This window comes from Salminus brasiliensis, chromosome 19, assembly GCF_030463535.1.
Source record: "Salminus brasiliensis chromosome 19, fSalBra1.hap2, whole genome shotgun sequence".
Taxonomy (NCBI): Eukaryota; Metazoa; Chordata; class Actinopteri; order Characiformes; family Bryconidae; genus Salminus; species Salminus brasiliensis.
In genome coordinates, this window is record NC_132896.1 from 10516769 (window position 1) to 10660947 (window position 144179).

Sequence of the window (144179 nt, forward strand, 5' to 3'; positions counted from 1 at the left end):
AATTAATTACAGTAAACATCTTTCCAAATTATACTTCAATAATGTACCCCTCCTTGTCTGTATCAAATCCTTTAGTTGATGGATAACCAACCCTATTTCTGTCCACCTTTTCTTCATTTAGGTAGGTTCTCTTGCACATTTAGGTATGGGTATCTTAACAAATTGCAACAGACGCATGTGAATCATACATTAATCATTCAGTGCAAACAGAAGCATGTACAAACAACACACTCAAACACACAGCTGTATGTGTCCATTTCATCCGTAACAAAAAGCGAACAGCAAGATGGGGTCTTTGACATGGGCTTAGCCAGCACAAACACTGCTGTCAACAGTTGCACCATTTCTCCTCTTTCAGTCTTTACGTGTCTGTTTGAATAGCATTTTCTTTGTGCGCCAGTTAAGTCACAGTGCTCGTCTCCTCTTTGAAAAAAACAAACAAACAAAAAAATCCTTAACAATGGAACTTGAAAACAGCAAGCACAATCCTTTTGTACTCCTTTCGAAAATTGTGGTTGAGTACACCATAGATAACTGCATTCAGGCAGCTGTTAAAATAAGCCATAAAGTAGCTGGCTGTGAAGAGCCATTCAGGTATGGCCTGGCCCAGTCTAGGGTGGATGGCCACTGCCAGGCCGATAAAGTTCAGCGGTGCCCAGCACACGGCGAACAGCACAAACACCACGAACATTGTTAAAAAGTTGCGAAAGTCATGCGGCTTGATCTTGGGCCTGGTGTCTGGCTTGACCCGCTTGCGCACCTGGATAACAAGGATCCAAATACGCAGGTAGCAGTAGGTGACGATGCTGATGGGCAGGATGAAGTGCACCACCACTACCGTGATGGTATAAAGCGAGCTGACCGACTGGGCAAAGGTGCACGAGTAGACCCGCGGGTCATACTGCAGTGACTCCACGAACCAGTTGGGCACGATGGCCAGGATGGTCAGCGACCAGACCAGGACCACGTAGCACGCAGTGTTCTTGCTAGAGAAGAGCTTGTCGTACTTAAGGCTGTGGCAGATGTAACAGTAGCGGTTGATGGCAATGCCTGTGATGTTGAAAATAGAGCCGATGACGCTAAGCCCCATCAGGAAGCCGCTGATTTGGCAGTGGATGTTCCCTGCGATCCAGCCGTCGTGGAAGATAGCGCTCAAGACCAGCGGATAAGGGTAGATGGCCACTACTAGATCTGCTACAGCCAAACTCACCACAAAGGCATTTCCTAGAAAAGAAAGACAGTTGGAAAAAAAAGACAGGCTTTAATGTGTGAACGCTGAATGAATGCTTGCCTAAAACACAAAGCCCCAAACCACAATGACCTGTAAGTGGGAGAGGGAATCTCACATTTCACTTCGATTACAATTCAGAGGGGTGCGATGCGATGATTAAGCAATTATCAAGGATCTTGATGTATCTTCTTCTTTTTCCACTGTGTGTCTCTATTTGGTACATTTAAAATGAAGTATTTGTAATGATCCATAATGGATTTTTTTGCAGTATTTATTCTTAATAGAATAAACGGAAGTGATGTTGCAAGACAACTGGGTGGTTTTGTAGTGGGGCTGCAGTGGAAAAACGCAGAGCGTTTGGGCATAGTATTCCACAAGTAGAAATGAACCCAGTTCAACAGCATCAGCCATGTTGGAGTCTTTTCAGTAATTAAAACTAACTCTTTCTTAGTGATCTGCTGTTCCGCTGCTACAGTCTTAATCAGCTCAGCCATATCTCAGCCCAGCTCAGCACATGAGACTCTAGCTGTCAGTCATCAGCGATAAAATGTGCAGTTACGGTGCCATAAGATTCTGCTACCCATTTACTTCAGTGATTCCATGATCTTGGTTTTGGTCTTGTTGTAGAGTTCACTGTGTCGGGGATCACTGTGTCAGTAAAATATCTTCTAGACGGGATCCTGCTGTATCTCAGCTCTAAAGTGGACGACATAACATGAAAGGCCTTTTTCTCAACAACCTAATACAGATGCAAATCCTTGGTAATAAAATGTACAGTAGTTTTTAATTCGTTTTGCCCTTTCCCAGTTAGGTGGAAGCATTGACATTGCTAGCTCGATGGTCAACTGCTTCCAACCACAGGCCCATTAAGTAAGCAATGTCAAAGATTCCACCCATCTTGAAAGGGCAAAGCGTTCAAGCCCAGCCACAGTTCTCGCTCATCCACTGTGTGAACGCCACAGGCTGTTCAGGCACTGTACTTCCAGTTCCATCAACAATGTTGTATCAATTAATGTTCAGAAAATCAATTCATATTTAATATTTATTTCACAAACTGATTTTTTTCCTCCACTCCCCCCTTTTAAGCCTAAATTGTGAAAGGTTAAAAAAAACAACTTCTCCTAATTTTCAATGGAAGTCAGTGGGAAACTTCAAGTAATTTGGGGGCATTTCTATTGGTCAATTTATTAAGAGATTTTGAGTCAATTTAAAGATGCAGATGTAAGTCCTTTGTGTGGCAAATCATCAATCACTGTTTGTTCAGGAGAGCTGCAATAGATATGTCATCTCTGTGAGACCAAAATGATGCATCTTCAAAAGGAATTCAGGAGAACGAAAAATACTCTTAGCTTTTAACGTAAGTGAATGTAAAGAGGTTTTATTACAGGTCATTCTGAACAAAACGACTCACTGCACATCCTAACAGGCCGTTTCAGTACAGTTCACTGCAGTCTCCAGTGCAGGACCACAAAGCTGTGTGGAGAACCATCACAAACTACCATCCAACAAACAGAAGAGCTCACGATTTGACAGCTTATTCTTTTAAATAAATTATGGACTCTACACCAGTTTCATCCCCTGTCCTTCTACAATTACACTGAGCCTGTGTCCTGCGCTAACTCCCATTCTCATTATGTCTACACAGCCCATGACTCTCTCTTACATTAGTCATAGTTCTCCATTATTGTTTCTTTTAGCCATTATTCTACATTTGCTCTAATGTTTTGCTTTCTTTTATTTTGTGTGGCACTGTATCTGGTGTCAACCAGAAAAGGATGGGTTCTATTTCTGAGTTTTGGTTCCTCTCCTGATTTCTTCTAATTAATTAACGTTTTCCCGGAATGCCAGAAACAGAATTTCAACATGAAGAGGCTGTGTGTGAAACGAGGGATTTGGGGAGGTCGTAATAAATCAGATTGCCTGGAAAAGGATCAAGGGAGGTCTATGGCTGTTAATAGACTCTGCATTAATAGACTCTGAATGGGTTGTGTTCTGAAGTGGTTGGTGCTTTTAGGAAGCGGTTCAGGTATACGCTTTTCCACAGTGCTCATCACACACAGTGGAGGACCAGTCTGTATCCACCTGTTCAGCCAGAAGGGATTTGGCTGCCTCATGAGCAATTGACATGCATGTAAAATTGCTGGAGAATCACTTAAGCGAAGAGGTGGCGATCAGTATTGTGCATCTGCAGAGTCTCAATTTCAAAAATTAATAATTCTCGGCCGTTGCTGAGCCCACTCACGTAGATTAAATAAAATGTCAGCGTGGTAAAATAACTCTTCCAATTACAGCGTTTCTACAATTTCAAAGTGATTTTCTTCCCCCATCTCAGATTAGTATTTTCGTCCGCTGCCTGCTGAAAAACAAAGTGTTGCCGTGGCTCAGGTGCCCAACTGTGTGACCGGAGGCGATGCTTTGAATTTCCAGAATTATTGAGCACACATTTCACATCCAGCCATGCAGCAGCTAATCCTTCAGTATGAGCCCGCTGGACTGCTACGTGGACTACATTTCTAACATGATAGCCACAGCACTCCGAGGGGAATCTTAGCCCCTGCACACACACACACACACAAAAAAAAGATAATGGAAGACAATCTTACAGTGGTTGCTTTTGGTGTCTGTACAAAGTAAAGAAGACAACGGTTCCCATGAGAGACACTGAGATTGCAATGTGTTTGTCTACTCAATTAGCTAGTTCACTGAATGCTAGCTAGCTGCCATATATAATTGAATACCTTGACAAATACTCCTCACAAGGGAGCAGTAGTGAAGATTGCTATTGCTTTCTCACACAATTCCAGTCATTCTTTAGCTGAGCGTTTTTAAAATTAGCATCATTAATGACGTAGGTGACAGCAGAAGGGGAGCTTTAATGCTACTCGTCAATACCATGCAGGGTGGAAAAAAGCTGGCCGGAGGAGAGGGCGAAGGTGCTGTTGTTTTCAAAGGGAACACACGGAGAGTCATCTTAAGGAAAACCTGTGAGCCTTGGTGTACATTTTTCATAACATTAATGCATGGCCTGGGGTCAACGGAATAAGTAAATGTTCAGGAACGTGGCTGAAATGCTGTACAGTGGAGATAGTCCAGCTGAGAACGGACTTCACTAGCTCTGGTGTCAACGGGAAAGCACTGAATATGCAAGCCTGCACTTATCTTAGAGGAGCCAAGGATACAAATCTCTTTTGCAAGTGTTGTGAATTAGGCCTGGCGTACGCTCTGAGGGAACTAAACTTTTAGCACCATGAAGGCATGAAGTTCTGGTCTTACAACTGCATGGACCACTCCTAAGGACATAGCTCTGCAAGAGTATACACTTGTTTTTATACTGCATTAACTCGTGGTTTAGGACATGTACAATAACAGATGCATTCTGTTGTCTATGGTCATAAACATTCTGCCGCTCATGCTAAAGGTACAGTTGTATGCAAATGTTTGGGTACCTCTGGTAAGATTTCATATTTTGCTGATTTTTGAAGTGAAAAGCAAATCATGCGAATCAAAGCCATCTACATGAACCGAACCCAGGAAGTGATGTCACAAGATACTTGTGTTATAGGCGTTATAGGAGTTGTGCACGGGCAGGGGGGTCACCACCAACATCATGCCGCCCACATCACAAGTGTGTCTCTGTGAAGACCTGTCCAAGTTTCTGTGCTGTGACTTCTTCTGTTTGACGCTTTAGTTTAGCGGAGCTGTGTCCCAAACCACACACTGCTTCACTACACAGTGTTCCAAAACTAGTCACCTTTAGAATTGCACTTATTAGTGTAGCTGCCTCAGTAAAGTGTGTGAGTTGGCACATTAAATTTATTGTAAATTTAAACATATAATAAATTAATTAGCATGTGTACATTATCAAAAATGTGGTTTGATACTGATATCAAGATGATATGACTTAATAAGCCAGGTTTAAGGGTCCAGCAGTTAGAGTTTAAGAATTTCCTCTGCAGTTCACTTGCAGGATATTTAATCCTGCCTGTTTTTACAATGCTTCAACCCATAACCTGCTGGTTGTTTGCCCGCTATGACCGCGCTGAAGCATATTAGATCATGCTAGTCCAAACTAGTTATTGTGTGGATCACGCAGGACCCACAGACACACCAACCTTGTGCAGACCTCTACTTGCAGCTTTCTGTGATACGTTCGTCATACATCCTCACCTTTTTTCCCTTAGTTCTGGTTCGATTGCACGATCGCAATATGTCAGTATGAACGCAAAGCAAACCAGAACTAACATGTAGCAAAGTATCATTTTCTTGCCTGGTCTGGACCATGGGAACCGAACCACCAGTATAAACACACCCTAAGAAATAGCAGTTAAGGGGAGCTGTGGAGGTCCACATTTTTGCACATGCACATACTGTTATTTTTCATGTTTACAGTAATTAGAATATACAGCAGCTATGCATTAACATCTGTCAAGGATCAACAAAATCTCTCCCTTGGCCAGTGGTGCCCAAACTTTTGCATAAAAACGCTTTAATCCTTTAACCCTGACACAGAAGACCCAAGAGACGCCATATGCGTTAGTACAGTCAATGAAGGATGTAAAGTGAGGATAATTTTTATAGAGATTGGCCAGTCACATGACCCCTTACCGTTCTCACAGAAGGGCAAACTTATTGATAAGCTCATTTGTTTTACAATCAATTAAGTGGAAACTGATGAATGGGTTGAAGTCATCGTGCATTAAGCAGGTTTTCTCACTTTGGGGGAAAATCAGTGCTGACAATCAGGGTAAAGATCTCTTTTTTAATGCCAGCCAAAGTCTGTACTTGGCCATTTAGTCAGAACTGGAGACCATGGATACGTGTTAATGGTCTCTTACTCCTTGAAGTGTTCTTTTACCATTTATATTTTGGAACATATTGACAGCTTAGAACAATACCATTTGTCAATGTGTTTTGTGTGTCCTAATGTATCATAGCATCACTTCCTAACCACACAGGGCTTAACTACACCACATGACTGCATAAACAACTACTGATGCTGCACAGAGACAGCAGAGGGAAGGACCTCTCTGTAAAAAAAGTCGTGGACAGCACATGGACACGTGGACAGCTTATAGGTCAAGCCAGGTATAGGTCATGCAGTGCTTTTCCTCACATTGTTTTGTGACACTAGTCCAGGCTACTACCAACAGTTACGGACGTTGGGGTTAACGGTAGATGTGACACAGAGTTGCTTGACTGTACTGTGGTGTTTTTTTTAAACAGAAAAGGACACTTCCAACTTACAAATCAGATACAGTAACAGTACGTCATTACAGCACATTTTTGGCCTTCATCTAAATTCTACACTCTCAAAACTACACTGACGTCACAAATAGCGACAGTTTCCCAAACCCTAAAACGGAACCCTGTGGTTCTCAACACAACATGTGCTCAACGATTAGCAAATAAATCATGATGATTTCTGCATTAGGACTAATAACTGAACAATTAAGGGATTAATGCATTAAACTGGAACTGGTTTTAACAAGATCAGTACAAGTATTTTATGAGCAAATAATTACCTTTTAGTAATTGCTATCTCAGTCCGAAGACAATCAATCACTTTGTCTGAGCAGAACGATTACTGCACGCATCCACCATGACTTTCCGCTGTACATCCACACAGCTTTAAAGGTCAACTTGAATTAAAAAACGTAGGTGGGCCCTGGCATTGATTGTGGGACTGAACTTGAGAGCGCTGAAGAACAAACAGCGCAGACTGCACTAGCTTTAGTATGAGCTGGACTCCTGACAGCAGCAAGTCTGATCACTCAGTTTGGAAGTGTGTATCTCCTTAATATCAATCCTCAAAACAGTGTCTGATGATTTAGATCCCTGAAGTCGCTCTGAGGACTCTGAAACCAAAGAAACCAAAGAAACGTGTGTGGTAAAGTCCTTCTTTACAGAGTACAGAGTAGGACTGCACATTATATCGTTTCAGCACCATCATCCCAATGTGTGCATGTGCAACAGTCACATCGCAGGTCTTGGAATATCACATAATGCACATTTAAACCAGTTACAGCTCTTTTGCTGCTTGATGCAAAAATCACACTGTTCTTGTTTCCCATGACGTATCAACCAGAAGCAGATTATATCTGCCCAATATCATTCATTTTACTCCTTGGATCTTGGATACACAGAGTAAAGTTTTAATATTGTGACATGTTGGATCATTGATGTCTGGCAAAAAAAGTCCTGTATTTTCGAACATTGCAACAAATATAACAGAAAGAAAGAAAACTATAGCAATGGCATTTTTTCCCCTCAACATCTTTCAGTCCTAGTAAAGACTTTTTATTCCAAGTCATTTCAAAGCATTTCTGGATTTGAAGCCTTCTAATTTGGCACAGTGCCAATAAGCAAACTTTAAAGGCTTTGTTTAGGGTGATGGATTAAAAACGCTCTTAACAGAACATAAAATGATTCTTTTTTATAAGAAGCTTATGAAACTTATCATATGTAATAAAAACCCAAATAATATAAGGAGAGCCTTTCAACCACACAAGGAACTGTTTAAGCCATCAAAGAGGTCTTAGAGTGTTTCTGGTTAGATTCAGATATATAGCCATAACTAAACAAAAACATGGAAGCAGGTACTAAGAAGAGTTCTTTATAAGAAGGATTCTTTATAAGAAGAGTTCTTTATAAGAAGGGTTCTATATAAGAAGGGTTCTTTATAAGAAGGGTTCTATATAAGAAGGGTTCTTTATAAGAAGGGTTCTTTATAAGAAGGGTTCTATATAAGAAGGGTTCTTTATAAGAAGGGTTCTATATAAGAAGGGTTCTTTATAAGAAGGGTTCTATATAAGAAGGGTTCTATATAAGAAGGGTTCTATATAAGAAGGGTTCTTTATAAGAAGGGTTCTATATTAGAAGGGTTCTTTATAAGAAGGGTTCTATATAAGAAGGGTTCTATATAAGAAGGGTTCTTTATAAGAAGGGTTCTATATAAGAAGGGTTCTTTATAAGAAGGGTTCTATATAAGAAGGGTTCTATATTAGAAGGGTTCTTTATAAGAAGGGTTCTATATAAGAAGGGTTCTATATTAGAAGGGTTCTTTATAAGAAGAGTTCTTTATAAGAAGGGTTCTATATAAGAAGGGTTCTATATTAGAAGGGTTCTTTATAAGAAGAGTTCTTTATAAGAAGGGTTCTATATAAGAAGGGTTCTATATAAGAAGGGTTCTATATTAGAAGGGTTCTTTATAAGAAGGGTTCTATTTAAGAAGGGTTCTATATTAGAAGGGTTCTTTATAAGAAGAGTTCTTTATAAGAAGGGTTCTATATAAGAAGGGTTCTATATAAGAAGAGTTCTTTATAAGAAGGGTTCTATATAAGAATGGTTCTATATAAGAAGGGTTCTATATAAGAAGAGTTCTTTATAAGAAGGGTTCTTTATAAGAAGGGTTCTTTATAAGAAGGGTTCTATATAAGAATGGTTCTATATAGTACCAAACCGCTTATTTTGAAATCCTCATTTATTGTGCTATAAATAACTCTTAGCTCATGGTTATATGAAGCACCAATAAGAGTTTCACTATGGTTACCACACACAGAACCACCACTCTTCAGTACTACATAGAACCCTTTTTGCTAATAATGTATATGGAACCAATTAAAGAACATTTTTCTCCATTCATTAGAGAAGAACTCTTTAACCAGCCAAAAACTATTTAAGCATTTAAAGGGTCTTGAGCGGGTTCCTGGTTCTATACAGATTTGCTGCCTTGACTGAAGCACCTTTTTAAGTAAGTACTAGGAAGGGGCACCAAAGAAACATCATTTGTAACAACATTGGCAAAAAAACTTGGGTGCTACATCCCACAAAGAGGTCTTTAAAGATGGCTTAGATACTGTCTGTAGGAAACCTCTTGCTTGTGCTGCTATTAATAACCATTTGAACATGGTTCTATGCCGCACCAATAAGAGTTTGACTACTGTTGAGTCCATAGAACCATTTTTGCCTTGAATGTTTATAGAACCATTAAAGAGCCTTACAGAACATACATACACATCAGTTTCTCCATTTATTAAAGATGTAATGTAACTGTTTAACCAGGCAAAAACTATTTAAAAAGGGTTCTTGAGGAGTGGGGTGGGGGTTCCTGGTTCTACATAGATGTGCTGCCTTTACTGAAACCCTTCTTTTAAAGCATGTACTAAGAATTTAAATGATTATTTCAATGGAGCAACACACACGTTCTCTGGAGTTCTCTGCAGTTTCACCAGGCAAAGAACCAGTTAAACTCAGAAGGTTCTCTGTGTTGCCAGTCATACACACAGTGTAATCCGCCTCTACCAAAGACCCCCTGAAGAACCTTTTATTAAGGGTGTAAATATTGGTTTTATTAGTTAGCACAGATGGAGATCGTTCAGCTTACACTGAAGTGCTAGTAAGTGCTGTCTGGTGAAGGTACCTTTCAAAATATCAGCCACAACTGGACAGCACACAACGGCTGACCACCTCAAACCCAGATCTTTATGGGAAAGGTCGGACCACGTTGCTGCATTCACAGATACGCCCTACGAGGGGTCCAGAAGGCGACAGACAGCGAGAACACACTAAATGCCAGTGCACTACTCAGGATGAGTCCAGATGGACACACGAGTTGACCCCCAGCCAAACGAAGTTGATGTTGTTTACCTGCTTTCCTGAGTTTCCTGTTTCTGAACACGGACACGATGACCAACAGGTTGCCCAAGACGTCCACGACGATGGTGGTGATGAGCACGCTGGACAGCAGCGTGACCACCCAGGGAAAAGGCAGGCTCTGGCTGCGCCCGTCTCCAGCTGTAGCGTTCCTCAGAGCTCCGTCCGTCGCCTCCACCATGCTCACTGCGTCCTCCGCGCCATGGGACAGGGGGAAGTGGCACGGCCCCGCGTGCCACCGGCATGCAGTAAGGCGCGCGTGCATTTAGCGCAAGCGTGCAGCCTGTGAGCTCGAGCCTGCGGCGCCGCTCCGCTCTCATCAGAGTCGCCCCGTGACGCGCGCAGAGCGGCAGCGGCAGCAGCAGCAGCACCAGCACCGAGACGCTGCAGCCGCGCCGCGCGCCACATCTCCCGTTTACAGCAAGCGCTCGGACACGTCACGGGCGCTGCACGAGCGCGTTTACTGTGATTTTTGAAACAGCTCGCTGTGCACGCGCAGCGAGAAAGGAAGTTTGCATAAAATAATGTAAAAAAATATACTTTACAAAGCACGCACACACCTAAACCCCTTAAAGAAATAACCTAGAGCGCGCTCCAAAATCGTATAACGCTTGGTTGGATATGCCATTTGACTTTACCGTCTCGTGCGCGTGTCAGTTACTTCAGTAACTCTCTGTCTCGTGCACAAATGACCCTCCGTCCAGCCCCCCACTCATGAATCCATCATTTCACAGACCTACAGCTGTGCGGGTTTCACTGCTGCGCGCGCCTCGCTTGTTCATGCTGCCAAACCGATGGAGAGCGCGAGAGGAGGGGGGGGGGACTTCTTCACATCTTCACATCTGTTGCATCGTCTGTGAAGTCTATTTTTCCCGCCCTTATTCCACAGGCCCCGCCCCCCTCTGAAGGAGGATCGGCCAGCACTAACAGCCCCCCAACCTTACACTGGAGGGCAAGGTGTGAGGGACTGCTTGAGAGGACAAACTAACAGCCAATAGTAGCTCAGCATACCAGGAGGGCGTGGCTTTACCGGAAAGCAGGTAAATAACTGCTGCGTCTGTCCAGAGCCACATTAGAATTATGCTACACAGGTGGGAGAACTGGCACTAGCAGTGTTGGAAGACTTGCTCGAGGACTCTTATTGGTGTGCTTACCTGGCCAGGGAACTGAACCCCAGTCTGTCACAGGGAGAGAAATGTTGTTCCTCACTACACGACACCAACCACCATGTCCCACGTTCTCCTCTACTCTGCTCTCTCTCTCTCTGCACCTGAAGTGCCTCCTACTTTCTTAATGCATGTGCTGCAATCCCAGGTGTGGGAGAGAAAAGCCACCAAGCATCTGGAGGCAGTAAAAATGCCACACATCACGACACTTGAAGCTTCCGCAGTCTCTTCAGTACACTAAGACTGGACTTGGAGACACTTTTAGGGGGTAAATACTATGGCAAGCAGATTTCCCTCTTTTTTTTATTAAGAGAATGTATATTTATCGTCCCTTGCAATGGGCCAATATAATGGCATTTTTTACACTGACTTCCATTAAAAGTTAAGAAGTTAAGAACGGTAATATTCTGACAGACCATCTACCTAAAAGTTGTCATAACCACTCTTGGCATGGATGACACTAACGAGACGTCATGGCATTGACTGTATTAGGTGATGGAAGGTTCATAATAGAGGTGAGATGATCCACAGTGGTACATCAACTGCTCTGTAGCACTCACCGGATTTGCCACTCCCTCTGGCATCAATGGCCCATGGGGCACTACTGTTATGCTGTGCATTAAAGCTCTTGTTTCTGTAGCTTTTCAATAGATATTTAAAGCAAATACCCCTGCTGACAAATCTAGCTCAAGGCTTTTGATGGTAGCTAGTTTCAGATGGCCCAAACTGGTCTTTGATGGTTAAGGTGGTTGGACGTTGGTTAACCAGACAAAAACTTACCCAATGCTGGTAAGTTAACCACTGGTCATGCTGGATGACCAGTATGGTCATGCTGGTTATGCTTTAATAATTATGCTAAAATTGGAGCTACTTTACCAACTGTGTAATGCGCCACTTTGTAGTGCTGTCATTGGATCACAGTATGTGCAAATATACCCTACATTGTGCTCAGGTACAAATGGCTGCAGTTACTTACAGTGACTGCCTCGTGATGGAGCGACAGTGTGTGGAGATTTTTGTGTTTTAGTTTTTATAAAGTAAAGTAAGTCCTACTGTCTTCTGTATTGGTCTGTGCCAACCAATACAGTTCCTTTAAGAACATTGTCTTACTTAGATCCACCATACAGCCATACAAACACTCACATGCCTTTTAATGTGCTGGTTTCATTTCCAGTCTGAGGACCATATGATACCATTAAGAGACTAGAACATCTTCAAAGACCTAATCAAGGCTTCCTTCATCACACAAGGCATTTACAAAGCCTCTGGATTTATGATCTAACATGCATGTGCACTTGTCTTCCTGCAAGTCTACTTCATCCATCATGGCTTTTGTTGAGGCTCAACATGCAGTGCTTCCACTGGCCATGTTGTATTTCACTGTTTTGTTTGTAATGCTATACTGAATGACATTTGATCGCTAGTGATGCACATGGCTCCACGGATTAGTAAATTACACCAAATATTGTGTTTAATTAATCACAAAGCAATAATTTCCTCTCCCTCCTCATCTGGTGATGTATGTCTCCCATAATTATTAGAGTTTTGAAAACTGTGTGGTTATACACTGATGTACACAGTGGAATCTGTCAAGGGGTGAATTTATTAGGCAGTAAGTGAACAGTCAGTTCTTGAAGATGAAGTGTTAAAAGCAGAAATAATGAGCAAGCGTCAGAATCGGAGCCAAATTACGTTGGCTAGATGACGGGGTCAGAGCATCTCCAAAACATCAAGCAGGCCTTCTGGCCTTTTACTTGTATGCAGCAGTCAGTACCTACCAAAAGTGGTCCAAGAAAGGACGACCAGTAAACCAGCGACAGCGCCCTAAAGGTTCATTGATGTGATCCATGAATATCACAACTCACATCTTACAGGACGTAAAGGATCTGCTGCTAACATCTTGGTGCCAGATACCACAGGAGGTTTTGTGGAGTCCATGCCTCAAATGCTCAGATCTGTCATATGAAATAGTAAAAGAAGAAGAAGTGGTTATGAGCCTCTCTTCCATGTTCAGCACCACACTGTTGAGAATAGGACCTCAATGCCAGTCAGAACAAAAAGGGACCTCAGATCCCCTGTGTCTACAATTGTTTCAAAGAATGTTTTGTAGCCAATCGTTTAGAATGTCCATCATTTGTTTGCATGAAGCAGAGCAAATCTCAGCTCAATTTGTCGCTAAATCGTGGCTGCAAATGGCCGGTCACTTGTGGCTCTGTTACAGCATAGCTGCTTCTGGAACATGTTCAGTAATCTTTATCGATTATGTAACTCATGATGGTAGTAGATGAATGGATTGAGAAGTCTACAGAATCACTGTCTGACAATTTACAGATTTACATCCAATTTACATCCAATCTAAGAAGAAGAACCTCATCCTGCAGCAAGATGACACCCAAAACACACTTCCAACACAGCACTTCATTAAGGGGAATAAACTGGAAAAGTTGTAGACCTTTCAATTAATAAACCTTTGTCCACTGACTGAAGGGAGAACAACAACTAAGAGAAGCCTGGAAAAGGATCACATATGCCAAATGCCAAACCAATAATAGCATGGATGTGTATATATATATATATTATATTCATCTCACCATCTCTAATGCTAAATGTAACCCCGGGGGGTATAAAACCCACCAGCACTGATGGAGCGCCATCCAATACCTTTGGAATGAGCTGGAGTGATATTTGTGATCCAAAACTAATCATTCAGTATTACTACCTGACCTCTCTAATGCTCTTGTGGCTGAATGCAATTAAATTCTCACAGCAGTGTACTAAAAAAATAAAGCCTTGACAGAAGACTAGAGGTTGCTGCTGCAGAAAACAGGGGGAATGGTCTGTTAAATCAGAATTTCATAGATTTTTCTAAATCCATTTTATATGAGTAGGCAAACTGTCTGGCATTCATGTCATATTTTCACTGTTTGTTTGATTTTTGCATTTTGATGTTTGTTTGTTTGTCATGAATACTTTACCTTAGCCAGAATCATACCAAATCTAATATGTACAATCCTGAATTTTCATTAACTCCCCTCCAGATATTACCTTCAGAATGCCTTTAATTTTCCATCAGTAATTACACTCATTGTGAGCAAGCAAAGCGAGATGCTGAGAGTCTAAAGAATTATTACCTAATGATTAAAATGTATTCATTCCTGCCATTCAAAGGCTTGTGTTTGTGCAGGGTGGGTGAGTAATCTCCTTGGGCTTATTTTTAAAGGACCTACAATTCATCCTCTCATCTGTGCCCAGCGCTGGTCTGGTGGATTTAACACCGCGTAATAGGAGTTAATGAAAATCATCATCCTCAGGGCTGTTGCGAGTTCCCCCTGTCTTCACAGGCAAGCTTTGAAACATCCGTATTTTACATTCACATTCATCTGTGAATAAGCGCTGGCAGATAAAAAAGAAGCTGTTCCCTTTATTCCCTTGTTGTTTATGTGTCATCTTCTTTGTGCATTACAAGCCAGTACAAATGTGCTAAGCTGTGTACATGGGCCCATGCTGCACTCCATCTGCTGACCCTCTAACGGCTCAGGGTCACGTTAATGACCAGCCTCCCTTGTTTGCATAGCATGCAAATGAATGGCAAGCTGGGCAAATGGCTTGCCACTTGTGCTGGGGGTCCAGATGTGGGTGAACATCACTGCTATTTTCCATTCATGCTGAAACTGAGGATGGAGAGAGAGCGAGAGAAAGATGATGCGGGGGGGGAGGGGGGGGGGGTTATCAGTGATTTATATTGTACAGAAGCATCATGGACAGAACCTCCCTCAAAGACACGCTGGAGGTCTGCTTTGCCACAGCAGCCTGACTCCTAGGCCTTAAAGTGCTCAGTGACAGAGATTATTATAAATCGCTGAGTGACGGGTCAGGTGCCAGAGGACATGGTCTATATAGCCTTCCGCCTTTGTGGCGTTTACCATTAGTCATTTTAGAGATAAAGGAGGCTGATGGTGTCACTGGTTCTGTTACAAGTAGAGAACAAGCACAAGAGTCAATGCAGTGCCATGTTCTACATGGTCTAGAGCAGGAGTGGAGAACCGAGGGCTGGAGTCCACCACAGTTTGCTGATTTCCCTGCTCTAACATGGCTATTAAACCTGCCAATTAACTGGTGAGTTTGTTCAGGTGTGCTTGAGTATGCCTATCCCCTGCAGCCCATCCCCTGCAAACCTGTAAATGGTACAAATGCCAGCCAGTTTGGAAAAGCTTATTATTGATTACAGGTGGACCTAACAACATATTTAAATGTTCAGGAACAAGCACAACTTATCTATAATTTTGCCAGTTTTAAAATATATCCTAATAAATTCCATATAAAAAATGTATATATACATACAGCTCCAGAAAAAAATAAGACCACCCTACATTATCAGTTTTTCTGGTTTTACTATTTATAGGCAGTTGATATTTGATCTTTGAGAGCATTCAGAAATCAGTATGGTAAAATAACCTTGACTGCAATCACAGCTTTCATGTCTTGGCAGAATCTCCACTAGTCTTTCACATTATTTTTTTCCAGAGCTGTATATGAAATATTGCAAACATACCAGTACCTTTTGCAATAGACAAATAGACAGAACATGAGACAGGGTGCTTAGACGATAAGTACAAAGACAATAAATACAAATAAATACAAATACAAATATGTGCTTGAAGGCTGGGTCCTGACTAAGTTACTACACTAACAGTAAATGGAATAAATATGTAGAGAAGGGATGTGCTGTGCATGTAAATGAAGAGCAATACAGGGAGTTCAGGAGTGTATGCTGAGGTAGACCAGTCTGGCGTTGTAAACAGCATCTCATCCGTAAACAGAGTGTTCAGTGCAGGAATAAGTAGAAGCTAGCGGTCAGGTAGGGAGAACAGTACACAACATGTCCAGAGAGGTGCTCAAGTGCAAAGTGCATACAGTCCCTGAGCTGGTGGAGCTCGGAGTGGATATGGTGAAAGAACTGTATAGGAAGGAGCTAAAAAAACTTGTATAAAACTGACAAACCATTAATAAATTAATCATTTATAAATTAGCACAAAAGCTTCTCATGACCTTCGCTCTGGACCCTCTACATAGCACCCTTTACCGTCTGACCAACTCGCAAAACAGCCAGTGAGTGTCAGCGTTCGCAGTGAAGACTGGCTTTCCTTCCACTTTTCAGGCGTGTAAGTCGACATACTGACCAAGAGTTAAGACGTTTGATAGTGTCACAGAGAACTGGCCTCCTTACCTGATTAGCAGCGCTACAATGACTCAAGGTTTGACTGCCTGTCTGGCCCAATTATTAGGCTTTCCCACAACACTTTAAACTTTATTAATTACCAGAGGTCATTTAGAGGCATCATCTGTGCCTGGCCTCATACTGAGCATACTAAGGCCCTTACAATCATCTTAGAGGGCACCCCAGGTGGGAAAAAGCATCACATCACTGTGGGTCTTCTGGAAGTCCTAGATAAATCACTGGCTGTAAATGTGAGCGGTAGTGTAAGCAGGTTTCTGTCAGTATTCGTTAAACAGCAGTCCAGATAGCCCAGATAGCTGTATACTCTGAATATCTGGGAAACCTGGTAATATCACTGTGCTCCTCTCCATATATGAGAATGAATTTGTAATGAATTGAGCACTGGAAAAGCATTTTGCTGTGCTAAGCTGTGCTGAGCTCTACCTCCTGTAAGAAAGCTGAAAGTGATCATTGTTGTAATGATAGCGAGTAGTGTTAAATTCTATTTATTAAGCTTACTCTAATTAAATTAAAGGGGAAATTTAAATGACACTATTTTCCAGTATGTAGTGTTTAATTCTGTGTTTAACTGAACTCAGATGGTTTAACCCCATAGATTTTACACTTTTATGATCGAAGATCATCATCAAATGCAGCTCCAGCAGAACAGGAGTGTTTAGGGAATATTCTGCTGATGCTGCACTGTGACAAATGAAGGCTATAATTGATCATAGAATCAACGTTTTAATGGCTCGTAGCCAGAGTGAATAAATAGATACTCTTGTAGTAATGAACTCAGCCTTTATAATAATGAACTGTTTTGGTGTTTCAAGAAAACAAAAAATAAAGATGTAAGATTAAAATATTAAATTGACAGTGAAAAGCTCTCTTGTGCACCTGCCCCACCAAAACACAAGGGGGATATTGTTCCATAATGTCTAAATATTCATATTTATTTTGTTATTTATTGGTATATTCACGGATTTACATCAGTACAAAAGCAGCTTACCGCTGGCAGGTTAAAGGTTAAACACATGCATAGATCTTCACAGATAAACAAGAGTTTTTTCATTCATTTCATACACTATGCTAATATGTTCAGATACTTGACTAATGCCCTTGTGGCTGAATGCTTTCAAACGCAGAAGTGCTCCACAATTCCAGTGTAAAGCCTTAACAGAACACAGCAGAGATTGTTACTGCTGAACATGAACAATAATTTCTGGAGAAACTTTTGATGGGTTGGGGTCTAACTTCATCTTACACAGTATATCTAAGCACAAAGTTGAGCAAGGCCATGGGTGCTTAGGTCTAACGCCTCAGGTAGCAGCGGGAACCCTCAGGGTAAGCCTAAGAAGTGACTTTTTTAGTGTAAAAATGTTTAGTTTACTTTAACTAAACAGAGTCATGCTTGTATTTAGCCTATGCAAGATTACAGTACACTTACAGTAAGTACGCTTACAGTACACAGTCCTATTTTCAGTATTAACGTTTGCTTATAAACAAAAGGGTTAAAAAAACTAAAGACCTAAGGGCAGTGGTGACTCAGCGGTTAGAGCGTCTGGTTATCGATAACAGGGTTGTGGGTTCGATTCTCATGTGGGTCTTCTGGAAGTCCTCGATAGATTACTGGTTGTAAATGTGAGCGGTAGTGTAAGCAGGTTTCAGTCAGTATTTGTTAAACAGCAGCAGCTGCTGCATTTGTGGCTTGTGGAACTGAAGATAAGATAAGATAGTCCTTTATTAGTCCCGCAGTGGGGAAATTCATCCAGATTGTCCAGATAGCTGTATACTCTAAATATCTGGGAAACCTGGGTAACATCCCTGTGTACCTTTGTGTAAATATGAAAAAACTGCTGAGTCGTGAAGACAGACCTGAACTCTAGTCTCTCCCAAATGAAGCTGACTCAGGCCTCCCAGTGTTCCACTGTGCTGATTTATGCCCCTACCTTATTATGCTCAGCCATTATTGCAATACCTTTGATTCTCTGGCAGTGGAAAAGCGGATGCGCCTAATGAAAAATCTCGCTCACCTCTCCATCCCTGACACCGGAGATATCCGAGCATAGAATTCAGTAATGCTGCCAATCAGCCAGAGCCCGGCCGAATTTCAGAGACAGGCAGCTGAGCACGGTTGAATATAATGATGGTGTTACATGAGCTGTTGCACTCTCAGCTGGAGGTTTTACGATGCAATGAAATGACGGGGCCCTTAATGGAAATGTGTTCTAACGGAACGCTCAGTCATAACAGTTACACAGAGGTAAACATGTTTGCATACTGAATAAACACCACAGGAAACTGCACTGAAGATACAACGCCAGTCAGTGAAACATTAATTAACCACATATATTTATTTATATACTGTTATATACAGATTTTCAACAATAATGAAACCTGAAAGCAAATGATTCTGGATTCTCTCACAGAGGAACAGATTTAAAACATGGGATTAGTCCCACATTGAAATTTGAAAATACAAAAAAACAAAAACAGGATACATTCGGTCTTGAACTCACTGGACCACTGCATTCACTGTACATACAACAAGAGTTCGTGTGGCCGGACGTAATGACAGAGATGCGAGAAGCTGTGGAATCTGCGATCTCCAGAAATACTTCAAACAGCTGCCGTACACAAGACTACTACAGTTCATGTTGCTCCATACACTAAGCACTACCCACCACAATGACATAGCGATCGCTCTGTAGAAGAGAGGGAGCAGTACATGCGCTGATTTCAATGGCTCAGCCCTGAGCATGTACATGTGCGTGCGTGTATGTGTGGCTTCAATAGGAATTCCATACAGCCTCAACGCAAACTCTATAAGCCAGCATCTGAACTGTGGTGCAACTCCCTACTGATCATATTTCAAGTGTAAACAAGTCAGTAAGGATAAGACTAGTAACATGTAGCATGGGCAGGACTGGGCAACACTTTTTTTTTTTTTAAAGAATGTATGGAAACAACAAAAAAATAAAAAATAGAAAATAGATACACTGTCCATGATACATTTCCACATTTCCTCAATGCTTTCTTTAGTGTTCGGCTGACAAGAATGCATCATGTTTGTTAGCTTGTTTGTAGGGCAAGCCATTTTAGCCTAGTAATCGCTAAAATTCAAGATCTCAAAGCAGTTTTTCTAGTAGAAATTTAAATTGCAGTTATTAGCTATGATTTTTTTTACTAGTTATAATATTAGGCTCCACTGATATAAAGACATTCTAATTAGTCATACTGCCAGCACAACAGATTTTTAGAATAAACATATTTTGCCATTGATTTACATCTCATTCTCTCATTCTGTAATCTCAATCTCATTATATCTGTAATTACATTTGTACTGGTAGTATCTATCAGATATTATTGTAAATATCTATAATATTACAGATATTTACAATAATGATTTTACCAGAAAAATTGTAATTCCAAATATTTCCACTGTAATTCTGACTGGTACAAATTCTAGTTTTAGATATGAATAATATTAGTCTTCCTAGTCAAAACCCAAATAACTCATATTAGAGATTACTTGAATTAGTATTTACACTAGTCAGATATACAGTGGAGATATCTGGAATAACAATGTCTACTAGTAATAAAACAAATGAATAAATTACATTAAACTGATTGGGCTTTTTACTAATAAAATGTAAATTTGTAATTATTTACATTTCTTCCAAGAAAATGACATTATAGAGATTTGAGTCATTATCATATAGATGAATTACAGAGATTTCTAATAAAAAAACTAGTTACAGCTTGTGCATTACCGGTGGAAGTTAAAACAGCTTACATGCATTTGTTATGAGAAACTGTTACCATCAATATTTATCACTAATATCATCTAATTGAATTGGCTTTATCATCATCAAACTTTTCACACATTTACAACACTAGTGCATGAGTTCACATTCCAAAAATACTGTATCTATCTCATTACTATTCACAATGCACTGCTTTCATAATACTTTACATGCTTGTGAAAAATATATTTGTTTAACAAGACCTGTCACTGAAAGACTCACTATTTTGAATCTATTCCTGATATAGACTATATATTTCTACTATCAATACATGGAAGTAGCAAAGGACCAGCCTCAGCTTTAATCTAAATAAATTGCATCTACAGTGTTTCTATTCACCTCCCAATTTAGTAGTGGCCAGTTCCCAATAGAGTTGGTTTCTCCCCTTTCCACACAACTGTACTCTCACCATGCTGGATGAAAGCTAACACTCAGCTCCTCTGACATACATGAAGCTGAACACTGCTTCATTTCAATCGACGAGACAAACAGCATTTTCAAAGTGCTTCAACACGCTCGGAGGAGAACACGGAGTGCCTGCCCAAGCAAATAACTAAATAACTGCTCTTTCCCTTTACTGGGAGAATCCTATAAACATTATGGACGGCATATGGATCTGAACATAACTCCCAGTTGTTTGACTTTCATTGGGAAAAACAAGGATTCTTAACTCTGTAATTCTGACCATATCATTTGGTCTTGTCATCATGAAATGTTGAGGGTTTTGATACAACAGTGACAATGTCCTTTTTTTTTTTAAATTATGGTTTAAACACGCCCCTTTTTTATCTCTCTTGGCATCTATGCAACCATTCTTATCCGCTTGTTGCACATATGGCATTTTATGGCTAAATGGCTTCATTTAGCTCCCCACAGTGCTTCCAATTCGATATTTTAGAGTCGTGTAGCAACAGTCAGTCATTTTGGTGCTACGGCTTCAAAATCTGCACATAATATGGTACACCGCTCTGCTGCTTACCTGGGGAGCTAAGATAACACGCAGGAGTGGAACCTGCAGCTTAAAACCTGGACGATGTGACCTAGAACCACATTTCAGACCTCTTTAAAAAAAGTCATGCAACAAATACTACAGATCAGCACATGAAGAGGACTTTCAATGAGTGTGCGAGATGAAGATGCTACGGAGTGATGGGAACTGTGCAGCTGTTTTCAGGAGCCATCTCCTCAAACAGCAGGGCAGAAGAACATTATTTAACGGCCTTCTATGCCAGGGATGGTGGGTTGCGTTTGAGGAAAAAAAAAAAAAGGTAATACTGTTCAATGCAGGGAGCTTGAGTGCTTCAGTGACTCTGCCATAAAGATCCCTGAAATGCCCCACTCACATTCTTCTCATAGCCCCTTAAACTCAAAGGATCCGTCAGGGGGTCCAGGTTTTAATTCCTCACTTTTGTAACTACATACCTTAGATTTAAGCATCCTAGTAGTTACTGATTTATTCAAAGTAGTTACCGGCAAGGCTGCACATTGTTAACTGGGGCTTAGGGGTAATCTGTGGCATCACAATAATCACAGAGGAGAAGTGCTGAGAAGACCATTTAACACTGACATACACCAGAACAAAATGGCCTACACTAGTAACCACATTAACGGATGAGCTCTCTCCGCTAGCATTGCTTACGTGCACAAACAGGCTAAAACACAAGGCCTATTGTTGACCATCATTCACTGCTTTGATGACTAAAATGATGGATAATCAAAAAGGGCATAACTCCCTCAATTTAAGCATATATGTTTATATAAGTTCATCTCTGAATTATTCAATGTGACAAAGCCCCCTCTATTGGAAAGGGCTCTGAATTGCAGCCCCCAAAGCCCTCTGGGTGAATACAGCCATGGAGTAGCCTTAGGAGTAACAACTGAATAATAGTCCAGGAGTATTCAAACCTCTTCTTGAGTCTGTTGAGTACAGTTTCAACATTATGCTAAAACATGACCTCCTCGCAGCTGCCGTAGTCACTCTCCATCATGTCCGAGTCTGCACGGCTGCGGGGACGCCTGGACGGCGAAGTGTGGCGGGAGGAGCCACAGTCTGCGTACGAAGGCTGGGCCACACTCAGGCGCACGCTGAGTCGCTTATATCCCGCCGACACATTGTCCATACTGCGTGCGTGCTGGGTGGGGTAGTAGCTAATGGCAGTGTACTCATTAGGACACTGCGAGCTTGGCAGGGGCAGGCCATCCGGTCCCAGAAAGTCGTCTAGGTTCTGGTTGCTGTAGCAGGGGGGCAGTGGAGCACGCCGGTCACTGCGGTCCAGAGGGAACGGGAAGCCCCCGAATCTGGAGTTCCGCCGAGAGTCTGTGGACGACATTGTGGGGTAGGTGCTCTCTACGATATCGAACTGAGGGAACTCCTGGACAGTTGGGCGACCGAAATAGTCCGGATCAGCAGGGTACACTGCAAACAGAAAGGAGAGGATGTTGGGTGGATGTGCTTGTTTATAACAGTCTTTCAAATATTTGAGAAACTTTCTTCTGAAATCTTCTCTTCTTTCATTCGACACTGAAATCAAGCAATGTTTGATGTTCATGGTTTGGACAAGAATCATGATTTAACCCTTACCACAAATGTAGACAATCAGTCAAAACATTTGGTACATTGGTATCTGAAGTCTGCTTGTTTAGTTTTGCATAGGAGCTACAAGGGTAAGAAGTAGCTCCCAGCTAAGAAGTAATGGAAGCTTATAGTCAATGGTTTAGCATCATGCAAACTGCAGGCCTAAAGTCATGTTCATACATCTCAAATATGCGTAAAAAGAAAATGCATGAGCTTGATGCAAGAAATCTTTTTTCCATTCAAACATGATGTGAGCTGTGATCAGTTTTATCCCCCTTTTAGTTTATAATCTTTGTGGCTGAAGCCCTGCTCCACACTGTCTCCCACTGATGCATATGTACGTCAGAGAACTCTGCTGGACTCTTTTCACTGGACAACTGGATGGCATGAGCATGGGTTGGTGTCTGCTGTCTGTCAGCACATCTTTCTCATTGAGATCAATGGCAAGCAGTGCATTTATTATGCATACAAATACACCAGTGTGAAGGGAGCTTATGTCACAACATACTTGTCTTAAACAAGTGTAAAGAACCATTTATAGGTTTAAAGAAGAAGAAGGCTCTTCATGCTCTCATCCGTTTTGCAAAGATGCTTCTTTATGGAAGCAAAATTGGTTCTTCTCTGGCATCGCTCAAACAACCTCTTGTAGCTTACGTCTTCATTGCCGGACCACCTAGTGGGCCAGCCTAGAAGAAGCAATTTCGCTTACTGACTGGCTGAGTGAGTGAGCAATTTACTGACTGACTGGTGAACCTTGTTGAAGTGCATATGCGCGACTGCCTTCAAAAAAGACATTTTCTCGTCCTGACGATCTGAGGACAACATTTTGACACAAAGCTGACAAGTATCTGTGCTGCCGAGGGGAGATGTAATTTTAGGCAGGCTGAGGTTGGGTCTCCTTGCTTGAGGTATTATTGTAAAGGGAAGTGGTGCGAAGATTAATGTGTGTGTCCATAGCGATAGCATGTCAACTCAGTATCGCTACTGCGGCATTAGCAGTGCCCCAGCATCACTACTGTAGTGTTAGAGCCCCGGCTGCTGGCCTCACCCAACATTCCTACCACAGTGTTATCATCAGTACAGTGCTGCCCTTACCCAGAACCACTACCGTACGGTTAGCCTTGCTATGTTCATGAGGTCCTGGGTCCTTTACTTCTAAAAACTCGTAAATATAAGGCTCTGAGGGCAAGGCCTGAGTCACACCTTTACCAGGCCGAGTCACACTCAAACTCTCCATTGAGTTGAAATGCTGTTGACCATTCAGCAAAACTAGGCTTGTATGGTTGTTTTTTAGTTTTTTATAGGGTATCGATCCATTTTACTAAGGTCAGGGTAACTACTCTGGCAGAAGACATCACTACGAACTGAATGGATCACCAACATGTTTTTACTTTACCAAAAATAAAAAACATCCTTCAATGTTTTAGCTTTCATTCTTTAACATTTTTTCTTTCTTTCTTTTGTTGATTTTTTAACAGTGTGTCTGTGTTAGACACTACGTATGCAAGTCTATTTGAGGTAACTGATGTGAGTGGTTAGTTTAGATAATAACAATTAGCTTCCCTTATTGTATTGTAAGGTAAGTTTTGCCTAAAAAAATAAACTGATATTCATTTTAGCTTTAATTTCCATAATATTGTCTATAGAGGATAAAGTTTATTCATGTATTTGTATTATTTTTAATGTTCATACTGTTGCTCTGGTGCTGAAGACGTATGAACAGACCTTGAAGCTCTACCTTGTACACTCACTGGATCTGTTAGTGAGTCATTTTGATTGAAAAAAGACAGTTATGCTAGTTTTGGAAGGAGAAAGATTTTTTTTCCTGACCTTCTCAAGTTGCATGTCCTCCAACTTCTCCATCCTATATGTAAATGTAAATAAAGAAATAAATAAACAGGCTCATAGACTAACCTTCATAGCTCGGCTCCCAGTTGTGTTTCACAATGGAGTCGTTATCGGAGCTGGTGGAGGGGGGTGGGGGCAGGTTAGGGGCCACGCTGCACACCACGGGGCCCTGAGCCTTCTGAGGCCGTGAGCCAGCCTGAGTCAGCTCCCTTTGCTCGCGGGGCTTCAGGGAACGGAAAGGGCTGTGGTCCAGGTCTTTCCCTGAGCCGATCAGGGTGCTCATCTCCATGGGGGGTGTGTTCCCTCCATCACGCATCATGCTCTTGGTCAAGCCTGAGGGGAAATAGCCATTGGAGTCTTGCACGCAGCCCGGCTTGTGCTTCTTGTAGCTGATGTAGCGCTTTCGAACACACACGAAAATCGCAACCAGGAACACCAGAGCCATCACACCCGCACAAATCTCAGCAATCTCTACATATCCAATTCCTTTCGATAGCTGAGGTGATGGGTCGCAGTGTATGGAGCCCTCAAATATTTTACAGTCAAATCCGTTGGGACAGGGGTTCGGAGAACAGGCGTCAATCAGGGTCTGACATCTGTACATACACAAATAAAAGAAGAACAGAGAATGAGGTTCAAAGCTGTGTGTACGACGCAAAATTTCACACATCCTTGGTCAAAGTTTCTGGTACTGTGAATAGTTAAGCTGATGATGAACTGATCTCCAGCTGCACTGTATGATCCATTCTGCCACTAGGTATTGCAGCAGAGAAACAAATGCTTCATATTCAGCTACACACCCCTCCTCTCGCAGGCCCCTGACATAACCATCATCAACATCTGCAGGATAGACCTGAAAAACAGTGGTGCATGCAAGATGGCCCAAGAATCTCTCAGAAGCGCTAGGAGCCCTTTTACATGGAAGAATGGGTGAAATTCAAGTACTGAACATGCAGGACGCCCAGACTTTTGTAACTTTTATTATGTTGAAATATATTAAAGAAAAATGTCATCTATAACTTTCCTTTCGGAAATCAGGTCATCCTGTACTTGCCTAGTTATTAACTGTCACAGAAATTTTGATCTGGTGACAATTAATCTACAAATAGGCTTATTAAATGTGGAGTGTTCATTTATTTGTCAAAGTGTGACCAATCAAAAGCCTGCCAGCAGTGTTTTCATGTAGTGAGAAAAGTAATAAAGCAGGTGCACTTCCTTTCTGTAGCAGCTGCGTCTGCCACTGCGCATTCTAATTTTTCATCATCTTCAAAACAGCACGGTGTGACAGTTGGAGTTCTCTGAGGGATGATGTGCTTTACTTTATCTCTTTGGGAAATTGGAATTTGAAATTTTCCAAGTTTGAGCCAATTAGCCAATGAAAGAGGTCAGACGGGGCTAAATCATAAGCCACTATTCAATTACCTTAAAGTCACAGAACTAAATCAGACAAATTCTATTGCATGCACACACACAATTTACATGCACTGTGTGGATATTGCATTTATTACGGAAAAGAGGAGAAACACATGAAGGCATGGCACTAACTGTCATGCAAACAGCGCTGACTCCCCTGTGCCCTCGGCAAAAAGATGACAGAGATAAGGTGTGTGTGATCACACTGAGCCGTGCGACAGTATATGTTCTTACCTGCTTCCAGTAATTTGTTCAGGGCAGTGACACATGTAGCCTTGGAGCTTAGGCACGCACAGGCTGCCGGGGGCGCACGGCTGAGACGAGCAGGGGTTGTTGTCCAGCTCGCAGCGCGCGCCAAAGAAGCGCGGCGGGCAGCTGCACTGCAACTCTGGAGGGCAGAATTTCAGACAACATCATGTCCTAACTTCTGAAAGAGAAGCTGTCACCCTGGCGCTGGTGCACCCACAGAGATCCGAGCAGAGTTATTTGAATAGTTCAAAGACCAGAACCGAAATCACTGAGCCTGACATTCTCGCACATCTTTTGAAAAGGAAATACATTTGGGGTTATTATCTCCCCGGCTTCATTTCCATAATTGTGTTGCAGTGAATGGTGCTATTGCATACAAATATACATATAGAACTTTCAGCTTAAGGTCACAAATAGAAGAGAGATTTTAGAGGTGCAGAAATTGACTACACACAACATTAAGGCTAGTGGCTAATTTTGTTCACGCTAATGTTAAAGCGCACAAATTTGTCACTTACAGCCATGTGAACAAAAATCAGGATACCCAAGAAAAACCTTTTTACCATATTTGAACATGATCTTCATTTGAACAATATTCAGAGATGAAGGTAATATCAATAAACACATAAACTGAAGAAATGTCTTTTTTAAAAACATTTTTTTAATGTAACTAATAGAAGTTTTCTTGTGGGGAAAAGTACACCCCCACATTTATTACTACTTAAAATGTTAAAATTAGAATGAGGTGCAGCACATTAGCTGCAGGTGATTAAAAGAGGTTAGAGAGGTTTATAGGAGTCTGGAAAGGGATTTCAAAAGATCTCAGAACAATCCAAAATCAGACGTTCTACTGTTATTAATAATACATGTAAGGGTGTCCAAACTTCTCCCAAGAAAACTGCATTTCTAAAAAAGTATGATCAATCTCTCAATACTGTTCAAATGAAGATCAAATGCTCATGTGTTTAATATGAAAAAAAAGGTTTTCAAATGTGTCCTAATTTATAATTTTTTTTCTGGGCAGTGGCTTTGAAGATTACTACAGTTTTTCCCTCTAAAGCCCATTGAATTAGGTACAATGGCAAAACTAATTTTTTCTGACCATTATCCAAGCTTTGTTTATGCCCTAAAATTTGTAAAGCATGTTTGTGCTGTTCGGATTGGTTGTGCTGGACTGTGCCTCATTCAAACAGCAGTGTAGAAAGACACATACCTAAAAGGTGAATGGGGGGGCTAAACAGCTGTAAACTGAACAGGTGAATGCTATCTGTAAATGCACTGTTTTTAGTGACATCATTTATGCAATTATTTTAAAACAGGCTGTCTTCATTACCGGCCTGGAGAATAAATGAAATGGTTTTATCCTTTAGGCTAATGTTTACATATTCCAGCAATTTCCCATTTTTTCTATTTAAATATTTCTATTCTTAAAAAAATCCAAGAATGGGCTCTTTAATAGACCATACAATGTTTTTATTGGGATTTGCTTCAATCAAAACGAATCCTGGCAATAATATAATAATAATAATAATAATCATTTGGTAAATAAATACTTCAGGTCCTGGGCTAACTGTACCACAATTTAGCATACAAGGTCACATATATAAAGACGTATTCCTCATTCTGTTCCTAATTAGTACTTAGTATTAGTATATAATGCTATGACAATGCAAAATGCTAAAGAGGGTCAGGGTGGCACACATGCATTATCCCTATTTTAATGCTTTGACATTAATGAATTTAGTCTGATCCTCACCTCCGTTCAAGTTTTGTGCACATGTCCCTCCATTCTCACAAGGGTTGTCAGCACAGCCATCCACTCTGCAGCACTGGTACATGCCAAAGAGCTGGTTTCTCTGCGAGCCTGGGCTTGTGGTCCCCTCCTTTCTCCTCATTGACTGGCCGTTAAACTCCAGACTGTCCAGACAGCCTTTGAAACCTGGTGAGTGGGCCTCCGTGTTGGAGCTGGGGTTAGCAAGCAGCAGGGCCCCGCGGCTCTGAGACAGCCTGCAAGGCTCCGGCAAGATCACAGAGTTGGAATGGGTACCATCCACAGTGAGTCTGAGCACAGTTCTATTGACCTCCAGAGAGACATGGTGCCAGCGGCCATCAGCCACCGGGTTGTCCCTCACCTGCAGGCTTCCAGGGAGGACGTTTCCACAGCCATAACGGAAGATAATCTCCCGGTGAACCACCTGGAACCACAGAGCCACACAGGAACACATTTCACAGATTTTATAGAATTGTATATAACACAATTGTACAGGTTACAGTAGCATTTGAATATATGTATATATATATATATATATATATATATATATATATATTAACATTAAAATATTGAATGTGAATCGTATTACGAAGGTAGGCAAACCTAGCGTTAAGGATTTTGCCAACCTTAATCTAACATTAGGGGTTTCGCTACATCTTATTGATGTAGAGGTAGGGTGGTGATCATCCTGACTTAACATCCAAACACGTTTTGCATTTGGAGTAAAATAAACTACGTTTGACTTTTGTTTTGCTGAACTATTCACTTAATTAGGCCTACTTTGCTTTAGCTGCCGGCTAAATGTGAGAAAAGTGGTATACAAGAGCAGGGCTACTTAATTGCCCAGTTTTATAGTTCAAAATAAATGACTTAATATAAATGAAGTGCTTCTGCCTTAACTTTCTCGGTCCAATGTGGCTTTAGGGCTTGTGGTTTTCTGGTGGCTGTGAATTGACAGAAGGCACTATAGCACAAAGCAGTGTGTGTGTGTTTTTTTGTTTTTTTTTTGCACCGTGTGAAGAGCAGCATCTCACAGACTCCAGAAGTGCTTTGAGTGGGGAGCGGTTAGTTCGGAAAGACAGAGCTCGCAGGAGCTGGAGTGGAGGCAGCTCGCTTTCAAGCTCAATGGGGCTCTGGGATGCAAGGTCATGCTCAGATCAGGGGCACTGGCATGCGCACGGACATTTTTGCCTCCTCAGCGCAGCACCGATAAATAATGAAATCGCTTTGGCCTTTCATATTTTCTCCCCCATATTTTTTCATGTGTTTCCTTCCATGCATTAGCTCTTTCTGTCTTTCATTAAATATGCACAGTGTTGCGTATGCGGCTTAAATTTGCAAGCATCATGCTGATTTCCAAGAGCATATATTATTAACTGTGATCATCATCATCTTCGTGCCAGCCATTTAATTGCTGCAGCGGATTCTTTAGAGAGTTTCATGGTGTGTGAAGTGAGTGTAGCCTCTGATGTATCAGCGATCGGCCTATGGGCTTCGCTCATTTTCATTTGCCGGACTGGGGCCTGAGTGTGCTGCGCTGGCCTGAGTGTGCTGAGGGTGGTGATCCATGTGCTAATTGAAGAGCTGCTTTACCCTAAAGGCCCTGTGGCGAAGAGTTTGAGAGGGGGGACTTTTAAGCTTCTTGATGGCACTGCTGAGAGTGACAGGTAAGACGGCTGCTTTCTTTTGAGAGTCCACATCAAAAAACACAACCGCCGGACCTCAGAGTAATTGCACTAGGCTACGAATCAGCCCCGAGCCAAAGGTAACACATAACAAGTTGAGACAAAAAGGTGCAGCGAATCCAAATTCCCCTGAACGCTCTTAATTGTACAGCAGTTAAGCAAACTGAAGCTGCCTGTCATTTAAGAAAACATAACGTGATTCCATTTTACAGATGAGATCAAAGCAGCAAATTATCTCCCGTTCAAGCACAGGCAGCTTTCGGTCAAAAGGAAGTAAAATGTTCTTAATTTATGGCCCAGGGTAAAGAGGCTCACACTAGAACCAGATAGACCTGATTTTAAAGGGACAAATAAACACAATTATGCCAATCACTGCTTTTCCTATTCAGACTCTCTGAATCAATCTGTTCCACACTGTCTATCAGATCAGGAATCTTGTTCCGTTTAATAATGTTAGATTGAGGCTGTCAGTTTTCATAAATGTTACAGCAGCTTAACTGACAAGTCACCTTTCCTTCCCTGCGTCTTGTCAGAGGTAGTCTTGTTCAAATCGACCTAATTTCCATCTGAAAGGTAATTACTCAAGAGGCCTGAGTACAGAAACGAAGAATCAACCAGGGAACAGGTCATTCTGAATTACCAGCATTTTCCAAGAGATGCATGGCCTGCTCTCTCAACCTAGAATATTGATGAGGGTTGTAAAGCAGTAATAATTTGCCAAGGTGCACTAGAGCATCACCACACAAACTGTGTCATGTATCTTGTCAAAGTCTCCATGAAGGAAGCCTAAATGCCTGCGTGGGAGAATTTTTGGATGACCACGATTAATAATTATATCTGAAGCCTTTCCCTGAGAATTATGGAGACGAGCATCGCCCAGATTCAACACTCTGAAGCAAACCTGGGAAATACAGAGGCGGTACTTTTGATGTCTTAAGCCACTGTATAAGTGCGGGACCCGCTAGGAGAGGTCACATGACTTCTAAAGTGGAGGTTGAGGTTTGTATAAGTAGTACTCTGGATGTTCTAGATCTTTTCTGCCACAAAAGAGTTGTGGGAATTTTGCCTTGTGTGGCATCTTCTGGCGGACTTCCTACATGTAATTCAAGCTCTGAACGTTGTGGGGCCCACCAGATAAATCTGCTTAAGATAGAGCAAACATGCCCTCATTGCCCGTCTTTGAAAGTACGGAAGGAGAGCAAGACTTAGCTGGGGGTTCGTCATAACATAGATTTTGAGAAAACGGATCGATTTAGCGATATGCACAGGCTCAGGAGTCAAGTTATATAAAGTCAGTGCCAAAGCCACTGTGATCTGCATTTGAATGTTCTTTGCGATCCAAATGACCGCTGTACAGCCATTAAAATGTGCTTCTTCAACCTATATGTCCTCATTGTCTTAAAGTCTAATGCAAAAATAAGCCTCTTGCATTTAAATATTCTTACTTTTTTTTATTTTTAAGATGAAAATCTGCTCTCTGACTGGCCTCTGCTCTCTGACTGGCCTCTACGGCCTCAGTCTGTATCTAATCAATAAACTTGTGATTTGATAGTATATAGTTTCATATTAACAACAAGCAGAACAAACTCACCAGTTGCTTCCAAAATTAAAATGCAGAGTTGAATTTAAATGGTTGATCTATCATCTATCATGTAACAAATGAAATTATTTTGTCTTATTGTCTTATTCTGAGTCTCGTTCACTTCTAATCTTGGTCTTGACTACAACACTACAGAGTGGATTAGAAAATTCTAACTGTTATTCAGTTCACTCGTCTTGCCATTACTAATATTGACTTCTCCCAATCAGCCGTCAGATGCACAGGTAGATACATTCTTTTGTGGGCTGCTGATTGTAAGCTGTAATACCTGTAATATTCCCCAGTCAGAGGCGTTGACAGTCATCACTGTGCCTTCAGCCTGAGACGTCTTGATTCGCAGAGACAGAAGGAAGTTCTGTTTTTCCTCCTCCATCTGATAAAGGTACTTCAGATAACCATGCCCATCAAATCTCACAGCCGATTCTACAACACAGAGTGTAAATTGTAAGTGCAAAAAACTGATCAATGTTATGTTTTGATGGTACAGATGGCCTAAAACCAACCTTTAGCCATCATGTGGAGAGCATAGACTGAGAAGAACAAATAACATCTCACTACTACAGGAATGATTACTATGATCCATATCAGTGGTTCAAACCTGGTCCTAGGTTATTACTGTATGCATATTTTAGTGTTTAAACAAGGCCTGAAGGTGAGAGAAGTGGGCTTGGGACCAGAAGGTCACCAGTTTGATCCCCTGGACCGGCAGGAAGTAGGGTGGTGAGAGGAGTGAGGGAAGAGTGCTTTCTCCTCCATCAACATTTACAGCTGCCCTTCAGCAAGGCACCTCCCAATTGCTTCCCAGATGTGTGTTCTCACAGCCTGTGTTCTTACTGTGCACTCTTTTTTTGTAAGGAGCAAAAGGTGTCAAAAAAGTATTCACATCCATTTCTTAGGTAGAAGTGTAGATACTAGAGATTATAAAGACTTCTATAGAAGTTGAAGTATCAACTTAAGTAAAAGGGTAAAAGTACTGGTTTCAAAACTACTTAAAGTATAAAAGTAAAAGTAATGAAAGGAAAACAAATGGCATTGAAAATGAATGTATTTTACTAATATTAAATATATTAAAGGAGCATCTATGTGAACTACTGAGCATTAATGTGTTTCAGGGAGCAGAAAATATGATAAATATTTAGCTATAAGTATTGTAATGGTGGAAGAAGTCTTCAGAAGCATGGTATCCCTTTATGTTATACATTTATTGGAATGTAAATATGGGGCTTAGTTGGGACATTTCACTCGAGTTCTCTTGAGTCTCTGACCCGGACATCTTCATACTAGGCTACATACGTCTGCTATGTCCTTGCTGGAGTGTGACGTGATATGTGCAGGTGCAATGGATCGCTTACAAAGCAATAGGGTGTCAGAATGGTGTAGGTTAATACTTCTCATCCAACCACAATCACATTCACACTTTCTGGATGGCGCGAACAAGGCTATTTTTAAAATGTGAAAGAAAAGTAAAAATGTAAGGAGTAGAAGTAAAAATAATTGTGGCTGAAAAATAATTACTCCAGTAAAGTACAGATAACCAAAATTTCTACTTAAGTAAGGTAATGAAGTATTTGTACTTCAATACTTGACACCACCACCACTGGTAAGTGCAACAGATATATACTTCACTTAAAATACACACACTTTTAAACTCTAGAGAAAGGCCTAGGTGGGTCTGGGAAAAGTGCAGGGCAAGTGTACATCAGGACCTGGATTGAAAATTGTGATCTGGTGATGGACTACCTTGCCTCATCACAGCAATCATCTTTACCATCTATTCTAACACTTAGATCTTCTCTGACCCAATAATTATTTCTGTTTCCTGATACCAGAACAGAGTCAAAACAGAGATGAGACCTCTGCTAATCCTCCTCGGAATGTGGCCAGTGTTTGAGAGGCAGGCGCCTACCATTACAGGAGCAGACACTCTCCCAGCTGTGGCGGGGTGTGATGAAGCTGGCTCGTGCCGTGCTGTAGTGGCTCACTCTCTCCCCGCTCATCAGCACGGAGCTCCTGCAGCTTCGCTCGGGGCAGCTGGCCCCTGCACAGACGTCCTGCTTTACCCTCAGCATGCGAAGTTCAAGAACGTTCTCCACTTCAGTCAGCGCTTTAGCCAGTCTCTGAGCCCCCACGGGCCGGACCGAGCCGTCCTGAGCCCGCCGAACCAGCAGCACCTCCAGGTTTTCAGAATCAGGCTCCTGCTGCAGGCTGGCGATGTGCAGCTCCTGCCTGGGGATGAAGCAGAGCACTAGGTTTTTTTTAACATTACAACTTTACAACTATGTTATAATCCACACTTTCTTTTATTCAAATATTTATCAACAATATTTTTTCTGATCACTCTGCTCTACCTGGGGATGTTGAGCTCAGTGCCCAGGGTGCGCTGAAGGCTCTTCCAGTGGTCAGCTACAAACTCCTCGGCAGACAGTCTACCCAACTGTATGGTGAAGCCCTGGTCCAGGGCCTGCTGGGAGGCGGCCCACACGTGCACCCACACCCAGGCCCACACACTGAACTTTCCGTCAGACACGGTCACATTGAGAGAGTAGAGGCCAGCTTGCAGCGCCTGCTCGGCCACGATCTTCCCGTCTACAGAGTCCACGGAGAAGAGCCCTCCATGCGAGGATTCCAGCTTGTAGGACAGGATGTCCTGAGGATCCTGGTCAGAGGCATGGAGCTTGCCAATAACCCGCCTGCTCAAAGTTTCTTCAGTGATGGTTATGAAGATTTCCAGGGGGGCCACAGTGGGAGGATACTTGCTCTCCTCTGTGACATTGATTTTGACCACACATATGGAGGAGAGTGGGGGGTGGCCGCTATCAGTGACCTGTTGAGGCAATATTTGTTTTATTAATGGTAAGACCTTTATTGCCTGTTTAACAATGCATCAGGACCAATTAAACACTGGCTTTGTGAGATACTTTGAGGAATGTGTGTACCTGACATTTCCATTTCCATTTAAGCATTTCACATCTTCTATGTTCAAAGTAATAGTTTGGCAGGTTTTTTTATTTTATTTTTGCTATGGCTCTTGGAGGCTAATGCTGTGAGCACATAATGAAAGTCTATGCCCACCAGTTAGTACTGTGTTGACTGCAGGTTTTAAGCATTATACTTGTAACGTTTTAGGGCTTAATATTCACTTTAAATTGTGAAAAAAAACAAAACAAACAAAAAAAAAAAAATATACATATATATATATATTGAAAAAATAAACAAACACAAAAAGATATTCTACACTTGGATGAGGACGATGACATAGCAGGAATTAAAGTTGTGTTTGACTTTCTGTCCTCTCAAAACCGTTTGCTGAGGTGGCGTTCACAGGGGTTCCATGGATAAGTGGGACAGTGACTTCAGTCCTCATTAAATGGGTCACTGCCCGCTCCACCCAGCGTCCCAGAAAAAGTAGGGTATGTACAGCTGACAGTGGGCTCTACCAAGGGCTAATAGAGGTTCAAAAATGTCTCTGTTGCATTTACTTTAAAAGAAAGGTCCTTTAAGCCAAAGAACATTTTTCTTTGCAAAAGTGGTGTGTAAGGAACCTTTTAAAGTTATCACACTTCAATTCTTCACTTTCATACCTACAATCCTGACACAATTAGTATGTATAAACTATTACCTGAATTTTGAGCACATGCTGAAGCTTTCCTCTCTTCCCCAGAGGTGAGGACAGAGACAGAAGTCCCCCCTGGTCCACGTGAAAGTGTCTGCCTTCATTTCCTGACACAATGTGGTAAAAAAAAGGAGGGCCGTTCTGAGGCGTGTCCCTGTCACTGACCAACAGCTGCAGAATGGAACTGCCCACAGCCTCGGCTTCCTGACACAGAATAACACAACAGGATTAGGGAATGTAGAATTCAGGTGCCACGGCTTTTCTATTAAAAAAACAGTGTACAAACAAACCTAAATGGACTTTGATTTAATCCTAACTTTACAGTTCACTCCAGTGCCCATGGAGTTTGCGCCCATTATTATCACCTGGTATTATTCTGCTAAGACTGGGGAAAACAGTGGCTCAAGTCACAACCAACAGCAAAAGATAAAAATAAAATTCTTGAGAGAGAGAGAGAGAGAGAGAGAGAGAGAGAGAGAGAGTGTTTCAAATATGTTGCAAGCTGTTTTCAGCGCTTTCAGTCAGATTCTTTCAGAACTAAAATGAAAACACAGTTATGGCTGAAGAATATGGTCCGATCCAGACACTGGGCTCTGAACCACACTGGAGCAGGTAATTGAAACAGAGTGCTCAGTTGGCAAAGATGAACCTAATTGTCACTGACCACCTCCAAATAGTGCCAAATAGTCTGGCTGCTTGGAAGACACAGATGCCTTGGGTGGAGGCAAATGGGCTGTGAAAAGGATTTCCAAGTCAGCAGCATTGGCCCTATAATTAGAGAAAATGATTCAGGCCACTTCCAAACAGCCAGAGCAAATACCACTACGGACAAAATGGCACGGGAGTGAATCCATAGCTGTATTAGGCTGATTGGCTTTTTGGGCTGGTGTCTAGTCCCTCCAGCACCTCTGATCCGCGCAGTGGACCCGTATTAACCTGAGACAAAGATAAGCCCCCCTGACTCAATACCTGTAGAACAAGGCTGTGGGTGGTCTGAGAGAAGACGGGCGGATTGTCGTTGACATCAGACACAGTCACTGTCACCTGGACGGCCGAGGATAGAGGAGGATATCCTTCGTCAGCTGCCTGCACGGTTAGTGAATAGTGCGTTATCTGAAAAAGACAGATTGCAAAAACAGATTATAAAAATATCAGGTTAATTATTTTTCACAATGCTACCAGTGCTGGGAGGGTAAAGGTTGGCACTTGCTAACATGATGTCAGCCAATCACTTATTTTCAAACTGCTACTGATGCAACATTATTAGACAGCTGAACACGCTTGGAGGAGGACAAGATCTGCTAGTTCTGTAATGTCAGGTAACAGATGCCTGCACTGGCAAGCATTACATTGAGTGATAGGGCAAGAGGGAGGGCCAGAAAGAATGAGGCCAATTGCGCTCCCTGGGACATGACTAGGGATCTAAACCTGTGATCTCCTGATGACAGGGCCAACGCATAGACAGCTGCGTCACCTGGGAGTATCTATTTATTTGACTTGTTCAGTTTTAGGTTGAGTGGGAAATCTACTGTAATTGTTTGCAGCACACAAGATTTAACTGACTCCTAACTAAAAATTAGATTTAATAAAAATTTAATTTTTAAACCAATTTTTCACTCAGATTGCCATAAAACCTGCAGACTTGCACATATTCAGTCATACTGTAAACCGCGACTAATATCGGGTAAGTAAGGTAATGTAATGTAATGTACTCTGGCTTTAGGAAGATTAACACAGCCTTATGTTTTCACATTTACCCGTATTATGGTGGGTGAAATTAATTGCATAAGCCCATTTTCTAACAGTTATAATACCAAACAAACCCTTATCCTCCGATGATTCAGACGACCGAAACCAAAGAAAACAAGTCTGCACTCGCAGAGGTAGTAGAGAAAAAGAGAAAGAGAGACAGAGACAGGAGAGGCGGATGGTGTTCGCTGTTGAGTTTCTCACCCGCCTTGAGCGGACATACTCACCTCCTCCCTGTCCAGTGCGGAGCGCACTTTGATGTGACCAGTGCGAGGATCGATGCTGAACTGCTGCTGTGGGTCGCCACTCACGATGGAGTAGTGGATGAGGTTGTTTGGAGGCCCATCAAGGTCGACAGCTGTCACCTGAGAGAGGGAGGGAGAGAGAGAACGAGAAAAAAAGTAAAAGGAGAAGGAGAGGTGGACAGGGAGGGAGAGAGAGAGAGAGAAGTGAGGGTTAGAGAAGGGTAAAGGCAGAAAATGTAAGAAAGAGAAGGGCAGTGGGGATAGAGAGAGAGAGAGAGAGAGAGAGAGAGAGGAGAGAGAAAGGCACAGAGATGTGCTGTCAGCAAACACGGCTAAGGAGCCCTTATTGTGGCCGAGCAAAGCAGTGTGTGAACCTTTGATCACTGCATGCGGAACAGGCTGAATGTACCAAAACATACAGCATCACATAACCATGTACTGAAGGTGAAGAAGGCTCCATTTTTGCTGTTTTTACAATTTTAACATGGACGTCTACTGAAAGTTAACCTCTTCACGCAGAAAGGATAATTACATTACACACTACAGGGACTTTTGTACAAACTGGTGGGGCTAATCTTTGGTATTAGAAGTTTGTAATAACACTTTCGGCCTGTCAGCAGGCCATAGGCAATTTAAGGGGTTTAGAAGGAGATACAAGGTTTGTGCATTTTTCTTTTTTTTTTTTTTTTTTTTTGCATTCCAACCGGACAGTGAAGCAAACTAATATTTTGCCCAGTTTACACAATTGCATCCTGACTGCACTTGTAGGTGTTAAGCCAGGCAGCTTGGTGCCCACTGAAAGTCAGGGGCATTACCAGGGATTCTGAGGCCCCATGAAAAGATATTACACTGTCCCAGAACTCTAACAATTCTGACAAAATACTCAAGTAATACACTTTTCAGGGCCCTGGTCAGCCCTTAGAATTGTTGGTGCAAACTTCAGAAAATCATAACTATGATGTTTATCACAATAGAACGAAACAAATGTTGCTGAAGAAACTTTACATGTTTCCTGGGTGACTGATTACATTTGGGTTATATAGAGGAAACCGTGAAAAAGCAATTTTGTTGAATGATTCATTTTACTTTATTAGACTGCCGGCTTCCCAGGGCAATCAAAATCAATCAAAAGGGTGCTAAATATTAGAACTGAGATAACAAGAGGCATTAAGGTATTTGTGACTGACTACGTGTGTCTGGGTGAATCTCACTGTCCATAGGCGGTGGGATAGAAGGCTAGGTTGGGGCAAGAAGCAGCTGGCTCTGGCCTCAATTGATAGCGTTATCACTGGCGCAGCAGTGACAGGTGAGGGAGACTGTCACTGATACCTGCATCACCGTGTCTCCAGCAGAGATATCCTCTGTGATTTCAGTGCTGTAGTCTCCGCGGCTAAAGACCGGTGGGTTGTCGTTGATGTCGGTGATGTTGATTATAACCATGGCGATGTCAGCCAGTGACGCCTTGCCTCTCGCTCCCTCCACTGACAGGTAATACTCGCGGCACAGCTCAAAGTCCAGCGCAGCGTTCACCCACAGCACACCTGCGGCACAGAGAGACAATATCACAGCCACTTCTGACGGGCGCGCTGCGTTCTCCACAGAAAGTGGCCTGGAGGGAAGAAGAATGTCACGTTTGCCTGAGCTCGAGAACAAAGCTCAGAAATCTATTCGCCAGCTCTCTGGGATGAAAGACGCTGTGTGATATAGCTTTGTAAAGGCAAAGCTACCGTTGCGAATGTTCCTGGCAGAATTAATGTGGCACAGGAAAGGGCAATGGACTGACAAGGCAAAGCAAACTCCTACTTTGAAAAAAGCATAGTTAGCAATTCCCTGGTGATGGCTTCCAATTAGAGAGCGCTCTAAAGTTACAGAAAGATCTAAGAGAAGAAACCTACGAATGAGCTTGGCTTTCATATAAGCGTGAAATGCTGCAAGCTCCAGATTTTAGGTCAGCAGCCCGAGAGGTTCTTTCTGGGAAAGTCTGCACTACTGTCAACTTATTAGATGGCATGCTGGCAAAAAGGTTCATTGTCTCAGAATTACCAAGAAGGCTGAATCAGGCAACTATAACCTTCAGAAGAAACAAAAGTTTCATCAGAACCAACTGAAGCAATGGTGAATTTGTCCTGTGCTAAGAATGTATTGAACTGTCTGTACAGCACATCAGCTTCATACTCTGCTAATTATGGAATAGGGGTTGCTTCATGAACCCGGCCATTGTTTTTCCTGTGAGGAACTCAAACCAACTCTTCTCCCCAATGTCTGGTCCCTTGAAAACAACCTGGACTGAGCCAAGTGACTCCTAAGCTGGAGCTAAAGAAGGGAAATAAGGGAAAGTGCATTTAACTTTTCTACAGGTAAGACTTAAGAAAGCCAAACATGAGTAGGGACAGGGCTAAAAGCTAACTGGCTACAATCTGTTCAGCTTACTAACAGCACATCTTGCTAAGAGGACAGCAGTACATGCAACACTACCCGGTAAGACTCTGGAATAATTACAGTGTTTTGTTACTGTGTTAAAACTATGCTATGATATATTGGTTCTGCGAGCTTTTGCCATAAACCTTATCGTTTAGCATTTCTTTTTTCGTAATAGAAAAATCAGCATATTTCATTCTAAAGCAAAATAACAGGGTTTTACATATATATCATTTTTCATCCCAACAAAAGTCATACACTTACTTTTTATATGTCAAAGAACAATAAAAAAATACTTTGGCAATGTGCAAAATGAGCACAGAGGGAACCGTGATTTACCTAATTAAGTGTTTTTCACTAATAACTCCTATACCTAATTACTGATTCTCAGGGGCTACACAGAATACACGCCACTGATTCAGAGGCTACTTGTTTACTTTATTAGACTGAAAGTGTTTCCGTCACATTAAAAAAAAAAAAGAAACAGAATTTTAATTAACAAGCAAATGTCAGATTAACATTTAAACATAATAAAATATATTATCTCATTTTTGGCTGTTATTCTCAATCCTGGTCCTGGGCCTTTAACGCACCAAGTTCAACCCAGGAAAGGCTTTATTTATTAGCTGGTTTGTTGAATCGGGCTTGTTTGAATAGTGCAGGACATGGAAGCATTCCGGAGCCAGGATAGAGAACCATATGCATAGGGCACCCAAATGAACAGTCTACATTCAAGTTGAGTACTGTTTCAGACATAGTTGAGAAATATTCATGTGGTGTTTTTTTTTTATTTTATTTCCTTTCTCTGCAGCGGACGTTTTGCGCAAAAAAAAGAAGGCAGAGTTTACAGGGCCCCCTGCCAGCATACTTCATTAAAATAAGACGAGATGGAACAAAACGTACATGACCAACTGCATTCCTGCTCACTGCTAGAATCCAGTTTTCAACAGGTTGCTTGCTGCAATCTCTCTTTTATTGATTTTGAAGATCAAGGGCTCTGCTGTGTCACTTAATGGCTTTCTCCAGAGCTCAGCTGCCATGTTATTACCAGGACTTCGCCAATCCCCTGCCTGGCCTCAGTCAATACACGTGTGCTTACGTTTGTACACACGCCTTGTTGTCCATGCAAGAGTGGACACTGGCTCTCGCATAAAAAACCCCAGTCTGAGTCGTGGTCAATGGCAAAGTGCTCATTCTATAATCAAGATAGTGAAAATAGTGTTGAATTCCTGGAACACGTCATTCAGGAGTCAGAACTGGGTGTAACAGCAACAAATAGTTTATCTTTCATAACAAATGCCAGATCCATACAGAGTGTAATAGGCATGCTGACAATGCCCCACAGTGACAGAAGGATTTGTTGTGTTCTCACGTTTCAATCTTTTTGGGTTACGATATTGTGAGATTCACACCCACCTCGTGTTAGCCAGCATCCTCTCTGCAGGCATTATGTGTAATCTTACTAAATGTAATAGCAGGGACAAGATGTGGATTTTAAAACATCTGGGCATGCTTTACACTCACATATGACCCTAAATCAGATTATTTTACTTCACTTTATGGCTTACTACAGTTTAAGTCTAGCCATCCTTTCTTCTGTAATTCTATATGCTAGAGAATTTGCATCTTATTCATTGTTGCTGTCACGCAAAAACCATGCTGCATTTTTGCAGTTTTCCACTTTTTTACATGAATTTCACATTTGTTCTTTACATTGTATTTAATTAGAATTTCATGATGAATGGACCAATAAGAATGCTCAAAAATGACTTAGAATTAACTCTTTTTGCATTGACCTCTACTGAAAGTTAAGAAGGAGTTTTTCCTTCTCCTGTAAAGTTGGCATTTTGGGAAAACAATGTCACGAAATGTGTGTTATGATGCACATTCTGGAACTAAAAGAGAGGACAGATAAACCGACTTGTACAGAGGAAACATCAACCTAATTAAAGGGCCAATATCAAGAGATTCTGAAAGTAATAGAGCCCATTTTAAATCTGTTACTTTGGGTGAGAAAAAAAAAACAGCACATTTGTTTTTAGCGTACAGCAGTTTAGCCACGCCCGTTTATGCTAAAGTTATAAGTAGTGTTTCTATCTGAATTGCTTTTTGAATGAGGCATAGTGCTAGGTGGCTTTCTATGTTTAGGACTTGGTCTTTCTGGCTCATAACGCGTTACAAAATGTTACAAGTGGACTTCAGGAAAAAAAACAACGAAAATAATATACAAATAACAAAAAAAATATGAAAAATGTAGGATGTGAGTCCTTTAATCCCCAAAAATTAAACTGGTGAAAAACTGCTGCTGAAGCAACATGAAACACTCTGGACTTAGAAAGTGTCTCCTTAATGTTTCATAGGCACAAAAAAACATCAAAAGGAAGAGGAAAATCCCACAAAAAATGTCTCCAGTCCAGCATTTAGTTGCAAATATAATGCAAAACCAGCGTGAAGCTGTGTTTAGCCTTTTTAGCCTTTCAACAGCTCTGGGCCGATAGCTGTTGGAGCACAAATTACTTCTAAATAACCAATTGGTTTTTGCTGCAGAATGCATGGTAGTTGACAAGGTTTGCATTTGCAAACTGTTAAACAAATAATGAATCCAGAAAGAAAAGTGGTGTGGGCAGAAGACTCTGTGGCTCTGAGGAGTGGAGATAAGGAAATAGAGACGGGAGGGGGGGGGGCCTATGCAGTAGTGAAGAGAGGAGAAGTGAACGAGAGGCTCGGCGGTTCAAAAGCATGTTAGTACAGGCTCTCCAGCTCTGCCCTTACTAATCCCCAAGGAGAAGCTTAGCAGGCTCTCTAGGTGGAGGGTGCAGCCTAATTTACTCAAGACAACATCTGAAAACAAAGAGTCTTTACAGTACTGTAAGTCTACTGTCTCTGTAGTATTTGTGTAATCTCCTTTTGTTTCTTAGAGACCTGCACCAGTGTCAACAATCAAATATAGCCATGTTAGAAACTGTTTCACTTCAACTCAATCATGCATTATTTATTTGGCTGCAAAACACACTGCTTATTATTTGGTAATTGTGATAAATGATACTCATTCATCACCAACTTCATAAAAAAAAATACAATTATGCAGCTAAATTAAAATTCATTCAACCATAAAAATGCATATAAAAAGTGAAAACAAGCTAAAAGTAAAAACAATGTCAAGAAATTTAATTATTCAATTACTTCTAGTCTGTGTTGTTATGCATTTCTCCAACTTACCAATTAAATCCTAAAATCATAAAACTGTCTGTAATTTAATTAAATGGCAAAATCTATGTGAAAAAAAAACAATAACACCATAACATTCATGTTCTTTCAACATTTCTAATACTGGACACAAAGTTGGTCAGTGCACTATTCACCATGCCATATTTATTCATCAGGCAAACCATCTCATGGACATGACCGCCAAACATAAATTAAGCATTAAGCAACCTCACCTGTCTCTGGATTCATCTTGAACCTCCCGTCCTCATTGCCAGCAATGATGGAGTACCGGACAGGCTCACTGCCAGTGCCATCTCTGGTGAGGGCAGACACGCTGAGCACCTCTGTCCCTACTGGCAAGGATTCTGGGAGCTGGGCTGTGTACTCGGAGCTCAGGAACACGGGTTGGTAGTCGCTCAGGATCACAACGTGCACAGTGACCGTGGCTAATGAGGAGTGGTGGCGAGGAAGACCTCGGTCCGTGGCTTTGACTCGCAGCTCGAAGGTGGACTGAGCCTCGTCAGCCAGAGAGCGCTCCAAACGTAAGATACCTGAAATCTCATCCAAAGAGAAGAAGCCGCTGTTGGCTCCCTGAAGAGAGTATCTCACCTCTGAGTTTATGCCTGCCAAAGAGGACGAGAGGACATTAACCTCAAACTGTGAACAACAATCCTCTAGACTAGACTTCCGTAAGTTCCATCATTTCTTTTGATTTTTGACTTGAAATTACCCAAGACATCAAAACCTGAAACGAAGATGTGATCTCAGCTGAAGTCTGTGATTGAATCCTGTATGAAATATGTATAAATACATTTGAACTACATGTAAACTATTTTTGCTAAACCAGCTGGCTTGTTTTTTTAGAAGAAATTAGTAAAAACTGTGCTTTGCTGCTACTGGTGTTTACATTGCTTAAAATGGGGTTAAAGAATGAAGAGAATTTCTTCAGAGAAGGTCTTGCTTTTGTACTTAACGTCATCTACATGCAGAATTCAGGCCAGATCCAACCACCATGAATTAGAACGCTCCACTTGCATCAGTAAAGTATAACCAAACAAGCTATTTATGATTTCTGGTTTTGTCACCAATCAGATGCTTAAAGGAATCAATAAACAAAATAAGCTAGGAATTATGGTGTTTACACATTTGCAGAATGTGCCAAAGTAGTTCCAAACTGGACTCTGAGTAGCTCAGCAGACTCAAGTTTCTGGGTCATGCTGCTTTGCCATCAGCAGCCGGAGCCCAAGAGAGCACAACTGGCCATGCTCTTTCTGGGTGGGTAGGGCATTGGTGAAAACCCTCCCGGTGACTGGGGGAGTCCTAGTAAGTAGGTGGATTCATTGGCTTAGCTTAATTGGGGACTAAATTGGGTTTTAAAAAAATGAAAATACTCCACTTGCGTCAGTAAAGTACAGGTGCAAGATCAGAAGCCAATGCGAACAAGCTATTTCTGATTACTGGTTTTGCGCCAAAACAGCAAAAAAAGAAAAAAAAAAAGAAAAGCTAATGGTGTTTACACGTTTGCAGGCAGTGTCAAAGTAGTTCCCAAAAGAGCCGAAGCCTTGGGCCAGGAGCCACAGTAGATCCTGTACAAGTTCCCACACATCTCGAGGTGTGGTCTGGCACTCCCTAAGAGTAGCTCTCTGTACAGAGCTCAATCCCAGATCAAACGTTACACACCTTCACTTTTGCTCTCTGCACTGGCTCAGGGGAGAGGAATGAGAGCTTTTCAATAAGAGCATTTAGCAAGTGTGTATTTTCTTTTTGTTCAAAATCACTGATACCTGTGAACACTGTCTTGGACATGCATGACCTCACGTCCTGTTTCTGGTGGTTCAATGTGCTTTTCCGTTCATCCTGCTACCATTTACCAAGGCTGAGTTATGGCATACCTGTGTCTGGGTCTTTGGCATAGATGACTGCGATAGGTGTCCTAACAGTGGTGTTGTCAAACACAGTGACCTCATAGTGGTTGGTGGAGAACTGTGGTGCATTGTCATTCATATCCTGGACCATAAAGATGATGTCCGCCTGACACGAGCGTCCACCCCCGTCGGTTGCCTTGACGACCAGATCATACTCTGATTCTTTCTCCCGGTCCAAAATGGCGAGGGTGAACAGCTCCCCTGTTTATAACACAAGCTTGTTTGAGTTTCCACTTACTGTGAAATGTTATACCTGGGCCAAGCAAGTAAACACAAACAACATCTGAAATATCATGTTAAGACATGTCATTATTTTACAAATGCTGAAATGCCAACTGTGAAATGATATCTGATACTGTTGTCTGAAGGAATTTCTTGGAGGGAGGCATTTTAGAATTTTTGGAATCTTTTTTTTTGCCAGCCTACATAGACAACATAGCTCTATATCTAAGTGTTCTCCTGAGTAGCACTTAACACAATTTCAAACATTTCTGATCTTGGTAACCCAATATAGCATGGCGGGGAGATGATGGGCGCAGATAAGAAGCGCTGGAACATGTCAGGGCAAATAAAGCCCAAGCCAAACAATAGTGAATGATTAGAAGCAAAAAACAACAAACTTGTGAAGGCAAGGGTCTCTGAACAGCTTGGCATTTGCCTCATTTATTGTCGTGCATGTAGTACTTCAAAAGTAAACAAAGAAATGTCTGATCTCTAACGGTAAAAAAACCCAACAGACGACATGACACTGGAGCATTAAGAGGAAGCAGGAAAGAAATATCAGTTTTACCAGTTTTGGGGTCAAGATGAAACTTGTCTGCATTTGGTCCATGAAGAGTGAAAGAGACTTGTCCATTCGTGCCAATGTCTGGGTCAGAGGCAGACACCTTTAGAATGAACAGTCCTGACGGGGAATTCTCCATGACCGCTTCAGTGTAAAGCAACTAAAAACAATAGAAAAGCATGGTTGTATGACATTTATTTTGTTAGATTATCTGTAGGATCTTACCAGGACGGACACACAAACAACTTTATTGTCTTGGAAGCTCAAAATTGTGGTTAGTCTCAGCACGGTTCATTATCATTTTGTACTGAAGACTGCAGAACTTACTTGCTCACACAGTGGACTGTTGTCATTGATGTCAAGAACGTGGACCTCGACTGTGGCAGCTGTTTGAAATTTTCCATCTGTGGCAATTATCCTGAGTATGTGTTTGTCTTTGACCTCCCTGTCAAGTGAACTTCTGGCAGTAACTCTCCATTCTTCTCCTACCGCCATGACGGAGAATTGGCCCAGTGGGTCACCATCTTCAAAGAAGGTCAGGATAAAACGGGATCATTAAAAACATCAGAGGATTTGTTTACATAAATGCACTTCGAGTGCAACGGTAATACTGGACACATTCTGGACAGAGGTCAGCAATAACTGTGAACTCAATTGCACTTTAGGTGCAGTGGTAATATCCACCTGTGTTTATTTTTCCTGATTGCTGAAATCATGATTGGACTCACCAGTTATATAGCATGTGACCTGTCTGTTGTCTGAAGACACATCATCATCTTTGGTCGTCAGAGTGACAATCACCTCCCCAGGCCTGCTGTTCTCGATTATGGACCCTTGATAGAGTTCCTCTGTGAACTGAGGTGGGTTGTCATTTTCATCAGTGACCGTCACTTCCACAAGAGCCGAGGAGGAAAGCGTGACACTGCGTCCGTGATCAGCGGCCACCACGTAGAACCTGTAAGATTGTTTGGCTTCACAGTCCGTCTCCTTCAATGTGGTGATCCAGCCAGTCTGTGAGTCAATGGTGAAGAGATCACTGATGTCGTCCATCTCTGACAGCAGAGTGTATGTCACCTGTCCATTAGCATCCTTGTCTGGGTCATTAGCTGTCACCTGGATGACTGTAGTGCCAAAAGGCATGTTTTCCGCCAGTATGGCCTCATACGGGTCTGCCTCAAACATGGGCTGGTTGTCGTTCACATCCTGAACCTGGATGCTAACTGACACTAGAGAAGCTACGTCTGTGCCGTTGTAACTGCCTTGAGCAAGAACATCGATCTGATACCACTTGGTCTTCTCGTAGTCAATATTCTTTTGCACCACAAGGGTGCCACTGTCTTTATCGAGAGCAAACACTTGTTCCCTGTTGCTCTCCACGGTGTTGCCATCTACTAAGCTGTATATTAGTGGCATGTCTGCATCTGCCTTGATTGTGCCGATCTCGTAGCCAATGGGAAGATCCTCTGAGGCTGAGAACGTGTACAGTGGTTCAGTAAACCTTGGCAAGGGCACCTCTGGCGGGACTACTTTAACCTGGACCGGCACAGTGGAATTATGAAATGGAATGCCGCCATCTCGAGCTTGGACCTTAAAATTAAAGATCTTGTTTTCCATTCCGACCAGGCTCTCTTTGACACTGACCTCACCAGTAAAGGGATTAATCTCAATGACCTCCTCCGTCACTTCCTCAGCTTCATCGACTGCATAGGTGACATCAGCGTTCTTGCCGTCATCGGCATCGTAAGCCATTATCTGAATGACTGGAGAACCTTTGTTTGTTGTGGACTGGATGGAGACGTGGTATTGAGAAGCTATGAACTGAGGGGCGTTGTCATTCTCATCCGTGAGAATGATCTTCACAGTGCAAAAAGCCACTCTGCCACCACCATCCTTAGCCATGACCTTAATGGCAATCACTCTTTGGGAGGAGTTCTCTCTGTCCAAAGGCTGGGAGGTCATGATTTGTCCTTCATTGTCGATGGAGAATTTTTCATCAGCAAGCTTGTTGATAATGGTATAGTCTACACTTCCGTAAGGTCCATCGTCAGGATCAATGGCAGCTAGGCGAATTACACGTGTTCCTGGCTCTGAGTTCTCTGCCAATTCGGCTTCATAAATATCCTGGCTAAAATAAGGGTGATGCCTGTTGCTGCTGGTCATGTCAATGTTTACAGGAGCAGTTTTCTGGAACACGCCATCTGAAACAGCGACTGTTAGGTTGTAAAATGGATCCAGGTTTCTCTTGCAAACATTGGAGAAGGAGATAAGACCTGAGGACTCATTGATAGCAAAGTACCTCCCTTCATTACCAGAGAGAATTTTGTACTGGAGACTGTCCTTGCTATCAGGATCCGAGGCCTGAACTTTGATGACTATTTGACCACAAGAGGCCATTTCGTCCAGAGATGCTCGATAGTGTGACTCACTTAAGTTTGGAGGGTTGTCGTTGATATCTGTAACATTCACTATAACGTAAGCTTCACTGCTCAGAGCTGGCGTACCATTATCTGTGACTCTGATTTTCAGATGGAACTGCTGTGTGGTCTCATAGTCCAAGCTTTGAGATGTTACTATAAGGCCGCTCAGTGGATCCATCTTGAAAAACTCAGTTTCGTTTTTGCCTGTGTCGACTATTTCATAGGTTAAATCTTGATTTCTTCCCGAGTCTCTATCAAAGGCTGAGACTTGTATTACGGATGCACCTAATGGAAGCCCTTCTAACAATTCTGCTGTGTAAGTAAGATTATCAAACACTGGAGCGTTATCGTTGACATCATCCACATCTATTTCTACTTTGGCCTCCGTAAAAGAGCCAGTCACAGAATCTGTGGCCCGAACAGTTAACAGGTGCTTTGTTTGAGTCTCGTAGTCCAAAAAGTCAGTGACACTCAACATTCCTGATTTAAAGTCTATGTGAAAGTTTTTTGTGGCATTTTCCTCTGCGAGATTGTAGATAAGGCGATACCCCTCTGGGTTCCTTGCTTGCACATGCAAGATGGTGGTAAAGGGAGTGATGTTTTCAGGCAGTTTCAAAGGGTAAAAGAGACTTTGAAATATAGGGTGTGACCGGTTTTGCACTTGAACATACAGCTCTCCCAAAGTTGACAGACTCGGCTCACCCTCATCAGAAGCTCGCACAGTAAGCACATACTTATTCAATGACTCAAAGTCTAGGGGGCGCTGCAGGGACACATCCCCAAGATAAGGGTCAATCCTGAACAGACTGAAATCATCCTCTAACGTAAATATTACAGATCCATTTTCACCAGTGTCATCATCAGTCGCCAGCACTTGGAAGAGAACATCGCCTGGTTCAGTCTCCTCAGATATCATCAGAGTATTGGGAAGGTTTGATATTATGGGAGTGTTGTCATTGATATCATCTATATAGACCTTGACATGAGTGATGGCTCTCCGTGGTGGAACTCTCATGTCTCTGACCTCCACAGCCACATCATACTCATCCTGCTCCTCGCGGTCAAACGGAACACCAGTGGTCTGCACTACTCCTGAGGATTGCACCACTGAAAACATATCTCCTGGATTCAGAACAGTGTAGATCAGTGGTTCATTGAGGTAGCTACCAGTGGCTCTTAGCACGGTTAAAGTTTTTATAGATGTAGTGTTTTCCAAAACGGTGCCTAAATGCATCCTCTCCTCAAACTTCAGGCTTGTCTTTTTGGTCTCTGTGGCATTAACTTTCACTAAAGCAGTGTCTTTGTATAAGCCGTCTGAAGCTATGACCTTGAACTCATAATAAGGTTGGAAGTCAGATACATTATTGACCAAAATTTCTCCATTTGACTGGTGTATTTTAAAGACATTTTTCAGACTGCTATCTGCGATACTGTACGAGATGGTTGAATCTGCATCTGGAGCTGCAACTTGGATGACTTTCATGTCTTTGAAAACAGGGAATGTAAGGGAGGTTGTATACACAGGTTGTGTAAATTTAGGTGGGCAATCGTTGAAATCTAGGACACGAATGGTAACTTTGCAAGGTTTGGCAGAGGTTAAAAAGGGCTCCCCAGAGTCCCTCACTTGAACACTAAAGATGACCTCGGGCGTAGTCTCGAAGTCGAGCGCAGATAGAAGAGAGATGGTTCCCATGCTCGGGTCTATTTTGAAAATTTTCATAGCCTCAGGCTCTTGGATTTGAAAGATTAGCAAAGCGTTCGAGTCCTTGTCGGCATCTGAGGCCTTAATCACCAGTGGGGTGTTGTTCTCGCCCATTACCATGCTGTTTATAGGTGCAGATTCGCTGATCTGACCATAGTAGCTCTCTTGAAGGAAAACAGGGGCATTGTCATTTTCGTCTATGACATACACGTAAACAACAGCATCTGACGAGACCCCAGCTGTATTCGTGGCTCTTATTTGCAGGCGGTAAGAGAGGCACTCTTCAAAATTGAGGGCTTTTTGGACAGATATCAGCCCGGAGTTGAAATTGATGTGGAAAGTTCCATTAGGGTCGCCATCTTTGATCCTGTAATTCACAGCAGATGGACAGCTGGCTGAGACAAAGAACACTGGAGAGCCCAGAGGACTGGCCTCACTTATTTCTGTGAAGTACTCATCCTGGGTGAACCTGGGTGCTGTGCGCTCAGACAGCTTTACACGAATGTTGACGGGGCAGAAGTCACTGCGCTGGGGGAAGCCCTGGTCAGTGGCCTTCACTGTAAGGTGGTACTGCTCCTGAAAGAGCCTGTCTAATGACTTAGACAGACGAATGCTTCCCGTCTCTTGATTAATGTCAAAAACTCCATCTGCGTTCCCTGCTGAAAAAAAATAAACACGTTAACTAGTGAAACTGTTGTCTTAATGTCCTAAACACATTGAATGGACCAATACAAATAGTTCAACGTGATGGAATTAGAATCTTTTATATTAACATGTTAAAAGGAAGAACACAAAAAATTCTTATGTAGGACATCATTTCAAAGATGTGATGTTTTCTTGAGACAGCAAAAAATAACCATCTGCTAATTACACAGCATTTAGCAGTAATATATGGGAAGCAATCAACTAAATCACTCACTAGCTATGGAATGTTTCTCCTGCTTTACAACAGAGGCATTCAAAGGAATTTTTACAGCCCTCATGCTTTTACCTGAGTGAATGGAGTAGACAATTTCAGAGTTGCTGCCTGTGTCCTTGTCCAAAGCTTTGACTTGAAGCACATCCGTACCAGCTGGAGCCAGGTTGCTGATGGCTCCCTCATAATGAGTGCTCATAAAGGTTGGTGTGTAGTCATTACAATCCTCCACATGCACCACAGCTTTCACAAAATTTCTCTTCACTGGGATTTCCTGGTCACGGACCTGCATTGAAAAACAATAAAGGTTAAAGAAATCCAATAAAGATATATAGATTTTAGATCAGACATCTGATTTTTTTCAAAGCATGTATATCCTTATTCTGATTTTGTTCGTTTTTCTAATTCTGCACATGTGTGGGAACAGAACCTAATAAGGAATGATATTCCCTAGAAAGAGCAGACTTTAAACACTTATTCCAAATGTGTGAAATAGTGAAAAATAATTTAATCTGGGGGCTCCGAGTGGCTCAGCAGACTAATGCGTAATCACTATGACCCGGGGATGGTGAGTTGGAATCCCAAGCCACGCCACTTTGCCATCAGCGGCCGGAGTCTGAGAGAGCACAATTGGCAGGGCTGTCTCTGGGTGGATAGATTGTACTCTGTCTCCTCATGACACTTTGGCTTTGGTTTCTGGCTCCACATGTATCAGAGGAGATCCTTACCTTCCTAAGTGTTAGGAGCATTTCTAGTTCTAGTGGGTCAATTGGCATACCAAATTGGGAGTAAAAGGCATAAATTTAACAAACGGATTTTAAAATAAAAAGTTTGAACTTTATTTCAACTGTAAATGTGCATCATATGTTTAGAAAGAAATCTGATTGATAAATATATATATATATATATATATATATATATATATATAGACTCTGAGTTATGTGCATTGTGGGGTTTACTAACTAAGAAATAATTACTAACTTGCAGTCCCCCCTGCATTTGTCACTGTGGTTCAGTTTGTAGTGTCTTTAAAAGAAAAGCAAAAAAAATATTTTACCATCACAATAAGAGTGTGTGTAGAGATGGTCTCATAGTCCAGCTCCTCTGTCAGAACAAGCACTCCGCTTTTAGGATCCAGATGGAAATGCTTGAGGCTGTTTAGATGGAGGCTGCTGTGGATGGAGTAGATCAGCCTGCTGTTGGCATCTGCGTCCTGGGCACTGATCTGCAGGATCTCCTTCCATGGAGCTGTGTCCTCTGGAACTCTCACCTGATACTGGCTCTTCAGAAACATGGGTCGATGCTCATTCATGTCCAGGACTCGGATGTATGCCTACGATTCAAGAGAAGAGCATGTGATGCAATGCCTGTGGGTACGTCTGAGCAATTTCTGAAGGATACTATAAATACTACATATACTAAAGCCATTGCTTGGACAAACAAATGAACACATAACCAGAAAATTAACACAGATCTAGTTGATCATCCAAGACATATTCAGTGTTGTTTGTTTTTTGTTTTTTCACAGGAGATATGATATGGCTAAATCTAAAGTATGTTACATAGCTAAAACAGTGGTAGAAACCATTCTAAATCCTACAATTTGACCCTATTCTTGAACGTACACACAACGTCAGAAGCAAAATTCGTCAGGTCTATTTGAGTTTACCCTACAATTTCAGATATTTGGATGACATAAGTATGTAGTTTGCACATTGTTACATTTGATTTTATTCCAAAACTATCACTTTAATTGTTTAAATGGAATTTCTTCAGATGTATCTCAGATTTAGCTACACTGACATACCTTTCATTGAAGATACTAGAAAAGAACATATCTCTCTGTTCAGTGCACACCAAATATCTGTCGCCCGAGGCATACAAAAGCACGGTCTGTCATATTGAACTTCGTCTGCACTCTGTGTTGGGGGGATAATATGTTCAGTCGATCATTAACATGTCATGGTACAGTATGCAGTACACGTGCTTTTACCTGAGTAGTTATGGTCTGAGAGCCGTCTGTGACGCTGACGGTAAGGTTGTAATTGGATCTTTTGGCTGCATCCAGACGCCTTGCTATCATAATACTCCCCATGTTCTTCTCAATGTAGAAGTCCTGGTCCTCATCACCACCTAGAAAATGACACAAGCTGGTGGTTACAACCAGAGCCCTCGGCAGAGTCCAGGGCCATCTAAAGGGCAACTGTCGGTGTCTTTCAGCAAAGCCCAGCATGGACCCGTGTGCATTAATGGATGAGTGAACAGCAAGAGATATTTCGTGACACTAAGGCACAGGTGGCATGCAAACCGAAGAAAACAAAACCTGTTTAAATGAGTGATAAGCTGACTCTTTGTCCAGAACCAGCCCTTTTAATTGATGGCCATTCTAGCATAGTAGACCACAAGCTTATATGACTAAGCCTTTGCTGAAAACCAACCACTCACATTTCATGTACATGCGTGAGAACGGGGTGCACACTCAGCTTTCATCTTGTGTATTTTAAATACAGAACAAGGTCACCTGAAAAGGCCCCGCTAGAGTTGCAGAGTACACAAGAACGAAAAAGAATTGTTTCAGGGGAAATATTTGGCATGCGCACACTCAGAACAGACGTCTCAATCAGTAGGGGTAAACTCATGCCTGCTTCGGCAGATGGTGTTTATTAAGAAATGCACCTTTTGAAGGCTCTCTGGCCTTGTTGTACAGAGAATAAAGTGATCGAGCGGCCCTTTAACTTCTTTCTTGTCCATCTATTCATTCCCCAAATTCATCAGTTAAGCGGCCTCTGAACAGATTTATGTATAGCGACATCTCTTTTACTGTTCCAATGCCCATGACCAGCTGTGACTAATGCTGCGCTGACAGATCCTGATGGTGGCTCTGGGAGAGTTTCTGAAGAAAGCCTGTGTTTGAAGCGGCCTCTTTGCTTCTAATCGATGCATAATTGGCTTCTTCAGACGTGGGGCTGAATCTCAGCTGCCACAGAGAAGACACCCACTTCATGAAGAATGCTGTATCAAATTGATGTTTTGGGGAAACTGGTTAAGGTGATTTTCATGTGGTTTGATCTAATGTTTTTTATTTCTAACTGTCTGAATTGGTTCGGAGGCACTCAGCAGCAGACACACTTAGTGGTTGTTAAAAGTATAGCATTTGGTTTCGAGAAATTTGCAAGGGCACGGAATAGTATTTCACTACCCATCAAGATTCGTTCACGGGTCTGAGACGTATGTTTAAGAATGCATCCATTTTTTGACATTAAGTCTAAATCTAAAGTAAACAAGCTATTTCAACATATATTTCAACAAAATACTGAAAACATAAGCCATGTTGTTTACATATTTAGTCAAAATGCTAAGAAAATAAGTAATGTTAAGTCAAATACATTGGGCCATTATTTAGCAAACTCAATCAAACCATTTTTTTGTCTTAGATTGGGACTATAAGCCAGTATAATCAAAATAGTGACAAAAAGGCAAGTCAAACAGTCAAAATCTCTTGGAAATAAGCCATTCCTTCAACATATTCAGTCAGAATACTGAGAAAATAAGCCTATATTCAGCTCTGGAGCACGCCAATCACTGGCTCAAGAGGTAAAAAGCACCCCCAAAACTTGGCTGTGGGGCTATGGAGCATTGTAACTGTATTCTCTGGACTGATGGAGCTCCAGCCAATACCTTTGGAATGGGTTCGAGTGGTGATCCAGCATCAATTCTTGTGTCTGAATGTAATCGCATCCTCAAATCTTCAATCTTCACAGTAATGTTCCAACATTCAGACTAAAACCTTCCCAGAAGACTAGAGGCTCTTACAGCAGCAAATGGGGGACAAAGTCCCTATTAAAGCCATCGATTTTGTGAGAAACTTTGAATGAGCATATGTCTACAAACCTCTGAATATTTAGACACTGTAGCCCCTTTATATTTTCATGACACATCACATGGAGTGAAATTTTACAACATTAGCAGACATTCATATAAATAGCTTTTATCTTTATGCTATAATGATGTCATTTCAAATATGAGGTTTTGTTCCAGCAGGTCTATTTACAGGTACGATTTTTGCTGTGCTGAATACTAACTGTATAGAGAAATATATGGAGAAGTCTCCAACTGGATTCACTCTAGTGTGGAGAAAAATAACACGTCCACAGTCACTAGAAGGCTGAAGAAAAAGGCATCTTTTCAGACGTGCAATGAATGAAGCCTTGTGTTATTTCCTCATAGAAAAGGGTAATACGTCGCTCTTCCATAATAGAACAGACAAATACAGCCCTCTATTACAGTCAATAGGGAAACTGTGCCTCTACATCCGGCTGCTGACAATATTCCCGACTCGTTTCTATATGGAGTTGTAGGCGGCCGAGAATGAGGCTAGAACTCAAGTTGCGGCTTGAAGGTCAAGAGGAGCACCCTTCCTGCAGGCGAGGCTGAAAGACAGCTTGGCGTGTCCAGTCACTAGGACACCGATGGAGGGGAAAAGAGAGCAGGGGACCTGGCCTGTCATCTGAGGAAATGTGAAGCAGTTGGAGCTTTGCCTTTTAGCTCAGATCTTATCACAGGGTGGAAAGTTACAGTTAACTGCTCAACACAACACAGGGCCAGTGGAGCTTTACATTGAGCTCAACACAAACACACACCACATTAGTGTTTAGTCAGGGCCCTAATCCACTTGAGGCTGATATCAGCCTACTCAAGCCGAGTATAAGAAAACAAACAGGGGTGTTTGAGTTTAGAGCTGTCTTTAATCACTTCTACAGGCTATGATTAATTTGGAAAATTCATTTTGGCATTACGGACGATGTCACGTAGAGCATCCTCTTCGATAAAAAACAAAACAAAACATGAGCCGACAACTGTAATCCTCAAGAAGCTCAACTCTCTCTTTTTTCCTGAAAAGAATACATGCTCACAAACCTCTATTATTTTGTTTTTGTTCTGCCGGTAGAAGCAACCGAGGTGGGATTATCATCTAAAAAACACCGGGCCGTGTTCGTGCCAGGCTTGCTTGTTTACAGTTACTGAAGCAAGGTGAAGAAGGAGGACAGAGGCAGGGCCATGCTCACCTATGATGTCGAACCAGAGGGGGCTGGGAATGATCTCTGTGCTGATGAGTCCCACAATGTCGGCGACTGGGTCAGTCTCCATGACAGCAAAGGTGTAGTGGGCCTCGTCAAAGGCCAGCGGCACAGAGCTGGGCTCTGGCTGCGGAAGCCATTCTACGTCCAGGCGCGACTTGGACATCCTGGCAGGGCTGCCACGGTCTGTGGCTCTTATCTATGACACATGGGGAATATTTACTATGTAAACGAATTGGGATGTGCAACATGCACGGGAAAGCAGAAAACAGCAGTGCAATATTTGAAAAAGACTATAAACACTGAGTATGTTTTGTTTAATATGTAGATGATTAAAGGACTCTAGGACTGAAAAATGAAATCATTCAACAAGATGATGGTATAATCAGTGTTCAACTGGGGGGAATTGCATCCCTTGCAATATAAAAGTATAAATAAGAAAACAGGCATGCCAGCTGTCTAATTGCAGGCTCTATCATTGGGTGTTTTTATTCATGATCAGCTGAAACTGAATTCACCACTCGATTAAAAAAAAAATCTATTAGAAAAGGCTTTTTTTGGGTGCTATACAACAAGCATAACTACAATTCATAACTGGAGGTTGAAGGTCAAATAATACAAAGATGCAAGTAAAGCTTAACAGCAGACTATCTACGTTTCTTATGTTTACCGTTAGAATGCTGTAGTTGCCTCGCCCGAACTCCCCCTTAGCAGTCACCACCCCTGTTATGGGGTCAATATCAAACTGGCCCTCCACGCTGTTCTCTAGGCTGTAGGTGATCATGCCGTTGGGCCCTTCATCATCATCACTAGCAACCATCCTATAGACCTGCTGGGGCAGGGCTGTGCTCTGGCGCTCGGGCAGCTTGACCTGGAGGAGCTTGTGGCTGAACTGAGGGCTGTTATCATTCTCGTCCAAGACCTTAATGACCACTGTGGCGGTGGAGCGCAGAGGGGGAGCCCCATTATCTGATACAATCACCTGTACACCGCAAGAGGGAAAAGGGGTGATGCGATGAGTCTGATTCAGAACTGCAAGATACTTTTTTAACATCCTTGTATTTGGAAATGTACATTTAATGCATGTTCATTTTTTTTTTATGTAATTGTAATGAATGATGTGCCTCCAAAATATTAGGGCAGCATATGTATGGCTGTATATGACCTGCCTAAGACTTTCATGATAACTGACCTAATCTTATTCCAACATTATTAGTCATATGTCTATTTGGAGGTCACAGGACCCCAGCAAATGGTATGTCAATTGACATTTGTTTGGTTAAACCTTTATAAATGTCTATATAGGCCAATGCCAGGTACCTGAAAGGGTTATATGGTGTCATTTGGGCTTATGAATTCCGCCTTTCAGTAAAGTGTTACAGGTTTTTCTAACATCACCATACAAATTGATTTACATAAGCTACGGCTCATCATCCATTCATTTGGAGATTCCTATATAGTGACACAGTGATGAGTGAAGGCAGAAAGCACCACACGTTTGAGCTGGAAATACAAATAACACCACAAAAGCACAGAACAACGAGAGAAAGACTTGCGCTTCCTGGCTTGATATAGGAGAATCGAGCAGGTGAGCTCACCTCAATAATGTGCTCTGCTTTTTGTTCCCGGTCCAGCTCAGTCACAGTGCTGATCACACCTAAGCAAACACACACAGGCAGAGCAGGAGGGCTAGTCAATGGCACTGAGCTCAGCTGGATTGGCACACCTGTTTGAGTACCTCAGGCGGGCCATTTCACTCTCATTTCCCACAGCTTTGCTTTCTTAGTCGTGTTTACTCAGCGTCAACCTGTTGGACAGTTATTCTTCGTCCTCTCCATTACGACCTGGTCAACAATTCTGCGGTTTTTGCATTTGTCATTTGTCAACTTTGCCGGCGGCCAAGAAAGTGGCTGTGGGTGGCTATAGGATAGGCTTGAGTCGAGTTGAGTGGCTGAGGCTGAGAAAGGGAGATATGTCAACAAACCCTGCATGCTAAACAGCTTCTTCTTCTTTTTTTTTTTTTTTACAGCCGAGCCTGAAGAAGTGGGCTGAGTGAGCTCTGCGTTTTAATTTGGTCAGATTTCTGGCTGAGGGCTCACACCAAGTCAGCGGCAGTTTTTACCACCACGGCAATAAACGTCTCTCGTCTGCGCAGGCGAGGCTGCCAGCTAACCGAGAGGTCCCAGCTGCATTTACTGCACTCACACCAGCCCCCGCTGGCCTTTTACTGCGGCTTCTGTTTAGGCAGGTGACCCCTGTAAGAGCAGCTTTCGAAAGTGTGGTTTTAGCATTAACGCCCACCTGGAGGTCGACTTTAGACCCCTCATAACGCTGAACATAGAGGAGAGACTCGAAGACAGCCAGGATGAGGGTGAGGAGCCCACAGCAGCTCTTACTCAGAACTAGGTAGACAAAATAACTACGAATGATCGTATGTTTTTAATATATGGCACATAAAAAGTAATGATTTAGAGAACTGTGACCTACATGTGCAGATTGTCCCAATAATAATAATAATAATAATAATAAATAATAGTAATAAATAACATACTAATAAAAAATATAATTAGTAATAATAATAATAAATAATAATAGTAATAAATAACATACTAATAAAAAATATAATTAGTGATAATAATAATAATAATAATAATAATAATAATAATAATAGTAATAATAATGAATAGCAGAAAGAGTGCTATTAATACATAGGCCATGGCATAAATCAACAAATAATAATAATATTATTACTATACAAGTTTTATTCCAGTACAGGTCAGAAATTCTCTTTTTGCTGCATTAGAAAACCACATTAAAAAAACATTAAGTGATGAACTTTGTATCCCTGGGCCAGGCTGGTTTAGTTTGCAGTCCCAGTGTAAGCTTTCATTGCTGTGAGATTTGATAGACAAGCCAATCTCAAAAATATTATTAAAATTTGACTTTTGTTTTATCTTTCAACAACCATCCCGCAACTCCCCCTTCAGGATATTCAAGAATGCATAAATACACCAGACATTTCCTTCTCTGCCATTCAATTTACAATACATTGCTGTGACTCAGCTGTAAGAAATAGAGGCTCTTGCCCCAATCCACCCTAGATTTGTTGTGTTCTTAGCAATTTCACATATTGCTGTTCTCCTAAATGAGATAGTTTTGCTACACTAAGCCGTTAAGGCGGTTAGCTTAGTCACACTGGTCTCTGTAGAAATGAGTCACCCAGGCCGTGTTCGAACACAGAGATACAGAGATCTCCAGCCCTTTTTGCTTAAGGAGTAGATCTGAACAGTGTCTTGCTTTTTTTGTGCTGTTATTTTGAGTTTGGAGATGTCATATTAATGTTGTTTGCCATTTTATTTTCATGTAATATATTCCTCTTGATCCTTCGGTGCTCTGCATAGTATTTACCAAGTCATTCCCTTTTTTTCCTTTTAAGGAAATCATTTTGGACTCACACTAATTGATTTCATAGCAAAAACCACAGTGACAGCAGACACATTAACATTACAATGGCAAGAATTAGACAGCCATAAAATACACAGCATAAAAAGGCGACTGCAACAGGACCTGCAGGTTGTGTCTCGGAGATACACCTTTGTGTGCGATAGACTTTTGCAATGTCCCCAGTGCTGGATGGGAGTTAGTTTTGTGTTGTCCCTGTTAGCCCGGGGTGGAAGTGATGAAGCAACAAAGAAATAAGCTGTGAATGGACAAGTACGAGCTTGCAATGCAGGTTAATTTTCTGTTGTAATTTTCCTGGGGGCGCTTCAAAGGCTAATCCACACTGCTGTCAAAGGTCAGGCATTAGGTGGTGTGGGGACTTTTTGAGCTCCAGGGGGCTTGTAATAAAGCTTTCCCCACCACTGAACAAAAATGTCTTCGAATGATGGAGTTTTGTGTACGGTAATTATTTAGTCTTTCCTCCGCGTTCCTTTAGCAGCACACCTTGGTTGTGCCTTGTTTGTGCCTGAACTTGTTTAATTGAACTGTCATATTTTGCACGCTATTGTCTTTGTCATAGTATTGTTAACCATCTAGGGAGGTTTTACCACCCCCCAAAAAGACAAATACATGTCTTAACACAGAAAGGCCGAAGGCAAAGCATGTACCACAAGAATAGAAAGTTCGTTCTGGAAAATGAAAGATCCTTGAGGAGAGTTGTTTACCTGTCTTCGAGTTGATGGTGAAATATGTTCGCTGAGAATCCGGGATCTGGAACGTCAGCTTCCCCTCCGAAGATTTGTCCGAGTCTGTGGCAGTCACTTTCAACACAGATTTGTCTTTGGCCACATTTTCATGAACTGAAGCAAAGTAGACGGGTTGGAACAGCTCAGGAGGATTGTCGTTAATATCCAACACCTCAATGAACACTTCGGTCCAGGACACCAGGGGAACAGTGCCTAGGTCGGTGGCATACACGGTCAGCCAGTAGTGTGGGACAGCCTCTCTGTCCAATGTGTCCGCCGTCCGAATCACTCCTAAAATAGAAAGCCACAGTTTTCAGTTGTTGAAATACAGCGTGTTTAATTAAGCATTTAATGGTATTTAGAATAGCACTATGCATGTATTCATTATGCAGCAATTCATATTAACATATTCTGTTTGCCTCTATATAGAAGCACCCATTGCTGACACAGGTGTACAGATGCACAGGGCTTCTGTAGTCCCCATAGCGAAGTATTAGAATAGGACTCTTTCGAGCAGATAACCATGAGCCTATTTGCACTATGCCTAAAGCCAGGAATGGGCTAGAGGGATATAACAACCCTCTGTTTTCTGGAATGATGGTTGGTGCTCTATCCAATACTTCTGGGATGAGTTGGTAAGTCTGGGATGAGGTGTAGTGGTGACCATTTAACATCTTGACCACACTCTCTTTTGTTGCTGAATGCTCACAGCAATACTCTACAATCTAGTAGAAAGCCTCTCCTGGACAGTAGAGACAGACACCAATAAAAGCAGGATCAACTCTTTTTTTTTAATATCCTTGATTTCAGAAAAAACTATAAATGAGCAGGTGTCCCAATACTTTTGTCCATATAGTGTATGACTACTCATAGAACCCTTTGAATGCTTAAATAGTTCTTTGTCTGGTTAAATTGTTCTTTACATTCAAAAACTGTTCTATATTCTGTCTCTCTTTAAAAATTGTAGGTGTAGCGTAGTGGATAACAACATCTTCCCCGTGGAAGACTAGGCTTTGATTTCCCAGACGATATTCAGCTTACCTGTTTCTTCATCAATAACAAAGACTCCAAGTCCTGTCCCATCGTGAATGTGGTATCTGACAACTCCATCTCGCCCCAAATCCTTATCTACTGCGGTCAGCGTCAGGACAGAAGTGCCTATTTTGGCATCCTCCATAACTGGAGCACTTTGTACAAATGTTCTGAAAGCTGGCTTATTCAAATTTTCATTGACATCCAACACTTCCACCTCTACGAAACAAGAAGATGATAAGGACCTGGGGTGTCCGTGGTCCACAGCACGAACGGTCAGGTTATAAAACGGCTTTCTTTCAAAGTCCAGTTCCTGCGCAAGAGTGAGTAACCCTGTGGCTGTGTCCAGGAAAAAGGTGTCTGACTCACTGTTCTTCAGATTATAGCTTATGAGGCCTCCACTTCCTAAATCTAAGTCATAGCTTTCAACCCACAACAGCACTGTGCCTTGAGGGGCATCTTCAGGGACCTTAATCCTGTAGATTTTGGGGACAAATTTAGGAGGATTATCATTGATATCTTCTAAGACCACCACTAGCTCTGCCATCGAGATAAGCTGAGGGTCTTCTTTCGCTTGATCCCTGGCCTCAATCTTTAAGTCATATCTGGGAAAGGTCTCTCTGTCCAAATGCCCTATCACCCTCACATCCCCAGAGGTTTCATCCACGTTGAAAAAGTCAGCGAACGTTAACAAAGAAAATTTGATGTCTCCGTTGTCGTCAAGGTCGAGATCCACTGCGTGAACTTTGAAGATGCTTGTGTCAGCCTCTGTGTTTTCAGGTATGTTGAGAACATATCTGGGTTGAGTAAATACTGGAGGATTGTCATTTACATCCAGGATATTGACAGCAAGAAGTTTCCACGCGGATATCTGTGGAGTGCCCAAGTCGTATACGGTTATGTTCAGGATGTAGAATTCTTTTGTTTCTCTGTCCAATGTGCAGATAATCTTTAGTTCTCCTGTGTTCATATCAACTGAGAAACATCCATCCTCATTCCCGCTTGAAAGTGCATAAACAAGCTTGCCATTAAAGCCACTGTCATTATCAGTGGCCCTAAATTGTAGCATAGACGTGTTCAAAGCAAAGTCTTCCCTGACATCAATGGAGCTCGGTATGCCAAGAGCAAACTTTGGAGAGTGACGATTGATTATATGGACATCAGAGAAGGACTCTTCCTCTTGGGCAGAGAGCACAGGCTTGATTGATTCAATAAGCTTCTCAGTCAGCTGCCGGAACACTCCGGTTTCTTGGCAGTGTGTGGTGGCTTCCTTGCCGTCGCCTGTGACATACACAGTGACAGTAGTGGGATCAGCACTATATTTGCCATCTGTTGCTGTTATTTTTAGGGTAAACAAAGGACTTTCTGTCTCTACGAAGTCTTTGGGGATGGGCCGAGCTAGTGTGAGAATTCCAGAGACAGGGTCAATGGCAAATAGGTTTTCCTCGTTTCCCGACTCGATTCCATAACGGATTTGCTCCAGCTCATCCAAATCAACTGCAGACATCTCTGCAATGCTCCTTTTTGCTGTGAAGTTTCGAGGTATGGTGGCATTGCATGCCACCCTCTCAAAAAGTGGAACGTTGTCGTTGACATTGGTCATGGTAATGGTCACAGCACATTCACTCACATGGCTGAAAGGGCTGCCGCTATCGGAAGCCCAGATCCTAAGATGGTACCACCTCTTCATTAGCTCATAATCAAACTCTTCTGAGGTAGAAATGACTCCAGTCAGTGGATCTATGACAAAGGGCATTGCGGCTGTGTTTGCAATGGCATAGGTCACAAAGCCGTTGTCGTCCCTGTCCACATCAATAGCAGAGACCGATAGGATGCTAGTTCCTATGGGAACATTTTCTGGAAGAGTGGCCTGGTACGAGGAGGAAATAAATCTAGGAGCATTGTCGTTCTCGTCAGTTATGTCTACTACAACACGAGCTTCAGCTTCGCCATGATTTACCAGGACATCAAACTCATAATGAGATTTCTTTTCAAAGTCAAGAGACTCCGAAGTGACAATAATGCCTGTTTTTGTGTTCAATTTGAATTTATGGCTATCTGAGCTGTCTTTAATGTGGTAGGTGACATTTGATGAGCTAGGATGTACAGATACTTTCAGTACATGGGTTTTTGGAGGAGAATATTCGCTAAGGGTGACGTGATATATTTTCTGCTCAAACGTCAATGATGTAAATTGGGGAGCAGGAATATGGATATTCTCAACTGCTGTTAGCAAAGGAGGGTTACTTCTGTCTTTGGCCTGAAGGGAGATATTCAATCCAAATGGGTTTTGTGGCCAGTTAATCCATTTTGTTGAGACCACTTGAAAGTCACTGCCCTGCAAAGCAGATGGAATAATCTCAAACCCCTTTTCTGCATCTCCTGCAACTATACTCAGAGAGACCACTCGTGCCTTTGCCTGAGGCTCTATCTTGACATTCACACTAATTCTGTCGGTGTCTGTTTGAGGAGCCTCTACGGCGATGGGTGCGACGAGAGTCAAAATTTCAGCGACCCTTTCAACATTTACAACGACCGTAGCAACGTTCCCAAACTTCTGAACCCCAGAGATTTTCTTTGTTCTGTCCTCTGCCAAAATGGTGAGGTCGTACCTGTCTTTCTGAGTTGCGTTAAGTCTTTTGACAAGTGTGACGGTGCCCGTGAAAGGATCAACCGCAAATGGATGTGATCTACTGGTGAAGGAGTAATAAAACTCGGCATTGCTGCCAATATCAGCGTCCGTCGCACTCACTCTCACCACACTTGATTTTACTGGAACGTCCTCCCGGATTACCACATTGTAGGAGGCAGGGTAGAAGAGTGGTTTCAGGTCGTTTGTATCAAGCACTTGGATCGATACCTTTGTTCTGGCCTGGTACTCATAGGTGCTCTCCGTAGCTTCGACCGTCAGAGTGTAAGCATCTCGTACCTCTCGGTTGAGCATGACTGGAGAGAGTGAGTTACCGCTGCCGGTTTTTATCCTCAGGAAGCTGAAATCCCCCACGGCTACCTCCTCTGCTTTGAAAAGGCCATCGTCATCGCCAGCGACAACTCTGTACTTGATGTCCCAGAAGGGATCGGAAACTACAATGCCCATTCGAATGGGGCTCTCCACATAGGTCCTGGGGGCAGAGTTTTCATTAATGGTGGCATTATACAAGTGATGGGTGAACCTCAGAGGAGAGCTGTTCTTTTCCAGGCTCCTCTGACATCTGGCTACGTGCAGTAGGACTGCTATGACACAGAGCAGTTTAGCTCTGTCTGTCAAGGCCATTTTCATTGGCTCCACATGGACCCTCAGACCTAAAGAGAGCGAGAAAGAAAGAAGGAAAGAAATAGAGAGGTTTGTGTGTTGAGCATCTGTCTCAGCATGCCTATGTGAGTGGGATCAGCGAGCTGGTCAGATCATGAGTTGGTGATTAATCATTTTCTTATGTAAATATATTGTTGCAATGAGTAGGTAGTGTAGATTAATGCTGTTCACATCATACTAATGCCACACACACATACGCACACACACTCCCAAAACTACACACCCACACAGTCTCTCGTTCCAAGTGAAAGCCCACAGTCAGGTATTTGGCCTCCTGTTCCAACATGCCTTGACAAAAGCAGCATTATATTGTTTGAACTTATGAAGAAACGTTCAGCTCTTTTAGACAGGTGAGACATTCACACACAATAATTCATTCTCCCTTATGAACAAAAATATAGGCCCCTATTGTTTTTGACCCAGGGAAATCATTTAATCCCCCATGCTCATGTTCATGTGTCTCTCACAATTTGTCTTGGACTGGAGCGTCCCTGACAATGATAAAACTATGAGATTTAGAAAGCATTATGCTATTTCAAAGAGAAAAATGTCCATGTTATTCGTTATAGATTAAATCACACTAGATATGTTTTAAACTTCTATATAAAGAGCCATTTTAGGTCGTATGACTACATTAAGTAGAGCTCAGACAAGGTCTGGAAACAAACAAATCGTTTGAAAACGTCCACTGAGAGTCTCCAGGCCTTGTTGTAAGTCTAAACAGCTGGTTGAATTTGTGAAGCCATGATCCCCGCAGGGGGAGCACAAGTTAGAGGGTGGCAGAGCGAGTGAGTAAGCATGTCTGTTAGTAATAGGATGTGTTTTGTGTTCTTGTTCCAAGTCACAGCCCACAGTATCAGCTACCTGTAGCCACATGCTCAGGCCAGCAGCAAAGGCTTTCACACGTTTCAATATGAGGGCCCAAACGTGTAAAGGTGTTGCACTTTGCTGGCCTTGGCCATATAGTATCAGCTCCCTTCTAACCGCGTAACGTTACTCATTTGTATATATAAGACAAATGCCTGGCTCTGAGTCAGCATGCTCTACAGGACGTATGGAGGTCACAAATTTGTAAAAGGTTGTCATGCAATGTAGCTTCTATCATAATGCTATGTAGGGTAAGATTGCACAAAGTCACATTTTAGCATGTGTGTCGGTTGTAATTGTCACTAAAATTAAGCTAGTTACACTAGTTCATTCCAGTTTAAATGTGGAAGTAATGAAATCTGTCAACAAGTTCATTGGTTTACAGTTGTTTTCTTATATCCATGTCCGTGCACAAGCTTGTCAGGGTTGTCAGTGGAATAGTAACTGTTCCTTGCTATAGGTTGCCAAAGTTCCCAGACTGGGCTTCACCAACAGTAGGCCTTGAGAAGGACAAATCATGTGGTTAAGAGTCTCAGCTAAATGCTATAAATGTAACTAATAACTATAAATATCACACTTAGCATGTCATGGTCATGTCATTTGTCATTTGGAAATATTATATAAACATAAAGTCTGTTTTTCCACCCTATGTTTCTGGAAAAAAAATACTAAAAATGTTACTAGGTTTTATGAAAACAAGCTTTATGAAAACAAGCTTTATGAAAATGCTGATATCACAAAGCATGCATGTTTCTGGCTGGATCTCAAATATACCTCCTTACTCCCTATATAATGTACAACATAAGTTATAAAACTAGAGCGTCTACACGCACCTAGCACTAGATTTCAGGTTTCGACTTATGAATAAATATAACTACTGTTCTATTACAAATATAAAATGATCTGTTTAGCTTTGCAATCCATCATTTCATGACTTGCACAGTACACCACATAATTAATTTATTACATTTATTTGGCATTAAACCTGTGTGGGTTTTTTTGTATGTCTCTCTTTATGATGTATTGGCCCATACTGGGCTAGCATGCTCATCATGCAAAAAATGAACCTCTTGCGCAATTCACAAAGGATCAATAGCAGCTTCATTTGCACCTTCATTGTGCCTCCAAGTCCACTGTCTGCCTGTTTAAAGATAATGTTCCATGTAGGCTTGCTTGTGTCCACGCCCAGAGACACAGGGAGACAATTATCTAAATTACGAGTGTCCAGAAGAACAGGCAATTAGGACAAATTCCAGTTTTGTCAGCTCTTGAGGAGTTTGCCATGTCCTCCTTCCTCTCACCGTTAATTTGATCAATATCAGCACAGCTTCACCCAGAGGTCTTTCCTGAGTTCCTACTCTGATGGTCAAATAGCTTAAATTGACCTCATGTGTGGTTTGGAATGAGAGGTTAGAAACATAGGGTCAACTGAGAAGGCTTGTTTAAATTATTGGCAGTGAGGTTATCTCAGCGGACATCTGGATTGTGTACATCAGGTCATCTCAACCTTACGTATAACTCAGACTGCACTGCCAGACAGAACACGGTTCAGGTTATAAAAGTTGAGATAAGTGAAATGCAGCTACTTTCATTGGTTCTGATTTGGTTGTGTTGAGTGTTGTTTCTTAATCTAGTAAATTATGTAATATTCATTTGAACTCCTATAAAATGTTTCATTCATGTGTCAATCCAGAATTAGTATTTAAAGTCGGGTTAGAAATGAAAAATTCACATTTCAGGTGCATTTCATTCAGAATTGCTAGGAAATGTCCCACTTTGTTGCATCAGTGAAGCAAACGACAGAATAAAAATGTTAAAAATGTTCAGAAAACAGTTCACAAATTGAATGAAAAGCTGGTAGTTTCTCATGGCCTAAATTAAATTACTACCTCTTCATATAACTTTAGGCATTATTAATTAGATCCTCTAAAGAAGGAAAATACATATATTCAAAGCATGTGTTGATACTTTCACTGATGCTTTTCAGTCTCTTAAGCGGTAAGTAAAGTGCAAAGGTGTTAGGAAGTAGTTCCACACACCCCTGCTCTCACAGTCAACGTACCTGAGGTCCTCAGACAAACTCCTCATGGAACTTTTCGTTAATTCCTTACAGCGTTGGTAATTTAGTATCCCATCGTTGCATAAGAAGTCGTTCTTCCATAATGCACTCGAAAAAGAAATCAATTACAGTAAAAAAAAAAAAGTCTCATGTATGCACCGCTCAAGCTAACTTGCCTTTACTCAAGAGTGAGTAGTGAGTTGCCGTGCTGGTGAGACACCTTGTTCCCTTAGGACGTTCATCCCCTCCCCAATCTGTTCCTCCCTCCCTCCACCCCCCTTCCCTGTCCAACACCCAACCAGCCGCCCAGGCACATGTCGCTCTCTCTCTCACTCGCTCGCTCACTCACTCACTAGCTCAATCTCTCTCCATTTGGGCTTTGGGCCACGGGTGGATCTGTGGGACTCAAGATCTTTCTGTTCAGAACTGTCCCATCCAGGAAGTAGGAATTAAGCTCTTGGTGCACCTTCTTACTTTTAAAGCAAACCTCAGAGGTTTACTCTTTGGGTTCTAGCTGCGTTTTAGCTTTCCTCAAGGGCAGAAACCTGCTTGATGAAATGTAACAGAAGCTTTCAGGACTTTGGGTGTATAACCAGAAGCTTCCAGAACTATTCATATCAACAGTAACCAGAAGGCTGATGACTGTGTTTGTGTTTTTATTCTGAATAATCAAATGCAGCTGCAGTTCACACAAAGGAACCACAAACACGAAGTTGTTCCAAGCGGTCCTGAAAAGTAATTAGCTTTTTATCCGTTTTTGAGCTTCTGCTTACGCCCTGAAGGAAATTATCTTTTGTCTTACTGTTGTGTACACACAGATCACAGCTCCCATTTGATTAGCTGCTGAGTGAGGTGTGTGAGAAGCTTCTGGAGACAGCTCAGCATACCTTCAGGTTTACCATACATCAAAGTCGCAGTGCTCCAGGGAGAATAACGTGTCGATAAGATCAATTCTACTTTCAGCAACTTTAACCCTAGTCATTTTCATCAAAAAAAAAAACTAAACAAAACAAACAGAAACGTCAAGCCATGCTGCGGGGCGAAGCCCCCTAACCCCTCCCCAGCTCAGATGCTCAGTTGAGATGATGTAATCGGGGTCCATGGATGGTGCCAAGTTCAGCCTTGGAGTGGAAGTGGACGAGCACATGGACCCAGTGAGAAAGGGGGTGGGCATGGCCCACAAATAAGGCTCAACAGACGGTGGGCACTGGGCCACTGGCAGCAGGTGGACTTAGCAAAAGTGCACTTTGAAGACAGAGTGAAAAATGTACAACCCTCAGGGCACAAGAGGAAGATTTAGAAAGAGAGCCACCTGCATCTCGGTTGCTTTTCTCTTTTTTTGTATGTGTGCACTGCTTCTCGCCCAAGTAATGTTTGGAATGGATTAGAGCCTGTTTTCATAGCAACATGTGAAGCGAGTGTCTTAACAGTGCCCTGTTGTCTTCCATCCCTGCTCATAATTGAAACTCTTTAATTATGTGGTTACTTAGTGTAAATCTCAAGCATGGAAGACAAGATAAACCAGGAATCACACCATATATATATAAATCCTCTGATTCCCTGCTCTAAACTCAGCATTTATGCAAGTACACAAGTACACAAGTATACAAGTTAAATATTCAAAAGTATTCAAAGGAATAAAGAGCACTGTTTGAATGCAGGTTATTACTCTCACTCTTGTCCTCTCTCAGACTAGAGTTTGTCCTTGGCACATTTCTTTAAGAATGATCAGCCCTGCTGCACCTTGCAATTCATAATGACCTTATAATGAGTTTAAGAGCATTATCTATGCCATAAGTCACATTGGTCACTTCCACAGGTGGCCTACATTGCTGGGCCAAACGTTTGGGGACATCTTGCCTTCTGTTGAATTTATGAAGTATATTTGCTTTTTATTGCATTGTCGCAATCTGCACCGTGCCTAAGCATGTTTCTCTCCCCCAAAGTCCGGTTCGTTTGACTAGTGTGATTGCTCTGTGTGAACCGTGCCCAGGCCTGCTTGAAGAGGTGGGCTCAGGAACAGTTCAGTTGGACTTCTAGTGTGATTGCTAACCGTGTTCGAGCACGTAACTCTAACATGACGTCAGTGACATTGAAAATCGGGCCTGAGCTAGAGGGGTAAAGGGGCTCCCAGCATTGAGCTGTGGAGCAGTGGAACTGTGTTCTCTGGAATGATGGTTGGTGCTCCTTCCAGTACTTTTGGGATGAGTTGGGGAGTTGGGGATGAGGTAGGGTGGTGATCATCCAACATCCTGACCTTGCTAACGCTCTTGTTGCCAAATGCAGTCAAATCCTCACAGTAATGCTTCAAAATCTAGTAGAACACATTCTCTAGACAGTAGAGTTGGTTTCAGAGGAATTAATGAATGAGCAGATGTCTCAATCCTTTTGTCAATACAGGGTTGCTGCTTGTACTATATATTAAAGACCAGGTATGGGGTTCGGAGTTAGAGAAAAATAATCAAGGTGATGTAATGGATATTTAGTTGACTGTACATTAAATATGCATCAAGAAAGCATCTCTGTGGGCTGTCCAAATAAAGTGCTAACTAAATATTTGTGTCTCTGCTTGAGAGATTGATGATCAAGATTAGAAGGAGCAAGCAGCATGAAGAACACGACTGCAGAAACACTTCAAAGACCTTTAGATTTTTTCTTTTCTTTTTTTAAAGAAGTACACTGATACTGATCTCACAAGGAAAGCTCAGCATGGAGACAGTGTGGTCAGTGCATGGAGAGCGTGCTCGATTAAGGATAGTCATTTCATTCTCTCGCTCTTTCTGTCCAGTTCACAGGCTATCTGCCCCAGGCTTTCAGGTGCCCCTCAATGTGATGAGCGGATTGATTGAGGTGCACAACTGTCTGCACCAAGTAAACAGTGTCCTGCAATCACTGACCACATGGGCTCCCAGGCGAGTCGCTATGCTCTTAGGCTATGTTTACGAGGCAGCAGTGCTGCTGACAGCTGGTTAGGTACTATTATCAGTGTGCTGGAAGGGTCAAGAAAAAACACTTGCAACATTCAGTCCCCCTAGTGCGGCCTTCATTTTCACAGTAGAGGAACTGGAGAATCCATCTGGAATCCGAATTTTAAGTGAATAGTATTGAGCAGCTTTGGCTCGGCTGTGGGAGTAGAGGATGAGAAAAAGCGAAGGATGGAGGGAAAGAGAAAGACGAAGGGAGTGACTCTGTATATCATTCAGGGCATAGAACCCATAGTAAATCCTCTTCTTTAAGGGCTGAAGGAATTAAGAGTGCCAGACTTGCCAAGACATTTAATGTTTGCTTAAGATTTTTTGCTTTCAGTAAATGAATGCAGTTCATAACTTGTCATCAGATAAAATGTAATTACCGTTCATTGTTCAGTGAGATTTCATCCATGACTGTCCTACATATTTTGAGCCTAAACTTGTATTAAACAAAAGCTTAAAGAAACCAGGGGGTAGTATTAAGAGCATAAGAGCATTATAATGTTTTAGTGTTTGCATTTTATACTCATTTGTTGAAGCAGTGGCCACAATAATGTGCAAATCTTCCTAAAATTCCTTAAACTGCTTTTAAAGTAAATGAAGTTGGCTTGGATGTAAAAATTGAAACAATTGTATACTGTCCTTTACAAGCTTCATATTACACTAAAAATAAATAGAAACTAGAAACTATGTTTTTGGTTTAAATCAGTTACACTAAATAGACAAAAGTATTGGGACACTTGCTCATTCATTGTTTCTTCCAAAACCAAGGGTATTAAAATGAGAGTTTGCCTTGCTTTTGAAAAAGTAACTGTATCTACTGTCCAGAGAAGAAGGCTTTCTACTAGATTTTGGAACATAGCCATGAGAATTTGATTGCATTCAGTGACTTATCCCCAACTCCACAACCCATCCCAAAGGTTCTGGATGGGGCATTAACCATCATTCCAGAGAACACAGTTCCTCCACCGCTCCACAGCTCAATGCTGGAGGGCTTTATACCCCTCTAGCCCACACCTGGCATTAGGCATGGTGCCAGTAGGTTCCTGCTTATCTGCTCCAGAGAGTCCTGTTCTATTGACAAGCTGTGTGTGTGCATTTGCACATATGTGTCAGCAATGGGAAAAGAAAAGAGAATATATCAAATGTAATCTAACCCCTTAGCCTTACCAGTAACCAGGAGAAAACAGAAATAAACAAACCATCCCTCCCTATAAGGAAGTGAAAACTGCAGTGTCTAGGCCTCACAGGCTTGATAGAGAACATACAGACTTAGTAACATCAACACTAACATCAACACTGGAGCTTACATAAGAGTTTGTCATTTGTCATTTGTCAATACCCAGGTTTTACACACCCTAATAAAAACCTTAACACCTTGTAACCTCCTCCAAACACAATTAAGACAGCCATCACATCCTTATTGTTACTCTAATGAAGCATGAGCGTTTTTTTAAGGAGCTTGTCACAGCACCGGAAAGCAAGTGAATGAACCCCCCTCTCTCTCCTCCCCCTTTCAGTTGGGCGTTGCCTAGCCAGATACACAGTCTCCTCTGCCCTTCCCCCGTCCTGTACACAAATACAAACACCCCTGTTGCTGATTGGCTAGAGCTGTGTTGTCTGGCTCGACCCGAGCCACTTTGCTTGGTTCCCATTTGCATTGGAGCCAGAGCTGAGGACAGACACTCGACTCATTCCCAGCACACAAAGAGTGTATTTAACTGAAATCATAAACAGCAGCTTTATGGTAAAACTACATTGGCATATCATACTGTTCTGCCATATTGTTCTGCCATGGTAAGTCATACCATGTTGTAAACCACATTGATTTGTGTGTGCCAAACAATTAATATCAGGATGTTTTTTAGCTGGTTGAGAGATGTTTGTTTTGGCATGAATTTACAGAAATGAGATTGGTGACAATCTAAGTTCTGTGTTTGTTAGCAATTTTAGCCTAGTATCACCCTGTTCTGACCTACAGAAGCAAACTTCAGATACCAAACATGCCATAGCTAATTGCCTGCATCTGAAGTAAGTGATAAATGATGTTTATGATGTACAGTTTTTTTGTGAACTCTAATATTCTCATTTACCGTATTTTTTTAAATGAATTTTAAAAGGTTCTTTAGGGAGGCCAAAGTGGTTCCTCTGTGGCATTGCTCCAACAAAACCTTTTTGGTCCCTTTATTTTTCGGATACTTATTATTTAGTTATTAATTTACTATAAATGATTAGTTAACTACTGTTAAATGATGTCATATCGTCTTGAGAGTAATTGAGAGGAGACAAGACCCACAAACACCTTAGTAAGAGTTTAGGGGAGGCACTGGTTCGATCCCCAGTGCCAACATCAACAGCTTAGGTGCCTTTGAGTAAGGCACTTAACCCTCAATTGCTCCCCAGGCCCGGAGGTGGCTGCCCACCACTCTGGCTGTGTGATCTCACTGCCCAAGTCATTAATATAAGCGAGTGTGTTTGCTGCTACGGATTAAATGCTGTTAAATGCAGGTTGAATTGTGTGCTTAACCTTAATAAAATGTGCTCAGCCTTAATCTTTGATTTGGGTGCTAATGTCTTGGTAATTAGTTGCAGGTTTGAATAATTAATCGTATTAACCCTTTAACTCGTAAGGAGCCAGCATGGCCTCCATTTTAATTCCCTAGCTATAAGAGCAGTTACTGAATAATGAATCTCAAGATTAATTACTGAATAATGACCCTAAAAAACAAGGCAAGTGCAATAGAAGAAACATGCATGCATTTTTAATTCCGGTACTGTGGCTCTCACTCCTAGTTTTGGGGAGCTCAAGCTCCTGACACTTGATGACTCATGATTTCCTTCCTGCTACACACATGACATAGTACCTCATCAATTAATTATCAAGCCCTTCACAAGCCAAGTGAGACGAGTTAGAGCAGGGCACATGGGCCTTGGGACTGCTGCTCTAATATGCCACTTGAAAAATCCTGATGAGGGCATCAATAAAACAGACGAGGCGAAATAACCCAGTGCAGGAGCTCAGGAGTGAGGCGGCACCTCTGTGGCATTCCTTCATTGATAAACTTGTACAAATCACCCACTTTATCAAGAACCTTATGAAGACAAAGTGAGTCCAAAATAAACACTCCAAGACGAGGCCAAGGCCACTTTTAGCTACGTGTTTACCACCAAGTGGACTGACCTCTTAGCAAGCAATTACAGCGCAGTGGTCCATTGTGTTTGACTCCGGCTCAGCCAAAGGAATGCATTAGCCATCTCATTAGAAGGAGAAAACACTCTGACATTGAGTGGCTGCTGGTGTCCTGCATAGTGATCCACCCTAAGCTCCCAGAGGCAGCGGGAGGGGACCTACCATCGGCTTGGCTAGGCGGCAGCTTTTGAGAAATTCTCTCGTTCACTATTTTTGTATGAAAATGAAGTTTCTGGCAGCAGAGTAAACCACTGGGTACGGTGCTCATTTGAGGAATAATGCTACGACCTTCCGGATCTTTAAACAGAACCGTGTTTGAACAATCTGACAGCTCTCAGGCTCCCCATGATGACCGTTATCATGTCATCAGTTGCAACCTCATCCTTTCTCTATTGCCTTGTTTGATCCATTTAGGCATAAACAAAAACACCAATGAACTGACTGGGTTTGCAAACATGTGAAGACATATGGTGTCACAGCTGCATGTAATGATGAGCATTTTGCATTTTAAGTGTGTTGTTCACAACAGAATGTCCAAAATCAAAGTACTTCATGGAGCTGCTTTTGTTAATGGACCTTTAAATGGCTATGATCACACAGAAGGTAAAAGTGGCCAGAATTGCTTTTGTCATATGTGACACAGATGTGTTTTTGCATGGCAATGTGAAAGGCACAAAACACATTAAATCCAGGTCACTTTCATATGTGGTGTTGCAGTCATCTGCAGCATTGCGACCAAGTCTGAACAGCCAGATCAAACTCGACATTCCCAGAGGAGAAGGAAAAATGGAAAAAGGAAGAGTTGAACAGGGTCACAGTAGGACGTGACTGCAGCATCTATGAAAAAGGAAAAGTTTCAAAACTAAGAAACCAAGGACACAAACCAAAGAAGCGGCCATGGCCGAATAACATGTCCTTTTTACAGCGCACTTGAATGCATTCTCTCTGATCAGCCCAGCTGTTAGCCACTCGAGCTCCTGGCGAAGACAAAACCAAAACTTCAGGTGCATGAGCATCAGCTCATAGGAGCGTGAGCTGTTCAGACAATGCCTATTGATATAGATTACATAAAAAAGTTGTGCTCAACCTTAAAAAAACACCAGATTTGGGCCATTTTGCCTTCTGTGTGAACATAGCCTAAGTAAATTAAACTAAAATCCTCAGTTGGACAAAATAAACTCTCAGCATCCTTGAACAGCACAACACTGAATCAGTTTCCACACTTCTTTCACTCAACTTCAGGTACACAATAGTGTGCAATTAAGCAGCATATCACTGCTATCATGCAAAAACCTTGGTAACTTACAGGAGAAGGAAAACCTAGTTAAACTTTCAATGGAAGACAATTTTGGAGCATTTTTATGGGTCAATTCATCATCAAATTTGGACACAATTTTAACACCGGAGAGCTGCCAGATTCACATTATGCCAACAAGTAATAAACAGAAACAATGATAATAAACCATGCATGATCTATGGTTTTACTGCACTTGTTTGGGTAATTTACATAAAACATAATGTGTAATGACAATAAAACTGAGACATCAAACTGCCAAAGCGCCTGTTCACTCTGTTCTCTCTCCTTCCAAACAAACTTTATGCAAATGAGTTGTGCATCAGCCACTGAGGTATTGATATGTGGCTTAGGAAACCGGTTGCGTGTCACCTGTAGCCAAGCTGCATGCCAAAGACTCAACACTCGTGGGGGATATAACGGTTTAAAATAACAGATGTTTTTAAAACACAGGATATTATCATGTTATTTAATTTATTGAACGGTAAAATTCTATATTCGTCTGCCATTACTTTTTTCTGTATTTTAGAGGCATGTCCCCAAGTAAGCAGTAGTTGGTGAGAGAATGGATTTGGCTTACTGTAGTGAAAATGCACTTCTGGCTTTGAATATATAGAAATTCATCCATCTGTCTACCTATCTATCTTTCTATCCACTTCTACCCAGGAAGGAAGTTATACCCCCTGCATGGGGTTCAGTCCATCACAGGTTACCACTCGCACTCATTCACTCCCATACTCACACCTAGGAGCAATTTCACACAGTTAATTGGGGGGTGGTAGGAGGAAACCAGAGTACCCAGAGGAAGCCCATATATACCGGCGAAGAACACACCTTACAGGACCCCTTACAGTGACCAGAGCATGGATCAACATTTCTAAATTCAGCCATGTCTCTCCACTGCTGCGTTCTCTTCACTGGCTTCCTGTAGCTGCCCGCATCAGATTCAAAACCCTGACGCTGGCCTACAAAGCCAAGAATGGACCGCCCCCTCCGTACTTGATGGCAATAGTCAAAAGCCGATCTGCACCAAGAGCCCTTCCAGCTTCAAGTACGGCTCGGCTTGACCTGCCATCCCTCAAAATCAACATAAGACAAGCGTCCAGGCTTTTTTCTGTCCTAGCACCAAAGTGGTGGAACGAGCTTCCCCTGGGTGTCCGAACGGCAGAGTCACTCGCTGTCTTCAAACCCAGACTGAAGACCCACCTCTTCCGAGAGTACTTTGGTGTACTTTAGTGCACTGTGTGCAGAATTATTAGGCAAATGAGTATTTTGATCACATCATCCTTTTTATACATGTTGTCCTACTCCAAGCTCTATAGGCTTGAAAGTCAACTACCAATCAAGTAAATCAGGTGATGTGCATCTCTGTAATGAGAAGGGGTGTGGTCTAATGACATCAACACCCTATATAAGGTGTGCTTAATTATTAGGCAACTTCCTTTCCTTTGGCAAAATGGGTCAGAAGAGAGATTTGACGGACTCTGAAAAGTCCGTCATTGTGAGATGTCTTGCAGAGGGATGCAGCAGTATTGAAATTGCCAAACTTTTGAAGCGTGATCACTGAACAATCAAGCGTTTCATGGGAAATAGCCAACAGGGTCGAACAATCAAGCATTTCATGGCAAATAGCCAACAGGGTCGCAAGAAACGTGTTGAAAAAAAAAGGCGCAAAATAACTGCCCCTGAATTGAGGAAAATCAAGCGTGAAGCTGCCAAGATGCCATTTGCCACCAGTTTTGCCATATTTCAGAGCTGTAACGTTACTGGAGTATCACAAAGCACAAGGTGTGCAATACTCAGGGACATGGCCATGGTAAGGAAGTCTGAAAGACTACCTCCTTTGAACAAGAAACATAAGATAAAACGTCAAGACTGGGCCAAGAAATATCTTAAGGTTAAGGACTGATTTTTCTAAGGTTTTATGGACTGATGAAATGCGAGTGACTCTTGATGGGCCAGATGGATGGGCCCGAGGCTGGATCAGTAAAGGGCGGAGCTCCACTCCGACTCAGACGCCAGCAAGGTGGAGGTGGGGTACTGGTATGGGCTGGTATCATCAAAGATGAACTTGTGGGACCTTTTCGGGTTGAGGATGGAGTGAAGCTCAACTCCCAAACCTACTGCCAGTTCCTGGAAGACACCTTCTTCAAGCAGTGGTACAGAAAGAAGTTGGTATCGTTCAAGAAAAACATGGTTTTCATGCAGGACAATGCTCCATCACATGCATCCAAATACTCCACAGCGTGGCTGGCCAGTAAGGGTCTAAAAGAAGAATAAATGATGACATGGCCCCCTTGTTCACCTGATCTGAACCCCATAGAGAACCTGTGGTCCCTCATGAAATGTGAGATCTACAGGGAGGGTACACAGTACACCTCTCTGAACAGTGTCTGGGAGGCTGTGGTGTCTGCTGCACGCAATGTTGATCGTAAACAGATCAAGCAACTGACAGAATCTATGGATGGAAGGCTTTTGAGTGTCATCGTAAAGAAAGGTGGCTATATTGGTCACTGATTTGTTTTTGGTTTTGTTTTTGAATGTCAGAAATGTTTATTTCTAAATTTTGTGTTATTATATTGGTTTACCTGGTGAAAATAAACAAGTGAGATGGGTATATATTTGTTTTTTATTAAGTTGCCTAATAATTCTGCACAGTAATAGTTACCTGCACAAACAGATATCCTTCTAAGATCTAAATCTAAAAAAAAACACTCCAACTTCCAAAAATATTAAGCTTTGATATTTATGAGTCTTTTGGGTTGATTGGGAACATAGTTGTTGTTCAATAATAAAAGGAATCCTCTCAAATACAACTTGCCTAATAATTCTGCACACACTGTAGAGTGGTCACCTTACTGACTTGTGTGTAGTAGCGTCTAAGCTTAGAGGTATCTTTGAATTTTTAGCCTATTCAAACTAGCTGAGGTTTTACTTGGGTAAATAGCAAAGCACTTTTGTACATCGCTCTGGATAAGAGCATCTGCTTAAAGCATAAAATGTAAATGTAAATGTAATGGATCGAACCTACAACTCCAGGCTATGTGTGATATACATACTACCTACTGCACTACACAAAGTGAAAAGTCAGAGTTTGCAGATTTAGGCTTTAGTGTGCTCAGATTTGTATTACTGCTGCAGCCCCACCTCCCTCCTGCCTGCATGCCAAGCTGGCAGTATGCTTCATCACTTCAGTGTGAATGGAGCGCTGAATTGCTGCAGGTTGAATGGGCCACTGTAAATGTGACTTCACAACCATGAGATTTCAACTGGGTAATTTCTATATTTGGACTGTGTTTGTGCAATTATGCTTGGACCTCATTTACACCTGGTCACTTAATGAGACTGGTATTTGGACTGTATCCTAATAAGACTGTAGTCACATGCATTTACACTGGGTAGTCAAATATGTCTCCTGTTAGTCAGACTGGAATCTGATTGCAGTATGCAAATGTGCTCGTTGCGCTGCAGTTATTACTGGTGTTCCGGTTGTACTGGGAGGGGTTCTGGTTGTCTGGGTGTCTGGTGTGTCTTGGAGAGATGCTTGCGTTCACACTGCTATAACATGCTGCTTAAATGCGTTTCAAACCACCTCCTAAAGTGGGTTGAGGGATCAGATTTGAATCAATTTTAAATGCGTCTTGGGTGTTTTTACACTTGCATTTTTGTGTGGCTCTGCCTTATCCAGATATAGTCCTGATTTTCGAGAGGGCTGAAGTGACCAGGTGTAAACAGGATATTTGAGACTATATCCCTATATGTATACAAATCACATCAGCAGCATATCAACAACAAAAAAAGCAAATAAAAAAGGAAGAAAATTTTTCACAGTATGACCTCTTTACATTCTACAGATGTGTTGAACCGAACTGCCTGGTGAATGCACTGTAGTCCAGCAGCCCAACTTGTGAAACATAATACCTAAAGCACTTCCCATTCAGGAGAATGCAAGGCCATCTTTTTTCCTGTGAAATGAGAGCAATTTTCTGTGAACAGGACTCTTTGTCTGTCAGAGAGCAGGAAATAGATTGAGCTCTTTATTGTTAAACACTGGCGGCAAGTGTTTACTGACACACACACATACACACACGAGTGGATCGAAGTTGAAGAAAAATGGGAGCGTCTTTTTTCGGGACTCCTCTGCGCGTGTATTGTTCTGATTGTGGTGGGCTGATCAAGTGGAACTGCCAAAGTTGAAATATGAAACGGCATGGATGACGAGTGCACCAGGTTAAGCCTGTGGATAAAACTTCTGAGGGTGCTGTCTGTCAGGCCCTCAGAACACAATGACCATGTGCAAAAGACAGAAAAGAGCTGGAGCAGTTTAAACACACACAAACTCACACACAGACCATTTCTCAATGTAGGGCTGAGGCTTCTGGTTTCAAGTAACCAGGGAAGAACATGGAATTTATACAGGTTTTCTTCAACATCAGGGTTACTGGTGTGTTCTTGGCTTTGAGGTGGAGTCTTAGAAGCATAGGAGCTTAAAGGGAAATTCCACAGATTTTTCAACAAAAGATGCATTATTAAATACACAGTCTTATCAAAATATAATGACCACCCCTGGATAGGAATGAACTCGGCCAATTATTTTGGCTCCACTGGCCATATAGGAGCACATTATAGTTCTGTAATTCCAGACTGTAGTCCATCTGTTTCTCTGCTTACTCTGCTAGCCTCCTTTCACCCTGTTCTTCCATGACCAGGTCCCCACAGGACTTCTACAGAGCAGCTATTATTTGGGTGGTCATTCTCAGCACTGCAGTGACACTGCCATGGTGGTGGTGTGTTAGTGTGCTGGTACGAAAGGATCAGACACAGCAGTGCTGCTGAAGTATTTAAACACTGTGTCCACTCACTGTCCACTCATTAAACAACTTAAAGTAGCTGAATGCATTCACTTGAAGAGCCGTCCACAAACATTAGTCAGAATTAAACATTTAGATCCCTATTTATCCCTATTTTGATTTGGGCCGTCAGTGTGTCTTTGCTACCGTAACATCAGAAAAAGTATGCCTTGCGCATGTACTAAGTCTCTTAATTAATCATGGATGTGTTTTGGACGTAACGTGCAATAAACCAATCAGTGTGTCACTTGCCATTTCCTTTAAGAGCCATGTGCAGTCTGACTTTGGCGGATTGCTATTTCAATGGTGCAAAGGGGGTGGGGGTGTATGCACGCGCCTGTGTTGACAATTCACTGCCAAGATAGCAATGACTGTTGACGTCTGCCTAGGTTGTTTTTTAGTCAGTTGCGCACCTGTGTTTTCCGTTGTCATGGTAGCAGTACAGCAGAAATTTACCTGAACACACCTCATTTCGAGACCACCACGCCCATCTGCATTGATATATTCGCAAGCATAGTTGCTATTTAAACGATGCAGACAGAAGGTGTGAAAATAAGACAGTTGGTGAGGTGTAAGATAGCAACACACCTTGTGCAGGGTGTGAGATAGGGCCCCTAGTATTTTCTGTCAGTACTGACAGCAAAAGTGAAACTAATTGATCGCTTGTATTCATTCTAAATTCCTTACCAATCAAGGAATGCCCATGCACAAATTTGGCGCACCAAATAAGAGACAATGTCACAAAAACCCAAACATTTTAGCTAAAACGGAGGTGAAAAGCAATCATCCATTAAATTGTTCTTCAGATGTTTCTGTTTTCCTCCAAAGAGTGCTGTTTACTATCTGTGTTTTAAGAGCATGGTCCTCATTAGACATATAGGCCTGGTTCTCAATTAGAATTTTTTTTTTAACAAGTGCAAATTGCTCACTCAGCGCAACTGTAATTACGAACAGTAACACAGGTCTTATGATTAATGTTTACTTCTCAGTGACACACATATTCACCGCAAGTTGTATCAGATTAGTTTATGAGAAGGCAAATCTCAGTCTCAGTGAAACACAAACAGACACACGCTCGTGCTCTGTGGAGTGACTGTTCAGCACTGAATAGGATGTAATTATTGAATTTGAAGTCTGAATCCCATTCACCCCAAACCTCCCATTAGGGTAAAACCGAAGAGCGTAGAGACCCAAGTGTATAATCCTCATCTGATCCACTCTAACTCTACATCAACATCATAGCGCACTGTTCTTACACTCCTCAGCAGTGCGGCTTGTTCACACAGCACCAAGGCCTGTAATTAAAACCTTTCTGTGTGTTCCAGTGAGGAAGAGGAGGAGGAGCACAACAGCTTACTCAACAAGCTGCCAGCTTTAGCAGGGTGTAGATTCCCTTTCTTTACAAACGAACCCCTTCAAGTCAAGGCTTTTTATTCAGTTATTAATCTAAAGGCATTACACTGTTAATATCCTTATTTGATGACACTTTATTTGAGAGCTACCAAGAGACTTTCTAACAGAATTATAGGAATTATGTGTCTGACCCATACAGCAGGTTCTATAAAAATTTTAAAGAATATAAAATATTTACATTATGTGGAAACTTGCTTTGTCAAAAATGCTATTATATATAGATATAATGAACCTTTCAAACTTTTGGGGGGTATCAAAGGTGTCAAAATTGTCAAAGTGGGGTCTAGGAATCCCCAGGGGTTACTGATGTATTGCCAGGGGGCCTGCAATCTTTTTTAGAGCCATTATAAACATGACATGGGCCAAAAGATACATGATATGAGCTCATCACTCAGTACATCAACTAACATCAACTAAATTGCAAATCTACTATTAAAGGTAGAAGATGAATGTGGAATGAGGAATGTATGATGTTCTTCAGTTTGAAACTGTGGAGGAATATCTTAAGATGCTTTAAGGAACCTTCAGGGAACCTTTTTCTTTTTAAAACCTTTTTCTAGTAGTTTTTTCCTTAAAGCACCTTAAGAGGTTCCTCCACAGTTTCAAACTTAAGAACCTCCAAAAGTTCCTCAAGGATTTTACTTTTAGCAGTGTACAGTGGAAGTAGACCTAAACGTGATCTCAGACAGATTACATCAAAATGCTGCTGTTCTATCAAACGAATACATGATGCTAATTGAGTCACATCTGTTTACAAAGCATGCTGATTATACCAGCAAGACAGAAGCGTTTTATTTTTTATTGCTACAATATTGAGCACAATATTCAGAAAAGCCTAACACAGCTTGGACACTCATAATGTTTTAAAAACTCAAAATGTTTTAATAGTACATATCTACCTAAACGTTTAACAGCTGTGTTGTATTCATATGTACACAGGAAGGGATCCCTGGCTGCAGAAGGTTTGTTTCAGCTAATGACTGTGTCTTCCATACAGTGAAACCAAAACTGTGGCCATGTTGTCAAATTAGCAACCAGATTTTAAGCACCAGAGACCAGAAGCTAAGTCATATCCATCTTCTTATTTGGTAGATTAGTCCCCTTTCTCCCAGACCTAGCATGTCTCAATTGACTGACTTAATTGAGCTTACAGCGCAAAAGCAGAGCGTATTTCCCCCTGAATTCAGTAAGTAAGATGTTTCAACAGTTAAACTGCAGCTTATGTAAGTTCCATTTCAGCTCAGCTACCCCATATAATAAACAGAAAGGACACGATGCAAGTCCTGCAGACAGGCTTTGCCAGTCAAGGCTGTCAATCACTTTATTGCTAAGTGTAACAGCATGTTTTCCCAGCGCTAATATTGGCCTTTTTTTTAAAGCATGGTCCTTTTTTCTTGTAAGAAGGCATTTAACAACGCTTTAAAAACTGATTTAAGAGAAAATTGGCCAATATATTAATTATCAGAAAACTGGAAGCACTGTGTCACTCCTCTGCTGTGTTCAGCTGATCATTGTGTGAACAGAACAGTCATAGTAAATGAGCAGATCACCTGGCTGACCAATACAGCCTTCGGTTGTTGTTGTGTCACTTTCCCCCACTGTCCTGCGATGAAAACAGCAGGCATGGGAGCACCCCGGGGGTCCGGGACCAAGCACTCAGCCTGACGTGACAACACTATCACCTGCTCCAGGCCTGGCCACGCCAATAGGGGTGGGGGAGCTTCTGTAGCCCAGCACAGGGGTAGCGGTGGGGGTGGGTTGGGGCGGGATGAGGAAGATAGGCAGATGGAGTGTTGTAGGGGGGTGAGGGGACGGGACCCGGCCCAACACAGCACGCGCAGGAAACACAATCAAACTCCCAGCAGACCTGCTGAGCCTGACACACGCCACAGCTCTTCCTCGCTCTCTCTCTCTCTCTCAATCTCTCTCACTACACACTCCTTCATTCTTATTTCCTCCCTTTAAGACTTGCTTACAGTTCATTAGGATTGCTTTGTTAGCTTGTATGGAAACACTGCCATATGCTTCTCAGTGAGAATGTGCTGATCAATTGGGACACTCTCAGTGCACTCACAGAAGCACTGGCGTGTTTAATTAATCAGTGTTCGTACAAAACAGACACACAATTGTTTGAATTTTAATTCCAAGCATTCCACCAAATGAAAAGTATTTGATTAATTTGATGTTTCTAGGCTGTCTAGATTTTTTACAGTGGTGGTGACAGAAACCAGGGATCAACCAGTGCAAAAACTGCCACTTTATTAGCTATACTAACTACTACTGAGCCTACATATGTCTTCTGAATTCTTAAGCACTATATGGACAAAAGTATTGGGACACCTGATAACCTTCTTTTGCTCAATTGCTGTGAGAATTTGTTTGCCTTCAGCAACAAGAGGTCTCAGTGTTGGAGGATCATCACTCCACCTTATCCCCAACCCTTTAACTCAAAAGTATAGGGTGGAGCACCAACCATTATTCTAGAGAACACAATTCCTCTGCTGCATAGCTCAGTACTGGGGGCGTTTACCCCTCTAGCCCACTCCTGGCATTACGCATGGTGCCTATAGTTTCATGTTTATCTGCTCCAGAGAGTCCTATTCTATTGGTCGTACTTCTCCAAAGGGACTAGACAAGCTGTGTGTGTATGTGTGTGTGTACTTGCACATCGCCAGCAATGGGTGCGAGTTCTTGAAGTAGCTGAATGCATTTATTAGAAGGAGTGTCCACAAACATGGCCAATCTGAGTTTTTTTTCTTCTTGGGACTATATTGATTTATATAGTCCCAAACCTTCTGCTCTTAAAATGGAAAAACATAAACCGTTGTGTCTCAAGCATTTTACGTCATTATGTTCAGTAAGAGACCTGTTAGATGCCTTAAGCTCTTCAGACGTCTGGTTCTATCGCCACCACTGTGAGAAGTTCAGACTTGTTAGAGGTTTCTTTTGAACACAGCAGGTCACACTAAACCACCCTGAATGACTTTGCTTGAGCTTTAACCATTTATTTCTCCAGGAATTATTCCCTATTAAGTATAAAGATTATGTAAGTAAAAGTTATATAAAACGAAGGATTAGTTTACAATTAAACTGTGTAAGGATGCTGAAAATGTAGTGGCTTAGCAGTGCACAGTGAGGGTTATTATCCAGTGTAATTGCTAATTCACTCTTGAAATCCCGGGATTATAATATGTCTGCTAGCTTGTGTATAGACAGGTGTTGCAGTTGCATGGAGCCAGCCACAATGTTTGTTGACAGTGCTGAAAACTGGTTTAGCCAGCAAAGTCTGATTTCCAGATTTGCATTGTGCATTGATAAAGCAACGTATTTCACTGTTAATAACTGTTGGCATTTCTTGCACTTTCAGTTGAAAAGAAATCCAGAACGAGTTCACCTACCTTATATGACAAAAGTATTGGGACACCCACTCATGCATTGTTTCTCACTGGTATACTGGTATACATGGAGTATTTAAAAATGGTATATCCTGTTTGAAGGAACTGTCATAACTGTTTAGGATAGAAGATTTCTACTAGATTTTGGAGCATTGAGATATACCCATCTCTCCAATGCCTCCCAAAAGTACTGGATGGGACTCCATCATTCCAGAGAACACAGTTCCACTTCTCCACAGCTCAATGCTGGGGTCTTAATACCTCTCTAGCCCATGCCTAGCATTAGGCATGGTGCCAGTAGTTATTTTGTTCCATTGAGTCCAGCTCTATTGGCAGTACTTCTCCACAGGAACAAGACTGAGCTGTGTGAGTAGCTGAATGCATTCATTAAAAGAGGTGTCCACTAACATTTGGACATATAGAGTATCAGTATTGATTCCACTTCAAAATTCACTGTCAAATAACATGGATTCTACATAGACGCATAAGACAAGACAAGACACACACACAGTGACCGTGAACACACATGCCTGGAGCAGTGGGCAGTCATCCCTGTAGTGCCCGGGCTCAGGGAACCAATGGTTCTTCACACTCACACACCCCTACCACCAACATTTTTGTTTATGGAATTAAACTGGTTCTTCTGTGGCATCCCTCAAAGAACCATTTGAAGAACCTTTATTTTTAAGAGAAACATTTGCTTTGGATGTCAAAGAGTTGATATCCACTGGTGGTCGATTTCAACTTTTACACTTTTTTGTTCATTAAACTGCCCACAGTCAATCACTATAGTTGCAATCTCAATCCATCACATCGCAAAATGGATGAACCACACTATCGCTTGTTCTCTTGCAGTTTAAAGCTTTTAAAGTGTTCCTTCCACCCACTCATCACTCTCGAAGTTAGGCACATGGCATGGCTCCATTTGTGCACCATACAGATGCCACAGTTCTGTGCCAGCAATTGCTTACGAACAACCTTGGTTCCAGTTCCTGGTTTTGCTTATAATGACAATGTAGCACAGCAGCAGATGGTCAGAGTGTGACTTGCCGACGGTTCCGCTGAGATTAAATTTTCTAATTCATGTCTGAAATAAAAGAGGCTCTGTGTGGAAGCTATGGGGGTTTGCTTTCATACTGATAGTGGCATAAAGAGAGATTGCTCCTGTGCTACACAGAACAGATAAGGAGGAATGCTCAGGGCAGAGCAGATGTGTTCGGAGGGGCCCGTGGCCATGAACTGTCCAGGCACCACCACATACATGTATGCACGCATATCCATACACTCAAGAAAGTGGGGGCTGTTTGACTAACAGACTGAAACTATGACAACACTCCTTGCAGTTGCATTTTATGTTGAAGTAAAAACGTGTGTGTGTGCTGACTTTACTCAGTTTTACTCTGTTTCAAAGTCGTTGATAATTTGGAGTGTACAATGGCACACTGACGCATGGCTCAAAGGACAGTCTGTGAGGAATTGTCTGTGTCTGAAAGTGTAGATAGTATGAGAGGTGAAAATATGTCAATTTTGCATGCAATTGCAGATTAAATTGAGATAATGACATATGTATATTATCACTGTATATTTTTACTCTTAACATAAATTGAATCTGGCAGTTGTTCTTTATAATGCGTCAGCCTTTCTGTTAAAATAGTCCAAAATGGGTGGGTATAAAATTTTTCTACATGTACTTCCATTGAAAGTTTTTTTGCTCCTTCTGTATGAATGCCATTTTGGAAATCTGTAAGTAATTGAAGGGGCAATTTGAAAAAAAAACTGTAGTGCTGGGTGATATGATAGCAAATTAATATCACAATTAATTGGACATTTTATTTTTCGATTGCGATTCAGGATACATCACCAGATCAGGGGATTTTCTAGTCTTTTAACAAGAAAATGTCACTCTAGAGTCTACTGCTACACCATTGAAGGAAGCAAAATAAATCCATAAATTTAGCAATGTTACATGGCTGAAATGCCCCTTTAATACATTGTGGCATACTTTCACAACTTAGATTTATTTTATGAGTGTACACACTCACACACACACACACAAACACTCACAGGTCAAAGGCCAGGCTGTAAGTATTCATCCACCTTTAGGAAGGAAAGCTGTATCCTCTGCAAGTTATCTTGTGGAGGTATGTGAGATCCTGATTGATGCGAATTCATTTGTGTCCAATTATATCGCTCGCTCAGTAAGCTTCAGAGTCATCTCCAGCTTTGCCTTTGCGCAACATGCATATTTAGATGGATTTATAGGAGAAAAGGATCACATCTACCTGTCTGCTTTTTACTTAAAGGCTTTGAAAGACTATAGCACCTGCAGCGCAGTTTAATTGAATTACACCCCCAATTATGGAAATATCCGTCTCACCGCAGCGTACACAAACACATTGTCTACACTTTCTGCTAGTTTTGATAAGAACAGCAAGGTGCGCATTGTGGTAAGGCAAATGTTTACACAAGATCTTACTGTGACCACTGATATATGAGCACCCCGAGTAGGTCGAATGTGGAATGTAAGCATAGATCAGTGTCTTAACGGGAGTGCTTGTTTTACAACCTTTCACCTACTCCATTCTCCACATTCAGAACAAGTTCCACTATCAGCATATCTGTTTCCTCCTCAGGCCCCAGCCAGTCTCAAGACCCTGTGCGGGCAGATGCACCTCCAGGTATTTATCAACCGCTCAAATCGCATTCTGTCAAGGAAGCCGCAATGGAGTTTGTTTCATTTTTGTTGGTAGCTTTGCCGTAGTAAGTGAATGTAGTATTTTAGGCATTCACTTGGGGATCATGTTGCATGCCTTAATATTTTTTACTATTTATGTGGGAGATCAAACTGACCTGTTTCAAAGTTTAAAAATACAGGAAACATATTTTAAATAGTTTCCAGTTTTGCCAATGTACAGAAAACAGCAGTTCAAACATTTTTGTTCATTTTTTTAAATGAGTGATTAATCAGAAGTAAACCATGATCTGTAAGGGGTAAACATTTTGATCACAATAAATATTGAATATTATTATTAAATTAAATATGAAATATTACATTAAAATCAACTGAGCTAAAGACTTTATTATATATTATATTTATTATATGCTAAATGCTATTATTATAATACTCCTTGATTGTTAAACATGTAACAAGCCAATTTGACTTGGGACCACCATTACTGTTTCTTACTGCTGACCGCAACAGGAGGGTTAACTTTAATATTCCTTTTTGTGTTTGCTGCTGCTGTTGTGTATGTGCGTTTTTCTTGTGTTGGCAGAGTGCAGTCCTGTTACTGGCTGCCAGGGGGCGTCGTCAACAATAAAGGAGAATGAGAAAATGTGTTCCAGGAGAGATATGTTTAGGGTTTCTTTACTTTGAAGTCCTGAGAAAAACTTGAATCTTGTTCAGACCAACTTGGCCCTCCACAGCTAGGTTAGCTTGCTAGCTTTGTTACACTTTATTAAACTCACAAAAAGTAGGAAATGAATGTCTTTACGTTTTCTTGTGGTTTTTAACAGGGTTATATGCATGTTTTGGGTTTTGGGTTCTTTATTTCAGGTTAAATTAATCAGTTGTGTTTTCAGTAGCTGTTTTGTTTGTTAACTCAGTGTATGCTCACCCCTGAATCTTCAATCTTCCTCCTTTGATATCACTGGTCTATACAATTATACCGTAGCTAGTGCTTGGTCTGGCTGAGGGTCTGTTATGACCTGACCCTAGACGAGACCAGTCATAACTTTAAGAAACATTAGTTTACTGGTTAATTGTTGTGTAAAATCCGGTAGCACTAGTCACTTAAAGACCTCTTGAAGAGTTGTTGAGGTTGTGTGCAGTTGTGCTACTGTACCATCTCCTACACAAAGCAGTTGAAGCGTTAAAGCTTCAAGCTTAAAGACGTCTCTTGTCAAAGCTACATTTTAATTTACAAACTATAAGCATTGCTTGAGGTTTATTATGTAATCAGGGGTGTGCAGTAGCAAGATATACATGCATGAGCACCCCCATATTTAAATATTTCCCCAATACATTATATGAAAAAAGGGAACCTATCAGTAGTGTGAAAGTTCTGGCAGAGAGTGTTGTTTCGTTTCGCCTTTACTTGTTTTGAAGCTGTTCTACAAAAGCTGTAAATCAAGTTGCATGAGCATGATATGACGTGAAGTCTGCCATGGGAATTGTGCCGAGAAACCCTGGCTATGCTTTGGTGGACTATTAATACCAGCTACTGTGTTGTATGTGTTTTCCCCCAAATGAGTGCTTTTAGATTTTTATTTCATTCAAAAATGCTATCATACTATTAAATGTATTGGCCAGCACATTAAAACACATTTATCAACATATTGGTTAACCTAGAAGGCTTTGCAAAATATCCTTTGGGTTGGCATGAAGTATTATGAGAATGAGAAAAGAACCAACAATAAAATATCACAAAGATTTGACACTAGGAACAGTGGTGTTATATGGCATTAATATGCCAAACTGTAAAAAAGAGTAATGGATATTTCCCTGAATAAATTATTCTGTATCAAGCCATAAGTCACATGATTCTCTTATCAGTTGGCACGTGCGGCCACGACTGGCACTACAGATGGTCTAATCATGACACATAGCTTTTCAAAGGTTGCTTTTGACATTCTGAAATGCCAAATCCAAAGCTTGTCTGAAAAAATGGCTCTGCACTGCTCTGTTAGAATTGTCTAGTGTGTTTGCACTCCCAGATGTATGGTGGACGTCATTGGGGTGGCATGGAGATTTCAGTCCTCATGAACTGCAAACGGCACATCCATAAAAAGATCTGGAAAGACAGATCTGGCATGCATGCTGAAGTCTATGCACTGAGAAGAATTCTAGATGGCTGAGAAACCACCAAAGAGGAGAAGCTCAGAAGAACAAAGACTGGAAAGGTTCTTACATCATACATCAGGTTAACATTGGTGAGGTGTTTCAACTGTGGCGAGACCACTGAGAGTTTGGAAAGGGATGAGGAGATTACTTTGCTTTTGCTTGACAGGTGGCTAACATCGACTTATTCTTGCTGTTTGACTGAAGCAATAGGGCAGCCTGTTTTATTCTGTGTGCTAGTGTTAACTTCTCAGCAGCAATTTTAGCAGAAGTTTACCAACCTACAACCTTGCTACTGTTCCTTGCTTTGTTCCCTCTAACGTTATACTCATGGTATTTTCCTGTACAATGTTTGTGGAGGGCTTTATGGCCTGTACACTTAAGACATTTTTTAGCATAGTGTGATTATTGGAATTGATGTGTTATTCGGAATGAAGCTAGGTAACGTTACCTTCCTTATTATCTTAGCTTAGTAAAAGCAATGGATATGGTCTACTGTCTGATTCCTCAGTGCGTTTTTGGGAAGCTAATGATATTTCCTAAAGGGTTCTTTGAAGGGATGCCCTCAAAAAAACATATTCGGTTCCCTAAAGGAATTTTAAAAGAGTGGTTCAGACCTAGTACACATAATGTAAAGATTCTGTACCAATTACATGTTTTCTTATACCAATAAATCCAAGTCCAGAACCATTTAGGAACCATTGTTTTATAGAAGTAACAACAATTTTATTTAGTGTGGATTGCGGGCTGCAAACTTTCGACTGTACATACTCTGTGGCAAATTAGCTTTTAGGTCAGCCAAGAAACATTGTATATCATTTAGTCAGTTGATTGACTAGTTGAACTAATGAATAGCTCAAAAAATCTGTAAGTCATGTGTGCTCTGATCTTGGAGCCTCAGTCAAGATATTTTATGAAGCTCTCTCACTTGTGAGCAGTGAAGGACAGTGTTAAAATAAGAATTTAATACACCCTTCGTTTTCCTTACCCTTCAAATGAGGTCACACAGAGCTTTGTGAGAGTGCTGTGTTATTCATGTGAATGCCTTAATGCCCTTGAATGTTACCACCGTGAACTCTAAGCTTATTATATAGTTCTGAACCCTTAGAAGTCGGGAGCTACTACTTCTGTCTAATTCCATAATATCTCCATTTGTGCTATCAACAGCTTCAGTTCTGCACATCTGACGGGTTTCATTTGATGTCCAACACTGATTTATTTATTTATGTATTGCAATAAATGACACTATGTGCACAAATCAGATTAATAACCATAATATCTTCTATTTTACCTTCCAGCATGAATGCTGTATCAAGCAACTACTACAAACAATTCAGGAAATACTATGACAACAAAACATTTCTGAAGCTTAAGCTGAAGTGTGTGCCCACATATGGGCTCCTTAATTGAGGTAGGAGAAGAAACATAAAAGATGAGTGGTTCTACTGTTTACAGGTCTGATGAAAGAAGTTATGTGGATGATAGAAGGTGTTGGCTGTCACTGGCAATGGTGTAATTATGGTAAACAGCCATTACGTTATTTTGCCATTGTCCTTGCACAAGCTTCTCCCATGACGTGCCTGCATGAGTTACAGCTTCTTACATTCCTTCGGCTAAAGGATGCATCACAGAAAAGAGCTGTGTGTCGGGGGGGCACTATAAGAGATGTACTGATTGTTCTGGACAATTTGACAGAAACAAGATGCCGCCGTCTGTTAGCTATATCTCATTCGTGAGTGTGTATGTTAAAGTATGTTTTTGTGCTTGTTTTCATACATTTTCAGGACATAAATGTCCTGATTTTATTGAAAAAAGACTTTTAAATAATAAAAAAGCCATATTGTTTTAACCATACATGTAATTTATTTTTATCTTAAACACATTTTTTGGTTACTGAGATTAAGATTGGGTTTAGGTTTAGAAAATGGTTAGGTGCAGTGTGCACCCAGCTTTCAGTTGTTGGCCCCTCTGTGATTTCCCTTCATTATTTTTATATTTAAGGTTCGTTTTAACATTCTGTACATAGCCCCTACATTTCAGTGCACCATAATGTTTGGGACTTTGGGTTTCCCATGTATTTATAATGATTTATTAATTAAGAAAGGTGTGTTTAATTGCTTTATTAGTGCAGGCATAAAAGACCTTTCAGCATGTAGTTTGATTCTAAGCTTCTTGGTCACCCTGGCAGTTTGTCTTAACTGTTTGCTTTTGATGAATTGTATCAATGCAGGCAACTATTATAAGATTTAAACATTTAATAAAATCAACAGTTTGAACCATTATTTAGAAAAAGAAGAGAACTGGTGAGCGTAGAAACATATGGTAGGCCAAGGAAGACAGGCAGTTTAAGGCAAAAGAATTCTGATCATAATGAAAAAATGTTCAGCCAAGTTTAGCCATGTAATCCTCTGCTGTGTTCACTGGCTTCCTGTAGCTGCTGCCTACATCAGATTCCAAACCCTGATTCTGGCCTACAAAGCCAAGAAAGGACCAGCCCCTCCGTACTTGATGGCAATGGTCAAAAGCCGATCCACACCAAGAGCCATTCCAGCTTCAAGTACAGCTCGGCTTGACCCGCCATCCCTCAAAATCCACGAAAGACAAGGCTTTTTTCTGTCCTGGCACCGAAGTGGTGGAACAAACTTCCCCTGGGTGTCCGAACGGCCGAGTCGCTCGCTGTCTTTAAACACAGACTGAAGACCTTCCTCTTCCAAAAGTACTTTGGCGTGTAATACAAACTAGCTATGGGTATTTTTGAGTAAACTGTGAAGCACCTTTGTAAGTTGCTCTGGATGAGAGCTTCTGCTTAATGCCTTAAATGTAAATGTTCCCGTACACCTGTCAGACACTTCAGAAACATTCTTCAATAGGCAGGTTTGGATTTGTCAAGGACAAAAAAAAATATAAATAGGAATACAGCGGCTACACTACAATTCCTGTGGTAATATGTTGCTTTAAAGGGTCATGTTTTGGGGATTTGTTTAGGCTGTATATATGCAGCATATTTTATCAACCTCAAAGGGCTTAAATTGTTTGTTTGTTGGTACATGCCTACTGTATATGACACTATACACATTGAAGCACACACACACAGCAGTTAGTTCCAGGTCAGTCTAACACAGACAAAACAACATTCATTCCCTGAGATAAAGAAAACCATCTAGAATCTTTCTGAATCACAGTGTACAGGGAAAAGACAGCAGGAACGGGACATGGTGACTGGGTGAAAGCACTGTGTAGAGATACACTTCTTGGTACTGTGCTGAAAGGAGTCCTCTCAGACAATTACTTATCTATAAGGCGATTTGAAATATGTGATTAAAATCTTATTTTGCTCTGGTTCACAGCTCACCCTCACATGAATCTGCTTCTGTAACAGTGTTTAGATGATCAGAGACTGAAAAGATTTAAAAGACTTGATTTCCCACGCCTATTCTTGGAAGAAAAGAGAAAACGCATGACTGTCTCCTCTCAGTTAAGATCACTGGAGGTAGAAGCATTTTTCACATTTTTCCCCAGCACAAATAGTTACCCCTGTTTATCTGCATTACCTAAAAAAAGAAATTCACAGTCACGGCACCAATCAGGTGGTGTTAAATTGTGTACTTTATATTGTATGGTATTGTGTTGCACTGCATTGTTACTGCATGTCTTGGTTAAGAAAGAAGTCTCCCCCAACCATCCCACTTCAAACCTGTAGACCATGCACCCCAAAATGTGTGAGTCTACTCTCAATAGGATTTTAGTGTAAATCATGGAAGTGGCAGGATTTAGGGAGGGTCTCAGCCCTAAAAATAAACCATAAAAACAGATTCACTACTTACATCCAGCCTAGAAAATTGATTATTGAGCTAGGGTTCACAAACCACCTCATAATTAGAGTAAGAAAAGCCTCAAGACAGCCAACCACTATTCCTCATTACCCCACCCCATTTCCCACTGTAAGAAGAAAATACATATAGTATTATCAAATACATTATAGGTGTCCTTCTTGTAATAGAAAGACCACCAGCAATATCATCTCTCTGAAGATGTTGATTTGTGTTGCACATCTGATTAAGAAATACTAGCAGGTAATAGTCAGTGTAAACTACTGACAGAACCAAACTTGACCCAGCCTTAACTAATGGCAAAGCAAACAGAGGGGCTAGCCCCTTCCCAATTTTCCTCTCAACTGTGCAGTAGTTTAACTGATGTTGTTTGCAGTTATTTCTTAGTGAAACAACAATTATGGTGTTCAACACCATGTTGGTCTTCTTGTAACAACACTTGTAACAACGCTTGAAGCAGGTGGGTAAGACGAGACACATGGTAGAAAAGTTTTACTAAAAGCAGGACCAAGTCCTTCCCTAGAAATCATCTTAACTCATGGCCATGTGTAGGCACATGAAATTCCAAAATAGCATAGATCTTGGCACTCACTGGACGCACTTCACCTTGGCCTACATCACAGCCCAAATAAGTGACCACAGCCTTTGCAGGTTTACACTTTGTTGGCAAATGAGTGAACACTTTTGAAAGTGCCTGCAAATAATCAGCCCAAGAACCAGAATAGATGATGATATCTCACAAATATCCATTGCAGTTTTACACACCAGCAATTCACTAGCTTTAAAAAAAATGGGCCTGGAGTATTTCATAACCCAAAAGGAATAACTGTATATTTAGGTCAGAAATGGGAAGTGAATGACTAGCTTGACTAAGCTTGACTAGCTTAGACAATTAGGAAATACTTCTAGAAGATCATCACAAGTCACAACAACATGTTAAGTTCAATTTAAACCAAACCGGTTGATAAATTACTACACTACCCATAAATAACGTTTTGAATGCTAATCATAATCATACGATGTTATATATGATATTTATTAATATATATTAATCCAATCATTTTAGCTAGTTTTTGAAAAGAGTATAAACTTTCCAGTGGTCAGAAAATAACTGCTGTGTTCCCAGTTCTGCTTTACAGTAACACTTTAAACCACCAGGTGTCTCTCATTGCCAGTTTAGTCCATTCAATTTTCATCTGTCAATGATTCCTAAACACACACATAAATTGTCCTTTAGAAAGTTTATCTAAACCTATGGAGAGAAAAAAGGTTCTGGGTTAACCCTTAAAGCCCATATTTTAGAAAACTAGAAAATTAGAAACACACTTTACAGCCTTTGCACAGCAGTATAACACATTTCAACCTCTGTGTTTAACCTTTCATGGCATATACCTTGCTATCCCACATTTGCAGCAAGGGAGCAATTTAGGTATTATGTTTTTACTGAAGGTTACAAAGTGCTGTCCACATCTGCCCCACCAGTTATCAAACTGTCCTCATGAACAAAATGTCATGTTGACCAGGCCCTAAACTTAATTGCGATGCTCAAGGAAGACCATTGGACTGTCTCCCTGTCCAGAGGGAATCCCTAGCTTGCGCCTAATGATTCCAGGTAGGCTACAGACCCACCAATAGTTACAGCCCCCAGCAGCTTGTTTAACAGAAGTTGCAACATACATGGAAAACAACCAGAGAGGAGTGAAGGCACCAGGCCAACAACAGAAGTTCAGCAAAGGCTCTTTTAATAGAATGAATCGTCCAACAACCTCACAAGAGTATATAATCAGTGCCTAGATGAAACAGAGGCCTAAGAGGAGCCAAACGAGACGGTGCCAAAGGAAAGAAAATAATAAAACAAACAATATACTAGGCCTATCCTAAGGTTCTACTGGCCTGTATAAAAATAAAAGAAAGAGAAAACCTGACTATTTAAACTATCAAAACTTGGTGGATATGGAAAAGCCACCTCAACCTCTTTTGGACTCCTTAGACTGATCAAGGCGTTGGTGTATAGAAGTGCAAAAAAATTCAGGTTGACAAACTTCACACAAGACCATTAACAAAGACAAATAAGAGACACGGCCAAAGAAAACAGCCAAAGATGCAGTACAGGCCAAAAAGAGCTGGCTGTCCAGCAGCATTTACAGTGATGTGGCTGAAGACCTACAGCACAAACACACAAAACAACAAAAAGGCAAGTACTACCAAGGATCTGCACATTACAGTCAGCTAAAAAGAATTGATCACGCTAGTGTTAATTAACAGAACTGAACACTGAATATCTTATCTGACCTACACTCTTAAAAATGAAGGTGCTACAAAGGGTTCTTTGAGTGGTGCCTTAGAAGAAGCATGTTTAATTCCATAAAGAACTGTGTGTGTGAAGAACCTTTTAAAAGGTATAAAGAAGTATATATATATAAGAAGTACCTTTTAAAAGGTTCTTCACACACACAGTTCTTTATGGAATTAAACATGCTTCTTCTAAGGCATCACTCAAAGAACCCTTTGTAGCACCTTCATTTTTAAGAGTGTAGGTCAGATACATTTACATTTACATTTATGGCATTTAGCTGACGCTCTTATCCAGAGCGACTTACAAGGGTACTCATATTACAGAGGTGGGCCAGTGTAGTGTTAGGAGTCTTGCCCAAGGACTCTTATTGGTGTAGCACAGCATAGTCACCCAGACTGGGAATCAAACCCCAGTCTCCCACGTGGTATGGTAGTTCACTGGCAGGTAGTGGCATTATCTGTTGCACCACACCAACCACCAGATAAAATATTCAGTGTTATATTCAGTGTTATATTCAGGATTATTTTTCATTTAAAGGTTCTTCACACTCACATCTCTTTGTAGTTCTTTGTAGAACTGAAAATGGTTCAGCTATGGAATCGCCTAAAGGACACTTGGTAGCATCTTTACGTTAAGAGAGTAGTGTACTTTGGTGCCATGTTCAACAAACTTCTGCAAACACCTTCAATGCCAATTTCACATTATTTTTCCAAAACTGTTCTACTGACTCTTCAGTTCTAACAGAATTGAACTGTGAAAGGTTACTGCAAAATTTTGGGCTTCAGGTTTGGGCTTCATTCTTCTAGATAGATGAAAGCAATGTAAAATTTGGATTTGTGCCATGAGTTTTCGTGTTGGGACACTCCTCCAGAAACCTGCATTCTCTGACTCACGCATTTAACAAATCTACACATGCCTGCCATCTCACAGTGCGTTAACATGACACGAAACCAGCACATTCAAGAGACATGAAGTCTCACTGGCAGATGGATATATGATCCTCTTGTCCTCAAATATTGATGGATATCAGTGTTCATACGTAAATGAAATGACAATGAGAATGAGTGTATGTTATTGAGCATGAGATTAATAGGTAAATACCCACAGAAATGACCGTGAATAGAAGTGGCTTGACTTCTTGAAGGAGTGGCTTTATGTGATGAGTGAGCAAAACGGATTTATGGCATCTGTGTAAAAAAACTGACTGTGGCAAATAAAACTATAAATGTCACATAAAACATGATACATGGAAACTTAACTGCAATATAATGTACAATAGTCCATTATTTATAAAATTTCACCATTGCTGCCGTAACAAAACCCTGTGTCTTTGAGATGGTGAAGTATTTCTGTTGAACATTTGATCATGTTCACAAGATATGTAGGGTGTGCCAGGGTGGATGAATTGATGTTGTTAAAAAACAAATAAAATAAAATAATATATATATATATATATATATATATATATATATATATATATATATATATATATATAATGAAATATATTTGATCACATATATATATATATATAATTAAAATATTACAATAAAAAACATAACCTATAAGGACCAGAAATCTACTTCTACAGCCCTGATTAACCCAGCTGGAAACAGTCCACTCTCTGGTATAAATCTAGCAGACCTGTAACCCTTTAGTAAATCTCTACCAAATATAAAAATTTGACAAGTGGGTTTTCCCTTGTAATATGAGCAGTTCCGTGATGTGTAGTCTGCTCCGATCAGCTACAGATGGAGACATGAGGAGATTATTGTGCACATATGGGCTGGCATTTACCTGTGCACTCACACGCAGCGAGATTAAAGGTGACTCATGCACACTTGCAGTGCCATCATATGCCAACTATGCAGTCCATAACACGCAGCATTCCACCAAAATAAGTAGCATTCACACCAAACGTTTTCAAAAGCAGCTAATTAATAAGCTGCCATGTAAAAGCCACCATACAGTGCTTTGCCATAACTTATGGATGGGGACGAGACAGAAGAGGACAGAGTTCACTGTATATTCAAAATTTGTTATGTAATCGGTTACTTTCTGCTCTGAAGTCAGCAGCTTCCACAAATCATGGCAATTCATGAATGAAATATGAAATTTTATTAATGCTAAACTCTTAAAAACATCTCATTTTAATATGTCAAAACCTTCACTAGTAGAAAGCATGTATTAGCATGTTAACATATGAGACTCATGGCTTTTCACAATTTACATGTACTTTTACATCTTACTTCATTTATACAGTACATTTAAAAAAAAATTATATTATAATTTAATCTTACTATATAATATAATATAATATAATATATTATTATCATTTAACATGCTTTGTCAGTCAGTAGCCATGGATTAGTGTGGCAAACCAAATATCATGTCAATTAATAAATTACATTTGAAGAGGCAAACAATGTATTAATGTATATAGTACATAGTAGTAGTAAAAGTCAAACTGACAAAATATCAAATTCTAATAAAAGTATTGGGACACCTGCTTCATCCTAATTTTGTTGGAGTAACTGTCTCAGCTGAGCCGATGTTGGATGATGACCACCCCCAACTCACCCCCCAACTTCCCAACTCATCCCAACAGTTTAGGATGGAGCACCACCAGCAGGTCCACTGCCCCACAGCTCAATGCTGGGGGGCTTTACACCCCTCTTTATACCCCCCTGCCAACAGGTTCATGTTTATGTGCTCCAGAGGGTCCTATTCTATTGGCAATACTTCTCTACATGGACGAGACAGGCATTTACACATCAGTGTCAGTAATGGGTGCAACTTAAAGTAGCTGAATGCATTCAATATAGGGGGGTGTCCACAAATATTTGGACATGTGTATGTCAGAACCTCACTTGTGGGAATTATAATATTAGCATGTTAGCATATGCGACTGGAAGAATTTCATTTAAATGGAAGAATTAGGATATAAACTTTAATATTTGCATTTTAAAAACCTTTTATTAGCAAAACATCGATTTTGAGCATTTAACATTTCTACGTCGGGGTTTGAAAGCCAGCGCCAGTGCAACACTGCCATCTTCTGGCTGGAACCAGTATCACACATTTTCCCTTTTGGCTCTTCCTCCAGCCTTTAGGGGGCTCTACTGTGTACTGGGATGCAGAACACGGAAGAAAACGCAAACAACCACTCGTTTCTGCAACAGCCCATGTTTAATATTCACTCTCCGTCGAGTAAAGACTAGCGACACCCTTAAAGGGCTGTGTGTGTGTGTGTGTCGGGTGTTTAGTGTGCAGTAGGAGCGAGCGGCCGGTTCTCATTACTGCGCGTCTTCTTCCACCAAGTGTAAAGTGCAGCTCTAAACTCTGGACTGATTTGTACAATGATGAGCTCTGTTCCTCTTCTTATTGCTCTTTCAGTCGCAAGTGTTGTTTTAACGCAAGGAGGATGTGATGTGGAGATCAGTAGACCACCGAGACTAGCGCAGGTGAGAGGGTCCCTTCCTCAGATGCTATCTAGCTAGCTGTCATAATTATTAGACATATTAGAAAACGGGTAAACTCTTCACTGCAACTGCAATGTTTCTTTCCCCGTGTTAGATTTTGGGATTTTCCTGGGAAAACTGCGGAAAGCCGGATGATCCAGCGGTTCTGAAGGCTCTTAACGTGTCCCCAGATCCTATCAGTATTCCTGGAGATTTGACCGCGAGTGCATCGGGCTCCACATCAGTGGCGCTGGTCTCCCCTCTGTCTGTAAGTCACCCCCACGTTCAGAGGGACTAAAGGGATAGTCCAGCTCTCTGACAGGTTTCAGGGTCTTTATTGGGGTTAAAAGGATTTTAATGTTGTAAAATATGTAAATGATGCCAAAGTCTGCATGTACAACATCAGTCAAATGCCTTAAATGTTCCTTTGGTTTAGTTGGGGGAAGTGAAGCAGTTGTTTGTGCGGCTGACAATCAGCTGAAATATCAGCTTTGAGAGGTGAGATCTGCACAACCCGAGTCATATTTGTGTCAAATTCTGATGCGCTGTTCATGCTCTATCAAAATTATGGTAAATACCAGCTCCAGACCTAGACATTGCACGTGATCACCCCCTCACATCGTACATTTCTAGTGGGAAATTCAGAGAAATTTTGATACCAGAGTTCCCAAGCTGATGTGACCTTCAACCTTTTAACATGGCAGAGAAAACAGAATCAGTACTGGATGAGACATTTTTTTTTTTTTTTTCAACTCCACAGCTGCTGGTAATGGTTATTTCTGCACATTATTTTAATCTGTAATCTGTGTGCATTTAACTTGCTGTAGAACAGTGCTGTTCATCCTTCTATCTATAGCAAACTGACTAGCCGCCAGCATTTTTTCATGTCGTTCCTATGAAAAAGCTTGTGAACGTGACTTGCTCGTAATTCCGACTTCACAAGTGGGACATGGGATCTTCCAGCTAGCACGTGAACGCAGCATTACTCTACAGTGTCAGCCCACGTCCTTCTTTCACTTTCAAGGCTGGTTCTGTCAGCTTGTCCGAAAATGCATGTGAAAAGTGTGTCCTTTAGGGGTGTCTCAGAGTGAAAATTACACAGAATTGGCATTGACAGTCAGTAGGGAGAGCGAATTTTTTTGCATAATGCTGCTTTTCTGACCTCTGACTTTTGTAATTCTATTCAGTTTGTGGTTGTTTTATTTATTTATTTATTTATTTACTCCTTTTCCCCCTTATTTTGTCATGTTCGCCTGAGTTTCTTTATTCCAGATTTTTGTAGATTTTTTGTCATTTTTTTTAATCAAATGGTTTGTGGTCGTATTATATTCAAAGTAAATGCAGTCTGAATTAGGCTACTGCTGTGGACACTGATCATAAGGTATCTAGCTATGCTAACCTAATATTCCAATTAGAGCTGAGCTCTAATTACTAGCTTTCAAACATCAATGTGATGGGGCACCAGGTTGACCTTGTCATGATAAGATAATATGTATTACTATTGTTTATGTATATATTGCTTAAATATTAGTTTAACTAGTACAACAGAATGCACCAGTTTCCCCAGCTTATTAAAAAAAAAACATTGCACTGCACTGCGGCCACTTAAAAAGGGGTAGTTCCACTCTCTGATGGTTCATGCAGTTGTCCAGTTCTCTTTTGGTATTGGCGGTTTCCGCAGCATGCTGAGAAAAGCAAACACCTAATTTATTGTATGGCAATAAAGTACCATCATATTAACCATCCTCAACATAAAGTTCTCAAAGTGTTTTTATATTTAATATCTTCTATTGGGACAGAAGCATAGGATGAGCAGGTGTCTACAAACCTTTGGCCATATAGCATGGTGTATGGAGCAACATACTGCACCTTTATTCACACTTTCGGACACAACCTTTCAAAATGTACCGTTTAGACATTTTTGCACGCCTTACTTGAGTGGCGCACATTTCACAAAACATGGAAACTTGGAAACACTCTTCCTGAGGCGGTTTTAATATGCATTAGGGGTAGTAGTAGTAGAGTTTGTTGGTCTGTGCACTAGCTCAATGCTGCACTGACCGTTTCTAATAGTGTCTAATATTCCCGTGGAACATTATGCAGTGGATCACTTTACTCATCTGTTACAAACAACATGGTGATTCACCTGCAGTCGTAAGGGTTCATTCAAGTATCACATGCCCGGCCCATACAACCCAGAGGAAGCACAGTACATGGCTTACTTCTCCTTTTGCTGTTTCGCCACCCTCCCTTAGTCTAAGCTCTGAACTGGTCTATTATACCAAATAATCGAGAAAAGCATATGTGTGAGCTATTATAAACATAAGCTCAGCCAGTGGAACTAGATGTTTTTGTTTTTTGTGTCTCTGATGCTTATTACCCCCCTCTCCTCGTGACTAGCACAAGGCACGGTGGAACAGATAGAACAAGCACTCTTGATCTCAACAACTGCATAACAGCATTATGAGGTCACTCCTCAGGCTGTTCTGAATTTATGGTTGTAAAGCTGTAAACTGTGTGGGGTTTTTTTGTTTGTTTGGGTTTTTTTTTACACTTGCTGTCGTGATGTTTCAGGTGAATGTCACGCTGGAGAAGGAGGTAGCTGGTATCTGGGTCAAGGTGCCGTGTGTAGAGGAGATTGGGAGTTGCCACTATCCTGACGGCTGTGAAATACTGGACCAACTCATTCCTCCAGGCCAGGACTGCCCTGAACCCCTGCACACGTATGGCCTCCCCTGCCACTGCCCCTTCAAAGCAGTGAGTGTCACATGTCTGGACTTTGTCAAACTCTTTGGCATGTGCTCAGACACGCATTGCCTTCTCTTAAAGTTCTTATTATGTTTTGAAGTGAAGAATGGACATCTGGATGCTCTGATCGGTCTGCAAAGATTATGAGGCACATTGTAAAGGGGCCATACTTTTTCTTTTTTTTTTTTTAATACATACTATTTAAAAAACAAAAATTATTATATTTTCAAAATAGCAACTTTATAGGAAAAAGAAAAAGCCATGGCTTTCAGTGGGGGTCTGTGTAAATATATTTAATTTCATTTTGGACATTTTTCTTTTTTTGTGATATTTGCATCACAAAACATGAATATGTAAAGAACGACTGCCAGATTTATATATCATTTAATGTAAAAAATTTAAAAGCATGCAGTGACTATTGATGATATAAATACTATTACCTGAATCTGAAACTGAAAAATCACATGACTTCCAAAGGGTGAGCACAGTTTTCTGTTAATTACTGACATTCAGTGAATTTTAATTGTAATTAATAAACACTACATTTTCATTCTGGACACCCCTTGTAATGAATGCAATTAGTTATTTTAAGTTACATCCATTGCTGACACAGATGTGCAAATGCACACACGCACAACTTGTCTAATCCCTGTAGACCCTTGTCTAGTCCATGTAGTATTGACAATAGAATAGAATATATAATAGAATTGTCAATAGACTCTCTGGAGCAGATAAACATGACCTCCCCCCTGATGTTGATTATCCAACATCCTGACTTAACTAATGCTCTTGTTGCTAAATGCAATTAGATCCTTATAGCAATGCTCCAAAATCAAGTAGAAGGTGGAGACAGTTACTCCAATAAAAGCAGAAGGAGCGCTTTTTAATAGCCTGGATTTAGGAAAAAACAAATAAACAGGCGTCCTGATACCTTTGCCCATATAAGTGAATATAGGAAGTATGAAAGTGTGTATAGGTGTGGTCGGACGTGTAAATACTTTAATGAACATGAATGCCATGGCAGTATTAGGCTTTAATTAATTTCTTAGAACCGTTCTTTTTCTAGGGTAGAATGAATGACAATGCATTTTATTCATAATTGTTTTTCATTTTCATCTTTTATTTATTTATTTATTTATTTTGAGACATTTTCATAAATCAATTATACAGTGTATTAGTGTATTAGCTAATTATGTTGTTTGCTATTTTTATGTCCTTTTTTTAATGCTTTCTAACAAATTTCTCTGTTTCTTCCCCCCCCCCAAGGGTGACTACTCTCTGCCTCAGTCTGATTTCTACGTGCCAAATTTAGACCTGCCGTTCTGGCTGACCAACGGCAACTACCGTGTGCAGGGGGTACTGGGGAGCATGGGGAAAGAGCTGGGATGCCTTAAAATCAGCCTGACTATACATTCAGCATAACTATCAGTATAGGCAGACAGTTTGGGAAACCTTAATGAGACGCCTTAATGGCACATGTTAAATTGCTACCATGATGGAATACCTTGGGATACTGCTGCATACAGTTCTGTGGTGCCAGAAACTCAGCCAAATCTGTTCAATGAGGAGTACATATCTGAATAGCTGATCTTTTTTATGAATTCTATACAGACACACATCTGTATGTGATGATTTTAACTCTTGTTATGCTTCACCTTCATTTGTGTAGGTGATTTGATGATGGATCATGTAAAAACACTGATTAGATGATAGAAATGATGGACCAATGCACTATTGATTTGAGATGAATAGTCATTACTGTATGTGCATTTTAGAAGGTGTTTTAGTGTTGATTTTATTGAATCAGTCTTTTTGTAATGCTTCTAATTTTAAGTTTGTCAATTCTTATAGGTCTTTTATGGGCCTTTTAATGTTTACTGTAACCCAGAAAAGGGAGAACGGTGACTGCCTTGAGGACTTTTCTTGGGTGTGGGAGATCTCATGATGGTGAATAATTCACACTGGATAATGTATGTGTTGTTTCTCTGTAAAAAGCTGCTTTGGGCAAAAGTAATGTTAGAAATAAGGTCTTTTAAAGAGAAATGTTCATTAATAAAAGGGTAAAAAAGTGTTTTTTTTCAGGATGTTTGAGTTTGGAGTATCTGCTATCTATTAATATGTGTTTTGGAATGTACAGTTAAAGCAGAAGTCTAGACAGATATGCTCATACTGTACAATTCACACGCTAGATGGCGCCAAACACTGCTATTGTAAGTACAGGTACAAAAAAAGAGTAGCGTTCCTGATGTACAAGATAGCTCAATTTAATGTACAATTTCACTCAAAAGGATTCAACCTCCATTGCAAATTAGGTTTATCAGCTACATTTCAGCTGTTTGCAATAAAACAATCAAAGAAAAAACATTTAAATAGTAAGACTCTGTACAACTACCTTAACAACCACTTGTAATTACCACTAAAGTCCCAAAGTCTTGAATGTTCAAAGGACACTGAATGTTCTTAGAGATACAGCTCGAAGCATAGTTTGCAAGTTAAAATCTAAAGGAACATTGGCTATGCTACCTAAGCTATCACCGGCTGCCACCAGAATCCAAAAGAGGCAGGTGGTCAACAACCCTCAAATGACTACAATGCCTGTACACCTCTACTGACCACATAAACAAGCCACTGAGAGTTTGAGATTCTGTTCTGCATAGTGATGAAAAATAACTGGACCTTTTTTTGGCTTGTGGATCAGTGATCTGTATAGAGGAAGAAGAATGAAGCATATGCTGAAAACAACACCCTGCCTACACTGAAGCATGACGGTGGCTTGGTGATGCTCTGGGGCTGCCTTGCTTCCTCTGGCACTGGAAACCTGCAGTGTGTGGAGGGCAAGTTGGATTCAATCAAGTATCAGAAATTCTAGGAAAAAACATCATGCCCTCTGTGAGGAAGCTGAAGCTTGGGCATCTTTGGACCTTTCAACATGTTCTCAAACATACCAGGTCCACAAAGGCTCGACATCACCGATGTCTGACTTGAACCCCATAGAAAGTCTTTGAAGGGATTAGAAGAAGGCAGTTGCATCAGCAAACCCAATAATATTTGTGAACTGGAGGCCAGTGCACATGAGGAATGAGCTAAGATTCCTCAGGAACGCTGTCAGAAGCTGGTGTCTGGATATGCATCATGTATGCAGCAGGTCATAACAGCAAACTACTACATACTAAAGACGCTTGTAAAGAGTTTGAATAATTCTGAGACTGCAGTAGTCAGTAAAAGTGGCTTTTTGTGTCACCGTAAACAACGCAGTTGCCTCTTATGGAGACTAAAGAAGTATGAAAGTTCCTCTTTAGTCACATTAAAACATTTGAACTACTAAAGTTCTGTGACATGTGAGAGTATGAAGGAATGTGCTTTCACTGATAGTTGCTTTTAAATGATAAACGATGAGTTTGCCACCTGTAATAATAACGCCTTTGAGGCTGAAGTCTGCACACTGCAGTTTGCAGGAGGTTAGGTCGTAAAAGCTCAGCCAGGTCTCATTTCTCGCTGTCATCATTCCTGGAATTCCTGATTCTACAGAGCGCGCTCCAAAGATTCTACCACCAGCATCATTCCAGATGTGCAGGTGGAACCCTTAACAGAGTGCCCCTCCACCACTGATAAACATAAGCATACAACGAAATGTATGCATCAGTAAATTCCACCTAGCTACCAGAGCATGATTCTCTTTTCTACACTCTAAAAAAATTGTTCCTGGTTCAAGAAGAGAGTTGGTGCTGTCGTGCAAAAAACTTGTATCTCAATTTGTCATCTTTTTTGACATAATCTGGCAGTTGTTCTTTACCTTGTATTAGAATTTTATGATGATTGGACCAATGGAAATGCTCTAAAATGACTTACAAATCTTTTTACACTGACGTCCATTGGAAGTTCGGAAACTTTTTTTGGAGTTTGGAGAGTTTTTTTCCTGAAAAACAAGGCCTGATACATGGTTGTTTAAACCTTTTTAATGATTCTTATTTTTTCAGGCCATGGACTCATTTTACTAAGAGTGTAGCATGGTTTTGTGCTGTGGTAGATATTTACTTTAAATGTAATGCTTCATATTGATTAACATTTGCTCTTTTATGAATGATTTATTTGTAATCTCTGTTACATGTGCTTTTCTGCTAACCTTGATTGTAATGGCTACAAACTATGTCCAAAAGTATCTAGACATCCCTGTGAAAAAAGGTTTTCTTCTGATGAGTCTTCCATGAAGGTCATATTTGTGCAGGTGTTGCTGCACAGTAGAACAGTGCACCACCACCACAGGTAGTCTGCAAAATCTTCAAGAACTTGACCTCCACTATTTCAAGGAACTTCCATTTCTTAAATACATTATAAACTGAACAAGCATTGCTATCTACTTGTAGCTTTCCCCTGCCTTGGGGTTATCAACTATTTTAATTTTCAGAGTGTGAGGCAGCTGATTAAAGGAACCTATTGCTGTTGATTGTTGGGACAAAGTAATTTAAAAAATGCTTAATAAATTGCATCACCTGGCCTTTCCTTACAATGACTGTGAACGAGCCATAGCCCTAACAAGCTAATTAAGGGCTGAGAACTTCACTCTAGAAATGTGTTTTTCAACTCCAGTCCAGAGGACCCGCTATTTTCAATCATTTCCAGCCCCAAGCACACCTAAACCAGCTCATCATGTAATTATCAAATTCTTCATGAGCTGGACTACGTGTGTTTCAGGCAGAGAAGACCTGAAACTATGCAAGGCATTGGGTTTCCAGGACTGGTGTTGAAAACCACTGCTCTAGGATACAACACTTGAATGCTAGCTATTGCATTGCATTGTGTGTAGGAGTGAGCTTGATGTACTGCAATACAGAGAGTGTGCTTTTAGACACGACTACAACGGTGGGCTTCCGAAATAGAGCACTTCTGTTTTTAGCGAATAGCTTGACCTGGAGGTATTTCAGTGTTGGTACTCCAGTGTAGTGAAGTACGGTAAGAAAGTATATATATATATATAAATAAAACATTCAAGCGTATCATATTCCAGTTACTGCCACTTAGCCACTTTACTATAGTCATACATTTATAAACAACATTTTCAATTTTATTTTATAGAGTGTTTATTCTTACACAAACGGTTGCTACTGTAACAACTGCAATTTACCATCCTGTGATCAAAAAAAGATTCTGATACTGATATCACTCGAGCATATCAGCTGATCAATGAGCAGCTATGCTTTGTTTATGTTATCTGGACTCTTAAACTGAACCGTTACTTAACTTACTAATAAACTTTTCTAAAACTAACCCTTCATTTCTTTATTTTTTGTTAATCAGTTCTGTGAAGCGTCCTGGGAGTTGTAACCTGTGTCTGTGTCTCTGTGTGCCTGTGTGCATGGGTGTATGTGTGTGAATGTGTGTGAGAGAGCGAAAACTCACACATGGTCTGGGAGGCAGTGGAAAGAATGTTATCTCTCAGACGGGTGCGAGGTCGAGTCTGACTTTTTTAAAGAGCTCAGAGGCGTAACAGTGTTACAGGTTCTCTTGAGCTGGCATGCCACACATATCTACTATGCAAAGGCTTAAATAAACTCAGTCTAACTATATGCCCATACATAAAATATAGCTTTAACAGAAATGTTTGTAACACTGTGTAAAACGCTGGGTGTCAATTCAACGATCTCCCTAATTCGGGGAAATCTGCGACTTGTATTCCCCTGTTTAATCCTCTTCTGGCCTAATTCTATCCCATAAGTACAAATCTGATTGTGAACTAAAGTCGCTGGTTTGGGCTGACCAATACCATAAATGACATGTGCCCTGATAGGGGGAAAAGTAAGCTCAAGCTTCATGTTTCTAGACTCTGTTAAGAGCATGACCTCATATGTGATTAGCTTGTATCTTTGGCTTATCCCCTTGTTCAGCAGAAATACACTGCTTCATGTGATTGCGGTATTATTGTTCCTGCAGATAGCCGCGTAAACCCTGAGTTATCAGACAGCTTGCCACTTTGTTATTTCTGCCAACGAGCGCTCGGCCTGCTGCTAACTGAGACTCCGCAGCTGCTGGTCCGTGGAAAGTTCCTGTGTTCACACACAGCAACAACTGCTCTATCTTTTTATGTCCGATTAGGACCCTCCACTATAAATAGACCAGGGTTTTGAGAAAAATGAAAGTGTTTCAAATTCCCTAGATGATCCACAGTTGAGGCAGGATATCACACCAATGCCTAATATAAACCAAATAAGAAGGCCAAGAGGCCAAAAATAGATCCTGTGTCTTTGCCAGGAGCACTGTAGCATACAGTATCATTGCCTACTGCCGACCTTTTCCATTATGAAGTGATTAGCTCAAGTGAGAGAGGTGTTTTTTAAAACAGTCATCATTAGGAAAAGACTGGAAACTGATCAATAACATATTTAGTGTGAAGTATTCAATAATGCAAACACACTGTCAGATCCATAAATCAATGCAATGTAAACACACTATGCTATGCTAACATGATCCCCTGAGTTACTGCATTTATTCAAACTGTAGTAGCAGTAGCAGTAGTAGTATTTTATAGAAATGTCACTTATTTTATATGTATTTGTGGAAGTGCACAAACTGCAGTCTACAAACTGTCTAGTCTATACAGCACTGTACAGACAATAAGAGTGGGTTTGCTTGAAGAAACTGCAGATTAAACAAGTGCAGATACACATAAATACTGTAAAAAAAAATTTTTAAAAAGTAGAAGTATGTCTCATTTTGAAGAAAGTAGTTGAGATCTTCTAAGCTTGTTTAAAGGCGTGAAAAAAAAAGCCTGGCTCCAGTTTTCTCCGCATTCCATCACCAGTTCACCTCATTTAACACCATTAAGCACTGATTTGCCAAACCAGGTGTTGGACAATAACTATAAATAATACTAGCTTTAGAGATGTTTTAATAAACGCAGTAACATAAAACCACTCATTTCTGTATGTTATTTGTATTTATTCTAACATTAGTGTTTACTGAGCAAAAAAACACTTGCTGCTAAAAGAAGGAGCTTTTGAACTTTTTTTTAACTCATTTTAGGTGCTTAAAACTTGTGCACAGTACTGTGTAGCTTGACTGTTTTAACATTTATATGGCAGGTGGTGAATTACTGAGACTGCATGGTGACTGAATAGGAACCAGATACAGTCAATGATGGGAACGAACTAGTTTATGACGTCTGATTGCGTAATAAAGCCAATTGTGCAATGACGTCGAGTTAGTCAGTTCGTGGACATCGATACATTTTCGTCGCGATTTTTCCCTGGACGAAACAAATTAATTAAAATGATCATTCCTCTCCTTTCGTATAAGTAAACACCCCCCAGGTGCTAGCTAGCTACTTCCTACGGGAACAAAGACACTGCGCCGCTTTAACAGAGATTAAGGTAAAATTCAAATCCCACAACGTCCAATCAAAGGAACTTTAAAAGAACTGTTTTTCACAAGATAGTCGGATGCTAACCTTGTCTTTGTGCTCTCTGTTTTCGCCATGTGAAACTGAAAACCCTTTACTCTGCTGGCGTTTCCGTGTTTTAGCAGGATACAGGTTAAAGAAGGGCAGAGCGCGTTCCCGCCCCTCGGTTACAGTCAGTGCTGCTGCGCGTTCACGAGTAGCAGGCTTTCAGGTTGTGAGGGTTTCAGGGTTCAGTAGCCCGAGCTGCTCTTCTGCCTCACGCGCCTTGCTTCGCTTACAGACAGCAGGTAGAGGAAAGCATGGGCTGCCACAACAGCAAGCCGTGTGTCCGCGCCTGTCAGAGGAAGCAGAAAACGGTGAGTTGAAAAACTTCAGCCTTCGGTTGTTCACTTTCCGTCCAGCTGCACAGCTCAGCTCACATCCCAGAGCTTGAATGAGAAGCTGACAGACTTCAAGTGTGCTGTGGAGTGTGGAGCTGACACTACTGTGACATTACAGGGACTTACTGCTTCATCTTCACCTTCATCTTCATCTGAGCTCCTAGTCCACTTCCTTTCTCATGTGATGTGTGTGTGTGTGTATGTGTGTGTATGTGTAGTGCACAGACATGGCCATTTCAGACAAGTCTGTCTCGAGTTGTGAACGTTTTAATGAGAAACAGATGCTGGGTGTGCAGACTGTGAGCTTGATGGATTTGGAAGTTGTAATCATTTGTTTTGCACATTTTTAACTTAAAAATAATAAAAATAATAATTAATTTTCTAAATAATTTCCGCATAAATCAGCACAAGGCGACCCATCTCTTGTTCCGCCTTTTATTATTAAAGACCGTTAGCCTGAAGTTAAGGGGCCAGATTGTAACACTCTGAGCAGCTTGGCTACAGGATATTTAGGACTTCTGTCTTTTATTGGTTTATTTTAAGGCAGAAAAGTTCAAATTAAATAAAATAAGTGAAGCTTGTTGCAAATCTTCACTTATTTTATTTAATTTGAAGAGTTAACAGGTAGCTACATGAACACTGATGGATTTTGCTTTCCTGAGTATTTTCTGAAAAATATATAAGTATATTGAAATCAGAGGGATTTACATTATTCATTAGTCACTTACAGCTAATTTATCTTTTTTTTTTTTTTGTGATTTGATGGTGACCTTAATCTGTGTTGCTTTGAGATTTGCAGCCTTTTCACTTTATCTCCGACCAGAAGGATCTAAAAAGAGAAGAATAGCAGTTGAAGTGTAACTGCTGTGCTGTTCAATAGGGAGCTCTGAGTAACCTTCTACTCATGCTTGATGCCTGTACTTCTCCTTGTCATTATTTCACCACTGTAGTGTGTACGTTTTACTGGACTATGACTTTAAACTACTCCACTAGCTCATCTAGTGAACTTCCCAATTTTAACAAATCGTTTTAGTCACGCTTTCCGTTCTAAAGTCCTAGCCTCAGCGAAAGCTCTGGAAAGCTTTGATTAGCCCAGATTGTTGGCAGATTTATAATAACTCGTGTTGGATCTGACGGACACACTGGCCTCAGTACTTCTGTGCAAGTTCTGACGTGACCCACATACAGGCACCATCCAGGCTGAGTTCCTCACGAAGCCATGTGGGTGTGTGGTTGACATGAGCAACTGGAGAAGTGTGAAAATCTCCAAAGGCTGAGGCTGGAGAGGCACGCTTCATTCAGAACAACATAAAAACACACAAACGCATGTAGGGCAGCAAGTAATAAAGCCAAGGGTTCATTAACGCAGCAGAACATTTGGTGCCCTGCTTCAGAGGGCCGACAAATGTGGAATGGCTTGTTGTGGTTTAAGCTGCTTTAGGTCATTAAAACAGTCCCTGGCCGAGTTTTTCATTCATGCTCTATTTTTGTGCCATTTCCAAAAGTAAGATAGCTTTTACATATTATAGTAAGTGCTGTGATTTTAGAAATCTTTAGAAATCTGGATTCCGGTTGTAGTTTTTGCATGGTTTGTCTATTCAAAACGTCTCTATGGAAGACGTGAATCTGCTGACCGATATCTCATCCCCTCCTCCTGAGATTTTCATGATTAGATTACTTGATTAATGCAGCAGACCAGAGTTTGAGTTCAACACAGACAAGTCTGGCGAAAGCTGAAACTCTATGAAAAGCTATGATCTTACCATGGTCACATGCAGGAAAACAGCAAATTATTCATAAATCTAGTCATTATTTAGACTATTTAACAGGCAAATATGTTTGTAATGTATCCAATAGGAGAATATTTTTATGTATGAATTATGTAATGCAGTGAACTGTTAAGTTGTGTCCAAAGCGGCATTCACCATTTTGTAGTGGTGTCCGAAATCATGGTGCAAAATGTTCAGTGCACTTTAACAGTCCAACAGTGCGCCGCAATAAGTAGTTTATAAACCATGTTTCCCGGGGGATATGAAATACCCAAAAACCTGTTGCAATATTGTAATATTAGCGTGCAGCTTCTCTGAGGAAGACTGAGAACATTCAGATTGCTTATGCAATGAACTCTGCGGTCGCACAGCAGTGAGCTCATACACATGACTTGTCCAAAATCGCTCACTACCTTGTTGAATTTTGTTCCCTAGAATAGTGCTCTATGTAGTGATCTGGATTTTTGTGTGTAGGGGATAGTGGATAGGGCACAGTTCCAAAACACAGCTTTAGTGTTTAATATGGGTCTGCGGATAAACACATTCCTCTGTCTGTTTTCTGAGGTCAAGATTATGATAAAAGTTGAATCTACAGGGCTCTACTGTAACTGTGTTAAATTAAGGGTTTTGTGTATTACAGAACTGAAGATATCAACTTAAACTTAATAATAATAAGTATATAATAGCTTTTTTAATAGGAATAGAAGGAGGAAAAAAGTATGAACTTCCCATGGAAGTCAATATAAAAAGATTTCCAAGGCGTTTTTGCATTGGTCAGTTCATGACGTACATGAAATTTTGACAGGTTGCAAGATTTTTGTGTGTCTGAGACAAAATGATACAATTCAAAAACAACAGCACTACATAGATAACCATTACAATGACCATAAGAAGCATGCCTAGTTTTAATCACGGGCAGTGACTTGCAAAACGCTAACAGTTTTGGATCATTTGCAGTAATTGTTCCACATTTTATTGTTGAAACTAAATAAATGTATCATTGATTTAATGTATTTGTCTTATGTATGTAAAATGGTGTGTAATCCAGTACGTGCTTTTAAAAAGCAAGTTGTCTCCTAGATGAAAAATACAAAAATGTGAGTTCAGCTTTTCCTCACTAAGCAGTGTGAAGTTGATCTCTTCTGAGACATTTTACACCATGTGGGTATACCTGACTTTTGACTTTTGGCAGAAAAGCTTCAAAACATTAAATCACCTGTGAACAGCACTGGCCTTGAGAAGCCTTAAACGTTCACAGTTGAACTGCACATTCCCCCAGGTGACTGAGGAAGCGTTCCCTTTGGTTTTATAAACGACTGCTTGTAAAATGGAAAAAGTCAAAAAGTGTGGAAAATGGACACGATGGTAAAGGAGGGGTGGAGAGAGGTGGTCACGTTACTGTTTCGGGCCCGAGCCATTCACTGGAGTAGTTTATATGCTACGGTTCACGCATTGTCCTCTTGTTTAGTTTAGGATGGCCAGCCAGTCTGCAGTAAGAAGCGTGGCATTAACAGGAGTTTCCATCTTGTCCATCTGTTGATATTTCTTGTATTCTTAGAACAGTGGGTTTTAAAGCCTGGCCTGGGCCCTTGTGAAATGCACATGTTGGGGTTTTTCTTTCTAACACACCTGTCTTGGCTCCTGGAGAATATATCCTTTAAAAATTGGAGCAGGAAAGACAAACATATGCAGTGTGTTCGATCTTCAGCACCATCAATTTAGAGTTCGGCTATAAATATCGTCGCTGTCCAGTGAAAAACATGTATCTCCAAAACGACTTTACTGGAGAAGGCAAAAATGTGCTTAACTTTTGAATAGAAGTAAAATAAGAGTTTATTCCAAGTCATTTAGAGCATCTCTATTGGTATGTTCGCCCAGAGTCAGCTACAGGGTTTAAACAGTGAAAAAAACTAAAAACAGACAAAAATGGAGATGCATTTTTTTCACTGGACAGCAGCGATATGAATGTAGGGATTACAATTTAGAAGTCTGAAGTCCTGCGGTGCTTGAGGAAAAAACAAGCCAAAGAAGCTCTAGAACTTTTGGTAAGCCTTGGCTACCAAAAGTTGAATGCTGGCCAATATGTGATGTTGATGCATGCTGCATGTTTGTTTATTTTATATATAATGTGTCATTTAAGCTGAGATGTTACTTGCCAATAATTGGGAAAGTTAGATTATTACCATAACTTTACAGTTAAAACCTCTCACACTAGCTGCACATTATTCATGGATTATATTGTTGATTATTTATGTATTTATTTATTTTTAATGTAAATGAGTAAAATGTTCTGTTATCAGCCCAGAAATTCAGTTTCAGTGCCTCAAAAATGTTAATTCTATGATAGATTTCTATGCCTTTGTCGGTAAGCCCCCTGTTTGTCGTCGTTGCAGCATAGTAAGAAGTAAATAAGTCACAGTTAACATGCTTAAACTCGCATGCAAACATGCAGTCATGGTGTCTATACTGGTAATAAGCAGTTGGGTGGAGATTTGTTGGACAACCAGGTGCTGTTCTCAGGTGCAGTATTACTGCAAGGAATTTGTGGATGAGGTCATGATTATGTAATCTCTAGTGCATTGCAGCATTGATCATTTTAGACTGGTTCGGGGTGTAACGAATACCTATCCATCTGTCAAGCAAACGCATTATCTACATTTCTCTTGTTTGTTACTTTTCACTTTTCAACATAACTTGAATCTGGCTGGTTATTATCTTTGTTTATATTGTGTTAAAAGTTCCTTTTTATTGGACCAATAGAAATGCTCTGAAAAAAAAGAATACATTGTAATAAATTCTTCTTGCATTGATTTTAATTAAAAGTGAATAAGCTCTTTTTATTATTATTTTTAAATTGCCATTTTGGAGATACAAGGTTAATAATGGCTTATTGTGTTGGAAATATGAATTACAGTAGTACTGTTACAAGCACTCACACATTCAAGCGTTTGTGTTTTTCTCACACAGAAAAACAAAGCAAAATGTGAGACGCATCTAAAGGAGATCAGCAGTGCTCAGGACGGAAGTGGTGAGTGGTTTCCTGTACCTGACCTCACGTAACGTAAACAAAGTATGGATCGTGCACTAGGCACCGACAGTTAAAGAATTTCACTTTACACAGCTGAAGAGCTTGTTTAAATAAACAGAACTGGATAACACTTGTGTTTTTAGCTCGACTCCTCTCGCTCATGTTCTGGAGCAGCTCTCGCTCGCACTCCCTGACACCAGAACGCCTCTCGCTGGGTGTTATTGTGTCATTTTTCATGGGACTTATGAAAGATGCATTGCGTCTCTCAGGAATGCCTTGTGGCGCTGTGTTGAGTTTTTGATGGCACAGTGTTCAGTAATGTAGAGACTTGCTTATCCTCCTCATTCGTTAGTCCAAATGTAGCCAAATCCAAATCTACCTGATACTTCATCGCATGATATCTGACATTCATGTCTTTTTTTATTTTTGAACTGGAACTACAATGGTGTGGCTAATAAATAGTGGGATCTTGCAAACTGCATGGTTGACTCCTCACACACTTCCTTCAAACCACATTGAGGTGTTAATCTCAAGTAGACTTGCTTATATGGTTATCGGCATCGTATGACATTTTTATAAATAACACTTGTATGCAGCATAGCAGACACCATGGATGTTGTCGTCTGTGTTTTTGTCTATTTTAATAGATTGATATACAGTATTAGAAATCACATTAAACAAACAATTTTTTAAAGATTACAAAACACCTCAACATGGTCTGAGGTAAGTGTCTGCTGGTTTAGGCATGCTGTATGCACAGTGCCAGTTGGTGGGGAATACGTTCCATTACTTATTAGCTACGTTAGAAGGAAACTTTGGACACCAGACATGTCTTGGCTCATAGACTACATTTAGAGAAAGGGGAAAGCTGTGTCATTTTGGGGTTTTTATTTTGGCCAAATTGCTCCTTTTAATGAAGGTTGAGTTTTTAGCCCATGGAGCAGATAAATTAGGTCTGTTAAGGCTCAAAGCTGTTTGTTGCCCTCCTCCAGGAAAGCTCCCTGTGGAGGAGCAGAGCATTAGTCCAGAGAAGCTTCTGGAGAAGTATGAGCAGCAGCTGAAAGTTCTGCATAAAGTTCTGGCAGCTTCAAGTAAAGAGCGAGAGCAGCTCCTGAAGGACCATCAGCACGGAGAACTCTGCACGCTTGTCCACAGCATCACTGAGAAGGTAAGACGCTTTTGTGTAGAGTCTAATCCCCCATTTTATATCTAAACATGTCTGAATTGGCATTTAGACTCTCAGACCTGCCACTTGCCTCTGAATGGAAACCATTTTCCCCCCTCTCTCTTTTCAAGGACATGTAGCTTCAATGAAAGATTAGAGAACAAATGCCAGATGATGTCAGCAGGTCATATATTGTGAAACTGTCACTGCTAATAAACAAGCCATGCCTTTCCCATTACAGAATCATTGGGAACAGTGCCGATTCTGTGCGTGTCCGTGGTAATGTCTCTTACTGCTCCCTCCTGAGCAGAGCTTGGAGTAAAAAAGTGCTTTGGCACATCTGTCCTTGTAGCAACCTCTGACCAGCAAAGCCAGACCTGTTTGCTGGGAGGCATGCCATTCATGGCCTTGTAAAAAGAGCTGGCGCTGTGTGTGTGTGCATGTGTGCAAACACACTGTGGAATAGAGCTTGTTTTACAAGGGGAACAAAAGGTATCATGTTTATTTGCTGTGCAGCAATACTTGAATCCCTTGATTGATGGATTTGTATAGCAGATATCCTTGCATTTACCATTGGTTTTATTAGCAGACAAGAACCGGATTCTACGCCCTTAAACTTTATCAAATGATACAATTGCACTCTTGATGGAGAGGAGCCAATTGTACACATGCACTGGAAGATGATGTCTTTAGTGTTGAGATTTGAGCAATAAACCCAAAGCAAACTTATTGCTGTTTTATTGGAGTGGAGATCATTTAAAGTTACTTTATCTTTATAATTTGACCAGTTTATAAATGGAAACTTAGATTTAGTTGTTTATTTTAGCAAAAGTGGGGAGGAGGGTTGGAAATTTCGTTTGATGCCGAAACCTCTTTAAAAGAATGTAGCTGGATGAGCTTTCTTGAGTTTTAATTCACTCTCAAAGTAAAGACTGCAAAATGTCCAAAAACAGGTCTTCTGAAGTACTAAAAATCCAGGGAATGTTCTCTTTCTATTTATGTTAATCTTACTCTTGTAGGCGCTCAATAAACATGGGCAAAGCCCATAGATATTGTCATAGTCATCCCCTTTTAGTGTAAACTGGAAGGTGCTAATCTTGGGTACTGCTTGTGTCAGCTGTACCCTTGCCAGTCACACACACTTAAAAATAAATAAAGGTGCTTCAAAAGTCTGAGAAATGCCATAGATTGCTTCCATTAAGAACCATTTTTGAAATAGATGTGAGTGTGAAAACCCTTTAAATTGGTAAAGAAAGTTTGTTAAACCTTTTAAAAGGTTCTGCACATTCTCACATCTCTCTGACAAACAAATGGTTCCTTAAGGACGCAAAAGTGGTTCCTCTATGACATTGCTTAGAGAATATTTTGAAGCACCTTTATTTTTAATGGCCCAGGGCTGATGTGTTTTGTTCACCCAGAGCTTTAACAAAACCATTCCATATATCCATTCAAAAGCATTTCACTCTGTTGCAGTCAGAAAAACGTACCAAGCAAAACCTGACTAACTAAAGCTAAATCAACCAGCAAAACCAAAAGCAAGCAATCCAGCATTCCTCCCTGCCTGCACTGTTCAGCTCTGCTGCGTAGCAGGCACAGGGTTTTACAGGGATGTTAATCGTGTTAATTACATTACGAATTATGGGCAATGAGCTGGTTGATATGGCTGCTAAGAAAGCTCTAGAGGCTTTCTAGAACTGTATCTTATTGGGACGAATCGGACAGTAACACGCTGCCTGATCTCTTCCATTTAGAGGGGTTGATCACAAGATGCTGAACAGGCTTCTCACGAGAGGCTGAAGGACAAATTTCTTCTCAAGGGAGACAAAGCACTGATATTTGACTGAACATCACTAAAAATCAAACCCATCCTACTAGATTGCCCCACACTTAATGATTCAAGGCTAAGAAGCTTCACATTCAGGAATCTTGAGATTTTTAACCAAGCACTGCCATCATAGTTACAGGAATTCGTGCCTTGAGACGCTCGCACCAAACGTGCAATGTACAATTGTGTGATTCAAACTATACATGTTGACTTTGACCATGTAGCCTACAAACTGTGCTATTACAAATGTCTCTACTCTGGATTATCTGGATTTAGCCATGAATATTGCTTCAGCCGCTGATATGGCGTTAAACAACAACAACAAGGACCACACCCAAACAGTTACACAGTATACAGTAGCCATTTTACTGTACGCTTAATATAATTTTCCAGTTAGTATTGTACAAGCAATGGTACTGTTTACTGTGTTTCCTGGGACATTAATAGAGGCACTGGTGGCTGTTGTACATGTACTGAATTGTACATTCATCAGTTCCTGTTCGGTGCAAAACCACAACTTCATTTAAGGCTAGCAGTAAGAGCCCAGCTGTGAGCCATATTTACCTTTTGCATCATCTTGAGAGAAGTGATGTGATAGCTTCAAGTCAGCAACCCAGCCTGAGGATTCTGATGGTAGTTTTATTAATCATGTGTTGTATCATTATACGAACAGGTGAAGAGTGAAGTTACTGCTGAGCTCGGTGCTCTTCATGAGAAGCAGATGAAGAGCTCCTCAGAGCAACACCAGAGAGAAACAGAAGGTCTGAGCCCATACAGCTCCAGCTAACAGCAAGCGTACAGTTTCCTATTTACATGCGCTGAGAGAATAACCTGATTGATTATCTCCACAGAGATGGAGCGTGTGCACAGTGAGGAGAAGCATGCTTTGAAGGAAGCGCACATGGCAGTTGAAGGCGCTCTGAAGGTAGAGCATGTGACTAATAAACAGGCTAACAGACTGTTTAAGTTCACCTTTCATACAGCGTAACCTTAGTGTGGTATCTTGCGCATACCAGTGTGACATTTGAATGTGATCTCATGGCGTGAACTTTGTGTGAACTTTCAACAGGGGCGGATTGAAGAGCTGACGGCTGACTTAAAGCTGTTCACGGAGTTGAAACAGCGAGTGAAGGAGTCCACGCTGAAGAGGGACCTTCAGAGAAACATAGAGGTAGTAGGAGCAGGCGTTTAGCCAGTACTCGCACAGTACAGGGTAATGTATTCAGAAAATAATGACATGCTTATAGCTTATCTTGCTCTCTGTGTGTTAGACTCACGGCAGCCCTGGTGAATTCTGGGAGCAGGAGCAAGAGAGTCTGCTAATTGTCATAGAAATGAAGAGCGAGCGTTTACAGGAGCATGGAAGCAAGCTGCGGCAGATGGAGACGCTGGTATAAACTCCCACTCACCATTTTTGGTCAGGATGGAAACAGCTGACCTCTTCCTCTTGTCTCAGGCTGGATTTAAAGTGCTAGCTTGCAAAAATGCTTCGTTCTGCTATTGTTGGGGGTTGTGCATACGCTAACTGTGTTGAGATTTCAAACTTCATATTAGCATAACAAGCCTCCTTTGTGTTTGCATCTCCAAACCAGACGGGCACAGATGTATAAATGCACACCTCATAGATTGCATACATCTCAACAATTTATAGACAAATCCCTAACAACAGCAACAGTCTTAGAGAAGTACTACAAGTGAGCTGTTTTTAACTGAAGCACTTCACTAAAGATGGGCATTCTTAAGGCTATCAATCTCCAATTACGAAAGCTAAATACCCTGGACATCATACCTAATTGGACCTAGAGATCTTCTCAGGTGTAATATTCAAGCACAAACACAACCTGTATAAGTGAAAATTTCAACACAGTTTTGTCTAATCGAGAGCACGTGCGTGCAAGTGAGAGCTAATATATTCTCTTGAAAACAAGCCCAGATCCAACTTGAGCCTGATTAAAATAAAAAAATCAACCTAAGCCCATTGAGGTGTTTTAGCAGACCTCAAGCTAAAACTCCACCACACCAATCCAGACTTTTCTTGGTCTTTGGATGGGTGGTGCAAAGTGGTATTCTATATTAATGATCACCATAGAACATTCTTTATTACACTATACATTATACATGTTTTTTGTTTCACAGTTATCACAACACACACACCCTGATTTGATTGATTGTCTTCCTTGTTTAACAAATCTTCTGTGCTGTTTTCTCAGGTTGAAAAGAACCTTGCCTTGGAGGACCAGGTTTTGCAGGTTCTACAGCAGAACGAGGACCTGAGAGTTCGGATAGAAAACTATCAAACACTAATACAGTATGTACTTCTTCTGCTTCAGTTTTTCTTCAGTCAGGAGATTAGAGGAGATTAGTTCACAGATTAAAAAAAATGTAGACAGGTTTCCCCGTACCCCAAATGTAAACGAATAGCAAAGACACAACAACAGATTTCTGCTGTGGACTTGTGAGGCTAATATATCAGGTCTGTGTTACCAAAAAAGATGTCACATTAGCCAAGTAGTTTCAGTGCAAATCTAAAGATGCAAATTCTGAATGTCTGTGTTTGGGATTTTAAGGGAAATACTTTAGAGCTACGTGATTTGCTGGGTGGCTGTAGGACCGCAATCATAATGAGGGCTTCAGTCCTGGAGGCCCAGAGTCTAGTGCAGTTTGCTGATTATGCTGCTCTAATACACTTAAAAAAAAAAAATCATTTCTGTGTTGAATTAATTGGTAAGGCAGGTAAATCACCAAACTGCAGCACTCCAACTGTTTTTGTTTTTAGGGGTTAATGGGGTCCAATTCCCCTTGCCACTAGGTAAATGTGAATTGGTCAATAGCACCACCTGCTGGTCATCTCAATATTCTGCACCTCTTAAGATTGTCGCTGAAATGAGATTGATTTGTTTTTTGTTTTTTTTTCAAATGATAAAAAGAAAGCTTGATGTGGACTTGATGGGGAAAAAGCACAGTACAGTGACTCCCAACACAGTAGAACTGTCTCAACAAGCCAAGTTTATAGACTGGATCAGGTGTGCTGAGTCAGAGAAATCGTGCATTATTGTGGGTCACCAGGAGCAGGGTCATTAAACACTACTAGTTCACCTGCACATGTTGATTCCTTTATTTTCTACTTCTCAGCCAACTTTCCAAGGAGCAGAATGAGACACAGGAGGCTCTGGAGAAGCAAACCCTGCAGATGCATAAGCTCAGTCAAGAAAAAGAAGAGCTGCTCTTTAAACTCCTCCACAGCCAGGACTCTCGCTCCTCGTTTTGCATGCCGGCCCTCATGCCTGCGGAAGTGTCCCACAGCTAGCCTGGCTGGCCTCCTCACAGACTGGAGTGGATGTAACCCACCAAAGCCTGGCTTTTAACTCCAGGGTTTTGCAAACTGTGCCTCAGTTTTTACCTTGCTGCTGCTTGTTTCTTTCCAAGCAACTGTTTTCAGGAAGCAGTGGACGTTACGCTGTGTTGGAACTGACTTACAGCAGTGTTTTAATGTCAGTCTTTGGAAACTGATGTGATGGATATTTTTGTATTTTAGATTTTTCTTTTATTATTTAATTTTATCTATTCTGTTCCATTTCGGAATAGTGGTGAATCTGATATAGCATTTATACTGTATAGTTTTATTCATTTATTTTATGATATGCTACTTTACTGGAGATTTTATGCCAGATTGTTTATGATATTCTGCATTATGCACAGACATTGACAAGTTGTCAAATGACCAGTTCTTTTTATTTCCTCTCCCAAAGGCAGTCATCCATTTTCCATTTTGCCATACAACATCATAGCAGGCAAAAGCACTTGTACATGTAGTTTAAAAGCAATAGGGATTTTTTTTTTCTTCAGATGCACTGGCACTTTTGCAGCAGTATTTTCATGTGTGTGTGTGTGTATATATATATGTACGAATGAGGGAGATTGTGGGACTTGTGGATGAGACCTGTATGGTTTGCATGCTTACACCTTTGGACGTGTTCATGGAAGTGTCATTTCTGAGCACATAGATCGTTTTGGTAGTTGAGATGACTGGTGACTCACTGGAATTACAATCAGTGTTTTGATATTTAGGCAAATATATGAATGTCAGCTGGGAGAGAACCTCTCTGTGTGAGTGCAGAGCAGCCTGGAGGATTCCTTCGCTGTATCTGTGGTCGTTCTATGGTGCAGAATAATGTATGAATCAAGTACCTTGTTGCTCAGAATGGCTGTTTTTGTACTTGGGCTGTATCTGAGTTTCTCTGGTTAAATTCTTTTTGTGGTCAGTTTCCCTCTTTTGTACTCATGTAACCCATTTTCATGTTCTGTTGTACATTTCTTTACCTCTGAACCAGTGCCTTTTGCAAGGGGCTTCCCAAAGAAACTTGAGCCTCAATAAAAGTTGCATCAGAGGTACTTGTAAAATGCATGGAGTGTTTTGGGGAGGCATTATTTTTTTTGGCCAAAGGGTCGAGCAATTTTGTAGAATTGAAAGTAGCACACAATCAGAAAACATGGAGCACAATTAATAGATATAATGATCAGATGTACACAGAAAACATCAACTGTTCCATATTGTGTTTGTTTATGTATTGTCACAGTCCCACAAAAAGCCTAGTGTCTCCAAAGTAGCAACTTTACAGAAGAAGGGGAAAAAGTTGACTTGAGGTCATTTGCAGCATTTCTATTGGTCCAATTGATGCAATGTTAAGAACAAGTGCCAAATTCTACTTTTGACAAAATGTGATAACTAGTGCCTACAAGAAGTATTCACCCCCTTGCAGGGTTTCCCCCTTTTGATTGATTTTACAAATAGAATTGTGATCAATATCATTTAGATTTTTTAATATAAGAATTTACCTAAAATGTGATTCAATCACTTATTTTGTGTATTTTTTGTAGAAAATCTGGTTCCACTTTTTAAAGAGTTTATGGCATGCTAGAGGGATCTAGAGGGATGTAAAGCTTTCCAACAGGGGGATGTGGAGCACTGAAGCTCTTTGTGTCCTCTGTAATGATCGTGCATCCTGTACCTTTGAAATGAGCTGAAGTTGCATTTGTGATCCAACATCTGTGCGCTCCAGTTCTCACGGCAATGCCCCAACAACTAATTCCCAAAATAAGTACTGTGTTGTTTGTTGTACTGCAACAAACTTACCCTTTTAATACTCTATGCTTGCTGTAGAAACACTGGCTGAGCTCAGCTGGTGTCTACAGAATCCCTGGACGTATGGTGCACATTTAATTGGATTCAATTCGGTCTTCACAGCATCCCCGTAATGGTGGTATTCGGCCACCAGGGGGCATAGCAGTTCCGCTGATTGCTGAAAAGGAGCTCTTCTCTTGAAGAGCTGGTAGCTGTAATGAAATTTCTATTAGAGACTGGGTATTACCTGTTAATTGTACGGTCCTAGCGTGGCAGTAAGGTGAAAGGACTATGACATACCAGGGGGGTTTTAATTGCAAGGCTAACTTTCCTGTTTACCTGTCCCGACTGCAGTCAGGTGCATGAGAACAGACGATGACTGCATGGGTAATCTTGTGACTGCACGGAAGTCTTGTAATTCTATAGGACGGCAATGGGAACATACTGAACAAAGAGGGAGAGGTCGTTATTTTGACTGCACGGTCTGTCACCCTACAGGTGACATGGGCTCATGTTGTTAGTTAACAAGTGACCCTTTTAACACTGAGTCAAGTTTCTCGAGCCTCCACTTTCACCCTGGTCCACACTGAGACAATGAAAGGTGGGCGTTTTTGTGTGTTCTTCACAAACACGAGCAGGAACAGATATGTGACTGACATACTGATTGGTGATGTCTGCCCTGTTGTGCCCCCTTAAACGCTCTGCTCACTTTGCGAGGAGAAACGTGCTGTGTCTCTGTCTCTCTCTCTCTCTCTCTCTCTCTCTCTCTCTCCCTCTCTCTCCCTCTCCTCCATCTGCCCCCTCCTTGTGGAAGGACTGAGCGGATGTAAGAGGATCACCAGCGCTTTGGCAGTTTGACATGTCGGGACAATACCTGCCCAGGCAGCGGGATAAGTGCAGGTCAGTCCCCTGTAGTGATGTCACACGGTTCCCAGAGCATTTAGCAGCCACCTGGGAGGACCCCCGGGTCCCCAGAGGAAGAGCTTGAAAGGGATACAAACCCAGCACAACACACTCGCAGCCCTGCCGTCAACACAGCGTCCTGTTTCGGCCCCCCTTCATCAACAGAGGTGCTGACCCTCCTGCACTCCTGCACTTAACTTTTCGCACCAGAAAAAAGGGTGGACGAATTAAGTGGCCTGGCCTCTATGATATCTTTCTAATCGCTCGTGGGTTCCTGCAGCTTTGCTAATGCTCTGCACACTGGGAGGAAACCAGCTCATCATCTACAGCAGCCTACACCGTAAATGTACCAGCGTTAAATCAACATAGTTAGAGTTAAATGAACACCATGAGTAACTAATTTAACTCTAACAGTGTTGATTTAACACTGGTACATTTACAGTGTATATGTGCCTTCTCTTCATGGAAGATAAAGCTTAAAAGAGCTTAAATTTATTATCTTTACATTTTAAATCACATTTAAAACAACTTGCTACATTTTAAATCACTCAGAGGTTCTACTGTGCTCACCAAATTAATTTAAATATATTTAAATATGTATATATACATGACAATTAAAATAATATTACAATTAAATTGAAGATTTGCATTTATATATATATATATATATATATATATATATATATATATATATATAAACAAACAAATAAAAAGCCCTAAATAATATATATATATATATATATATATATATATAATTTATTTAGGGCTTTTTTTGTTTGTTTGTTTATATATATATATATAATTTATTTAGGGCTTTTTTGTTTGTTTGTTTATATATATATATAATTTATTTAGGGCTTTTTTGTTTGTTTATATATATATATATATATATATATATATATATATATATATATATATATATATATATATATATAATTTATTTAGGGCTTTTTTTGTTTGTTTATATATATAATTTATTTAGGGCTTTTTTGTTTGTTTATATATATATATATAATTTATTTAGGGCTTTTTTGTTTGTTTGTTTATATATATATATATATAATTTATTTAGGGCTTTTTTGTTTGTTTATATATATATATATAATTTATTTAGGGCTTTTTTGTTTGTTTGTTTATATATATATATATAATTTATTTAGGGCTTTTTTGTTTATATATATATATATATATATATATATATATATATATATATATATATATATAATTTATTTAGGGCTTTTTTGTTTTTTTGTTTGTTTTTTTGTTACACTCTACGTTTGCGTAAAAGGTGCCGTATTTCTCTTTATTTCCTGTTAAGGTTTTGTTAACTTCCCTTCAAAAACGGCTACGCTGTGAAACCTGTCGTTTGGTGCCGCAAACCTTGTCTGCCTCGAGCTCTACACGTTGTCACAACGTTGAAATGTTATTACTCAGAAAGTTGCGACAATGCCGCGGTAACCGTGGACGATACAGCAAAAATCTGTGCTACGTTGTCAGGACGTTGCGACGTCGCGTTGTTTTTACTGGGTTCCTGTCACGTAAAAATATGTTAGGCTATTAAAAAAAAGAAAATGTTTAAAAACATTTAAACACGTAAATTTACCGCGAGTGCTCAAACCTCTACAAACGACCGCAGAGCACTGGACTCACCCCCACATTACACAGCCGTCTGTACCCCATGTTTTCTGTGTGCTCTGCACATTGACCTGCAGATCAGAGTTGAAGTGGTGTGTTTGAGTTCATTAGCTGTGAGGTTGGTCAGAGGGGGAAAGGGTTTACTGATTGTGTGGATTTATTAATAGCAGTCTATTCTTAAAGAATCTGAAGTTAGACTGAGTGGTGTAATGATGCTGTATGATCATATGATATAGTAATAGGAGACCATCATTGAACACATTATCTACAACTACAGACAAATAAACAATATTTCAAGCGCAGATATTAAAATGTTACTACCGAAAATAAAATGTAATTTTTACTGTTCGCTCCTCTATAACATTTCTCCATTATCTTAAGGCATGTGAAGGCATATATATATATATATATATATACACACACACACACATACAGAGAGAGAGAGAGAGTTCGACCATAGGGTGGCAGCAGTGAACTCAGCCAGTTTACACTGAGACACTGAGACAAACTCTACAACTAAAGGATTAATTACAGAAATTATTACTGATTTCAAATTTCTCTATAATTAATGTATTGATACACATTCTTTTTAAAGTAGTTTTATGAGGTAGAAAATGGTAGAAAAACGTACTGGTTTCCGGTGATAGGAACTAGGGGTTGTGATGTCTGTAATGCAAATATAGCCATTTTATTTACCATCCAAATCCCCAGTAAACCTACACAGAGAATCTCCTGAGTATCATGTGTAATGTTGATAATGGTAAAATAGTGATCAGTGTGAAAAAAAAATCTTAATGAAAAAAACAATTGTACAGGCTTACAACTAAATGAAAATTTAATAATGTAAATATGCACATGTTCACAAACTTCTGAATGTTGTGGAGTTCTTAGCTTTATCCCAAAAGGTGACCTTTGTAATTCAGCAGTGCTTTGCTAAAAGCCTGCACTGCCAACAGCACTGAATTTAAAGAAAATCTATCTGAATTCGACAATGAAAGTTTATTGGCTTACAATCTTAATCCCTCATATGGGATTTTCATCAAAATTTATTAAGCAGTTAAGCAATTAATGAATAAATGTTTAGGCCTCCAAGCCAAATAACCTCCACTACAATGTCTGATGATTAATGTATGTATATGTGTATTTGAAAGTTACTAACAGGATCTGTGTGGTGTCTAATTAGTCTGGTAAATTATAATTATGGCAATGTATCACATTTTACTGCTTACTTATATATGGCCAGTATTAGACTATAATATTAATTAACATAAGTGTGTAAGGAATTACCAAGAAACTGTCCAGAGTCAACCTTTGCACCCTGTAAACCCACCGAGTTTCCACTGCAAAGACATTATTACTGTTTCCATATAGACTGGGTTTGTTTTAGAGAAGAAATGAAATCTCCAGGACAGAGAAGGCTTTTCTGTTCGCTGTAAAATATTGACCTGTTAAAGTACAGTAATTAACTGGCAGCATCTTCTCCAGTGTTTTGCTGTGTATGAGACTGTAAATTATCCCACCATAAATTTACACATTATTTTACAGGGTAGCTACACACCTGAATTCTACTCAGTCCCTCTGTGCATCATTATCTGCATGGAAATGACAATACTGAGCCTATGTGCCCTTCATACAATCATTTGCGCAATGTAGTATGAAAGAAGAAGCCATTAACAGAGCTGAAAATAATGTGTTGCCATTACATCTGCTCCCAACCCCGGTTGGTTTGTGTGTGAAATATGATTCTTATTTATTAAAAATTTTATTATGTTATTACAGCAAAGATAACGCCTAAATTATCATGAGCTGAAGCAACAGAAAAAAAAGTCTTCTTAGAAAATCAACCTATTGCTATGTGCTATTTGGGGCTTCTGAGGTGTTCCGTGCCACTTAGGCTTAGAACAAAAAGGTGAAAATTGCACCCTAGGGAAAACAGCTTTGATTAAAAGGTGTAGTTACTCACCGCCCCCTTTTTACACGCCGTGTTCAGCTGTACTTCCTGAGCTCGGGGTTTGGCTGATCTTTATTTCATTTCAGTAGCACGGCCTTCCCTTTCTATCTGCAAGATGTTTAGCCACCCTCCTCCTTTCACCACCCATCCACCCACCCCCCAAAAAAATCAGTTGGACTTCACAGATGGAGCAAAGTAGACCACAAGTAATGAGATCAAATTCTTTTGGATTTAATTGACTTCTGCTTAGAAAACACAGCCCAGTTAAGCTGTTGGTCTATATGGTGCACTAGACTCTTGTGTGGTATCAGAATTACACCATGTTCAGCTTTTGGTTTGCTACACTCGCCTGTTCTAGCAAAATTTTGCTACTGTGCGTTCAGTTTTCCATTAATATGAAATCTACTGTTTAGATTACATGGACAGGCTCTGCATTAACGGGGGAACGTGCTGTCGAACTTGTGCTAAATATATGAAGGGGCTCAATGTAAACCCACCAGAAGAACAGCAAGTGTTCACATAGGCAGCTCTCCATGTAGGCCTACAGATGGCCTGCCTCACACGTACGCTAACTCCAGCCATACTCGAGCCAGCTGGATGCCTGCTCAGTATTTGCTTATATTGTGTGAATTCTGAAAGACTATAAGCCTGAAAACTGTAACACCAGCTCACCCTCTTTTAACTGTATAGTTTTTCTACTCTAGTCATATTTCCCAGTTATGCTGTGCCATTTTTCACGAACCGCAATAAGAAACCACAAGAGGTCTCTGTGTCACAGTCGAGCATATGTTAGCCACAGTTGGACCAATTCCTGCGGTTGCTTTCGATCAGATAAGGCGCTCTAAACTTCTGTGTCAAAGCCATCCTGTCAAATTTGTCAGGAATAATAGCATTGCACAAGCCTCCGCTCCATAAATCAAGATGCTGGAAGGCGCCGTAACTCTTCTGCAGCGTTCTGCAAGAATCAGCTAATGATAAGCTCAATCTCCAGTACGCCGGCCCTTGCGGTGGAAACCTTTCGCAAACTGTTGTCATATTTAAGGCCTCAAAATGAACACGTTGCAGCTGGGGAATTTGTGTTTTTTCCTCCCTGATAATGTGTCAACGTGTCTATCGTTTACTTTTCGCCAAGGATGAAGTGGCAATTAATGGCATAAATATGGCCGTGATAGATTGGCAGGATATATTAGGTAATGAATGAGTCATTTTTCCTCCATTTGATGTATGAGCGGTAAGCTGCCCTCACACACTCCTCCATATGCCCTATATGTCTTTGGCTGCCTGGGGGACATGGTGAGAAAATGACATTTTTCGCATAGCTTCCATACAGGTGAAAACATGTAGAGGAAAGAGATTAGTTAATGCTACACCTCTGGCAGCAAATTTGTCCCCAACAACATATACACTCTTATTTAGGGCCTACAACAGGTTCTTTTGCAAGCCTGCTCACAGACCTACCTAATCTAAATGATGCTGAAAGATTCACACACGTTGTTTTGTGTATTTTCTGTTGTCTGAAGTGTAAAATAACCAAGAATCTTATATTCATGCAATATTAAAAGCTCAGGGCTGCTGTATAAGCTCTCCAGGGTCAGAGGGCACCAGTGCACCTCAAAAAGCCCTTCCCCAGTGAGTCTGAGCCTGTGCATACTGTGCAAGATATCCTCCACAGGCAAGCTAATTACATGGATCAGGAACTCTGTGTGGCTTTATAAACCTGCCACTGGGGATCTTCTAACTAAGCTTTATGAGGAGTCACCACAGAGAACAATGAGCTGCAGTGTTTGAAGTGACCAAGCTTGACGGGAATGACTGGGCTTACAGTAAAACTGTCTGAAATATTGTCTGATGACATCGGAAGTTACACAATACATTTGAATATAGTTTAATAAGTATTGACAGATACCACAATATTGACCGCAGTGACATTTACATGTCATTTACTGAATGCTACAGTGTCCTAAATATACTTGTAATTAATGAACAATAATTTTCTGTCCAGTTGGTGTGATTTTAAGAGATCAACACCGGGTATGTCAAGTTTGGATATTCTTTTAATAGAATATGGTCAGAAATCATAGGTTCATGCCCCTGATTAAAGGGGATTTTATTTTTTTTTCCTGTCAAATTAATTGATGGTGTATTTGGTGTATAAGGTGTATTTAGTCATGCAGTGTGTTTTGGTGTGAAATGCTCCAGTGTAAAGACACTTTCCAGCCGGAATACACAGTGGTGCTGAGGTGAACCACACAGGTAAATTATTTAATGCATCCCAAAAATATATATATTCACATCCAACCACTCGGAATTCAACCATTAAACAATCCCAAAAAAGCATAGTTTATATAAAATATTGGGTTCCCCTTTAAAGGAAACATCATGTTACCTTGAACTGTATTAATACCTGTAAGCTACTGTAAATAAACATACCCAAAAAATTGCATAAGACCTCCAATCCATTGCAGACATTTGCTGTACTGATAGCATACAGTAGTGCTATTGTTCCTTTGCACTTCATCATCCAATGACCTATGTACAGTATGCCTAAATATGTCTGTTTGTTTCATAATACTGAATGTTATGTGAACTTGGCAGGTGTGGACTGGGCACGGACGTGCCTGCGGCAGCAAGAGCCTAACGTGACGCGGCCCTGCAAGACATGACAGTTAATGGAGGGAAGATGCAGCCTGACCGCATTCCCACTCTGCCTGTCTCTCTCTCCACTCACCAGCTTCACTCGGCCTGTCAGCTCACGTCACCTCTCTGAGATGAAACAAATTAGAAGTCAGCCATCGATAAGGATCGCTGTTCATTTCTCTTCCAAAAAGAACCCTAAGCAAACGCTTCCTGCAGAGATCCATCAAACTGTTAGCACTTTCCCTCAGCCGTCTTCCAGTATAGCTCATGATTTATTCTGTAGTAAAGGACACGTCTCTAAATGTGTGTTTGCACCTCTGGACAAACATGTTAATTAAATTCTGATTAATGTATGATTCAGATTAGGTTCTGATGTTGTTGCACATTTGCTTTATGTTGCTTTATGATGTATATCTCGTCTACTGAAACAAGAACTTACTAGAGAACTCAAGAACTTACCAAAGGACACAGAACATACCTGGAATTAACCAATCAGAAAGGAACGTATCACTAAAAACAAACAACGCGTCAACATCAGAAGAGGAAAACAAACAGTGAGGTGCACAAAGGCGTTTAAGGCTTAATTGTGCTCACCGGGGAGCCGTTTGGGCTAGTTAAAACGTCTATTTAAGGGCCCCTCACCTTCAGGGACTGCACTGGAAACATACGCCACCACAGGAAGACCCCAGGGGCCGGGGAGCCTTCCCCCCTCCACACACAAGCTCCTCTGCCCCAGACAAAGGGAGAGGCACCCTGCCTTGACACCTGTCAACACATTAGGTGTCAAATAAACTGGCTTTCATCCTGGACCAGCAGGTAAGCAACTGAAAGCCCTCGTTTGACATCACGGCTTTGTGGCCTCGCTTCATAATGGGAATTGGCCACTTAGGCAACCCGGTCCCTCAAATCTCTGCGAATGAGTACAGCAGCTGGGCTCATTAAGAGGTCACGTGGACAAATCAAGTCCACCGAGTATTTTCCTGAGCTGATCTGTTGTCTCAATGTGTAATTTGCTACGTGTTGTGTCAGTTTCTGGTCTGCACGGTTTTGCCGTTAAAAGCAGCACCGAAAAAAGAAACACCCCCACCCCATTACCTCGTAACTCGTGTTTTATTACTGCAAGTACCCAGAAGTGATGCTTCCAGCTGTCAGGATTGCCGTGGTATGACACTAAATCTTCTTTTATGGGTACTTAGGTGGTAGTTTATCGTCCAGAATTCCACAGGTGTCTTCCTAAAGTGGTCTAGATCAGATAAGGCTAGTCTCATGTTCCTCCACCCTGGCTTCAGGCCTGCACAGCAACATGTAAACCTTACTAGACAGAAAATGAGAAAGGAAGGATAAACAGTTGTTAATACACTCTGATGCTATGAAATGTTTTAAACAAGCAGTGCCAGAAAACTGCTCGGCAGGTCCTCACCGCTCCACTGGCATGTTGACAAAGCTATTGAAGTTCGATCAAAATGACAAAAAAAGGAAACAATTACCCGAGACTGGTTCCGACATGGACTAAAGCTGTCCTATTAGTCACACATCGGAGCTTGTTTAGCGCATAACTAAAATACCGGGTGAAATTACCCCATCATGATCACTGACATTTAGATAATGACTTCAAACATTGTAATCGGGCAAACACTCAGTGAGCTTTTCAGTTCGAAACAGGTGTTTGGACGACTGATGTTGCAACATTCATATTGCGTACGTCACCGTTTCTGGCGTCTAGGTTGACAGGCTGTTCCACAGCCTAGTTTACGTGTCTGCACCAGGATGCCATTAACATCTCTGCTGTGTTTGGAGAAGCACATAGTGTTGACGGTGACACGCTGCTTGTCAGTGCGATATCTGAATGGAAAAGAACAAAAACATGCCATGTGACAAAAGCCCAAATAGCTTTGTATTTGATTATTTGTGATTGTGTTGGATTGGTTCCAAACTAAAGATTGGGTGTTACTGAATCAATCTTATTGACGCAAAGTTAAACAGAAAGTGCCATAAATTTTTTCCTGTTTGAAACAATAATTTAGTCATTTGGAACAATACTTCAAGGTGACTCAGTGCACGTATGTGAGCTGTTGTCTTCAACAGATTGTCATCTTCATCAAAATAATTTTGCGTCGAAGTAGAAAATCCCTTAACCACGTTTTCACAGCAAAGGGCCTGCCATCATGTCCAATGTTTCGAAGACTGCCACTGCTGCAAACTGGGCACAGAGAGACTGGATGGAATGTCTGTTAAAGCGTGTAAATCACTAAACACTGGAGCCAGATGACTGTTACAGAAACGCTGCCATGGATTTCGGTAAATGTGAAATATCCATGTGCCAGGAGGCGCTGAGTCACTGTGAGAGCGGTGTAAATACAGTTGTACTGCGAGCGCCTCAGGTGCCACGCCACAGTGATCGGACCACCAGTCCAGACTTGCATTATTTACCTTCGCATCAGTGGAGAGCAGACTATTTACTGAGTAGTGTTTAAATTAAAAACTCTTCAACGTCAGGTGGTTTAGCATCTGTCAGATTAGTGTCACTTGAAACACAGCTGTCTCCGTCTTCTTGTTGATGGCCTAATCGGTTTCGCCACAGACTGCTCGGCTTACTCCTTGGCTTAGTTCAAACAATAGTGGGACAAGGGCAAGCTTCAATAATGTCACTGTTTCAGGGCGCAAGTTGTACCCCAAAAATAGTTTTAGAAACTTTTTTTTTTCAAGTATTATACGTGACTTGTTTGGCCAGGGTCAACAAGTTCTGTGCTTTAATGCGTGGAACAGGGTTAGGCTGCTTTATTTTCGCTTATTAGTGTCTGAAACAACGGGACTTACCTCAGCAATCAAGTGATGCATCAACTGTGCTTAGACTTTTATGGTATTCCTAAAACAAAGATACAGAAAAAGGCAAGTAAATGTGCACAGTGCAAAATACCAGACAAGGCTAATGAATAATAACCCACACTGTATGAGTGACAAATACAATAACTACATAGAACGCAATTATCAATTAAATGATTTTTGGGGATGTCTGGGGAGATTAATTCACTTTTACTCCACTGCTGTAAATACAAAATCACACCATGAGCATCCCTGATGGACAGCTGTAGACATGCATTTGCTGACAGGCTGATGGATACAGAGCTGCCATCTAAAGTGAAAGAAACACTTGGACTGATGCAGCAGAGTAATAGTGCAGTACACCAATGTGACTCGGGTTATGCAAGCTCCACCAAAGATCCAACCTGGAGTGACATTCACAGAGACACCATTCTCCCAATTACAAGTCAGTGGGGCAGCACAATGAGTTTGAAGCTGTTATTGTAAGGAAGAATTGCTACATATTGTTGCTTTGTACAACAATAAACTGCAACAGGATAAGCACAATATCTTTTTCTTTTTAAGCCACACATGAGCTGTCTATGCACAACTGAGGCCATATACACCTAGCTATCTGTCATTGCTGCCGTAAGCCTCGCTTGACCCTGGTAACAGACAACAAACCCTGGTGGGACGTGCTGCCTGAAAAAGTGTTAATTTGCGGCCAGGCTGGAAACAGCAGGCTCATTCAGCGCAGCAGAAGGAGCTCATCTCGTGCAATCGTGGGCAAACATGGGACGGATTAAGGCATCAAGCATGTGAAAACTGACACTGACATAAATGAAAGCAGCTCTGTCATCTCCCTCTACAAACACGAGCGAAGCTCAGGGAAACCATGTTAATCCCATGGTGACCAATGAGGGGGAATGTATGCTGCCAAGAGAGGCATGAGTGGTGGAAAGACTGGGTTTTTTTCTGTTTTTTTTTTTTAGTGGAGAACAAAAAAGATGAAGAGAGAGAGAAAGTGAGAAAAAGAGAGAGAGAAAGAGAGAGAGGAATAGGGAGAGAAAGAACAGGGCATATGAATATTGTCAAGTTCCCCACAGGGGAGCGGCGGTGAGCTGAGGCAAAGCTTTCGGCCGTTGGAGGTGAGAAATGTTAATCCCGAATTAAACGATCTGGCACTTTACAAAATACGAGACAATTACACGGATAATTATACCAAGCCTTCACACAGTGCCCGTGGGTCACAATTAGCATACTACAGGCTTCACACAAGGAGCGCTCGAGCGTCTCCAGGTGTGCCTTCCTGCTACAGTGCACAGACCTACTGGGGAGGTGGAGTGTGTGTGTATGTGTGTGTGACAGTCGGCCTGTCTGTTAAGTGGAGTTCGCATGCAGTCAATCAATCAAGCTAATCCACACACACAAGTGTGGATGTCAAGTAGCAGCATTTCCTTAACAGTAAAACAAGCATAATCCACAGAGTAGAAATGAAAATATCTTCATTAAAAAAAAAGTGTTTCTGGGTCAGTACCTGTGTAACCTGATTTAATTAGAGGCCCTCATCTGCTGGCTTTTCCAAGAAACTAACTGCGCCTTTGGGAGATCTGAGTCTGAGTAAACATGTTTAATGATGCACAAAAAATGTTCTGCATTTCATAAAAAACACATCCAGTATCGCAAACACCAATTATCTCTGCTGTCTATACACAGCCCGCCAGTTTCTATAGTCTACTGACTACGTCACTGCACATATTGTACTTTATTAGCTGGTGTGCATACGCTGCACAGTGCTCCTCAACAACTGAGAGTGGGCCCTTCAAAGGTACATAATTGTCTGATTAGACTAATAGAGACCGTAAAGGCAGATCTTTTGACATGTCATCTGTCCAACTACGTGTTACAACTGCCTCATGACTACCATCTGCACAGCCAGCTTGGCTTTCCTCATTAGGCTGCCATTATCTGCGACGGAAGAGGATGCCCACAGCCGAAACATCTGTCTTTATGTTGTATCTTGTAGTGGCACTAGATATCAAAGAAATATGTTTTCCTTTTTTCCATTTTCCTCTTCTTAGCCACAGATCAACTATCAATAGGGATTCCAACACCATACAGAACTAGTGCAGAATTTGACAGGGACTACACCTGAGGTCAAAGGCATGGATGGTCTAACTAAGACCAAGCAATAGTGTTTTTTGGCTAGTAGCAGAAGTGGAACTCCTTTTGAAGTAATTTATAAGGTTCTTTGTGAACAATAGGTTTTCCATCATAGAGAAGAACCACTATAGCCATTAAAACATTCAGATGGTTGAATTGTCATGGGTCTATATAGAATCCTTGCCTAGCTTAAGGAACCCGAAAGGAACCCCACTTTATAAGGTTATATGTAAAAGATTAGTTGAAGGTTATCCAGTGAAATAAGCCCTTTTAAAAAACTATTTTGGCCTGAAACCCTTTATACCTAGAACTGCATGAACCATAGTTCTAAATTTGTGAAATACCTTTCATTCTTAAAAATGTGCAGTAAGAAGGTACCAAAAAATCGATTTGGTCTACTGAAGCCGCTTCTAATGGACGATTCCTCAAAGATCTATTGTAATAAATAAATTACTTTTCGAAGCGAACTTTTCTAAACTTTTTAAAATTTAAGAACCTCCACTTAACATAAAAGTTCTTCTACGGCATTGCTCCAAGAACCCCTCAGGCTTGGGGACTTTTGTTTTTCATAGTGTTTGTTCAATAAAACAATGTCTTAAAGTCCCAGCCAGGGACCACTTCAGCACTGTTTGGTCCTGCAACAACAAAGGCTTCCCAACAACACCCCGCAGGACCACACCTACCATAAGTACCCGTAGCTTATGTGAGCCGTTGAGCTTTGATGTCATTCACACATCTCGTTGTGTTAGTGGCTTCTCTCCAGCTCCTGAAGGCTGCTCTCAGAAAAACCTGACCAGCGCTTCCTTTGCTCGAGGCCCAAAGCAGCAGGACCCCCTGGCTTCACCTGAGCCTGAACAGCAGGGTGGAGCAGGAGGGTAAGACCAACAAATGACTCTCTAAACAAGTCAGGTTTGAGCTAATAGGCCCAGGACTGTGCCTGGAGTCATGCAACAAGCATCATGCCTCACTTTCAAACAAATGAATCTGTCTGCCAGGCAGCGGCAACAATCAGTGATTCATGCTCATAAATTGGCCCCAGTGTCTGCACTCAAAAACATAATTTAGACCCTACATCCGTCATATTTCTGCCTCATTAGTTATAATTGCAGCTTAACAACTGGCTTAACTGCACACTTTGGAAAAGGAGAAGTAAATGCCAGAATAGGAAAGCATTGTCAACAACAACCAATCGCTAAGGAGCAGCCTTTTTTGGAGGGGGGGTGGGTGGGGGTACTGTAACCAATAGCAGCTTCTGTTAGCAGCAACCTGCTGGACGCATGGCGAGCCTCCATGCTGGAATGTATGCAGAGCGGCGTGGACTAGGGCCTTATGCTGCCTACTCTCATCCCAGCGCCCAGTCCTCCTCTCTTGTTCTCCCAAACAACTGTGACTGTTTTAATTCGGCTCACTGATTAGCCCGAATCAATTAAAACCGCCACGCTGGGCTCAACAGCAGCACAGCATGGGGCACTTAGAAACACATTCATCAGGCCCTGCCTCTTAATCACGCTTTAATTACAGCACGGCTCCAGGGGGACGGAGGAGTGCTTTAGTGCTCGGCTCCTGCTCCCTGCTACAGAGAGAACAGGAGAATGGAGCAGGGGCAGAGAGAGCTTTTTTCTATACTTATAGCCCACTTACCTCACTAAGGTAACAAAAAATAAGCCTAATTGTATGGTGCTAATTTAAGGACCTTAATTTTGAGCAGGTAATATATTTCTAATTATGTGCAATTAGGCACTAGAACCTGTGATTTTGAGAAAGAAAAAATAGCACTTAAATGAAATTGTGAAACTACTTTGACCAGTTTCGTTAAACACGGCTATTTCTGAGCACATTTAGGCCTTTGACGGATGTGCTACTGATTTAAACAGTGAAAACACACCAAACTGAAGCACAAAATACTTTTTTCCCCTTCTCTTGACTGTCCCGTGTTTAATGATGGAGAGGTGCCATCAGAGGATATGAGGTATCACTAATCTAGCGCAATCCAATTTCAAAGCAGGGGAGGATAACATTATGTCGGGGGGAAATCAATAATGATGCAGTCCGTCAATTAAAGCTGCTTTTACCCCTTAATCCTGCGCTCGCTGTGGAGCATCTCTGGAAGAATGGGGGGAAAAGCGAATCGCTTTAATGCCATCTAATGACGTTACCCCCAGAATAGCCCCATACTGCTGGGAACGAGCTAATCCAGGCCGGGTCTTTTCGGAGCGGCCGTTTTCAAACTAGCCGCCACTCCTCCCACTCCTAAAGCCCTCATGGAGAGCAAGCACAATGGACACCTGCAGGCATCCCCGTCAGCCCGGGGCTCGCAAAACAACTGCCTCATTATGAGCCGCAGTGCTGGGCCTCACTGTATTAGCTGCACTAATTAGTCCAGCACATGCTGATGACTTCCTCTTTCGCTCTCTGTATGCATTCCTGTGTCAATACATTTTTTTTTCCACCTGACCGTCACTATTAGGGAATACAGTAGCCTGCAACGTCAAAACAGTTCACAGACTGTAATACAGTTACGCTTAGGCCAGCTCGATTGAAAGTAATCGTATCTGACAGAGAGTAGGCCTGAGCCACCGTAAAAATAACTTTTGTATGGAATCAGATATTTATGTGGAGTAGATCAAGTGAGGCCGAGTTAGTGCTGCCAAAATTACTGTCCAGAAAAGAAAATGAGGTACATTTATAAAGACTTTATAAAGACCAGCCCCAATCATCTTATTGATGTTCTCCATTAAATGTGGACCTTAACGCTAAACCTGAAAACAATGGGGGGAAAACTTTTATTAAATTCAAATGGGTTCATTTCTAATTTCTCTACCAGGCATGTTTTCCCTAGTCTGACCAATTCAGTTGTGTAGCAGGTGGAGGAGTGAGTAAAAAAAAAAAAAATAAATTTAAAAAATGGTCTTCTTAGAACTTTTGCTTCAAAGTTGAAACAGATTGGAAGTTAATTGGTCACAGGAATTATGCCTAAGAAAATATTTACTTTAAGTCATATGTTGGCAGTTCACGTTGTGTGACATTTAGCGCGAGATGCACTCTTCTCCAGGCACTCGTAACAGATTCACACACAAAGAACGTCCAACGATTACACAGCCCATATCTCTCTTCTTTTGGGAGTTGGATGAATGCTTGCCACTGACTTGTCTGGGGAGACACACTTATTTGCGAGTGTCGGCGGAAGAGGTAAGGCATCTAAGCATGCCAAGAAAAGCCCTCGCAAGGGAAAGAGTGGAAGACAGATGGCCCTTCCTTTTAAAAACAGTGTTTGGTGCGCTTGGAGAGACTCTGGAGATAGTTTTCAGTAAGCTAAGAGTCAGGAGAAGCAGATGCCTGTGCATATGGTTTTCTTCAAAATGATCCTTCTTCATCAGTGGGTTGAAAGCCGTAAAAGTTTTTTTTCTCTCTCTCTCTTTTCTTGCCTTCTTCTTCCCAGCTTCCTACGAGGCTCCCAGCTTGTGATACAGGGGGCTGAGGGGTCAGGTATCTTTGATTTGGAGAGCCAGATAATGTGGAGAACAAAATAGTGCTTAAGCGGATGGGCGATATCAAAAACAGGCAGGCCATTAATAAAGCAATTAGTGAGGGGGAAGTGGGCGTCTCTCATCCCTGCCGAACACTCATTAGGGGCCAGTCTGTGACAGATTTCACAAAGCAACCTTTTGTAGGCTTGGCTTACTGAGACCCAGTCTCCTGCTATTCAGCCTCTCCAGCTCTGTGCCTCTTAAAAAGGGGCCGAAAACTAGAGCTGAGATTTTTTTTTCTTTTTTTTGGTATTGCGTAACAGACCTCTAAATCCCAAGAACTGTACATGAAGTGCTAAAACAATCATTTGCATTAAAAAAGTGCTTAAAAGCTAGGCTTAGTCTTCCATTATTAATCCTTAGACTTTCTATTCAGTAACTACTGTTTCACTATTGTGAAATTTGATGTGTAGGTCAGGTCATCATGAAAGTGAAGAACTAAAGGGTGACAACACATACAGTCCCTTGCAGACTAATTCTACAGTTTTGAGGAGAGTGTGTATATTTTCCTGAAGGTACTGAACAGCACGTCTTCTTCTGGTATTAATTTGTTCGATGTCATATTGTGTTTGCATGGTTAATTGGTTTGTTATCTTGTTTACTGTTTGTGATTAGAAAGGGGAAAAATAAAACAACATGTAAACATGTATGATTTCTTATGTTTTATGAATTTATATATTTAATTTATTTTAAATATATAATCAACAAAGTGTTATCTCAGAAGCATTGGGCTCACAATGTTGTTTTTAATTTATTTCAGAATTTGCAGGTCGGCATTAAAAGGTTTACATAATTCATGTCTGAACGCACCAATTATCCAGCCAGTTTGCACAGCAGTTCATGTAGTTATTCATTAATCAGTAAGACGTAATAAGCCTGGGATTTTTAGGGGTCAATGGATGGTTTGTTGTCTGAAAATGGAAAATGAGGGGGAAACAATATCTATTAAATAATTACATTTTCTAACAAATGTAACTTTGGACAAAGTTACAAAGGAAACACTTTGCTAAAGTTGCAGGTCAGTGCTGTCTTCAAAATGAAGGTAATAAAAAAGGAATTTGAAGCTACATTTGGTTTCATAAAGGACCATTATATATATATATATATATATATATATATATATATATATATATATATATATATACACACACACACACGTGCATCTTATTCAGTTTCTTTGGGGCAGTGGTTTTTCAGGTACCCTCAGATGACCCATATTTTTGCTTTAATCAACTTGCAACACATAAGGACAGAGCAAATGTGTGGACCTGGGGTCCCAAAAAGTGTTTTTTTTTTAATGACATCAGCCAAAAAATATTTTATCAGAGTGTAGATAATACCAAAGAGCAGGTGAAAGTCAATTGTTTTGCTATATGATGCACCTTGTTTACTGTTTATGATCAGAATAAAGGAGGAAAGGGAAAAACACACACACACGCATGCACACAAAATAAAGTCAGTCATCAGGCAAAATATTATCATTTGCACTCAACACAGTGCTCAGGGCTCAGGGCGTTGATGGATGTGTGCAGGGTAAAAATACCTTCCTCTCCCTGGCAGAGGTGCCAAGCCCTGCGGCAGAAAGCAGAAAGGGGGCGTGGAGCTGCGTGGAGCTCGCCGGCACCTCGGAAAGGCCCAGAGCAAACAATCTGTCGTGACAACAAGATGGTACCTTCATTATCGGCTCTCTCGCCCCACACCTTGGCATCATCAGCAGGACGGGCTGACAGCTGAGGTGCCAAAGCTGGGCGGGCGCTGCCGCTCAGCACTCTGGGAACAGGCGCTCCTCCCGCGGTCCCTGCTGTCCCAGGTGCTGCTGATCACACACACACATGCGTATACACACAAAGAGTCACACTGCACACACCCTTAATGCCCTCCTCCACACAAAGCCGCACACTTCGTTATTGTGCAGAAAGCAGCTTTCTGGCCTCTGGAGACTGTAAGAGTGTGTTAGTGGTATAATATATCCTAGGCCTAGTGATTTGAAATAGTTAAGTCAAACTCTTTTACTTTTGATTGTGTTGTATATTTAGTTTTCATAGTTTAGGCAGTAAATCCATTTTCTAAAATCCATCTTTAGCTAAGATAATTTATCCTGTGGACTTTTAAGGGGCCTACACTTCACTTCCACACACTTAGCAATTGAACTTTGAATTGTAACAAGTTGCGTTTGTCTCTAAATTTCGAGCAAGTAGTCCAACAAGTTATAAGCTAGTAAAACTCTGTCTATGAAATGTATATACAACAAAAAGCAGTACATGTGAGTACTAGAGTTGGGCTGTATACCATCATACTGCCTCAAAGTATTACCACAGTATACAGTATTACCGGGGCAGGGGGTTGGGTCTGTAAGTTGCACAAGTAGTGCAAATGGTTCTACGTTTACACGGCTTCTGTACCATCTAAACCTGCTCAGCTACAGATGTACTAAATATCAGACAGCTCAGTTCAGCTGCTGTTGGCCAACTGCTGAGCTTCCAACACAACTGTTGAGAAGAAAAACTTGTGTCTGAGAGAGCAAAGTGGAGTGATTGGGAAAAACTGAAAGGCAAATTGAAACTGAGGGATTTATCGCACACATATAGAGGATAAAGCAGCATACTGAGAGCGCAGAATCGAGGGAATGGTCTTAGGAATGTTTTCAACTATTCATAGACACATTTGATATCCAGGTTTGCTTGATCTCCCTTTCAAACACAAAGCTTATTTCTAAGCTTATTTGGCCATAAACTAGATACACACAGAACAGAAATCTGAAACACTAACTTTTTTTTTTAATACAGTCAACAATTTTTAATACATTGATATACAATATTATCGTTATACTGCCCAGGCAGGTAGACTCCGAAAGTTTTCCTTACAAATGTAAGTGTTCACATTGCTTGGAAGATATCAGTAAATCGATTGCCTTACATTTTAATTTGTCCAAACAAACAGACACAGAATAGTCATAGAGACTTTTCCGACGTTTTTCAGAGCTGTTGGCAAAGTCCAGTTATTGGGTGTACTCTACAATTAGGTCCTACATCAGCCCAAAAAGTAGGCAACTGGCATGGCAACATCCTACTGTTCCTTAGGTGTCAAGGTATAGCAACTAAGGAGAAGCTGAGGTACATGATCAATTATCGTAGTCCAACCCATATTTTAAAAAGAAAACTGACATTAAAACTATGCAACATGTAACAACTTAGTGTCACAGATATGAAGTAACTGCATCCCTTTGTGGAGAGTCTTCAGCCTGCTATAGGTCTGATCAAGCTAATGTGCAAGGGTTTGTAATGCAAAATTACTATTTCCAAATGTTGCGTCTAAATGGAGGCCCTGCCCGGTTTGCTTTTTTCTTATTTTGTTCTACTTAATTTATTATTCCCTGTGTGCTTTTCATTTGTGCTACCAGCTAGTACAAGTACCAACACTTAAAAAGTAAGTATACAGACGTGATATATCGTAAGCAGGATAACTCTTGAAAGTTAAATTGCTAGCTAATTGCTTCTACTCATTTTACCTAAAATCTTAAGATTAATGACTGAATTATAAGCCATAAGACATTTAAGTAGTTAATTCAGCAGTTTTTGTCAGGGCAGTTTAAAGGCCGAACTTGGCCTGTGAGAAGGTTGAATTTAGCCCAGGATGTTTAAGTTACCCTAGCTTCCTCCTTAAAAAATCAAATTAATTTTATTTTAAATCCGTGTTTTTGTATTATTTCAAGTAACAGAACTACTTGAAAAACATGATTGATCATTATTTCTGTATTTTGGCCTCAGCATACCGCAGATATTTCGTTGTTCCACTGTTCCCTGGTCAAAAGGGTCGATTCTATAGTTTTAAGGAGAGAATGTACACCTCTGAGAAACTCACAGACAAAGTTTTGTTACGGTTGGCTAATAGCTCACCACTTTGTGACCTTCAGTTAAGCTCTTCAGGTGTAAGTGTTGCTCATTTCCTCTGCATAGGCAGAAGAGGAGTGTGGGGGTGCAGGGTCTAGGCCGAGGACTTCCCCCTGGGGCACTCCAGGTGTGCATGTGAGAGACAGGCCGTGCTGGGGCAGCACCGGCATAAAGGAAGGAAAAATAAACAAAATGTTGAGCAGGAATGTCACATTAAAATACCGCAAAAGCCACGGCCGTACAAGCCGCTTTGCGAACGGGGCCCTTTAAGTACTCATTGTGCTGATTCAGGAGCTTTAACTTGAGTGAGAGAGGAGTGTTGCAAGTGTGTGAGGTTGTGGATGATATGTGAGACCACTGGAGAATCCCCTAAAGCATAGCATCCGGTGTGTGTGTGTGTGTGTGTGTGTGTGTGTGTGTGTGTGTGTGTGTGTGTGTGTGTGTGTGTGTGTGTCTGGGCCTCTCTCACTAATATGCCCAGTTTTGCAGAGCCCATGCAACACCTTTTCATCCAGCAGCTGAACTGACAGCTGTACCCGCGAGAGGCAAAAGAGAGAGAGTCTGAGAGAGAGAAGGGGGAGGGAACGAGAGTGAGAGGAGTGTGAGAAAGAGAGAGGGAGAAATAGAGATGAGATGAGAGGAAGAAAGGGTGGCGAAAAACAGAGATGGACAGGGAGAGAAGGAATGTTGAGGGAAAGAGATGAGAGAAAGAGGGAGAGACAGAGAGAGTGAGGGGGTATGTAGAGAGGGAGAGACAGTGAGAGGAGAAAGCGTGAGAAATGGAAAAAGAGAGGGAGAACAGCATAGAAGAGAGAGAGACAGGGAGATAAAGAGGGGGAAGGAAAGAAAGTGAGAGGAGAGAAAGAGAGATGCAGAGAGAGAGAAAAAGAGAGAAATAGATGGAAGGGAAACACAAATTGACAGGAAAGAAGAATGGAGGGTAAAGAAACACACACACACACACACACACACACTCCTTTCACTCTGTGTCAACACTACTTTTTGTTCTAATATAATTACTGCCACATAAACACAAACACTCACTTAATGTAGTTTAATGACTGTAGTCTGTGCACGTTTTCATGTACGCTGATCATATCCTGTGTGGGGTCAATTACAGTCCAACCCGACCCTTACCTTACCTGACCCTAAAGAATCAGTTCATCAGTTATTCTTTTCTTATCTTTAAATGCATAAATGGGGCTCATCCCACAGCATGCAGTGTTCCCACGCCTCACCTGCAGCACTGATACTATCAGGTCCTATCTGCAGATGTTTTGGGATACAGTGAGCAACTTCTGGAACACATACTATCTGCATTACCTGATCTACTCTGAATCCCAGTTAACAGGAAGCCCTGTGTGTATTTCTGAAATGATGAGTGCTTTAAGTGCAAGCAGTGAAGGCCATATAGAGTGAAATACACTGAACTACTTGCACTCACCTATGAAACACACACGTGTTTCATAGGTGAGTGCAAGTAGTTCAGTGTATTTCACTCTATATGGCCTTCCATCCTACCATATTATTAAATGTTCTTGGTCCCTCACTAAACACACATACACCCACATGCATACGCACACACACTCACACCCACACAAACACATGCACATAGGGCACATCACTTAGTGTTTGTCGTATGAGGCTCATTTACACGCAGCAACTTAGCCTGAATCCACGGCGAGATGTTGATGGGGCTGTCATCAACTTCCCACAATTTTCCACACGACTCTGTGCAGCCTAATTAGAGACTCAAATGTGCCATTGACAAATGCAGAACACATTGCAATATTTGACTACATGAACAATAAATTACCATAAACAATACACTAATAAAACACATTACAGTATGACATAGTCCCAAGCTAATTATGTACAGTCAAAACTTGACTATCACATTTCGCATGAACACAGAGGCATGAATTATTTCTCATCTTTCAGGACATCTCTCTCCAATCTTGTAAATTAGAATTGCCTGCTATGTTTGGAAGCAGCACAACAGCTACATCCCATTAAGCATTACTAACAGGGTTCCCACCATTCACTTCTACAGGCCCAAATTTAGCCTAATCCGTCATTACACACCACACTGACGGCAGTCCACTTAAACAGTATTCCATAATCAATTCTGCTCATTTAGCTCAGTCTGTAGAGCCGGCCTTTCTCAGCCTCGTACAAAATCTCACTTTATTTTTGACCCATTAGTAATGTCCTCCACATCATGTTTCATGAATTACAGCAATATTTCAAACGCATCCAGTCTGACAAAGTAAACTGTTTTGTAATTAGTGTATCAAAGGTACGACGAGCCGGAATAAAAGCTGTATGTCTTGACATCCATTGAAAAAGTGGGACAATAAGTCTGAAGGCAAAGACTTGTCTTTGCATGCCATCTGTCCTCCTCTCTGACGCTTGGTCTAATTACTGCTTCTCCCTTGGCTAATGCTCCCTCATTAGGCATCGGGAGCATGTGCAATCTACACAAGCACTGAGAAATTTGCACTAAAAACGCTAGCTGGAGCCATAATGGGATCAGAAAATCTGTCTGGTGCGAAAGGCAATTCACACTCGCAGCTAAACGCTCATTTTGCTTTTCTTTCTGTCTGAAATTTGTGCATCATGCACCACAACAACATTGTTGTGGTGTCAGGACTTTTCTCCAAGATGGAAGAGTCATACAGACGTCCAGCAGGCCAACACGGCTCTCAGTGAGAAAGGAAAAGCCCATTTACAGCATTTCTTTTTTTGCAGCATTAGCACTGCAATAAACACACAAAAACAAATAAAAGTCTGCGCTTCAGCTGAACTGCACTGCAAAGCCCAGAAAGCTGAATGCTTTCTCCAAACTGGCACATTATCTTCATGCAGGGGTCTGGATGCATTTCACAGTGGTTTATGATTGCCTATCATCTGCAATCAGTTGTGATCAAATATCTAAGCAATTACTCGTGGAATTCCTGTTGTAATTAGTTTGAGTTTT

The 144179-nt window shown here is 41.1% G+C and overlaps 4 protein-coding genes across 4 annotated transcripts; 2 read left to right on the top strand and 2 right to left on the bottom strand.

Annotated features, from left to right (window-relative positions):
- Positions 1-297: 297 nt before the first annotated feature.
- Positions 298-10079, bottom strand: mtnr1al (melatonin receptor type 1A like). Its single transcript, XM_072663147.1, has 2 exons — positions 9878-10079; positions 298-1224 (listed from the first exon to the last, which is right to left on the bottom strand). Exons 1-2 carry the CDS (start codon positions 10062-10064, stop codon positions 455-457), a joined length of 957 nt encoding a protein of 318 aa, XP_072519248.1. The 5' UTR covers positions 10065-10079; the 3' UTR covers positions 298-454.
- Positions 10080-22016: 11937 nt separating this feature from the next.
- fat2 (FAT atypical cadherin 2) lies at positions 22017-63767 on the bottom strand. The gene is made up of 24 exons (XM_072663719.1): positions 60497-63767; positions 59435-59746; positions 56867-56925; positions 55939-56250; positions 55257-55467; positions 52184-52323; positions 51248-51523; positions 50266-50476; positions 45884-49933; positions 45483-45679; positions 45162-45315; positions 44339-44572; positions 42680-43069; positions 38151-38362; positions 36804-36941; positions 35797-35940; positions 34834-35031; positions 33563-34038; positions 33121-33440; positions 31483-31637; positions 27915-28353; positions 26144-26297; positions 24563-25092; positions 22017-22489 (listed from the first exon to the last, which is right to left on the bottom strand). The coding sequence occupies exons 1-24, from the start codon at positions 63765-63767 to the stop codon at positions 22017-22019; spliced, it is 13056 nt and encodes a 4351-aa protein (XP_072519820.1).
- A 34177-nt stretch (positions 63768-97944) lies between these two features.
- gm2a (ganglioside GM2 activator) lies at positions 97945-103080 on the top strand. The gene is made up of 4 exons (XM_072663287.1): positions 97945-98264; positions 98377-98529; positions 100836-101018; positions 102276-103080. Exons 1-4 carry the CDS (start codon positions 98160-98162, stop codon positions 102429-102431), a joined length of 597 nt encoding a protein of 198 aa, XP_072519388.1. The 5' UTR covers positions 97945-98159; the 3' UTR covers positions 102432-103080.
- A 5470-nt stretch (positions 103081-108550) lies between these two features.
- ccdc69 (coiled-coil domain containing 69) lies at positions 108551-120931 on the top strand. Its single transcript, XM_072663625.1, has 9 exons — positions 108551-108758; positions 113519-113579; positions 114572-114747; positions 117243-117330; positions 117421-117494; positions 117639-117740; positions 117841-117960; positions 118780-118877; positions 119702-120931. The coding sequence occupies exons 1-9, from the start codon at positions 108702-108704 to the stop codon at positions 119874-119876; spliced, it is 951 nt and encodes a 316-aa protein (XP_072519726.1). The 5' UTR covers positions 108551-108701; the 3' UTR covers positions 119877-120931.
- Positions 120932-144179: the final 23248 nt, after the last annotated feature.

Bases quoted from the DNA above. Each gene is read 5' to 3' on its own strand.
- mtnr1al (XM_072663147.1), bottom strand. From the start codon at position 10,064: ATGGTGGAGGCGACGGACGGAGCTCTGAGGAACGCTACAGCTGGAGAC. The intron at 1,225-9,877 runs GTAAACAACATC...TTTCTTTTCTAG, and splicing joins CAGGAAACTCAGGAAAGCAG to GAAATGCCTTTGTGGTGAGT.
- fat2 (XM_072663719.1), bottom strand. From the start codon at position 63,767: ATGAAAATGGCCTTGACAGACAGAGCTAAACTGCTCTGTGTCATAGCA. The intron at 50,477-51,247 runs GTAAAATATTTT...TTTTCAATGCAG, and splicing joins CACACACTCTTATTGTGATG to GTCCGTGACCAGGAAATCCC. The intron at 36,942-38,150 runs GTATCAGTGACA...TCCCTCTCTCAG, and splicing joins CTGGAGACACGGTGATGCAG to GTGACAGCTGTCGACCTTGA.
- gm2a (XM_072663287.1), top strand. From the start codon at position 98,160: ATGATGAGCTCTGTTCCTCTTCTTATTGCTCTTTCAGTCGCAAGTGTT. The intron at 98,265-98,376 runs GTGAGAGGGTCC...TCCCCGTGTTAG, and splicing joins GACCACCGAGACTAGCGCAG to ATTTTGGGATTTTCCTGGGA. The intron at 101,019-102,275 runs GTGAGTGTCACA...CCCCCCCCCAAG, and splicing joins GCCACTGCCCCTTCAAAGCA to GGTGACTACTCTCTGCCTCA.
- ccdc69 (XM_072663625.1), top strand. From the start codon at position 108,702: ATGGGCTGCCACAACAGCAAGCCGTGTGTCCGCGCCTGTCAGAGGAAG. The intron at 117,331-117,420 runs GTCTGAGCCCAT...TTATCTCCACAG, and splicing joins ACACCAGAGAGAAACAGAAG to AGATGGAGCGTGTGCACAGT. The intron at 117,961-118,779 runs GTATAAACTCCC...CTGTTTTCTCAG, and splicing joins TGCGGCAGATGGAGACGCTG to GTTGAAAAGAACCTTGCCTT.